This window comes from Medicago sativa, chromosome 5 (genome assembly GCF_051527215.1).
Source record: "Medicago sativa cultivar Bolivia chromosome 5, Bolivia_mono, whole genome shotgun sequence".
Taxonomy (NCBI): domain Eukaryota; kingdom Viridiplantae; phylum Streptophyta; class Magnoliopsida; order Fabales; family Fabaceae; genus Medicago; species Medicago sativa.
This window is the reverse complement of record NC_140753.1, coordinates 40,269,783-40,413,961: the sequence shown is the minus strand read 5'-3', so window position 1 is coordinate 40,413,961 and position 144,179 is coordinate 40,269,783. Positions and strand designations below refer to the sequence as shown.

The following is a 144,179-nucleotide window of genomic DNA, read 5'->3' as shown; positions in this document are numbered from 1 at the left end:
TGATAATAACCAATGAACAAGTAGCCTGACTAAATTATTGTTTAAATAGAGTTTTTATCTTGGAAGACGAAAGGTCACAAGGTGTGACCTTTCGTCTTCCAGTATGAAAACTCGATTTGAACATTATTTTTGTCAGGTTACTTGAATATATAACCAATGAACAAGTAACTTGACTAAAATATTGTTTAAATAGAGTTTTTATCTTGGAAGACGAAAGGTCACAAGGTGTGACCTTTCGTCTTCCAGGATGAAAACTCGATTTAAACATTATTTTAGTCAGGTTACTTGAATATATAACCAATGAACAAGTAACATGACTAAAATATTGTTTAAATAGAGTTTTTATCCTGGAAGACGAAAGGTCACAAGGTGTGACCTTTCGTCTTCGAGGATGATAACTCGATTTAAACATTATTTTAGTCAGGTTACTGGAATATATAACCAATGAACAAGTAACCTGACTAAAATATTGTTTAAATAGAGTTTTTATCCTGGAAGACGAAAGGTCACACTTTGTGACCTTTCGTCTTCCAGGATGATAACTCGATTTGAACATTATTTTAGTCAGGTTACTTCAATATATAACCAATGAACAAGTAACCTGACTAAAATATTGTTTAAATAGAGTTTTTATCCTGGAAGACGAAAGGTGACAAAGTGTGACCTTTCGTCTTCCAGGATGATAACTCGATTTGAACATTACTTTAGTCAGGTTACTTGAATATATAACCAATGAACAAGTAACCTGACTAAAATATTGTTTAAATAGAGTTTTTATCCTGGAAGACGAAAGGTCACAAGGTGTAACCTTTTGTCTTCAAGGATGATAACTCGATTTGAACATTACTTTAGTCAGGTTACTTGAATATATAACCAATGAACAAGTAACCTGACTAAAATATTGTTTAAATAGAGTTTTTATCCTGGAAGACGAAAGGTCACAAGGTGTGACCTTTCGTCTCCAAGGATGATAACTCGATTTGAACATTATTTTAGTCAGGTTACTTGAATATATAACCAATGAACAAGTAACCTGACTAAAATATTGTTTAAATAGAGTTTTTATCCTGCAAGACGAAAGGTCACAAGGTGTGACCTTTCGTCTCCAAGGATGATAATAACCAATGAACAAGTAGCCTGACTAAATTATTGTTTAAATAGAGTTTTTATCTTGGAAGACGAAAGGTCACAAGGTGTGACCTTTCGTCTTCCAGTATGAAAACTCGATTTGAACATTATTTTTGTCAGGTTACTTGAATATATAACCAATGAACAAGTAACTTGACTAAAATATTGTTTAAATAGAGTTTTTATCTTGGAAGACGAAAGGTCACAAGGTGTGACCTTTCGTCTTCCAGGATGAAAACTCGATTTAAACATTATTTTAGTCAGGTTACTTGAATATATAACCAATGAACAGGTAACATGACTAAAATATTGTTTAAATAGAGTTTTTATCCTGGAAGACGAAAGGTCACAAGGTGTGACCTTTCGTCTTCGAGGATGATAACTCGATTTAAACATTATTTTAGTCAGGTTACTGGAATATATAACCAATGAACAAGTAACCTGACTAAAATATTGTTTAAATAGAGTTTTTATCCTGGAAGACGAAAGGTCACAAAGTGTGACCTTTCGTCTTCCAGGATGATAACTCGATTTGAACATTATTTTAGTCAGGTTACTTCAATATATAACCAATGAACAAGTAACCTGACTAAAATATTGTTTAAATAGAGTTTTTATCCTGGAAGACGAAAGGTCACAAAGTGTGACCTTTCGTCTTCCAGGATGATAACTCGATTTGAACATTACTTTAGTCAGGTTACTTATATATATAACCAATGAACAAGTAACCTGACTAAAATATTGTTTAAATAGAGTTTTTATCCTGGAAGACGAAAGGTCACAAGGTGTGACCTTTCGTCTCCAAGGATGATAACTCGATTTGAACATTATTTTAGTCAGGTTACTTGAATATATAACCAATGAACAAGTAGCTTAACTAAATTATTGTTTAAATAGAGTTTTTATCTTGGAAGACGAAAGGTCACAAGGTGTGACCTTTCGTCTTCCAGGATGAAAACTCGATTTGAACATTATTTTAGTCAGGTTACTTGAATATATAACCAATGAACAAGTAACATGATTAAAATATTGTTTAAATAGAGTTTTTATCTTGGAAGACGAAAGGTCACAAGGTGTGACCTTTCGTCTTCTAGGATGATAACTCGATTTAAACATTATTTTAGTCAGGTTACTTGAATATATAACCAATGAACTAGTAACCTGACTAAAATATTGTTTAAATATAGTTTTTATCCTGGAAAACGAAAGGTCACAAGGTGTAACCTTTTGTCTTCCAGGATGATAACTCGATTTGAACATTACTTTAGTCAGGTTACTTGAATATATAACCAATGAACAAGTAACCTGACTAAAATATTGTTTAAATAGAGTTTTTATCCTGCAAGACGAAAGGTCACAAGGTGTGACCTTTCGTCTCCAAGGATGATAATAACCAATGAACAAGTAGCCTGACTAAATTATTGTTTAAATAGAGTTTTTATCTTGGAAGACGAAAGGTCACAAGGTGTGACCTTTCGTCTTCCAGGATGAAAACTCGATTTGAACATTATTTTAGTCAGGTTACTTGAATATATAACCAATGAACAAGTAACGTGACTAAAATATTGTTTAAATAGAGTTTTTATCTTGGAAGACGAAAGGTCACAAGGTGTGACCTTTCGTCTTCCAGGATGAAAACTCGATTTAAACATTATTTTAGTCAGGTTACTTGAATATATAACCAATGAACAAGTAACATGATTAAAATATTGTTTAAATAGAGTTTTTATCCTGGAAGACGAAAGGTCACAAAGTGTGACCTTTCGTCTTCCAGGATGAAAACTCGATTTAAACATTATTTTAGTCAGGTTACTTGAAAATATAACCAATGAACAAGTAACATGACTAAAATGTTGTTTAAATAGAGTTTTTATCTTGGAAGACGAAAGGTCACAAGGTGTGACCTTTCGTCTTCTAGGATGATAACTCGATTTAAACATTATTTTAGTCAGGTTACTTGAATATATAACCAATGAACAAGTAACCTGACTAAAATATTGTTTAAATATAGTTTTTATCCTGGAAGACGAAAGGTCACAAGGTGTAACCTTTTGTCTTCCAGGATGATAACTCGATTTGAACATTACTTTAGTCAGGTTACTTGAATATATAACCAATGAACAAGTAACCTGACTAAAATATTGTTTAAATAGAGTTTTTATCCTGGAAGACGAAAGGTCACAAGGTGTGACCTTTCGTCTCCAAGGATGATAATAACCAATGAACAAGTAGCCTGACTAAATTATTGTTTAAATAGAGTTTTTATCTTGGAAGACGAAAGGTCACAAGGTGTGACCTTTTGTCTTCCAGGATGAAAACTCGATTTGAACATTATTTTAGTCAGGTTACTTGAATATATAACCAATGAACAAGTAACTTGACTAAAATATTGTTTAAATAGAGTTTTTATCTTGGAAGACGAAAGGTCACAAGGTGTGACCTTTCGTCTTCGAGGATGATAACTTGATTTAAACATTATTTTAGTCAGGTTACTGGAATATATAACCAATGAACAAGTAACCTGACTAAAATATTGTTTAAATAGAGTTTTTATCCTGGAAGACGAAAGGTCACAAGGTGTAACCTTTTGTCTTCCAGGATGATAACTCGATTTGAACATTACTTTAGTCAGGTTACTTCAATATATAACCAATGAACAAGTAACCTGACTAAAATATTGTTTAAATATAGTTTTTATCCTGGAAGACGAAAGGTCACAAGGTGTAACCTTTTGTCTTCCAGGATGATAACTCGATTTGAACATTACTTTAGTCAGGTTACTTGAATATATAACCAATGAACAAGTAACCTGACTAAAATATTGTTTAAATAGAGTTTTTATCCTGGAAGACGAAAGGTCACAAGGTGTGACCTTTCGTCTCCAAGGATGATAACTCGATTTGAACATTATTTTAGTCAGGTTACTTGAATATATAACCAATGAACAAGTAGCTTGACTAAATTATTGTTTAAATAGAGTTTTTATCTTGGAAGACGAAAGGTCACAAGGTGTGACCTTTCGTCTTCCAGGATGAAAACTCGATTTAAACATTATTTTAGTCAGGTTACTTGAATATATAACCAATGAACAAGTAACATGACTAAAATATTGTTTAAATAGAGTTTTTATCCTGGAAGACGAAAGGTCACAAGGTGTGAGCTTTCGTCTTCTAGGATGATAACTCGATTTAAACATTATTTTAGTCAGGTTACTTGAATATATAACCAATGAACAAGTAACCTGACTAAAATATTGTTTAAATAGAGTTTTTATCCTGGAAGACGAAAGGTCACAAAGTGTGACCTTTCGTCTTCCAGGATGATAACTCGATTTGAACATTATTTTAGTCAGGTTACTTCAATATATAACCAATGAACAAGTAACCTGACTAAAATATTGTTTAAATATAGTTTTTATCCTGGAAGACGAAAGGTCACAAGGTGTAACCTTTTGTCTTCCAGGATGATAACTCGATTTGAACATTACTTTAGTCAGGTTACTTGAATATATAACCAATGAACAAGTAACCTGACTAAAATATTGTTTAAATAGAGTTTTTATCCTGGAAGACGAAAGGTTACAAGGTGTGACCTTTCGTCTCCAAGGACGATAACTCGATTTGAACATTATTTTAGTCAGGTTACTTGAATATATAACCAATGAACAAGTAGCTTGACTAAATTATTGTTTAAATAGAGTTTTTATCTTGGAAGACGAAAGGTCACAATGTGTGACCTTTCGTCTTCCAGGATGAAAACTCGATTTGAACATTATTTTAGTCAGGTCACTTGAATATATAACTAATGAACAAGTAACTTGACTAAAATATTGTTTAAATAGATTTTTTATCTTGGAAGACGAAAGGTCACAAGGTGTGACCTTTCGTCTTCCAGGATGAAAACTCGATTTAAACATTATTTTAGTCAGGTTACTTGAATATATAACCAATGAACAAGTAACATGACTAAAATATTGTTTAAATAGAGTTTTTATCCTGGAAGACGAAAGGTCACAAGGTGTGACCTTTCGTCTTCTAGGATGATAACTCGATTTAAACATTATTTTAGTCAGGTTACTTGAATATATAACCAATGAACAAGTAACCTGACTAAAATATTGTGTAAATAGAGTTTTTATCCTGGAAGACGAAAGGTCACAAAGTGTGACCTTTCGTCTTCCAGGATGATAACTCGATCTGAACATTATTTTAGTCAGGTTACTTCAATATATAACCAATGAACAAGTAACCTGACTAAAATATTGTTTAAATATAGTTTTTATCCAGGAAGACGAAAGGTCACAAGGTGTATCCTTTTGGCTTCCAGGATGATAACTCGATTTGAACATTACTTTAGTCAGGTTACTTGAATATATAACCAATGAACAAGTAACCTGACTAAAATATTGTTTAAATAGAATTTTTATCCTGGAAGACGAATGGTCACAAGGTGTGACCTTTCGTCTCTAAGGATGATAACTCGATTTGAACATTATTTTAGTCAGGTTACTTGAATATATAACCAATGAACAAGTAGCTTGACTAAATTATTGTTTAAATAGAGTTTTTATCTTGGAAGACGAAAGGTCACAAGGTGTGACCTTTCGTCTTCCAGGATGAAAACTCGATTTAAACATTATTTTAGTCAGGTTACTTGAATATATAACCAATGAACAAGTAACATGACTAAAATATTGTTTAAATAGAGTTTTTATCCTGGAAGACGAAAGGTCACAAGGTGTGAGCTTTCGTCTTCTAGGATGATAACTCGATTTAAACATTATTTTAGTCAGGTTACTTGAATATATAACCAATGAACAAGTAACCTGACTAAAATATTGTTTAAATAGAGTTTTTATCCTGGAAGACGAAAGGTCACAAAGTGTGACCTTTCGTCTTCCAGGATGATAACTCGATTTGAACATTATTTTAGTCAGGTTACTTCAATATATAACCAATGAACAAGTAACCTGACTAAAATATTGTTTAAATATAGTTTTTATCCTGGAAGACGAAAGGTCACAAGGTGTAACCTTTTGTCTTCCAGGATGATAACTCGATTTGAACATTACTTTAGTCAGGTTACTTGAATATATAACCAATGAACAAGTAACCTGACTAAAATATTGTTTAAATAGAGTTTTTATCCTGGAAGACGAAAGGTGACAAGGTGTGACCTTTCGTCTCCAAGGATGATAACTCGATTTGAACATTATTTTAGTCAGGTTACTTGAATATATAACCAATGAACAAGTAGCTTGACTAAATTATTGTTTAAATAGAGTTTTTATCTTGGAAGACGAAAGGTCACAAGGTGTGACCTTTCGTCTTCCAGGATGAAAACTCGATTTAAACATTATTTTAGTCAGGTTACTTGAATATATAACCAATGAACAAGTAACATGACTAAAATATTGTTTAAATAGAGTTTTTATCCTGGAAGACGAAAGGTCACAAGGTGTGAGCTTTCGTCTTCTAGGATGATAACTCGATTTAAACATTATTTTAGTCAGGTTACTTGAATATATAACCAATGAACAAGTAACCTGACTAAAATATTGTTTAAATAGAGTTTTTATCCTGGAAGACGAAAGGTCACAAAGTGTGACCTTTCGTCTTCCAGGATGATAACTCGATTTGAACATTAGTTTAGTCAGGTTACTTCAATATATAACCAATGAACAAGTAACCTGACTAAAATATTGTTTAAATATAGTTTTTATCCTGGAAGACGAAAGGTCACAAGGTGTAACCTTTTGTCTTCCAGGATGATAACTCGATTTGAACATTACTTTAGTCAGGTTACTTGAATATATAACCAATGAACAAGTAACCTGACTAAAATATTGTTTAAATAGAGTTTTTATCCTGGAAGACGAAAGGTTACAAGGTGTGACCTTTCGTCTCCAAGGATGATAACTCGATTTGAACATTATTTTAGTCAGGTTACTTGAATATATAACCAATGAACAAGTAGCTTGACTAAATTATTGTTTAAATAGAGTTTTTATCTTGGAAGACGAAAGGTCACAATGTGTGACCTTTCGTCTTCCAGGATGAAAACTCGATTTGAACATTATTTTAGTCAGGTCACTTGAATATATAACTAATGAACAAGTAACTTGACTAAAATATTGTTTAAATAGATTTTTTATCTTGGAAGACGAAAGGTCACAAGGTGTGACCTTTCGTCTTCCAGGATGAAAACTCGATTTAAACATTATTTTAGTCAGGTTACTTGAATATATAACCAATGAACAAGTAACATGACTAAAATATTGTTTAAATAGAGTTTTTATCCTGGAAGACGAAAGGTTACAAGGTGTGACCTTTCGTCTCCAAGGATGATAACTCGATTTGAACATTATTTTAGTCAGGTTACTTGAATATATAACCAATGAACAAGTAGCTTGACTAAATTATTGTTTAAATAGAGTTTTTATCTTGGAAGACGAAAGGTCACAATGTGTGACCTTTCGTCTTCCAGGATGAAAACTCGATTTGAACATTATTTTAGTCAGGTCACTTGAATATATAACTAATGAACAAGTAACTTGACTAAAATATTGTTTAAATAGATTTTTTATCTTGGAAGACGAAAGGTCACAAGGTGTGACCTTTCGTCTTCCAGGATGAAAACTCGATTTAAACATTATTTTAGTCAGGTTACTTGAATATATAACCAATGAACAAGTAACATGACTAAAATATTGTTTAAATAGAGTTTTTATCCTGGAAGACGAAAGGTCACAGGGTGTGACCTTTCGTCTTCTAGGATGATAACTCGATTTAAACATTATTTTAGTCAGGTTACTTGAATATATAACCAATGAACAAGTAACCTGACTAAAATATTGTGTAAATAGAGTTTTTATCCTGGAAGACGAAAGGTCACAAAGTGTGACCTTTCGTCTTCCAGGATGATAACTCGATTTGAACATTATTTTAGTCAGGTTACTTCAATATATAACCAATGAACAAGTAACCTGACTAAAATATTGTTTAAATAGAGTTTTTATCCTGGAAGACGAAAGGTCACAAGGTGTGAGCTTTCGTCTTCTAGGATGATAACTCGATTTAAACATTATTTTAGTCAGGTTACTTGAATATATAACCAATGAACAAGTAACCTGACTAAAATATTGTTTAAATAGAGTTTTTATCCTGGAAGACGAAAGGTGACAAGGTGTGACCTTTCGTCTCCAAGGATGATAACTCGATTTGAACATTATTTTAGTCAGGTTACTTGAATATATAACCAATGAACAAGTAGCTTGACTAAATTATTGTTTAAATAGAGTTTTTATCTTGGAAGACGAAAGGTCACAAGGTGTGACCTTTCGTCTTCCAGGATGAAAACTCGATTTAAACATTATTTTAGTCAGGTTACTTGAATATATAACCAATGAACAAGTAACATGACTAAAATATTGTTTAAATAGAGTTTTTATCCTGGAAGACGAAAGGTCACAAGGTGTGAGCTTTCGTCTTCTAGGATGATAACTCGATTTAAACATTATTTTAGTCAGGTTACTTGAATATATAACCAATGAACAAGTAACCTGACTAAAATATTGTTTAAATATAGTTTTTATCCTGGAAGACGAAAGGTCACAAGGTGTAACCTTTTGTCTTCCAGGATGATAACTCGATTTGAACATTACTTTAGTCAGGTTACTTGAATATATAACCAATGAACAAGTAACCTGACTAAAATATTGTTTAAATAGAGTTTTTATCCTGGAAGACGAAAGGTTACAAGGTGTGACCTTTCGTCTCCAAGGATGATAACTCGATTTGAACATTATTTTAGTCAGGTTACTTGAATATATAACCAATGAACAAGTAGCTTGACTAAATTATTGTTTAAATAGAGTTTTTATCTTGGAAGACGAAAGGTCACAATGTGTGACCTTTCGTCTTCCAGGATGAAAACTCGATTTGAACATTATTTTAGTCAGGTCACTTGAATATATAACTAATGAACAAGTAACTTGACTAAAATATTGTTTAAATAGATTTTTTATCTTGGAAGACGAAAGGTCACAAGGTGTGACCTTTCGTCTTCCAGGATGAAAACTCGATTTAAACATTATTTTAGTCAGGTTACTTGAATATATAACCAATGAACAAGTAACATGACTAAAATATTGTTTAAATAGAGTTTTTATCCTGGAAGACGAAAGGTTACAAGGTGTGACCTTTCGTCTCCAAGGATGATAACTCGATTTGAACATTATTTTAGTCAGGTTACTTGAATATATAACCAATGAACAAGTAGCTTGACTAAATTATTGTTTAAATAGAGTTTTTATCTTGGAAGACGAAAGGTCACAATGTGTGACCTTTCGTCTTCCAGGATGAAAACTCGATTTGAACATTATTTTAGTCAGGTCACTTGAATATATAACTAATGAACAAGTAACTTGACTAAAATATTGTTTAAATAGATTTTTTATCTTGGAAGACGAAAGGTCACAAGGTGTGACCTTTCGTCTTCCAGGATGAAAACTCGATTTAAACATTATTTTAGTCAGGTTACTTGAATATATAACCAATGAACAAGTAACATGACTAAAATATTGTTTAAATAGAGTTTTTATCCTGGAAGACGAAAGGTCACAAGGTGTGACCTTTCGTCTTCTAGGATGATAACTCGATTTAAACATTATTTTAGTCAGGTTACTTGAATATATAACCAATGAACAAGTAACCTGACTAAAATATTGTGTAAATAGAGTTTTTATCCTGGAAGACGAAAGGTCACAAAGTGTGACCTTTCGTCTTCCAGGATGATAACTCGATTTGAACATTATTTTAGTCAGGTTACTTCAATATATAACCAATGAACAAGTAACCTGACTAAAATATTGTTTAAATATAGTTTTTATCCAGGAAGACGAAAGGTCACAAGGTGTATCCTTTTGGCTTCCAGGATGATAACTCGATTTGAACATTACTTTAGTCAGGTTACTTGAATATATAACCAATGAACAAGTAACCTGACTAAAATATTGTTTAAATAGAATTTTTATCCTGGAAGACGAATGGTCACAAGGTGTGACCTTTCGTCTCTAAGGATGATAACTCGATTTGAACATTATTTTAGTCAGGTTACTTGAATATATAACCAATGAACAAGTAGCTTGACTAAATTATTGTTTAAATAGAGTTTTTATCTTGGAAGACGAAAGGTCACAAGGTGTGACCTTTCGTCTTCCAGGATGAAAACTCGATTTAAACATTATTTTAGTCAGGTTACTTGAATATATAACCAATGAACAAGTAACATGACTAAAATATTGTTTAAATAGAGTTTTTATCCTGGAAGACGAAAGGTCACAAGGTGTGAGCTTTCGTCTTCTAGGATGATAACTCGATTTAAACATTATTTTAGTCAGGTTACTTGAATATATAACCAATGAACAAGTAACCTGACTAAAATATTGTTTAAATAGAGTTTTTATCCTGGAAGACGAAAGGTCACAAAGTGTGACCTTTCGTCTTCCAGGATGATAACTCGATTTGAACATTATTTTAGTCAGGTTACTTCAATATATAACCAATGAACAAGTAACCTGACTAAAATATTGTTTAAATATAGTTTTTATCCTGGAAGACGAAAGGTCACAAGGTGTAACCTTTTGTCTTCCAGGATGATAACTCGATTTGAACATTACTTTAGTCAGGTTACTTGAATATATAACCAATGAACAAGTAACCTGACTAAAATATTGTTTAAATAGAGTTTTTATCCTGGAAGACGAAAGGTGACAAGGTGTGACCTTTCGTCTCCAAGGATGATAACTCGATTTGAACATTATTTTAGTCAGGTTACTTGAATATATAACCAATGAACAAGTAGCTTGACTAAATTATTGTTTAAATAGAGTTTTTATCTTGGAAGACGAAAGGTCACAAGGTGTGAGCTTTCGTCTTCCAGGATGAAAACTCGATTTAAACATTATTTTAGTCAGGTTACTTGAATATATAACCAATGAACAAGTAACATGACTAAAATATTGTTTAAATAGAGTTTTTATCCTGGAAGACGAAAGGTCACAAAGTGTGACCTTTCGTCTTCCAGGATGATAACTCGATTTGAACATTAGTTTAGTCAGGTTACTTCAATATATAACCAATGAACAAGTAACCTGACTAAAATATTGTTTAAATATAGTTTTTATCCTGGAAGACGAAAGGTCACAAGGTGTAACCTTTCGTCTTCCAGGATGATAACTCGATTTGAACATTACTTTAGTCAGGTTACTTGAATATATAACCAATGAACAAGTAACCTGACTAAAATATTGTTTAAATATAGTTTTTATCCTGGAAGACGAAAGGTCACAAGGTGTAACCTTTTGTCTTCCAGGATGATAACTCGATTTGAACATTACTTTAGTCAGGTTACTTGAATATATAACCAATGAACAAGTAACCTGACTAAAATATTGTTTAAATAGAGTTTTTATCCTGGAAGACGAAAGGTTACAAGGTGTGACCTTTCGTCTCCAAGGATGATAACTCGATTTGAACATTATTTTAGTCAGGTTACTTGAATATATAACCAATGAACAAGTAGCTTGACTAAATTATTGTTTAAATAGAGTTTTTATCTTGGAAGACGAAAGGTCACAATGTGTGACCTTTCGTCTTCCAGGATGAAAACTCGATTTGAACATTATTTTAGTCAGGTCACTTGAATATATAACTAATGAACAAGTAACTTGACTAAAATATTGTTTAAATAGAGTTTTTATCTTGGAAGACGAAAGGTCACAAGGTGTGACCTTTCGTCTTCCAGGATGAAAACTCGATTTAAACATTATTTTAGTCAGGTTACTTGAATATATAACCAATGAACAAGTAGCTTGACTAAATTATTGTTTAAATAGAGTTTTTATCTTGGAAGACGAAAGGTCACAAGGTGTGACCTTTCGTCTTCCAGGATGAAAACTCGATTTAAACATTATTTTAGTCAGGTTACTTGAATATATAACCAATGAACAAGTAACATGACTAAAATATTGTTTAAATAGAGTTTTTATCCTGGAAGACGAAAGGTCACAAGGTGTGAGCTTTCGTCTTCTAGGATGATAACTCGATTTAAACATTATTTTAGTCAGGTTACTTGAATATATAACCAATGAACAAGTAACCTGACTAAAATATTGTTTAAATAGAGTTTTTATCCTGGAAGACGAAAGGTCACAAAGTGTGACCTTTCGTCTTCCAGGATGATAACTCGATTTGAACATTATTTTAGTCAGGTTACTTCAATATATAACCAATGAACAAGTAACCTGACTAAAATATTGTTTAAATATAGTTTTTATCCTGGAAGACGAAAGGTCACAAGGTGTAACCTTTTGTCTTCCAGGATGATAACTCGATTTGAACATTACTTTAGTCAGGTTACTTGAATATATAACCAATGAACAAGTAACCTGACTAAAATATTGTTTAAATAGAGTTTTTATCCTGGAAGACGAAAGGTTACAAGGTGTGACCTTTCGTCTCCAAGGATGATAACTCGATTTGAACATTATTTTAGTCAGGTTACTTGAATATATAACCAATGAACAAGTAGCTTGACTAAATTATTGTTTAAATAGAGTTTTTATCTTGGAAGACGAAAGGTCACAATGTGTGACCTTTCGTCTTCCAGGATGAAAACTCGATTTGAATATTATTTTAGTCAGGTCACTTGAATATATAACTAATGAACAAGTAACTTGACTAAAATATTGTTTAAATAGAGTTTTTATCTTGGAAGACGAAAGGTCACAAGGTGTGACCTTTCGTCTTCCAGGATGAAAACTCGATTTAAACATTATTTTAGTCAGGTTACTTGAATATATAACCAATGAACAAGTAACATGACTAAAATATTGTTTAAATAGAGTTTTTATCCTGGAAGACGAAAGGTCACAAGGTGTGACCTTTCGTCTTCTAGGATGATAACTCGATTTAAACATTATTTTAGTCAGGTTACTTGAATATATAACCAATGAACAAGTAACCTGACTAAAATATTGTGTAAATAGAGTTTTTATCCTGGAAGACGAAAGGTCACAAAGTGTGACCTTTCGTCTTCCAGGATGATAACTCGATTTGAACATTATTTTAGTCAGGTTACTTCAATATATAACCAATGAACAAGTAACCTGACTAAAATATTGTTTAAATATAGTTTTTATCCAGGAAGACGAAAGGTCACAAGGTGTATCCTTTTGGCTTCCAGGATGATAACTCGATTTGAACATTACTTTAGTCAGGTTACTTGAATATATAACCAATGAACAAGTAACCTGACTAAAATATTGTTTAAATAGAATTTTTATCCTGGAAGACGAATGGTCACAAGGTGTGACCTTTCGTCTCCAAGGATGATAACTCGATTTGAACATTATTTTAGTCCGGTTACTTGAATATATAACCAATGAACAAGTAGCTTGACTAAATTATTGTTTAAATAGAGTTTTTATCTTGGAAGACGAAAGGTCACAAGGTGTGACCTTTCGTCTTCCAGGATGAAAACTCGATTTGAACATTATTTTAGTCAGGTTACTTGAATATATAACCAATGAACAAGTAACGTGACTAAAATATTGTTTAAATAGAGTTTTTATCTTGGAAGACGAAAGGTCACAAGGTGTGACCTTTCGTCTTCCAGGATGAAAACTCGATTTAAACATTATTTTAGTCAGGTTACTTGAATATATAACCAATGAACAAGTAACATGACTAAAATATTGTTTAAATAGAGTTTTTATCCTGGAAGACGAAAGGTCACAAGGTGTGACCTTTCGTCTTCTAGGATGATAACTCGATTTAAACATTATTTTAGTCAGGTTACTTGAATATGTAACCAATGAACAAGTAACCTGACTAAAATATTGTTTAAATAGAGTTTTTATCCTGGAAGACGAAAGGGCACAAAGTGTGACCTTTCGTCTTCCAGGATGATAACTCGATTTGAACATTATTTTAGTCAGGTTACTTCAATATATAACCAATGAACAAGTAACCTGACTAAAATATTGTTTAAATATAGTTTTTATCCTGGAAGACGAAAGGTCACAAGGTGTAACCTTTTGTCTTCCAGGATGATAACTCGATTTGAACATTACTTTAGTCAGGTTACTTGAATATATAACCAATGAACAAGTAACCTGACTAAAATATTGTTTAAATAGAGTTTTTATCCTGGAAGACGAAAGGTCACAAGGTGTGACCTTTCGTCTCCAAGGATGATAACTCGATTTGAACATTATTTTAGTCAGGTTACTTGAATATATAACCAATGAACAAGTAGCTTGACTAAATTATTGTTTAAATAGAGTTTTTATCTTGGAAGACGAAAGGTCACAAGGTGTGACCTTTCGTCTTCCAGGATGAAAACTCGATTTGAACATTATTTTAGTCAGGTTACTTGAATATATAACCAATGAACAAGTAACGTGACTAAAATATTGTTTAAATAGAGTTTTTATCTTGGAAGACGAAAGGTCACAAGGTGTGACCTTTCGTCTTCCAGGATGAAAACTCGATTTAAACATTATTTTAGTCAGGTTACTTGAATATATAACCAATGAACAAGTAACATGACTAAAATATTGTTTAAATAGAGTTTTTATCCTGGAAGACGAAAGGTCACAAGGTGTGACCTTTCGTCTTCTAGGATGATAACTCGATTTAAACATTATTTTAGTCAGGTTACTTGAATATGTAACCAATGAACAAGTAACCTGACTAAAATATTGTTTAAATAGAGTTTTTATCCTGGAAGACGAAAGGGCACAAAGTGTGACCTTTCGTCTTCCAGGATGATAACTCGATTTGAACATTATTTTAGTCAGGTTACTTCAATATATAACCAATGAACAAGTAACCTGACTAAAATATTGTTTAAATATAGTTTTTATCCTGGAAGACGAAAGGTCACAAGGTGTAACCTTTTGTCTTCCAGGATGATAACTCGATTTGAACATTACTTTAGTCAGGTTACTTGAATATATAACCAATGAACAAGTAACCTGACTAAAATATTGTTTAAATAGAGTTTTTATCCTGGAAGACGAAAGGTCACAAGGTGTGACCTTTCGTCTCCAAGGATGATAACTCGAGTTGAACATTATTTTAGTCAGGTTACTTGAATATATAACCAATGAACAAGTAGCTTGACTAAATTATTGTTTAAATAGAGTTTTTATCTTGGAAGACGAAAGGTCACAAGGTGTGACCTTTCGTCTTCCAGGATGAAAACTCGATTTGAACATTATTTTAGTCAGGTTACTTGAATATATAACCAATGAACAAGTAACTTGACTAAAATATTGTTTAAATAGAGTTTTTATCTTGGAAGACGAAAGGTCACAAGGTGTGACCTTTCGTCTTCCAGGATGAAAACTCGATTTAAACATTATTTTAGTCAGGTTACTTGAATATATAACCAATGAACAAGTAACATGACTAAAATATTGTTTAAATAGAGTTTTTATCCTGGAAGACGAAAGGTCACAAGGTGTGACCTTTCGTCTTCTAGGATGATAACTCGATTTAAACATTATTTTAGTCAGGTTACTTGAATATATAACCAATGAACAAGTAACCTGACTAAAATATTGTGTAAATAGAGTTTTTATCCTGGAAGACGAAAGGTCACAAAGTGTGACCTTTCGTCTTCCAGGATGATAACTCGATTTGTGTAAGTTCAGATTGTAACCTAAGAGGGGGGTGAATTAGGTTTCTAGGAATATTGGTTAATTTTTCAGAGTTTAGCGTTCGTGATAATTTTTCCGGTAAATAATGATGAAGGTATAAATGCGGAAAAATAAAAGAGTAAGGGAAGAAGAAAAGACACAAGAGAGTTTATAGTGGTTCCCCTCTAAACCTTAGGGTCAGTCCACTCCCTTCACACCCCGCGAAGGAATTCACTATGTTAGAATCTTTGTTACAAGCAATCTCACCCCAAGACCCCCTAACAATCTTTCTAACATAAACACAAGAAAGAAACCCTCTCTCTTGATTACAACACAAACACCAAACACTTTTGGTGGACTTTGAATCTTCCCGAATCAAAGAACCTTTTACAACAATCACAAGATAGCACCCCCACTATCTTAAACAATAATTCTCACCAACAATGGCAAGAAACTTTACAACAAAGTAATTGAAGAATAACAAATGTATGGTTGTATATCTTTATCAATATCACTCTAACAAATGGACTTAGTGCTCATAAAACTTTTTAATAAATGTTAAAATGTATGCAAAGTTTTCCAAACAATTTGAATGAAAGTTTAAAAGCAAGTGATATTGAAAATGTCAATTGAGATAATGAAAGTTGTTGTGTGTAAATTGTTTTGATTCTCAATTGAATTTATAGAGGCCAAAAAGATGTTTATGAAGCAATACTATTTTTTAGAAAGAGTTACCAATGAATAGAAACATATTTGAAATGACACCTTTCAATAAAAAATAGTATGAAATGCATTTTAAAAAATATAGAAAAAAAATAGCCGTGCAAGAATGAAAACCAGCCGTTGCCACACATTGATTAATTAGGCTATTTTGAGAAACATGATTTAACAATTATAAATTATGGTTTAGCCGTTGGAAAAATGTGGCCGTTGGCATTTCAACTTAATTTTTCAAAAAAGAATGCCATTATGAAATCATGTTCACATGCAGGCTATACAATTAAAATGCAAGATTTTAAAAGCAATTAAGCATTGTAGTAAAATTTGGCAACGTAACAAAATTAATTGCCAAAGGATACAATGCACTATTAATTGTTCAGAGAAATAAAAATCAATTTAAAATAAAGTTTGGTCAACTTGGATGTATAAATGCCATAAATCTTTGTAGCTATATTATTAAAAAAATATAGACCAAATCAATTGCATGCTAAAGATATTTTTATGTTCAAAATAATAATGCAATTTTCATAATAAACTATGGCTTTTCATGTTAAAAATATTTCCATGCAAAATCACATTTCTATGAAAATAATTGTGAGTGTATGATTTATTTTCATGAGAGTTTTAGCATTGCTTCATATGGAGACTTAGAAAAAATGTTTATAATTATTTTCTGAGCATTCTAAGTTGTTCCATAAGTTAAGAATGATAAATCAAAGATAAGGACCATACTTACAGAAATATAACTATGAAGCCTAAATCACATTGTCTTCATTCTTCAACTTGAGCCTCCATATAGTTTTTCTTCTTTTGTGATGTGGGTTTGTTATCATCAAAACCCAGCCAAGTCTAAGAAGGAAATCTTCTTCACAATCTCCCCCTTTTTGATGATGACAAACCATATCCTTTTAACAATGTTTGCTCAACGAAACTCTCCCTATCTTGTATATCTCCCCCTTTGTTTTGCAATTGGATAACCTGAAATAATTTAAACACAAAACACAAACATACACTTTCTCCCCCTTTTGACATCATCAAAAAGAAGGAAAAAAAAAAAGGTAAAATCCAAAGGGTCGAAATATAGGGAAATAATAAATTTTATGTAAAAATAATGGATCTTCTTCACAATGAATATTCAATCCTTCACATTATTTTGCACATATGATATGAAATCATTAACACTAAATATAATATGTCCTTGCACTCAACAATATTATCTTTAAAGCATGCACTTGTGATATATGACAATTTATAGTCACTACTTTTATAACAAAGTAACATACTCACACGCTTTAAAATTGGAACATATTAATTTAGTTACAAAATTTTTAGCGACCAAACATACGAGTTTACTTCCTCCAATAAATCATTTTACATTTTTTCTGACTAATATAATACATAATAGTTTCTCTGAATGCATTACCTTTTAACTACCAAAATTTTAAATCTTAAAACTTTGTATGTATAAAATGGCACGTGCATTCATGAAGATGATTTCCAATTCATATAAAACTTATTTTCAAAGTCCAAAGAAACAACTATCATCTATGCACATAATTTCCAAGATAATTATATGTGTACCTTTCACCGTAGTCATGAATAAATAAGAACATGATAAAGAGTTCAAATAAATTCCAAAAGCATCATCAAAGTGTCAATCTTTCTCAAACCATCTTAATCATATCATATCATATGGTTTTGTATCTTGAAAAACCAATCTTAATTTGACAAGATTAGCATATGGTCTTCAAGTACCTACAAGACAATTAATAGTACTTTCTAGGTACCCATTTTTCTTTGGGTCCTTGTGGGTTAATATCTTTCCTTACCCAAATAAATTCACCATAAGGAACGCCAAAGTTTCTTATGTAGCAAGTATTTGGAGTATGCCCTTTTATATTGCAATAAAAACATGTTAAATTAAGAAGATGTGAACCAAAATTATTTCCTTTGGAGAAATTATTCTTAACATTTGAATTATTTTTCTTAAAAGAATTGTTAGAATAATGTCTTCTTTTAGAATTAATTCTTTGATTCACATCCTTAGAAGAATTAACAACATCCATTTCCTTGGTTTCTGACTTGTTGGAATTTGTGCTTGCATTAACAAAGACCGTTTTATTGGTGTTTGGTTTATCAAATTTAGAAAAACCAAGCCCGGATTTGTTGTTGGAATATCTTTGTTTACTAAGCACATCTTCCAAACCATTGTGACCTTTTTCAAATTTTTTTATCACTTGATTTAATTCAACAATTTTTGTTTCATTTTCTTTACATTTAGTACATGAAGAACTTTTAACCTTTTCTAATTCTTCTTGTGCATCAAAAGCTTTTCTTTCTAGAGATACATTTTCTTTCTTTTTCTTTGCACAAGTTTTAGAAAGATTAATGAATTCTTCAAACAATTCATCAAATGCATTTTGTAATTCTTCATAAGAAGGTTTAAAATTTAATTCAGAATCACTTACCTCTTGTTCATCATCAGAGTGGTGTGACACCATTAATGTTAAATTTGCATATTCGTCATCCTCTGATTCTGAAGATGAACTTATATCATTGTCATCCCATGCAATGTAGGCCCTTCTTGGCTTGAATTCTTTCTTTCCCTTAAGGCTATTCTTCTTTGCAAGGGTTGGACAGTCTGCCTTCACATGTCCCTCTTTATCACATTCAAAGCATGTGAAACTTTGACTTGATGTAGAAACATCGTTCTTCTTGTGAAATTTTCTTTTATTTCCAAATTTAAAGTTTTTATCCTTTTGGAGGAATTTTCCTAATTTCTTCACAAGAACAATGATGTTTTCATCATCATCGGTGCTATCATCTTGTTGGAGAACGCTGGATTCTGCCTTCAATGAAATATTCTTATGTTTCTTTACTCCTTCTTCATGTTGTTCTAGTCTTGCAAGTTCAATTTCATGCTCTTGTAATTTTCCGAAAAGTGCTGCCAACGACATGTTTGAAAGACTTTTCTTTTCAGATATGGCTGTTACTTTTGGTTGCCATTCCCTTGTTAGTGACCTGAGAATCTTCAAGTTTATTTCATTGTTGGACAAGGTTTTTCCAAGGGCTGCAAGATGATTGATAAGATGTGAAAATCTCTTCTGCATGTCTAGAATCTTTTCTCCTGGTTGCATTCTAAACATCTCGTACTCTTGTGAGAGGGTATTCAATCTGGAACGTTTTACTTCGTCCGTTCCTTCATGTGTTGTTTCCAAAGTGTCCCAGATTTCTTTGGCCGTTTTGCAGTTAGAAATTCTGAAAAACTCATCCATCCCAAGAGAGGATTGAAGAATGTTCTTTGCCTTTTTGTCAAATAACATTTTTTTCCGGTCACCATCATCCCATGATGTTTGTGGTTTGATACTAGTCACACCATTCACAGTTGTAGTGGGAACATAAGGACCATTTTGGACAGCATCCCAAATTTCTTCACCTTGGGCTTCTAGATACGTTGTCATCCTAATTTTCCAGAAATCATAATGATCTCCGGTGAAACATGGTGGTCGATTTGAATTAGGACCTTCTGCTAGAAATGGTTTAGCGGAAGCCATTTTCTGGATCAAAGAAGCAAGTTATCTTTACTCTTGCTCTGATACCAATTGTAAGTTCAGATTGTAACCTAAGAGGGGGGTGAATTAGGTTTCTAGGAATATTGGTTAATTTTTCAGAGTTTAGCGTTCGTGATAATTTTTCCGGTAAATAATGATGAAGGTATAAATGCGGAAAAATAAAAGAGTAAGGGAAGAAGAAAAGACACAAGAGAGTTTATAGTGGTTCCCCTCTAAACCTTAGGGTCAGTCCACTCCCTTCACACCCCGCGAAGGAATTCACTATGTTAGAATCTTTGTTACAAGCAATCTCACCCCAAGACCCCCTAACAATCTTTCTAACATAAACACAAGAAAGAAACCCTCTCTCTTGATTACAACACAAACACCAAACACTTTTGGTGGACTTTGAATCTTCCCGAATCAAAGAACCTTTTACAACAATCACAAGATAGCACCCCCACTATCTTAAACAATAATTCTCACCAACAATGGCAAGAAACTTTACAACAAAGTAATTGAAGAATAACAAATGTATGGTTGTATATCTTTATCAATATCACTCTAACAAATGGACTTAGTGCTCAGAAAACTTTTTAATAAATGTTAAAATGTATGCAAAGTTTTCCAAACAATTTGAATGAAAGTTTAAAAGCAAGTGATATTGAAAATGTCAATTGAGATAATGAAAGTTGTTGTGTGTAAATTGTTTTGATTCTCAATTGAATTTATAGAGGCCAAAAAGATGTTTATGAAGCAATACTATTTTTTAGAAAGAGTTACCAATGAATAGAAACATATTTGAAATGACACCTTTTCATAAAAAATAGTATGAAATGCATTTTAAAAAATATAGAAAAAAAATAGCCGTGCAAGAATGAAAACCAGCCGTTGCCACACATTGATTAATTAGGCTATTTTGAGAAACATGATTTAACAATTATAAATTATGGTTTAGCCGTTGGAAAAATGTGGCCGTTGGCATTTCAACTTAATTTTTCAAAAAAGAATGCCATTATGAAATCATGTTCACATGCAGGCTATACAATTAAAATGCAAGATTTTAAAAGCAATTAAGCATTGTAGTAAAATTTGGCAACGTAACAAAATTAATTGCCAAAGGATACAATGCACTATTAATTGTTCAGAGAAATAAAAATCAATTTAAAATAAAGTTTGGTCAACTTGGATGTATAAATGCCATAAATCTTTGTAGCTATATTATTAAAAAAATATAGACCAAATCAATTGCATGCTAAAGATATTTTTATGTTCAAAATAATAATGCAATTTTCATAATAAACTATGGCTTTTCATGTTAAAAATATTTCCATGCAAAATCACATTTCTATGAAAATAATTGTGAGTGTATGATTTATTTTCATGAGAGTTTTAGCATTGCTTCATATGGAGACTTAGAAAAAATGTTTATAATTATTTTCTGAGCATTCTAAGTTGTTCCATAAGTTAAGAATGATAAATCAAAGATAAGGACCATACTTACAGAAATATAACTATGAAGCCTAAATCACATTGTCTTCATTCTTCAACTTGAGCCTCCATATAGTTTTTCTTCTTTTGTGATGTGGGTTTGTTATCATCAAAACCCAGCCAAGTCTAAGAAGGAAATCTTCTTCACAATTTGAACATTATTTTAGTCAGGTTACTTCAATATATAACCAATGAACAAGTAACCTGACTAAAATATTGTTTAAATATAGTTTTTATCCAGGAAGACGAAAGGTCACAAGGTGTATCCTTTTGGCTTCCAGGATGATAACTCGATTTGAACATTACTTTAGTCAGGTTACTTGAATATATAACCAATGAACAAGTAACCTGACTAAAATATTGTTTAAATAGAATTTTTATCCTGGAAGACGAAAGGTCACAAGGTGTGACCTTTCGTCTCCAAGGATGATAACTCGATTTGAACATTATTTTAGTCAGGTTACTTGAATATATAACCAATGAACAAGTAGCTTGACTAAATTATTGTTTAAATAGAGTTTCTATCTTGGAAGACGAAAGGTCACAAGGTGTGACCTTTCGTCTTCCAGGATGAAAACTCGATTTGAACATTATTTTAGTCAGGTTACTTGAATATATAACCAATGAACAAGTAACTTGACTAAAATATTGTTTAAATAGAGTTTTTATCTTGGAAGACGAAAGGTCACAAGGTGTGACCTTTCGTCTTCCAGGATGAAAACTCGATTTAAACATTATTTTAGTCAGGTTACTTGAATATATAACCAATGAACAAGTAACATGACTAAAATATTGTTTAAATAGAGTTTTTTTCCTGGAAGACGAAAGGTCACAAGGTGTGACCTTTCGTCTTCTAGGATGATAACTCGATTTAAACATTATTTTAGTCAGGTTACTTGAATATATAACCAATGAACAAGTAACCTGACTAAAATATTGTGTAAATAGAGTTTTTATCCTGGAAGACGAAAGGTCACAAAGTGTGACCTTTCGTCTTCCAGGATGATAACTCGATTTGAACATTATTTTAGTCAGGTTACTTCAATATATAACCAATGAACAAGTAACCTGACTAAAATATTGTTTAAATATAGTTTTTATCCAGGAAGACGAAAGGTCACAAGGTGTATCCTTTTGGCTTCCAGGATGATAACTCGATTTGAACATTACTTTAGTCAGGTTACTTGAATATATAACCAATGAACAAGTAACCTGACTAAAATATTGTTTAAATAGAATTTTTATCCTGGAAGACGAAAGGTCACAAGGAGTGACCTTTCGTCTCCAAGGATGATAACTCGATTTGAACATTATTTTAGTCAGGTTACTTGAATATATAACCAATGAACAAGTAACTTGACTAAAATATTGTTTAACTAGAGTTTTTATCTTGGAAGACGAAAGGTCACAAGGTGTGACCTTTCGTCTTCCAGGATGAAAACTCGATTTAAACATTATTTTAGTCAAGTTACTTGAATATATAACCTATGAACAAGTAACCTGACTAAAATATTGTTTAAATAGAGTTTTTATCCTGGAAGACGAAAGGTCACAAGGTGTGACCTTTCGTCTCCAAGGATGATAACTCTTCTTGAACATTATTTTAGTCAGGTTACTTGAATATATAACCAATGAACAAGTAGCTTGACTAAATTATTGTTTAAATAGAGTTTTTATCTTGGAAGACGAAAAGTCACAAGGTGTGACCTTTCGTGTTCCAGGATGAAAACTCGATTTGAACATTATTTTAGTCAGGTTACTTGAATATATAACCAATGAACAAGTAACTTGACTAAAATATTGTTTAACTAGAGTTTTTATCTTGGAAGACGAAAGGTCACAAGGTGTGACCTTTCGTCTTCCAGGATGAAAACTCGATTTAAACATTATTTTAGTCAGGTTACTTGAATATATAACCTATGAACAAGTAACCTGACTAAAATATTGTTTAAATAGAGTTTTTATCCTGGAAGACGAAAGGTCACAAGGTGTGACCTTTCGTCTCCAAGGATGATAACTCTTCTTGAACATTATTTTAGTCAGGTTACTTGAATATATAACCAATGAACAAGTAGCTTGACTAAATTATTGTTTAAATAGAGTTTTTATCTTGGAAGACGAAAAGTCACAAGGTGTGACCTTTCGTGTTCCAGGATGAAAACTCGATTTGAACATTATTTTAGTCAGGTTACTTGAATATATAACCAATGAACAAGTAACTTGACTAAAATATTGTTTAACTAGAGTTTTTATCTTCGAAGACGAAAGGTCACAAGGTGTGACCTTTCGTCTTCCAAGATGAAAACTCGATTTAAACATTATTTTAGTCAGGTTACTTGAATATATAACCAATGAACAAGTAACCTGACTAAAATATTGTTTAAATAGAGTTTTTATCCTGGAAGACGAAAGGTCACAAAGTGTGACCTTTCGTCTTCCAGGATTATAACTCGATTTGAACATTATTTTAGTCAGGTTACTTCAATATATAACCAATGAACAAGTAACCTTACTAAAATATTGTTTAAATATAGTTTTTATCCTGGAAGACGAAGGTCACAAGGTGTAACCTTTTGTCTTCCAGGATGATAACTCGATTTGAACATTACTTTAGTCAGGTCACTTGAATATATAACCAATGAACAAGTAACCTGACTAAAATATTGTTTAAATAGAGTTTTTATCATGGAAGACGAAAGGTCACAAGGTGTGACCTTTCGTCTCCAAGGATGATAACTCGACTTGAACATTATTTTAGTCAGGTTACTTGAATATATAACCAATGAACAAGTAACATGACTAAAATATTGTTTAAATAGAGTTTTTTTCCTGGAAGACGAAAGGTCACAAGGTGTGACCTTTCGTGTTCCAGGATGAAAACTCGATTTGAACATTATTTTAGTCAGGTTACTTGAATATATAACCAATGAAAAAGTAACTTGACTAAAATATTGTTTAACTAGAGTTTTTATCTTCGAAGACGAAAGGTCACAAGGTGTGACCTTTCGTCTTCCAAGATGAAAACTCGATTTAAACATTATTTTAGTCAGGTTACTTGAATATATAACCAATGAACAAGTAACCTGACTAAAATATTGTTTAAATAGAGTTTTTATCCTGGAAGACGAAAGGTCACAAAGTGTGACCTTTCGTCTTCCAGGATTATAACTCGATTTGAACATTATTTTAGTCAGGTTACTTCAATATATAACCAATGAACAAGTAACCTTACTAAAATATTGTTTAAATATAGTTTTTATCCTGGAAGACGAAGGTCACAAGGTGTAACCTTTTGTCTTCCAGGATGATAACTCGATTTGAACATTACTTTAGTCAGGTCACTTGAATATATAACCAATGAACAAGTAACCTGACTAAAATATTGTTTAAATAGAGTTTTTATCATGGAAGACGAAAGGTCACAAGGTGTGACCTTTCGTCTCCAAGGATGATAACTCGACTTGAACATTATTTTAGTCAGGTTACTTGAATATATAACCAATGAACAAGTAACATGACTAAAATATTGTTTAAATAGAGTTTTTTTCCTGGAAGACGAAAGGTCACAAGGTGTGACCTTTCGTCTTCTAGGATGATAACTCGATTTAAACATTATTTTAGTCAGGTTACTTGAATATATAACCAATGAACAAGTAACCTGACTAAAATATTGTGTAAATAGAGTTTTTATCCTGGAAGACGAAAGGTCACAAAGTGTGACCTTTCGTCTTCCAGGATGATAACTCGATTTGAACATTATTTTAGTCAGGTTACTTCAATATATAACCAATGAACAAGTAACCTGACTAAAATATTGTTTAAATATAGTTTTTATCCAGGAAGACGAAAGGTCACAAGGTGTATCCTTTTGTCTTCCAGGATGATAACTCGATTTGAACATTACTTTAGTCAGGTTACTTGAATATATAACCAATGAACAAGTAACCTGACTAAAATATTGTTTAAATAGAGTTTTTATCCTGGAAGACGAAAGGTTACAAGGTGTGACCTTTCGTCTCCAAGGATGATAACTCGATTTGAACATTATTTTAGTCAGGTTACTTGAATATATAACCAATGAACAAGTAGCTTGACTAAATTATTGTTTAAATAGAGTTTTTATCTTGGAAGACGAAAGGTCACAATGTGTGACCTTTCGTCTTCCAGGATGAAAACTCGATTTGAACATTATTTTAGTCAGGTCACTTGAATATATAACCAATGAACAAGTAACTTGACTAAAATATTGTTTAAATAGAGTTTTTATCTTGGAAGACGAAAGGTCACAAGGTGTGACCTTTCGTCTTCCAGGATGAAAACTCGATTTAAACATTATTTTAGTCAGGTTACTTGAATATATAACCAATGAACAAGTAACATGACTAAAATATTGTTTAAATAGAGTTTTTATCCTGGAAGACGAAAGGTCACAAGGTGTGACCTTTCGTCTTCTAGGATGATAACTCGATTTAAACATTATTTTAGTCAGGTTACTTGAATATATAACCAATGAACAAGTAACCTGACTAAAATATTGTGTAAATAGAGTTTTTATCCTGGAAGACGAAAGGTCACAAAGTGCGACCTTTCGTCTTCCAGGATGATAACTCGATTTGAACATTATTTTAGTCAGGTTACTTCAATATATAACCAATGAACAAGTAACCTGACTAAAATATCGTTTAAATATAGTTTTTTATCCTGGAAGACAAAAGGTCACAAGGTGTAACCTTTTGTCTTCCAGGATGATAACTCGATTTGAACATTACTTTAGTCAGGTTACTTGAATATATAACCTACGAACAAGTAACCTGACTAAAATATTGTTTAAATAGAGTTTTTATCCTGGAAGACGAAAGGTCACAAGGTGTGACCTTTCGTCTCCAAGGATGATAACTCGACTTGAACATTATTTTAGTCAGGTTACTTGAATATATAACCAATGAACAAGTAGCTTGACTAAAATATTGTTTAAATAGAGTTTTTATCTTAGAAGACGAAAGGTCACAAGGTGTGACCTTTCGTCTTCCAGGATGAAAACTCGATTTAAACATTATTTTAGTCAGGTTACTTGAATATATAACCAATGAACAAGTAACATGACTAAAATATTGTTTAAATAGAGTTTTTTTCCTGGAAGACGAAAGGTCACAAGGTGTGACCTTTCGTCTTCTAGGATGATAACTCGATTTAAACATTATTTTAGTCAGGTTACTTGAATATATAACCAATGAACAAGTAACCTGACTAAAATATTGTGTAAATAGAGTTTTTATCCTGGAAGACGAAAGGTCACAAAGTGTGACCTTTCGTCTTCCAGGATGATAACTCGATTTGAACATTATTTTAGTCAGGTTACTTCAATATATAACCAATGAACAAGTAACCTGACTAAAATATTGTTTAAATATAGTTTTTATCCAGGAAGACGAAAGGTCACAAGGTGTATCCTTTTGGCTTCCAGGATGATAACTCGATTTGAACATTACTTTAGTCAGGTTACTTGAATATATAACCAATGAACAAGTAACCTGACTAAAATATTGTTTAAATAGAATTTTTATCCTGGAAGACGAAAGGTCACAAGGTGTGACCTTTCGTCTCCAAGGATGATAACTCGATTTGAACATTATTTTAGTCAGGTTACTTGAATATATAACCAATGAACAAGTAGCTTGACTAAATTATTGTTTAAATAGAGTTTCTATCTTGGAAGACGAAAGGTCACAAGGTGTGACCTTTCGTCTTCCAGGATGAAAACTCGATTTGAACATTATTTTAGTCAGGTTACTTGAATATATAACCAATGAACAAGTAACTTGACTAAAATATTGTTTAAATAGAGTTTTTATCTTGGAAGACGAAAGGTCACAAGGTGTGACCTTTCGTCTTCCAGGATGAAAACTCGATTTAAACATTATTTTAGTCAGGTTACTTGAATATATAACCAATGAACAAGTAACATGACTAAAATATTGTTTAAATAGAGTTTTTTTCCTGGAAGACGAAAGGTCACAAGGTGTGACCTTTCGTCTTCTAGGATGATAACTCGATTTAAACATTATTTTAGTCAGGTTACTTGAATATATAACCAATGAACAAGTAACCTGACTAAAATATTGTGTAAATAGAGTTTTTATCCTGGAAGACGAAAGGTCACAAAGTGTGACCTTTCGTCTTCCAGGATGATAACTCGATTTGAACATTATTTTAGTCAGGTTACTTCAATATATAACCAATGAACAAGTAACCTGACTAAAATATTGTTTAAATATAGTTTTTATCCAGGAAGACGAAAGGTCACAAGGTGTATCCTTTTGGCTTCCATGATAACTCGATTTGAACATTACTTTAGTCAGGTTACTTGAATATATAACCAATGAACAAGTAACCTGACTAAAATATTGTTTAAATAGAATTTTTATCCTGGAAGACGAAAGGTCACAAGGTGTGACCTTTCGTCTCCAAGGATGATAACTCGATTTGAACAATATTTTAGTCAGGTTACTTGAATATATAACCAATGAACAAGTAGCTTGACTAAATTATTGTTTAAATAGAGTTTCTATCTTGGAAGACGAAAGGTCACAAGGTGTGACCTTTCGTCTTCCAGGATGAAAACTCGATTTGAACATTATTTTAGTCAGGTTACTTGAATATATAACCAATGAACAAGTAACTTGACTAAAATATTGTTTAAATAGAGTTTTTATCTTGGAAGACGAAAGGTCACAAGGTGTGACCTTTCGTCTTCCAGGATGAAAACTCGATTTAAACATTATTTTAGTCAGGTTACTTGAATATATAACCAATGAACAAGTAACATGACTAAAATATTGTTTAAATAGAGTTTTTTTCCTGGAAGACGAAAGGTCACAAGGTGTGACCTTTCGTCTTCTAGGATGATAACTCGATTTAAACATTATTTTAGTCAGGTTACTTGAATATATAACCAATGAACAAGTAACCTGACTAAAATATTGTGTAAATAGAGTTTTTATCCTGGAAGACGAAAGGTCACAAAGTGTGACCTTTCGTCTTCCAGGATGATAACTCGATTTGAACATTATTTTAGTCAGGTTACTTCAATAAATAACCAATGAACAAGTAACCTGACTAAAATATTGTTTAAATATAGTTTTTATCCAGGAAGACGAAAGGTCACAAGGTGTATCCTTTTGGCTTCCAGGATGATAACTCGATTTGAACATTACTTTAGTCAGGTTACTTGAATATATAACCAATGAACAAGTAACCTGACTAAAATATTGTTTAAATAGAATTTTTATCCTGGAAGACGAAAGGTCACAAGGAGTGACCTTTCGTCTCCAAGGATGATAACTCGATTTGAACATTATTTTAGTCAGGTTACTTGAATATATAACCAATGAACAAGTAACTTGACTAAAATATTGTTTAACTAGAGTTTTTATCTTGGAAGACGAAAGGTCACAAGGTGTGACCTTTCGTCTTCCAGGATGAAAACTCGATTTAAACATTATTTTAGTCAGGTTACTTGAATATATAACCTATGAACAAGTAACCTGACTAAAATATTGTTTAAATAGAGTTTTTATCCTGGAAGACGAAAGGTCACAAGGTGTGACCTTTCGTCTCCAAGGATGATAACTCTTCTTGAACATTATTTTAGTCAGGTTACTTGAATATATAACCAATGAACAAGTAGCTTGACTAAATTATTGTTTAAATAGAGTTTTTATCTTGGAAGACGAAAAGTCACAAGGTGTGACCTTTCGTGTTCCAGGATGAAAACTCGATTTGAACATTATTTTAGTCAGGTTACTTGAATATATAACCAATGAACAAGTAACTTGACTAAAATATTGTTTAACTAGAGTTTTTATCTTGGAAGACGAAAGGTCACAAGGTGTGACCTTTCGTCTTCCAGGATGAAAACTCGATTTAAACATTATTTTAGTCAGGTTACTTGAATATATAACCTATGAACAAGTAACCTGACTAAAATATTGTTTAAATAGAGTTTTTATCCTGGAAGACGAAAGGTCACAAGGTGTGACCTTTCGTCTCCAAGGATGATAACTCTTCTTGAACATTATTTTAGTCAGGTTACTTGAATATATAACCAATGAACAAGTAGCTTGACTAAATTATTGTTTAAATAGAGTTTTTATCTTGGAAGACGAAAAGTCACAAGGTGTGACCTTTCGTGTTCCAGGATGAAAACTCGATTTGAACATTATTTTAGTCAGGTTACTTGAATATATAACCAATGAACAAGTAACTTGACTAAAATATTGTTTAACTAGAGTTTTTATCTTCGAAGACGAAAGGTCACAAGGTGTGACCTTTCGTCTTCCAGGATGAAAACTCGATTTAAACATTATTTTAGTCAGGTTACTTGAATATATAACCTATGAACAAGTAACCTGACTAAAATATTGTTTAAATAGAGTTTTTATCCTGGAAGACGAAAGGTCACAAGGTGTGACCTTTCGTCTCCAAGGATGATAACTCTTCTTGAACATTATTTTAGTCAGGTTACTTGAATATATAACCAATGAACAAGTAGCTTGACTAAATTATTGTTTAAATAGAGTTTTTATCTTGGAAGACGAAAAGTCACAAGGTGTGACCTTTCGTGTTCCAGGATGAAAACTCGATTTGAACATTATTTTAGTCAGGTTACTTGAATATATAACCAATGAACAAGTAACTTGACTAAAATATTGTTTAACTAGAGTTTTTATCTTCGAAGACGAAAGGTCACAAGGTGTGACCTTTCGTCTTCCAAGATGAAAACTCGATTTAAACATTATTTTAGTCAGGTTACTTGAATATATAACCAATGAACAAGTAACCTGACTAAAATATTGTTTAAATAGAGTTTTTATCCTGGAAGACGAAAGGTCACAAAGTGTGACCTTTCGTCTTCCAGGATTATAACTCGATTTGAACATTATTTTAGTCAGGTTACTTCAATATATAACCAATGAACAAGTAACCTTACTAAAATATTGTTTAAATATAGTTTTTATCCTGGAAGACGAAGGTCACAAGGTGTAACCTTTTGTCTTCCAGGATGATAACTCGATTTGAACATTACTTTAGTCAGGTCACTTGAATATATAACCAATGAACAAGTAACCTGACTAAAATATTGTTTAAATAGAGTTTTTATCATGGAAGACGAAAGGTCACAAGGTGTGACCTTTCGTCTCCAAGGATGATAACTCGACTTGAACATTATTTTAGTCAGGTTACTTGAATATATAACCAATGAACAAGTAACATGACTAAAATATTGTTTAAATAGAGTTTTTTTCCTGGAAGACGAAAGGTCACAAGGTGTGACCTTTCGTCTTCTAGGATGATAACTCGATTTAAACATTATTTTAGTCAGGTTACTTGAATATATAACCAATGAACAAGTAACCTGACTAAAATATTGTGTAAATAGAGTTTTTATCCTGGAAGACGAAAGGTCACAAAGTGTGACCTTTCGTCTTCCAGGATGATAACTCGATTTGAACATTATTTTAGTCAGGTTACTTCAATATATAACCAATGAACAAGTAACCTGACTAAAATATTGTTTAAATATAGTTTTTATCCAGGAAGACGATAGGTCACAAGGTGTATCCTTTTGTCTTCCAGGATGATAACTCGATTTGAACATTACTTTAGTCAGGTTACTTGAATATATAACCAATGAACAAGTAACCTGACTAAAATATTGTTTAAATAGAGTTTTTATCCTGGAAGACGAAAGGTTACAAGGTGTGACCTTTCGTCTCCAAGGATGATAACTCGATTTGAACATTATTTTAGTCAGGTTACTTGAATATATAACCAATGAACAAGTAGCTTGACTAAATTATTGTTTAAATAGAGTTTTTATCTTGGGAGACGAAAGGTCACAATGTGTGACCTTTCGTCTTCCAGGATGAAAACTCGATTTGAACATTATTTTAGTCAGGTCACTTGAATATATAACCAATGAACAAGTAACTTGACTAAAATATTGTTTAAATAGAGTTTTTATCTTGGAAGACGAAAGGTCACAAGGTGTGACCTTTCGTCTTCCAGGATGAAAACTCGATTTAAACATTATTTTAGTCAGGTTACTTGAATATATAACCAATGAACAAGTAACATGACTAAAATATTGTTTAAATAGAGTTTTTATCCTGGAAGACGAAAGGTCACAAGGTGTGACCTTTCGTCTTCTAGGATGATAACTCGATTTAAACATTATTTTAGTCAGGTTACTTGAATATATAACCAATGAACAAGTAACCTGACTAAAATATTGTGTAAATAGAGTTTTTATCCTGGAAGACGAAAGGTCACAAAGTGCGACCTTTCGTCTTCCAGGATGATAACTCGATTTGAACATTATTTTAGTCAGGTTACTTCAATATATAACCAATGAACAAGTAACCTGACTAAAATATTGTTTAAATATAGTTTTTATCCAGGAAGACGAAAGGTCACAAGGTGTATCCTTTTGGCTTCCAGGATGATAACTCGATTTGACCATTACTTTAGTCAGGTTACTTGAATATATAACCAATGAACAAGTAACCTGACTAAAATATTGTTTAAATAGAATTTTTATCCTGGAAGACGAATGGTCACAAGGTGTGACCTTTCGTCTCCAAGGATGATAACTCGATTTGAACATTATTTTAGTCAGGTTACTTGAATATATAACCAATGAACAAGTAGCTTGACTAAATTATTGTTTAAATAGAGTTTTTATCTTGGAAGACGAAAGGTCACAAGGTGTGACCTTTCGTCTTCCAGGATGAAAACTCGATTTGAACATTATTTTAGTCAGGTTACTTGAATATATAACCAATGAACAAGTAACTTGACAAAAATATTGTTTAAATAGAGTTTTTATCTTGGAAGACGAAAGGTCACAAGGTGTGACCTTTCCTCTTCCAGGATGAAAACTCGATTTAAACATTATTTTAGTCAGGTTACTTGAATATATAACCAATGAACAAGTAACATGACTAAAATATTGTTTAAATAGAGTTTTTATCCTGGAAGACGAAAGGTCACAAGGTGTGACCTTTCGTCTTCTAGGATGATAACTCGATTTAAACATTATTTTAGTCAGGTTACTTGAATATGTAACCAATGAACAAGTAACCTGACTAAAATATTGTTTAAATAGAGTTTTTATCCTGGAAGACGAAAGGGCACAAAGTGTGACCTTTCGTCTTCCAGGATGATAACTCGATTTGAACATTATTTTAGTCAGGTTACTTGAATATATAACCAATGAACAAGTAACTTGACTAAAATATTGTTTAAATAGAGTTTTTATCCTGGAAGACGAAAGGTCACAAGGTGTGACCTTTCGTCTCCAAGGATGATAACTCGATTTGATCATTATTTTAGTCAGGTTACTTGAATATATAACCAATGAACAAGTAGCTTGACTAAATTATTGTTTAAATAGAGTTTTTATCTTGGAAGACGAAAGGTCACAAGGTGTGACCTTTCGTCTTCCAGGATGAAAACTCGATTTGAACATTATTTTAGTCAGGTTACTTGAATATATAATCAACGAACAAGTAACTTGACTAAAATATTGTTTAAATAGAGTTTTTATCGTGGAAGACGAAAGGTCACAAGGTGTGACCTTTCGTCTTCCAGGATGAAAACTCGATTTAAACATTATTTTAGTCAGGTTACTTGAATATATAACCAATGAACAAGTAACATGACTAAAATATTGTTTAAATAGAGTTTTTTTCCTGGAAGACGAAAGGTCACAAGGTGTGACCTTTCGTCTTCTAGGATGATAACTCGATTTAAACATTATTTTAGTCAGGTTACTTGAATATATAACCAATGAACAAGTAACCTGACTAAAATATTGTGTAAATAGAGTTTTTATCCTGGAAGACGAAAGGTCACAAAGTGTGACCTTTCGTCTTCCAGGATGATAACTCGATTTGAACATTATTTTAGTCAGGTTACTTCAATATATAACCAATGAACAAGTAACCTGACTAAAATATTGTTTCAATATAGTTTTTATCCAGGAAGACGAAAGGTCACAAGGTGTATCCTTTTGGCTTCCAGGATGATAACTCGATTTGAACATTACTTTAGTCAGGTTACTTGAATATATAACCAATGAACAAGTAACCTGACTAAAATATTGTTTAAATAGAATTTTTATCCTGGAAGACGAATGGTCACAAGGTGTGACCTTTCGTCTCCAAGGATGATAACTCGATTTGAACATTATTTTAGTCAGGTTACTTGAATATATAACCAATGAACAAGTAGCTTGACTAAATTATTGTTTAAATAGAGTTTTTATCTTGGAAGACGAAAGGTCACAAGGTGTGACCTTTCGTCTTCCAGGATGAAAACTCGATTTGAACATTATTTTAGTCAGGTTACTTGAATATATAACCAATGAACAAGTAACTTGACTAAAATATTGTTTAAATAGAGTTTTTATCTTGGAAGACGAAAGGTCACAAGGTGTGACCTTTCGTCTTCCAGGATGAAAACTCGATTTAAACATTATTTTAGTCAGGTTACTTGAATATATAACCAATGAACAAGTAACATGACTAAAATATTGTTTAAATAGAGTTTTTATCCTGGAAGACGAAAGGTCACAAGGTGTGACCTTTCGTCTTCTAGGATGATAACTCGATTTAAACATTATTTTACTCAGGTTACTTGAATATGTAACCAATGAACAAGTAACCTGACTAAAATATTGTTTAAATAGAGTTTTTATCCTGGAAGACAAAAGGTCACAAAGTGTGACCTTTCGTCTTCCAGGATGATAACTCGATTTGAACATTATTTTAGTCAGGTTACTTCAATATATAACCAATGAACAAGTAACCTGACTAAAATATTGTTTAAATATAGTTTTTATCCTGGAAGACGAAAGGTCACAAGGTGTAACCTTTTGTCTTCCAGGATGATAACTCGATTTGAACATTACTTTAGTCAGGTTACTTGAATATATAAGCAATGAACAAGTAACCTGACTAAAATATTGTTTAAATAGAGTTTTTATCCTGGAAGACGAAAGGTCACAAGGTGTGACCTTTCGTCTCCAAGGATGATAACTCGATTTGATCATTATTTTAGTCAGGTTACTTGAATATATAACCAATGAACAAGTAGCTTGACTAAATTATTGTTTAAATAGAGTTTTTATCTTGGAAGACGAAAGGTCACAAGGTGTGACCTTTCGTCTTCCAGGATGAAAACTCGATTTGAACATTATTTTAGTCAGGTTACTTGAATATATAACCAATGAACAAGTAACTTGACTAAAATATTGTTTAAATAGAGTTTTTATCGTGGAAGACGAAAGGTCACAAGGTGTGACCTTTCGTCTTCCAGGATGAAAACTCGATTTAAACATTATTTTAGTCAGGTTACTTGAATATATAACCAATGAACAAGTAACATGACTAAAATATTGTTTAAATAGAGTTTTTATCCTGGAAGACGAAAGGTCACAAGGTGTGACCTTTCGTCTTCCAGGATGAAAACTCGATTTAAACATTATTTTAGTCAGGTTACTTGAATATATAACCAATGAACAAGTAACATGACTAAAATATTGTTTAAATAGAGTTTTTATCCTGGAAGACGAAAGGTCACAAGGTGTGACCTTTCGTCTTCTAGGATGATAACTCGATTTAAACATTATTTTACTCAGGTTACTTGAATATGTAACCAATGAACAAGTAACCTGACTAAAATATTGTTTAAATAGAGTTTTTATCCTGGAAGACAAAAGGTCACAAAGTGTGACCTTTCGTCTTCCAGGATGATAACTCGATTTGAACATTATTTTAGTCAGGTTACTTCAATATATAACCAATGAACAAGTAACCTGACAAAAATATTGTTTAAATATAGTTTTTATCCTGGAAGACGAAAGGTCACAAGGTGTAACCTTTTGTCTTCCAGGATGATAACTCGATTTGAACATTACTTTAGTCAGGTTACTTGAATATATAAGCAATGAACAAGTAACCTGACTAAAATATTGTTTAAATAGAGTTTTTATCCTGGAAGACGAAAGGTCACAAGGTGTGACCTTTCGTCTCCAAGGATGATAACTCGATTTGATCATTATTTTAGTCAGGTTACTTGAATATATAACCAATGAACAAGTAGCTTGACTAAATTATTGTTTAAATAGAGTTTTTATCTTGGAAGACGAAAGGTCACAAGGTGTGACCTTTCGTCTTCCAGGATGAAAACTCGATTTGAACATTATTTTAGTCAGGTTACTTGAATATATAACCAATGAACAAGTAACTTGACTAAAATATTGTTTAAATAGAGTTTTTATCTTGGAAGACGAAAGGTCACAAGGTGTGACCTTTCGTCTTCCAGGATGAAAACTCGATTTAAACATTATTTTAGTCAGGTTACTTGAATATATAACCAATGAACAAGTAACATGACTAAAATATTGTTTAAATAGAGTTTTTATCCTGGAAGACGAAAGGTCACAAGGTGTGACCTTTCGTCTTCCAGGATGAAAACTCGATTTAAACATTATTTTAGTCAGGTTACTTGAATATATAACCAATGAACAAGTAACATGACTAAAATATTGTTTAAATAGAGTTTTTATCCTGGAAGACGAAAGGTCACAAGGTGTGACCTTTCGTCTTCTAGGATGATAACTCGATTTAAACATTATTTTACTCAGGTTACTTGAATATGTAACCAATGAACAAGTAACCTGACTAAAATATTGTTTAAATAGAGTTTTTATCCTGGAAGACAAAAGGTCACAAAGTGTGACCTTTCGTCTTCCAGGATGATAACTCGATTTGAACATTATTTTAGTCAGGTTACTTCAATATATAACCAATGAACAAGTAACCTGACAAAAATATTGTTTAAATATAGTTTTTATCCTGGAAGACGAAAGGTCACAAGGTGTAACCTTTTGTCTTCCAGGATGATAACTCGATTTGAACATTACTTTAGTCAGGTTACTTGAATATATAAGCAATGAACAAGTAACCTGACTAAAATATTGTTTAAATAGAGTTTTTATCCTGGAAGACGAAAGGTCACAAGGTGTGACCTTTCGTCTCCAAGGATGATAACTCGATTTGATCATTATTTTAGTCAGGTTACTTGAATATATAACCAATGAACAAGTAGCTTGACTAAATTATTGTTTAAATAGAGTTTTTATCTTGGAAGACGAAAGGTCACAAGGTGTGACCTTTCGTCTTCCAGGATGAAAACTCGATTTGAACATTATTTTAGTCAGGTTACTTGAATATATAACCAATGAACAAGTAACTTGACTAAAATATTGTTTAAATAGAGTTTTTATCTTGGAAGACGAAAGGTCACAAGGTGTGACCTTTCGTCTTCCAGGATGAAAACTCGATTTAAACATTATTTTAGTCAGGTTACTTGAATATATAACCAATGAACAAGTAACATGACTAAAATATTGTTTAAATAGAGTTTTTATCCTGGAAGACGAAAGGTCACAAGGTGTGACCTTTCGTCTTCTAGGATGATAACTCGATTTAAACATTATTTTAGTCAGGTTACTTGAATATATAACCAATGAACAAGTAACCTGACTAAAATATTGTTTAAAGAGAGGTTTTATCCTGGAAGACGAAAGGTCACAAAGTGTGACCTTTCGTCTTCCAGGATGATAACTCGATTTGAACATTATTTTAGTCAGGTTACTTCAATATATAACCAATGAACAAGTAACCTGACTAAAATATTGTTTAAATATAGTTTTTTATCCTGGAAGACGAAAGGTCACAAGGTGTAACCTTTTGTCTTCCAGGATGATAACTCGATTTGAACATTACTTTAGTCAGGTTACTTGAATATATAGCCTATGAACAAGTAACCTGACTAAAATATTGTTTAAATAGAGTTTTTATCTTGGAAGACGAAAGGTCACAAGGTGTGACCTTTCGTCTTCCAGGATGAAAACTCGATTTAAACATTATTTTAGTCAGGTTACTTGAATATATAACCAATGAACAAGTAACATGACTAAAATATTGCTTAAATAGAGTTTTTTTCCTGGAAGACGAAAGGTCACAAAGTGTGACCTTTCGTCTTCTAGGATGATAACTCGATTTAAACATTATTTTAGTCAGGTTACTTGAATATATAACCAATGAACAAGTAACCTGACTAAAATATTGTGTAAATAGAGCTTTTATCCTGGAAGACGAAAGGTCACAAAGTGTGACCTTTCGTCTTCCAGGATGATAACTCGATTTGAACATTATTTTAGTCAGGTTACTTCAATATATAACCAATGAACAAGTAACCTGACTAAAATATTGTTTAAATATAGTTTTTATCCAGGAAGACGAAAGGTCACAAGGTGTATCCTTTTGGCTTCCAGGATGATAACTCGATTTGAACATTACTTTAGTCAGGTTACTTGAATATATAGCCAATGAACAAGTAACCTGACTAAAATATTGTTTAAATAGAATTTTTATCCTGGAAGACGAATGGTCACAAGGTGTGACCTTTCGTCTCCAAGGATGATAACTCAATTTGAACATTATTTTAGTCAGGTTACTTGAATATATAACCAATGAACAAGTAGCTTGACTAAATTATTGTTTAAATAGAGTTTTTATCTTGGAAGACGAAAGGTCACAAGGTGTGACCTTTCGTCTTCCAGGATGAAAACTCGATTTGAATATTATTTTAGTCAGGTTACTTGAATATCTAACCAATGAACAAGTAACTTGACTAAAATATTGTTTAAATAGAGTTTTTGTCTTGGAAGACGAAAGGTCACAAGGTGTGACCTTTCGTCTTCCAGGATGAAAACTCGATTTAAACATTATTTTAGTCAGGTTACTTGAATATATAACCAATGAACAAGTAACATGACTAAAATATTATTTAAATAGAGTTTTTATCCTGGAAGACGAAAGGTCACAAGGTGTGACCTTTCGTCTTCTAGGATGATAACTCGATTTAAACATTATTTTAGTCAGGTTACTTGAATATGTAACCAATGAACAAGTAACCTGACTAAAATATTGTTTAAATAGAGTTTTTATCCTGGAAGACGAAAGGTCACAAAGTGTGACCTTTCGTCTTCCAGGATGATAACTCGATTTGAACATTATTTTAGTCAGGTTACTTCAATATATAACCAATGAACAAGTAACCTGACTAAAATATTGTTTAAATATAGTTTTTATCCTGGAAGACGAAAGGTCACAAGGTGTAACCTTTTGTCTTCCAGGATGATAACTCGATTTGAACATTACTTTAGTCAGGTTACTTGAATATATAAGCAATGAACAAGTAACCTGACTAAAATATTGTTTAAATAGAGTTTTTATCTTGGAAGACGAAAGGTCACGTCAGGTTACTTGAATATATAACCAATGAACAAGTAACATGACTAAAATATTGTTTAAATAGAGTTTTTATCCTGGAAGACGAAAGGTCACAAGGTGTGACCTTTCGTCTCCAAGGATGATAACTCGATTTGATCATTATTTTAGTCAGGTTACTTGAATATATAACCAATGAACAAGTAGCTTGACTAAATTATTGTTTAAATAGAGTTTTTATCTTGGAAGACGAAAGGTCACAAGGTGTGACCTTTCGTCTTCCAGGATGAAAACTCGATTTGAACATTATTTTAGTCAGGTTACTTGAATATATAACCAATGAACAAGTAACTTGACTAAAATATTGTTTAAATAGAGTTTTTATCGTGGAAGACGAAAGGTCACGTCAGGTTACTTGAATATATAACCAATGAACAAGTAACATGACTAAAATATTGTTTAAATAGAGTTTTTATCCTGGAAGACGAAAGGTCACAAGGTGTGACCTTTCGTCTTCCAGGATGAAAACTCGATTTAAACATTATTTTAGTCAGGTTACTTGAATATATAACCAATGAACAAGTAACATGACTAAAATATTGTTTAAATAGAGTTTTTATCCTGGAAGACGAAAGGTCACAAGGTGTGACCTTTCGTCTTCTAGGATGATAACTCGATTTAAACATTATTTTAGTCAGGTTACTTGAATATGTAACCAATGAACAAGTAACCTGACTAAAATATTGTGTAAATAGAGTTTTTATCCTGGAAGACGAAAGGTCACAAAGTGTGACCTTTCGTCTTCCAGGATGATAACTCGATTTGAACATTATTTTAGTCAGGTTACTTCAATATATAACCAATGAACAAGTAACCTGACTAAAATATTGTTTAAATATAGTTTTTATCCTGGAAGACGAAAGGTCACAAGGTGTAACCTTTTGTCTTCCAGGATGATAACTCAATTTGAACATAACTTTAGTCAGGTTACTTGAATATATAAGCAATGAACAAGTAACCTGACTAAAATATTGTTTAAATAGAGTTTTTATCCTGGAAGACGAAAGGTCACAAGGTGTGACCTTTCGTCTTCTAGGATGATAACTCGATTTAAACATTATTTTAGTCAGGTTACTTGAATATATAACCAATGAACAAGTAACCTGACTAAAATATTGTGTAAATAGAGTTTTTATCCTGGAAGACGAAAGGTCACAAAGTGTGACCTTTCGTCTTCCAGGATGATAACTCGATTTGAACATTATTTTAGTCAGGTTACTTCAATATATAACCAATGAACAAGTAACCTGACTAAAATATTGTTTAAATATAGTTTTTATCCTGGAAGACGAAAGGTCACAAGGTGTAACCTTTTGTCTTCCAGGATGATAACTCAATTTGAACATAACTTTAGTCAGGTTACTTGAATATATAAGCAATGAACAAGTAACCTGACTAAAATATTGTTTAAATAGAGTTTTTATCCTGGAAGACGAAAGGTCACAAGGTGTGACCTTTCGTCTCCAAGGATGATAACTCGATTTGATCATTATTTTAGTCAGGTTACTTGAATATATAACCAATGAACAAGTAGCTTGACTAAATTATTGTTTAAATAGAGTTTTTATCTTGGAAGACGAAAGGTCACAAGGTGTGACCTTTCGTCTTCCTGGATGAAAACTCGATTTGAACATTATTTTAGTCAGGTTACTTGAATATATAACCAATGAACAAGTAACTTGACTAAAATATTGTTTAAATAGAGTTTTTATCTGGGAAGACGAAAGGTCACAAGGTGTGACCTTTCGTCTTCCAGGATGAAAACTCGATTTAAACATTATTTTAGTCAGGTTACTTGAATATATAACCAATGAACAAGTAACATGACTAAAATATTGTTTAAATAGAGTTTTTATCCTGGAAGACGAAAGGTCACAAGGTGTGACCTTTCGTCTTCTAGGATGATAACTCGATTTAAACATTATTTTAGTCACGTTACTTGAATATATAACCAATGAACAAGTAACCTGACTAAAATATTGTTTAAATAGAGTTTTTATCCTAGAAGACGAAAGGTCACAAATGATAACTCGATTTGAACATTATTTTAGTCAGGTTACATCAATATATAACCAATGAACAAGTAACCTGACTAAAATATTGTTTAAATATAGTTTTTATCCTGGAAGACGAAAGGTCACAAGGTGTAACCTTTTGTCTTCCAGGATGATAACTCGATTTGAACATTACTTTAGTCAGGTTACTTGAATATATAACCTATGCACAAGTAACCTGACTAAAATGTTGTTTAAATAGAGTTTTTATCCTGGAAGACGAAAGGTCACAAGGTGTGACCTTTCGTCTCCAAGGATGATAACTCGACTTGAACATTATTTTAGTCAGGTTACTTGAATATATAACCAATGAACAAGTAGCTTGACTAAATTATTGTTTAAATAGAGTTTTTATCTTGGAAGACGAAAAGTCACAAGGTGTGACCTTTCGTGTTCCAGGATGAAAACTCGATTTGAACAATATTTTAGTCAGGTTACTTGAATATATAACCAATGAACAAGTAACTTGACTAAAATATTGTTTAACTAGAGTTTTTATCTTGGAAGACGAAAGGTCACAAGGTGTGACCTTTCGTCTTCCAGGATGAAAACTCGATTTAATCATTATTTTAGTCTGGTTACTTGAATATATAACCAATGAACAAGTAACCTGACTAAAATATTGTTTAAATAGAGTTTTTTTCCTGGAAGACGAAAGGTCACAAGGTGTGACCTTTCGTCTTCTAGGATGATAACTCGATTTAAACATTATTTTAGTCAGGTTACTTGAATATATAACCAATGAACAAGTAACCTGACTAAAATATTGTGTAAATAGAGTTTTTATCCTGGAAGACGAAAGGTCACAAAGTGTATCCTTTTGGCTTCCAGGATGATAACTCGATTTGAACTTTACTTTAGTCAGGTTACTTGAATATATAACCAATGAACAAGTAACCTGACTAAAATATTGTTTAAATAGAATTTTTATCCTGGAAGACGAATGGTCACAAGGTGTGACCTTTCGTCTCCAAGGATGATAACTCGATTTGAACATTATTTTAGTCAGGTTACTTGAATATATAACCAATGAACAAGTAGCTTGACTAAATTATTGTTTAAATAGAGTTTTTATCTTGGAAGACGAAAGGTCACAAGGTGTGACCTTTCGTCTTCCAGGATGAAAACTCGATTTGAACATTATTTTAGTCAGGTTACTTGAATATATAACCAATGAACAAGTAACCTGACTAAAATATTGTTTAAATAGAGTTTTTATCTTGGAAGACGAAAGGTCACAAGGTGTGACCTTTCGTCTTCCAGGATGAAAACTCGATTTAAACATTATTTTAGTCAGGTTACTTGAATATATAACCAATGAACAAGTAACATGACTAAAATATTGTTTAAATAGAGTTTTTATCCTGGAAGACGAAAGGTCACAAGGTGTGACCTTTCGTCTTCTAGGATGATAACTCGATTTAAACATTATTTTAGTCAGGTTACTTGAATATGTAACCAATGAACAAGTAACCTGACTAAAATATTGTTTAAATAGAGTTTTGATCCTGGAAGACGAAAGGTCACAAAGTGTGACCTTTCGTCCTCCAGGATGATAACTCGATTTGAACATTATTTTAGTCAGGTTACTTCAATATATAACCAATGAACAAGTAACCTGACTAAAATATTGTTTAAATATAGTTTTTATCCTGGAAGACGAAAGGTCACAAGGTGTAACCTTTTGTCTTCCAGGATGATAACTCGATTTGAACATTACTTTAGTCAGGTTACTTGAATATATAAGCAATGAACAAGTAACCTGACTAAAATATTGTTTAAATAGAGTTTTTATCCTGGAAGACGAAAGGTCACAAGGTGTGACCTTTCGTCTCCAAGGATGATAACTCGATTTGATCATTATTTTAGTCAGGTTACTTGAATATATAACCAATGAACAAGTAGCTTGACTAAATTATTGTTTAAATAGAGTTTTTATCTTGGAAGACGAAAGGTCACAAGGTGTGACCTTTCGTCTTCCAGGATGAAAACTCGATTTGAACATTATTTTAGTCAGGTTACTTGAATATATAACCAATGAACAAGTAACTTGACTAAAATATTGTTTAAATAGAGTTTTTATCATGGAAGACGAAAGGTCACAAGGTGTGACCTTTCGTCTTCCAGGATGAAAACTCGATTTAAACATTATTTTAGTCAGGTTACTTGAATATATAACCAATGAACAAGTAACATGACTAAAATATTGTTTAAATATAGTTTCTATCCTGGAAGACGAAAGGTCACAAGGTGTGACCTTTCGTCTTCTAGGATGATAACTCGATTTAAACATTATTTTAGTCAGGTTACTTGAATATATAACCAATGAACAAGTAACCTGACTAAAATATTGTTTAAATAGAGTTTTTATCCTGGAAGACGAAAGGTCACAAAGTGTGACCTTTCGTCTTCCAGGATGATAACTCGATTTGAACATTATTTTAGTCAGGTTACTTCAATATATAACCAATGAACAAGTAACCTGACTAAAATATTGTTTAAATATAGTTTTTATCCTGGAAGACGAAAGGTCACAAGGTGTAACCTTTTGTCTTCCAGGATGATAACTCGATTTGAACATTACTTTAGTCAGGTTACTTGAATATATAACCTATGAACAAGTAACCTGACTAAAATATTGTTTAAATAGAGTTTTTATCCTCGAAGACGAAAGGTCACAAGGTGTGACCTTTCGTCTCCAAGGATGATAACTCGACTTGAACATTATTTTAGTCAGGTTACTTGAATATATAACCAATGAACAAGTAGCTTGACTAAATTATTGTTTAAATAGAGTTTTTATCTTGGAAGACGAAAAGTCACAAGGTGTGACCTTTCGTGTTCCAGGATGAAAACTCGATTTGAACATTATTTTAGTCAGGTTACTTGAATATATAACCAATGAACAAGTAACTTGACTAAAATATTGTTTAACTAGAGTTTTTATCTTGGAAGACGAAAGGTCACAAGGTGTGACCTTTCGTCTTCCAGGATGAAAACTCGATTTAAACATTATTTTAGTCAGGTTACTTGAATATATAACCAATGAACAAGTAACCTGACTAAAATATTGTTTAAATAGAGTTTTTATCCTGGAAGACGAAAGGTCACAAAGTGTGACCTTTCGTCTTCCAGGATTATAACTCGATTTGAACATTATTTTAGTCAGGTTACTTCAATATATAACCAATGAACAAGTAACCTTACTAAAATATTGTTTAAATATAGTTTTCATCCTGGAAGACGAAGGTCACAAGGTGTAACCTTTTGTCTTCCAGGATGATAACTCGATTTGAACATTACTTTAGTCAGGTTACTTGAATATATAACCAATGAACAAGTAACCTGACTAAAATATTGTTTAAATAGAGTTTTTATCATGGAAGACGAAAGGTCACAAGGTGTGACCTTTCGTCTCCAAGGATGATAACTCGACTTGAACATTATTTTAGTCAGGTTACTTGAATATATAACCAATGAACAAGTAGCTTGACTAAATTATCGTTTAAATAGAGTTTTTATCTTGGAAGACGAAAAGTCACAAGGTGTGACCTTTCGTGTTCCAGGATGAAAACTCGATTTGAACATTATTTTAGTCAGGTTACTTGAATATATAACCAATGAACAAGTAACATGACTAAAATATTGCATAAATAGAGTTTTTATCCTGGAAGACGAAAGGTCACAAGGTGTGACCTTTCGTCTTCTAGGATGATAACTCGATTTAAACATTATTTTAGTCAGGTTACTTGAATATATAACCAATGAACAAGTAACCTGACTAAAATATTGTTTAAATAGAGTTTTTATCCTGGAAGACGAAAGGTCACAAAGTGTGACCTTTCGTCTTCCAGGATGATAACTCGATTTGAACATTATTTTAGTCAGGTTACTTCAATATATAACCAATGAACAAGTAACCTGACTAAAATATTGTTTAAATATAGTTTTTATCCTGGAAGACGAAAGGTCACAAGGTGTAACCTTTTGTCTTCCAGGATGATAACTCGATTTGAACATTACTTTAGTCAGGTTACTTGAATATATAACCTATGAACAAGTAACCTGACTAAAATATTGTTTAAATAGAGTTTTTATCCTAGAAGACGAAAGGTCACAAGGTGTGACCTTTCGTCTCCAAGGATGATAACTCGACTTGAACATTATTTTAGTCAGGTTACTTGAATATATAACCAATGAACAAGTAGCTTGACTAAATTATTGTTTAAATAGAGTTTTTATCTTGGAAGACGAAAAGTCACAAGGTGTGACCTTTCGTGTTCCAGGATGAAAACTCGATTTGAACATTATTTTAGTCAGGTTACTTGAATATATAACCAATGAACAAGTAACTTGACTAAAATATTGTTTAACTAGAGTTTTTATCTTGGAAGACGAAAGGTCACAAGGTGTGACCTTTCGTCTTCCAGGATGAAAACTCGATTTAAACATTATTTTAGTCAGGTTACTTGAATATATAACCAATGAACAAGTAACCTGACTAAAATATTGTTTAAATAGAGTTTTTATCCTGGAAGACGAAAGGTCACAAAGTGTGACCTTTCGTCTTCCTGGATTATAACTCGATTTGAACATTATTTTAGTCAGGTTACTTCAATATATAACCAATGAACAAGTAACCTTACTAAAATATTGTTTAAATATAGTTTTTATCCTGGAAGACGAAGGTCACAAGGTGTAACCTTTTGTCTTCCAGGATGATAACTCGATTTGAACATTACTTTAGTCAGGTTACTTGAATATATAACCAATGAACAAGTAACCTGACTAAAATATTGTTTAAATAGAGTTTTTATCATGGAAGACGAAAGGTCACAAGGTGTGACCTTTCGTCTCCAAGGATGATAACTCGACTTGAACATTATTTTAGTCAGGTTACTTGAATATATAACCAATGAACAAGTAGCTTGACTAAATTATCGTTTAAATAGAGTTTTTATCTTGGAAGACGAAAAGTCACAAGGTGTGACCTTTCGTGTTCCAGGATGAAAACTCGATTTGAACATTATTTTAGTCAGGTTACTTGAATATATAACCAATGAACAAGTAACATGACTAAAATATTGTATAAATAGAGTTTTTATCCTGGAAGACGAAAGGTCACAAGGTGTGACCTTTCGTCTTCTAGGATGATAACTCGATTTAAACATTATTTTAGTCAGGTTACTTGAATATATAACCAATGAACAAGTAACCTGACTAAAATATTGTTTAAATAGAGTTTTTATCCTGGAAGACGAAAGGTCACAAAGTGTGACCTTTCGTCTTCCAGGATGATAACTCGATTTGAACATTATTTTAGTCAGGTTACTTCAATATATAACCAATGAACAAGTAACCTGACTAAAATATTGTTGAAATATAGTTTTTATCCTGGAAGACGAAAGGTCACAAGCTGTAACCTTTTGTCTTCCAGGATGATAACTCGATTTGAACATTACTTTAGTCAGGTTACTTGAATATATAACCTATGAACAAGTAACCTGACTAAAATATTGTTTAAATAGAGTTTTTATCCTCGAAGACGAAAGGTCACAAGGTGTGACCTTTCGTCTCCAAGGATGATAACTCGACTTGAACATTATTTTAGTCAGGTTACTTGAATATATAACCAATGAACAAGTAGCTTGACTAAATTATTGTTTAAATAGAGTTTTTATCTTGGAAGACGAAAAGTCACAAGGTGTGACCTTTCGTGTTCCAGGATGAAAACTCGATTTGAACATTATTTTAGTCAGGTTACTTGAATATATAACCAATGAACAAGTAACTTGACTAAAATATTGTTTAACTAGAGTTTTTATCTTGGAAGACGAAAGGTCACAAGGTGTGACCTTTCGTCTTCCAGGATGAAAACTCGATTTAAACATTATTTTAGTCAGGTTACTTGAATATATAACCAATGAACAAGTAACCTGACTAAAATATTGTTTAAATAGAGTTTTTATCCTGGAAGACGAAAGGTCACAAAGTGTGACCTTTCGTCTTCCAGGATTATAACTCGATTTGAACATTATTTTAGTCAGGTTACTTCAATATATAACCAATGAACAAGTAACCTTACTAAAATATTGTTTAAAAATAGTTTTTATCCTGGAAGACGAAGGTCACAAGGTGTAACCTTTTGTCTTCCAGGATGATAACTCGATTTGAACATTACTTTAGTCAGGTTACTTGAATATATAACCAATGAACAAGTAACCTGACTAAAATATTGTTTAAATAGAGTTTTTATCATGGAAGACGAAAGGTCACAAGGTGTGACCTTTCGTCTCCAAGGATGATAACTCGACTTGAACATTATTTTAGTCAGGTTACTTGAATATATAACCAATGAACAAGTAGCTTGACTAAATTATCGTTTAAATAGAGTTTTTATCTTGGAAGACGAAAAGTCACAAGGTGTGACCTTTCGTGTTCCAGGATGAAAACTCGATTTGAACATTATTTTAGTCAGGTTACTTGAATATATAACCAATGAACAAGTAACCTGACTAAAATATTGTTTAAATATAGTTTTTATCCTGGAAGACGAAAGGTCACAAGGTGTAACCTTTTGTCTTCCAGGATGATAACTCGATTTGAACATTACTTTAGTCAGGTTACTTGAATATATAACCTATGAACAAGTAACCTGACTAAAATATTGTTTAAATAGAGTTTTTATCCTGGAAGACGAAAGGTCACAAGGTGTGACCTTTCGTCTCCAAGGATGATAACTCGACTTGAACATTATTTTAGTCAGGTTACTTGAATATATAACCAATGAACAAGTAGCTTGACTAAATTATTGTTTAAATAGAGTTTTTATCTTGGAAGACGAAAAGTCACAAGGTGTGACCTTTCGTCTTCCAGGATGAAAACTCGATTTAAACATTATTTTAGTCAGGTTACTTGAATATATAACCAATGAACAAGTAACCTGACTAAAATATTGTTTAAATAGAGTTTTTATCCTGGAAGACGAAAGGTCACAAGGTGTAACCTTTTGTCTTCCAGGATGATAACTCGATTTGAACATTACTTTAGTCAGGTTACTTGAATATATAACCTATGAACAAGTAACCTGACTAAAATATTGTTTAAATAGAGTTTTTTATCCTGGAAGACGAAAGGTCACAAGGTGTGACCTTTCGTCTTCTAGGATGATAACTCGATTTAAACATTATTTTAGTCAGGTTACTTGAATATATAACCAATGAACAAGTAACATGACTAAAATATTGTTTAAATAGAGTTTTTATCCTGGAAGACGAAAGGTCACAAGGTGTGACCTTTCGTCTTCTAGGATGATAACTCGATTTAAACATTATTTTAGTCAGGTTACTTGAATATATAACCAATGAACAAGTAACCTGACTAAAATATTGTTTAAATATAGTTTTTATCCTGGAAGACGAAAGGTCACAAGGTGTAACCTTTTGTCTTCCAGGATGATAACTCTATTTGAACATTACTTTAGTCAGGTTACTTGAATATATAACCTATGAACAAGTAACCTGACTAAAATATTGTTTAAATAGAGTTTTTATCCTGGAAGACGAAAGGTCACAAGGTGTGACCTTTCGTCTCCAAGGATGATAACTCGACTTGAACATTATTTTAGTCAGGTTACTTGAATATATAACCAATGAACAAGTAGCTTGACTAAATTATTGTTTAAATAGAGTTTTTATCTTGGAAGACGTAAAGTCACAAGGTGTGACCTTTCGTGTTCCAGGATGAAAACTCGATTTGAACATTATTTTAGTCAGGTTACTTGAATATATAACCAATGAACAAGTAACTTGACTAAAATATTGTTTAACTAGAGTTTTTATCTTGGAAGACGAAAGGTCACAAGGTGTGACCTTTCATCTTCCAGGATGAAAACTCAATTTAAACATTATTTTAGTCAGGATACTTGAATATATAACCAATGAACAAGTAACCTGACTAAAATATTGTTTAAATAGAGTTTTTATCCTGGAAGACGAAAGGTCACAAAGTGTGACCTTTCGTCTTCCAGGATGATAACTCGATTTGAACATTATTTTAGTCAGGTTACTTCAATATATAACCAATGAACAAGTAACCTGACTAAAATATTGTTTAAATATAGTTTTTTATCCAGGAAGACGAAAGGTCACAAGGTGTAACCTTTTGTCTTCCAGGATGATAACTCGATTTGAACATTACTTTAGTCAGGTTACTTGAATATATAACCAATGAACAAGTAACCTGACTAAAATATTGTTTAAATAGAGTTTTTATCCTGGAAGACGAAAGGTCACAAGGTGTGACCTTTCGTCTCCAAGGATGATAACTCGATTTGAACATTATTTTAGTCAGGTTACTTGAATATATAACAATTGAACAAGTAGCTTGACTAAATTATTGTTTAAATAGAGTTTTTATCTTGGAAGACGAAAGGTCACAAGGTGTGACCTTTCGTCTTCTAGGATGAAAACTCGATTTGAACATTATTTTAGTCAGGTTACTTGAATATATAACCAATGAACAAGTAACGTGACTAAAATATTGTTTAACTAGAGTTTTTATCGTGGAAGACGAAAGGTCACAAGGTGTGACCTTTCGTCTTCCAGGATGAAAACTCGATTTGAACATTATTTTAGTCAGGTTACTTCAATATATAACCAATGAACAAGTAACCTTACTAAAATATTGTTTAAATATAGTTTTTATCCTGGAAGACGAAGGTCACAAGGTGTAACCTTTTGTCTTCCAGGATGATAACTCGATTTGAACATTACTTTAGTCAGGTTACTTGAATATATAACCAATGAACAAGTAACCTGACTAAAATATTGTTGAAATAGAGTTTTTATCTTGGAAGACGAAAGGTCACAAGGTGTGACCTTTCGTCTCCAAGGATGATAACTCGATTTGAACATTATTTTAGTCTGGTTACTTGAATATATAACCAATGAACAAGTAGCGTGACTAAAATATTGTTTAAATAGAGTTTTTATCTTGGAAGACGAAAGGTCACAAGGTGTGACCTTTCGTCTTCTAGGATGAAAACTCGATTTGAACATTATTTTAGTCAGGTTACTTGAATATATAACCAATGAACAAGTAACTTGACTAAAATATTGTTTAAATAGAGTTTTTATCTTGGAAGACGAAAGGTCACAAGGTGTGACCTTTCGTCTTCCAGGATGAAAACTCGATTTAAACATTATTTTAGTCAGGTTACTTGAATATATAATCAATGAACAAGTAACATGACTAAAATATTGTTTAAATAGAGTTTTTATCCTGGAAGACGAAAGGTCACAAGGTGTGACCTTTTGTCTTCTAGGATGATAACTCGATTTAAACATTATTTTAGTCAGGTTACTTGAATATATAACCAATGAACAAGTAACCTGACTAAAATATTGTGTAAATAGAGTTTTTATCCTGGAAGACGAAAGGTCACAAAGTGTGACCTTTCGTCTTCCAGGATGATAACTCGATTTGAACATTATTTTAGTCAGGTTACTTCAATGTATAACCAATGAACAAGTAACCTGACTAAAATATTGTTTAAATATAGTTTTTATCCTGGAAGACGAAAGGTCACAAGCTGTAACCTTTTGTCTTCCAGGATGATAACTCGATTTGAACATTACTTTAGCCAGGTTAGTTGAATATATAACCAATGAACAAGTAACCTGACTAAAATATTGTTTAAATAGAGTTTTTATCCTGGAAGACGAAAGGTCACAAGGTGTAACCTTTTGTCTTCCAGGATGATAACTCGATTTGAACATTACTTTAGTCAGGTTACTTGAATATATAACCTATGAACAAGTAACCTGACTAAAATATTGTTTAAATAGAGTTTTTATCCTGGAAGACGAAAGGTCACAAGGTGTAACCTTTTGTCTTCCAGGATGATAACTCGATTTGAACATTACTTTAGTCAGGTTACTTGAATATATAACCAATGAACAAGTAACCTGACTAAAATATTGTTTAAATAGAGTTTTTATCCTGGAAGACGAAAGGTCACAAGGTGTGACCTTTCGTCTCCAAGGATGATAACTCGATTTGAACATTATTTTAGTCAGGTTAATTGAATATATAACCAATGAACAAGAAACCTTACTAAAATATTGTTTAAATAGAATTTTTTATCCTGGAAGACGAATGGTCACAAGGTGTGACCTTTCGTCTCCAAGGATGATAACTCGATTTGAACATTATTTTAGTCAGGTTACTTGAATATATAACCAATGAACAAGTAGCTTGACTAAATTATTGTTTAAATAGAGTTTTTATCTTGGAAGACGAAAGGTCACAAGGTGTGACCTTTCGTCTTCCAGGATGAAAACTCGATTTGAATATTATTTTAGTCAGGTTACTTGAATATATAACCTATGAACAAGTAACCTGACTAAAATATTGTTTAAATAGAGTTTTTATCCTGGAAGACGAAAGGTCACAAGGTGTAACCTTTTGTCTTCCAGGATGATAACTCGATTTGAACATTACTTTAGTCAGGTTACTTCAATATATAACCAATGAACAAGTAACCTGACTAAAATATTGTTTAAATATAGTTTTTTATCCAGGAAGACGAAAGGTCACAAGGTGTAACCTTTTGTCTTCCAGGATGATAACTCGATTTGAACATTACTTTAGTCAGGTTACTTGAATATATAACCAATGAACAAGTAACCTGACTAAAATATTGTTTAAATAGAGTTTTTATCCTGGAAGACGAAAGGTCACAAGGTGTGACCTTTCGTCTCCAAGGATGATAACTCGATTTGAACATTATTTTAGTCAGGTTACTTGAATATATAACAATTGAACAAGTAGCTTGACTAAATTATTGTTTAAATAGAGTTTTTATCTTGGAAGACGAAAGGTCACAAGGTGTGACCTTTCGTCTTCTAGGATGAAAACTCGATTTGAACATTATTTTAGTCAGGTTACTTGAATATATAACCAATGAACAAGTAACGTGACTAAAATATTGTTTAACTAGAGTTTTTATCGTGGAAGACGAAAGGTCACAAGGTGTGACCTTTCGTCTTCCAGGATGAAAACTCGATTTGAACATTATTTTAGTCAGGTTACTTCAATATATAACCAATGAACAAGTAACCTTACTAAAATATTGTTTAAATATAGTTTTTATCCTGGAAGACGAAGGTCACAAGGTGTAACCTTTTGTCTTCCAGGATGATAACTCGATTTGAACATTACTTTAGTCAGGTTACTTGAATATATAACCAATGAACAAGTAACCTGACTAAAATATTGTTGAAATAAAGTTTTTATCTTGGAAGACGAAAGGTCACAAGGTGTGACCTTTCGTCTCCAAGGATGATAACTCGATTTGAACATTATTTTAGTCTGGTTACTTGAATATATAACCAATGAACAAGTAGCGTGACTAAAATATTGTTTAAATAGAGTTTTTATCTTGGAAGACGAAAGGTCACAAGGTGTGACCTTTCGTCTTCTAGGATGAAAACTCGATTTGAACATTATTTTAGTCAGGTTACTTGAATATATAACCAATGAACAAGTAACTTGACTAAAATATTGTTTAAATAGAGTTTTTATCTTGGAAGACGAAAGGTCACAAGGTGTGACCTTTCGTCTTCCAGGATGAAAACTCGATTTAAACATTATTTTAGTCAGGTTACTTGAATATATAATCAATGAACAAGTAACATGACTAAAATATTGTTTAAATAGAGTTTTTATCCTGGAAGACGAAAGGTCACAAGGTGTGACCTTTTGTCTTCTAGGATGATAACTCGATTTAAACATTATTTTAGTCAGGTTACTTGAATATATAACCAATGAACAAGTAACCTGACTAAAATATTGTGTAAATAGAGTTTTTATCCTGGAAGACGAAAGGTCACAAAGTGTGACCTTTCGTCTTCCAGGATGATAACTCGATTTGAACATTATTTTAGTCAGGTTACTTCAATGTATAACCAATGAACAAGTAACCTGACTAAAATATTGTTTAAATATAGTTTTTATCCTGGAAGACGAAAGGTCACAAGCTGTAACCTTTTGTCTTCCAGGATGATAACTCGATTTGAACATTACTTTAGCCAGGTTACTTGAATATATAACCAATGAACAAGTAACCTGACTAAAATATTGTTTAAATAGAGTTTTTATCCTGGAAGACGAAAGGTCACAAGGTGTAACCTTTTGTCTTCCAGGATGATAACTCGATTTGAACATTACTTTAGTCAGGTTACTTGAATATATAACCTATGAACAAGTAACCTGACTAAAATATTGTTTAAATAGAGTTTTTATCCTGGAAGACGAAAGGTCACAAGGTGTAACCTTTTGTCTTCCAGGATGATAACTCGATTTGAACATTACTTTAGTCAGGTTACTTGAATATATAACCAATGAACAAGTAACCTGACTAAAATATTGTTTAAATAGAGTTTTTATCCTGGAAGACGAAAGGTCACAAGGTGTGACCTTTCGTCTCCAAGGATGATAACTCGATTTGAACATTATTTTAGTCAGGTTAATTGAATATATAACCAATGAACAAGAAACCTTACTAAAATATTGTTTAAATAGAATTTTTTATCCTGGAAGACGAATGGTCACAAGGTGTGACCTTTCGTCTCCAAGGATGATAACTCGATTTGAACATTATTTTAGTCAGGTTACTTGAATATATAACCAATGAACAAGTAGCTTGACTAAATTATTGTTTAAATAGAGTTTTTATCTTGGAAGACGAAAGGTCACAAGGTGTGACCTTTCGTCTTCCAGGATGAAAACTCGATTTGAATATTATTTTAGTCAGGTTACTTGAATATATAACCTATGAACAAGTAACCTGACTAAAATATTGTTTAAATAGAGTTTTTATCCTGGAAGACGAAAGGTCACAAGGTGTAACCTTTTGTCTTCCAGGATGATAACTCGATTTGAACATTACTTTAGTCAGGTTACTTGAATATATAACCAATGAACAAGTAACCTGACTAAAATATTGTTTAAATAGAGTTTTTATCCTGGAAGACGAAAGGTCACAAGGTGTGACCTTTCGTCTCCAAGGATGATAACTCGATTTGAACATTATTTTAGTCAGGTTAATTGAATATATAACCAATGAACAAGAAACCTTACTAAAATATTGTTTAAATAGAATTTTTTATCCTGGAAGACGAATGGTCACAAGGTGTGACCTTTCGTCTCCAAGGATGATAACTCGATTTGAACATTATTTTAGTCAGGTTACTTGAATATATAACCAATGAACAAGTAGCTTGACTAAATTATTGTTTAAATAGAGTTTTTATCTTGGAAGACGAAAGGTCACAAGGTGTGACCTTTCGTCTTCCAGGATGAAAACTCGATTTGAATATTATTTTAGTCAGGTTACTTGAATATATAACCAATGAACAAGTAACGTGACTAAAATATTGTTTAACTAGAGTTTTTATCGTGGAAGACGAAAGGTCACAAGGTGTGACCTTTCGTCTTCCAGGATGAAAACTCGATTTGAACATTATTTTAGTCAGGTTACTTCAATATATAACCAATGAACAAGTAACCTTACTAAAATATTGTTTAAATATAGTTTTTATCCTGGAAGACGAAGGTCACAAGGTGTAACCTTTTGTCTTCCAGGATGATAACTCGATTTGAACATTACTTTAGTCAGGTTACTTGAATATATAACCAATGAACAAGTAACCTGACTAAAATATTGTTTAAATATAGTTTTTATCCTGGAAGACGAAAGGTCACAAGGTGTAACCTTTTGTCTTCCAGGATGATAACTCGATTTGAACATTACTTTGGTCAGGTTACTTGAATATATAACCAATGAACAAGTAACCTGACTAAAATATTGTTTAAATAGAGTTTTTATCCTGGAAGACGAAAGGTCACAAGGTGTGACCTTTCGTCTCCAAGGATGATAACTCGATTTGAACATTATTTTAGTCTGGTTACTTGAATATATAACCAATGAACAAGTAGCTTGACTAAAATATTGTTTAAATAGAGTTTTTATCTTGGAAGACGAAAGGTCACAAGGTGTGACCTTTCGTCTTCTAGGATGAAAACTCGATTTGAACATTATTTTAGTCAGGTTACTTGAATATATAACCAATGAACAAGTAACTTGACTAAAATATTGTTTAAATAGAGTTTTTATCTTGGAAGACGAAAGGTCACAAGGTGTGACCTTTCGTCTTCCAGGATGAAAACTCGATTTAAACATTATTTTAGTCAGGTTACTTGAATATATAATCAATGAACAAGTAACATGACTAAAATATTGTTTAAATAGAGTTTTTATCCTGGAAGACGAAAGGTCACAAGGTGTGACCTTTTGTCTTCTAGGATGATAACTCGATTTAAACATTATTTTAGTCAGGTTACTTGAATATATAACCAATGAACAAGTAACCTGACTAAAATATTGTGTAAATAGAGTTTTTATCCAGGAAGACGAAAGGTCACAAAGTGTGACCTTTCGTCTTCCTGGATGATAACTCGATTTGAACATTATTTTAGTCAGGTTACTTCAATGTATAACCAATGAACAAGTAACCTGACTAAAATATTGTTTAAATATAGTTTTTATCCTGGAAGACGAAAGGTCACAAGCTGTAACCTTTTGTCTTCCAGGATGATAACTCGATTTGAACATTACTTTAGTCAGGTTACTTGAATATATAACCAATGAACAAGTAACCTGACTAAAATATTGTTTAAATAGAGTTTTTATCCTGGAAGACGAAAGGTCACAAGGTGTGACCTTTCGTCTCCAAGGATGATAACTCGATTTGAACATTATTTTAGTCAGGTTACTTGAATATATAACCAATGAACAAGTAGCTGGACTAAATTATTGTTGAAATAGAGTTTTTATCTTGGAAGACGAAAGGTCACAAGGTGTGACCTTTCGTCTTCCAGGATGAAAACTCGATTTGAACATTATTTTAGTCAGGTTACTTCAATATATAACCAATGAACAAGTAACCTTACAAAAATATTGTTTAAATATAGTTTTTATCCTGGAAGACGAAGGTCACAATGTGTAACCTTTTGTCTTCCAGGATGATAACTCGATTTGAACATTACTTTGGTCAGGTTACTTGAATATATAACCAATGAACAAGTAACCTGACTAAAATATTGTTTAAATAGAGTTTTTATCCTGGAAGACGAAAGGTCACAAGGGGTGACCTTTCGTCTTCCAGGATTATAACTCGATTTGAACATTATTTTAGTCAGGTTACTTCAATATATAACCAATGAACAAGTAACCTTACTAAAATATTGTTTAAATATAGTTTTTATCCTGGAAGACGAAGGTCACAAGGTGTAACCTTTTGTCTTCCAGGATGATAACTCGATTTGAACATTACTTTAGTCAGGTTACTTGAATATATAACCAATGAACAAGTAACCTGACTAAAATATTGTTTAAATAGAGTTTTTATCATGGAAGACGAAAGGTCACAAGGTGTGACCTTTCGTCTCCAAGGATGATAACTCGACTTGAACATTATTTTAGTCAGGTTACTTGAATATATAACCAATGAACAAGTAACCTGACTAAAATATTGTTTAAATATAGTTTTTATCCTGGAAGACGAAAGGTCACAAGGTGTAACCTTTTGTCTTCCAGGATGATAACTCGATTTGAACATTACTTTAATCAGGTTACTTGAATATATAACCTATGAACAAGTAACCTGACTAAAATATTGTTTAAATAGAGTTTTTATCCTGGAAGACGAAAGGTCACAAGGTGTGACCTTTCGTCTCCAAGGATGATAACTCGACTTGAACATTATTTTAGTCAGGTTACTTGAATATATAACCAATGAACAAGTAGCTTGACTAAATTATTGTTTAAATAGAGTTTTTATCTTGGAAGACGAAAAGTCACAAGGTGTGACCTTTCGTCTTCCAGGATGAAAACTCGATTTAAAATTATTTTAGTCAGGTTACTTGAATATATAACCAATGAACAAGTAACCTGACTAAAATATTGTTTAAATAGAGTTTTTATCCTGGAAGATGAAAGGTCACAAGGTGTAACCTTTTGTCTTCCAGGATGATAACTCGATTTGAACATTACTTTAGTCAGGTTACTTGAATATATAACCTATGAACAAGTAACCTGACTAAAATATTGTTTAAATAGAGTTTTTATCCTGGAAGACGAAAGGTCACAAGGTGTGACCTTTCGTCTTCTAGGATGATAACTCGATTTAAACATTATTTTAGTCAGGTTACTTGAATATATAACCAATGAACAAGTAACATGACTAAAATATTGTTTAAATAGAGTTTTTATCTTGGAAGACGAAAGGTCACAAGGTGTGACCTTTCGTCTTCTAGTATGATAACTCGATTTAAACATTATTTTAGTCAGGTTACTTGAATATATAACCAATGAACAAGTAACCTGACTAAAATATTGTTTAAATATAGTTTTTATCCTGGAAGACGAAAGGTCACAAGGTGTAACCTTTTGTCTTCCAGGATGATAGCTCGATTTGAACATTACTTTAGTCAGGTTACTTGAATATATAACCTATGAACAAGTAACCTGACTAAAATATTGTTTAAATAGAGTTTTTATCCTGGAAGACGAAAGGTCACAAGGTGTGACCTTTCGTCTCCAAGGATGATAACTCGACTTGAACATTATTTTAGTCAGGTTACTTGAATATATAACCAATGAACAAGTAGCTTGACTAAATTATTGTTTAAATAGAGTTTTTATCTTGGAAGACGTAAAGTCACAAGGTGTGACCTTTCGTGTTCCAGGATGAAAACTCGATTTGAACATTATTTTAGTCAGGTTACTTGAATATATAACCAATGAACAAGTAACTTGACTAAAATATTGTTTAACTAGAGTTTTTATCTTGGAAGACGAAAGGTCACAAGGTGTGACCTTTCATCTTCCAGGATGAAAACTCAATTTAAACATTATTTTAGTCAGGATACTTGAATATATAACCAATGAACAAGTAACCTGACTAAAATATTGTTTAAATAGAGTTTTTATCCTGGAAGACGAAAGGTCACAAAGTGTGACCTTTCGTCTTCCAGGATGATAACTCGATTTGAACATTATTTTAGTCAGGTTACTTCAATATATAACCAATGAACAAGTAACCTGACTAAAATATTGTTTAAATATAGTTTTTTATCCAGGAAGACGAAAGGTCACAAGGTGTAACCTTTTGTCTTCCAGGATGATAACTCGATTTGAACATTACTTTAGTCAGGTTACTTGAATATATAACCAATGAACAAGTAACCTGACTAAAATATTGTTTAAATAGAGTTTTTATCCTGGAAGACGAAAGGTCACAAGGTGTGACCTTTCGTCTCCAAGGATGATAACTCGATTTGAACATTATTTTAGTCAGGTTACTTGAATATATAACAATTGAACAAGTAGCTTGACTAAATTATTGTTTAAATAGAGTTTTTATCTTGGAAGACGAAAGGTCACAAGGTGTGACCTTTCGTCTTCTAGGATGAAAACTCGATTTGAACATTATTTTAGTCAGGTTACTTGAATATATAACCAATGAACAAGTAACGTGACTAAAATATTGTTTAACTAGAGTTTTTATCGTGGAAGACGAAAGGTCACAAGGTGTGACCTTTCGTCTTCCAGGATGAAAACTCGATTTGAACATTATTTTAGTCAGGTTACTTCAATATATAACCAATGAACAAGTAACCTTACTAAAATATTGTTTAAATATAGTTTTTATCCTGGAAGACGAAGGTCACAAGGTGTAACCTTTTGTCTTCCAGGATGATAACTCGATTTGAACATTACTTTAGTCAGGTTACTTGAATATATAACCAATGAACAAGTAACCTGACTAAAATATTGTTGAAATAGAGTTTTTATCTTGGAAGACGAAAGGTCACAAGGTGTGACCTTTCGTCTCCAAGGATGATAACTCGATTTGAACATTATTTTAGTCTGGTTACTTGAATATATAACCAATGAACAAGTAGCGTGACTAAAATATTGTTTAAATAGAGTTTTTATCTTGGAAGACGAAAGGTCACAAGGTGTGACCTTTCGTCTTCTAGGATGAAAACTCGATTTGAACATTATTTTAGTCAGGTTACTTGAATATATAACCAATGAACAAGTAACTTGACTAAAATATTGTTTAAATAGAGTTTTTATCTTGGAAGACGAAAGGTCACAAGGTGTGACCTTTCGTCTTCCAGGATGAAAACTCGATTTAAACATTATTTTAGTCAGGTTACTTGAATATATAATCAATGAACAAGTAACATGACTAAAATATTGTTTAAATAGAGTTTTTATCCTGGAAGACGAAAGGTCACAAGGTGTGACCTTTTGTCTTCTAGGATGATAACTCGATTTAAACATTATTTTAGTCAGGTTACTTGAATATATAACCAATGAACAAGTAACCTGACTAAAATATTGTGTAAATAGAGTTTTTATCCTGGAAGACGAAAGGTCACAAAGTGTGACCTTTCGTCTTCCAGGATGATAACTCGATTTGAACATTATTTTAGTCAGGTTACTTCAATGTATAACCAATGAACAAGTAACCTGACTAAAATATTGTTTAAATATAGTTTTTATCCTGGAAGACGAAAGGTCACAAGCTGTAACCTTTTGTCTTCCAGGATGATAACTCGATTTGAACATTACTTTAGCCAGGTTACTTGAATATATAACCAATGAACAAGTAACCTGACTAAAATATTGTTTAAATAGAGTTTTTATCCTGGAAGACGAAAGGTCACAAGGTGTAACCTTTTGTCTTCCAGGATGATAACTCGATTTGAACATTACTTTAGTCAGGTTACTTGAATATATAACCTATGAACAAGTAACCTGACTAAAATATTGTTTAAATAGAGTTTTTATCCTGGAAGACGAAAGGTCACAAGGTGTAACCTTTTGTCTTCCAGGATGATAACTCGATTTGAACATTACTTTAGTCAGGTTACTTGAATATATAACCAATGAACAAGTAACCTGACTAAAATATTGTTTAAATAGAGTTTTTATCCTGGAAGACGAAAGGTCACAAGGTGTGACCTTTCGTCTCCAAGGATGATAACTCGATTTGAACATTATTTTAGTCAGGTTAATTGAATATATAACCAATGAACAAGAAACCTTACTAAAATATTGTTTAAATAGAATTTTTTATCCTGGAAGACGAATGGTCACAAGGTGTGACCTTTCGTCTCCAAGGATGATAACTCGATTTGAACATTATTTTAGTCAGGTTACTTGAATATATAACCAATGAACAAGTAGCTTGACTAAATTATTGTTTAAATAGAGTTTTTATCTTGGAAGACGAAAGGTCACAAGGTGTGACCTTTCGTCTTCCAGAATGAAAACTCGATTTGAATATTATTTTAGTCAGGTTACTTGAATATATAACCTATGAACAAGTAACCTGACTAAAATATTGTTTAAATAGAGTTTTTATCCTGGAAGACGAAAGGTCACAAGGTGTAACCTTTTGTCTTCCAGGATGATAACTCGATTTGAACATTACTTTAGTCAGGTTACTTGAATATATAACCAATGAACAAGTAACCTGACTAAAATATTGTTTAAATAGAGTTTTTATCCTGGAAGACGAAAGGTCACAAGGTGTGACCTTTCGTCTCCAAGGATGATAACTCGATTTGAACATTATTTTAGTCAGGTTAATTGAATATATAACCAATGAACAAGAAACCTTACTAAAATATTGTTTAAATAGAATTTTTTATCCTGGAAGACGAATGGTCACAAGGTGTGACCTTTCGTCTCCAAGGATGATAACTCGATTTGAACATTATTTTAGTCAGGTTACTTGAATATATAACCAATGAACAAGTAGCTTGACTAAATTATTGTTTAAATAGAGTTTTTATCTTGGAAGACGAAAGGTCACAAGGTGTGACCTTTCGTCTTCCAGGATGAAAACTCGATTTGAATATTATTTTAGTCAGGTTACTTGAATATATAACCAATGAACAAGTAACGTGACTAAAATATTGTTTAACTAGAGTTTTTATCGTGGAAGACGAAAGGTCACAAGGTGTGACCTTTCGTCTTCCAGGATGAAAACTCGATTTGAACATTATTTTAGTCAGGTTACTTCAATATATAACCAATGAACAAGTAACCTTACTAAAATATTGTTTAAATATAGTTTTTATCCTGGAAGACGAAGGTCACAAGGTGTAACCTTTTGTCTTCCAGGATGATAACTCGATTTGAACATTACTTTAGTCAGGTTACTTGAATATATAACCAATGAACAAGTAACCTGACTAAAATATTGTTTAAATATAGTTTTTATCCTGGAAGACGAAAGGTCACAAGGTGTAACCTTTTGTCTTCCAGGATGATAACTCGATTTGAACATTACTTTGGTCAGGTTACTTGAATATATAACCAATGAACAAGTAACCTGACTAAAATATTGTTTAAATAGAGTTTTTATCCTGGAAGACGAAAGGTCACAAGGTGTGACCTTTCGTCTCCAAGGATGATAACTCGATTTGAACATTATTTTAGTCTGGTTACTTGAATATATAACCAATGAACAAGTAGCTTGACTAAAATATTGTTTAAATAGAGTTTTTATCTTGGAAGACGAAAGGTCACAAGGTGTGACCTTTCGTCTTCTAGGATGAAAACTCGATTTGAACATTATTTTAGTCAGGTTACTTGAATATATAACCAATGAACAAGTAACTTGACTAAAATATTGTTTAAATAGAGTTTTTATCTTGGAAGACGAAAGGTCACAAGGTGTGACCTTTCGTCTTCCAGGATGAAAACTCGATTTAAACATTATTTTAGTCAGGTTACTTGAATATATAATCAATGAACAAGTAACATGACTAAAATATTGTTTAAATAGAGTTTTTATCCTGGAAGACGAAAGGTCACAAGGTGTGACCTTTTGTCTTCTAGGATGATAACTCGATTTAAACATTATTTTAGTCAGGTTACTTGAATATATAACCAATGAACAAGTAACCTGACTAAAATATTGTGTAAATAGAGTTTTTATCCAGGAAGACGAAAGGTCACAAAGTGTGACCTTTCGTCTTCCTGGATGATAACTCGATTTGAACATTATTTTAGTCAGGTTACTTCAATGTATAACCAATGAACAAGTAACCTGACTAAAATATTGTTTAAATATAGTTTTTATCCTGGAAGACGAAAGGTCACAAGCTGTAACCTTTTGTCTTCCAGGATGATAACTCGATTTGAACATTACTTTAGTCAGGTTACTTGAATATATAACCAATGAACAAGTAACCTGACTAAAATATTGTTTAAATAGAGTTTTTATCCTGGAAGACGAAAGGTCACAAGGTGTGACCTTTCGTCTCCAAGGATGATAACTCGATTTGAACATTATTTTAGTCAGGTTACTTGAATATATAACCAATGAACAAGTAGCTGGACTAAATTATTGTTGAAATAGAGTTTTTATCTTGGAAGACGAAAGGTCACAAGGTGTGACCTTTCGTCTTCCAGGATGAAAACTCGATTTGAACATTATTTTAGTCAGGTTACTTCAATATATAACCAATGAACAAGTAACCTTACAAAAATATTGTTTAAATATAGTTTTTATCCTGGAAGACGAAGGTCACAATGTGTAACCTTTTGTCTTCCAGGATGATAACTCGATTTGAACATTACTTTGGTCAGGTTACTTGAATATATAACCAATGAACAAGTAACCTGACTAAAATATTGTTTAAATAGAGTTTTTATCCTGGAAGACGAAAGGTCACAAGGTGTGACCTTTCGTCTTCCAGGATTATAACTCGATTTGAACATTATTTTAGTCAGGTTACTTCAATATATAACCAATGAACAAGTAACCTTACTAAAATATTGTTTAAATATAGTTTTTATCCTGGAAGACGAAGGTCACAAGGTGTAACCTTTTGTCTTCCAGGATGATAACTCGATTTGAACATTACTTTAGTCAGGTTACTTGAATATATAACCAATGAACAAGTAACCTGACTAAAATATTGTTTAAATAGAGTTTTTATCATGGAAGACGAAAGGTCACAAGGTGTGACCTTTCGTCTCCAAGGATGATAACTCGACTTGAACATTATTTTAGTCAGGTTACTTGAATATATAACCAATGAACAAGTAGCTTGACTAAATTATTGTTTAAATAGAGTTTTTATCTTGGAAGACGAAAAGTCACAAGGTGTGACCTTTCGTGTTCCAGGATGAAAACTCGATTTGAACATTATTTTAGTCAGGTTACTTGAATATATAACCAATGAACAAGTAACATGACTAAAATATTGTTTAAATAGAGTTTTTATCCTGGAAGACGAAAGGTCACAAGGTGTGACCTTTCGTCTTCTAGGATGATAACTCGATTTAAACATTATTTTAGTCAGGTTACTTGAATATATAACCAATGAACAAGTAACCTGACTAAAATATTGTTTAAATATAGTTTTTATCCTGGAAGACGAAAGGTCACAAGGTGTAACCTTTTGTCTTCCAGGATGATAACTCGATTTGAACATTACTTTAATCAGGTTACTTGAATATATAACCTATGAACAAGTAACCTGACTAAAATATTGTTTAAATAGAGTTTTTATCCTGGAAGACGAAAGGTCACAAGGTGTGACCTTTCGTCTCCAAGGATGATAACTCGACTTGAACATTATTTTAGTCAGGTTACTTGAATATATAACCAATGAACAAGTAGCTTGACTAAATTATTGTTTAAATAGAGTTTTTATCTTGGAAGACGAAAAGTCACAAGGTGTGACCTTTCGTCTTCCAGGATGAAAACTCGATTTAAAATTATTTTAGTCAGGTTACTTGAATATATAACCAATGAACAAGTAACCTGACTAAAATATTGTTTAAATAGAGTTTTTATCCTGGAAGATGAAAGGTCACAAGGTGTAACCTTTTGTCTTCCAGGATGATAACTCGATTTGAACATTACTTTAGTCAGGTTACTTGAATATATAACCTATGAACAAGTAACCTGACTAAAATATTGTTTAAATAGAGTTTTTATCCTGGAAGACGAAAGGTCACAAGGTGTGACCTTTCGTCTTCTAGGATGATAACTCGATTTAAACATTATTTTAGTCAGGTTACTTGAATATATAACCAATGAACAAGTAACATGACTAAAATATTGTTTAAATAGAGTTTTTATCTTGGAAGACGAAAGGTCACAAGGTGTGACCTTTCGTCTTCTAGTATGATAACTCGATTTAAACATTATTTTAGTCAGGTTACTTGAATATATAACCAATGAACAAGTAACCTGACTAAAATATTGTTTAAATATAGTTTTTATCCTGGAAGACGAAAGGTCACAAGGTGTAACCTTTTGTCTTCCAGGATGATAGCTCGATTTGAACATTACTTTAGTCAGGTTACTTGAATATATAACCTATGAACAAGTAACCTGACTAAAATATTGTTTAAATAGAGTTTTTATCCTGGAAGACGAAAGGTCACAAGGTGTGACCTTTCGTCTCCAAGGATGATAACTCGACTTGAACATTATTTTAGTCAGGTTACTTGAATATATAACCAATGAACAAGTGACTTGACTAAATTATTGTTTAAATAGAGTTTTTATCTTGGAAGACGAAAAGTCACAAGGTGTGACCTTTCGTGTTCCAGGATGAAAACTCGATTTGAACATTATTTTAGTCAGGTTACTTGAATATATAACCAATGAACAAGTAACTTGACTAAAATATTGTTTAACTAGAGTTTTTATCTTGGAAGACGAAAGGTCACAAGGTGTGACCTTTCGTCTTCCAGGATGAAAACTCGATTTAAACATTATTTTAGTCAGGTTACTTGAATATATAACCAATGAACAAGTAACCTGACTAAAATATTGTTTAAATAGAGTTTTTATCCTGGAAGACGAAAGGTCACAAAGTGTGACCTTTCGTCTTCCAGGATGATAACTCGATTTGAACATTATTTTAGTCAGGTTACTTCAATATATAACCAATGAACAAGTAACCTGACTAAAATATTGCTTAAATATAGTTTTTATCCTTTAAGACGAAAGGTCACAAGGTGTAACCTTTTGTCTTCCAGGATGATAACTCGATTTGAACATTACTTTAGTCAGGTTACTTGAATATATAACCAATGAACAAGTAACCTGACTAAAATATTGTTTAAATAGAGTTTTTATCCTGGAAGACGAAAGGTCACAAGGTGTGACCTTTCGTCTCCAAGGATGATAACTCGATTTGAACATTATTTTACTCAGGTTAATTGAATATATAACCAATGAACAAGTAACCTGACTAAAATATTGTTTAAATAGAGTTTTTATCCTGGAAGACGAAAGGTCACAAAGTGTGACCTTTCGTCTTCCAGGATGATAACTCGATTTGAACATTATTTTAGTCAGGTTACTTCAATATATTACCAATGAACAAGTAACCTGACTAAAATATTGTTTAAATATAGTTTTTATCCTGGAAGACGAAAGGTCACAAAGTGTGACCTTTCGTCTTCCAGGATGATAACTCTATTTGAACATTATTTTAGTCAGGTTACTTCAATATATTACCAATGAACAAGTAACCTGACTAAAATATTGTTTAAATATAGTTTTTATCCTGGAAGACGAAAGGTCACAAGGTGTAACCTTTTGTCTTCCAGGATGATAACTCGATTTGAACATTACTTTAGTCAGGTTACTTGAATATATAACCAATGAACAAGTAACCTGACTAAAATATTGTTTAAATAGAGTTTTTATCCTGGAAGACGAAAGGTCACAAGGTGTGACCTTTCGTCTCCAAGGATGATAACTCGATTTGAACATTATTTTAGTCAGGTTAATTGAATATATAACCAATGAACAAGTAACCTTACTAAAATATTGTTTAAATAGAATTTTTTATCCTGGAAGACGAATGGTCACAAGGTGTGACCTTTCGTCTCCAAGGATGATAACTCGATTTGAACATTATTTTAGTCAGGTTACTTGAATATATAACCAATGAACAAGTAGCTTGACTAAATTATTGTTTAAATAGAGTTTTTATCTTGGAAGACGAAAGGTCACAAGGTGTGACCTTTCGTCTTCCAGGATGAAAACTCGATTTGAACATTATTTTAGTCAGGTTACTTGAATATATAACCAATGAACAAGTAACGTGACTAAAATATTGTTTAACTAGAGTTTTTATCGTGGAAGACGAAAGGTCACAAGGTGTGACCTTTCGTCTTCCAGGATGAAAACTCGATTTGAACATTATTTTAGTCAGGTTACTTCAATATATAACCAATGAACAAGTAACCTTACTAAAATATTGTTTAAATATAGTTTTTATCCTGGAAGACGAAGGTCACAAGGTGTAACCTTTTGTCTTCCAGGATGATAACTCGATTTGAACATTACTTTAGTCAGGTTACTTGAATATATAACCAATGAACAAGTAACCTGACTAAAATATTGTTTAAATATAGTTTTTATCCTGGAAGACGAAAGGTCACAAGGTGTAACCTTTTGTCTTCCAGGATGATAACTCGATTTGAACATTACTTTGGTCAGGTTACTTGAATATATAACCAATGAACAAGTAACCTGACTAAAATATTGTTTAAATAGAGTTTTTATCCTGGAAGACGAAAGGTCACAAGGTGTGACATTTCGTCTCCAAGGATGATAAGTCGATTTGAACATTATTTTAGTCTGGTTACTTGAATATATAACCAATGAACAAGTAGCTTGACTAAAATATTGTTTAAATAGAGTTTTTATCTTGGAAGACGAAAGGTCACAAGGTGTGACCTTTCGTCTTCTAGGATGAAAACTCGATTTGAACATTATTTTAGTCAGGTTACATGAATATATAACCAATGAACAAGTAACTTGACTAAAATATTGTTTAAATAGAGTTTTTATCTTGGAAGACGAAAGGTCACAAGGTGTGACCTTTCGTCTTCCAGGATGAAAACTCGATTTAAACATTATTTTAGTCAGGTTACTTGAATATATAACCAATGAACAAGTAACCTGACTAAAATATTGTTTAAATATAGTTTTTATCCTGGAAGACGAAAGGTCACAAGGTGTAACCTTTTGTCTTCCAGGATGATAACTCGATTTGAACATTACTTTAATCAGGTTACTTGAATATATAACCTATGAACAAGTAACCTGACTAAAATATTGTTTAAATAGAGTTTTTATCCTGGAAGACGAAAGGTCACAAGGTGTGACCTTTCGTCTCCAAGGATGATAACTCGACTTGAACATTATTTTAGTCAGGTTACTTGAATATATAACCAATGAACAAGTAGCTTGACTAAATTATTGTTTAAATAGAGTTTTTATCTTGGAAGACGAAAAGTCACAAGGTGTGACCTTTCGTCTTCCAGGATGAAAACTCGATTTAAAATTATTTTAGTCAGGTTACTTGAATATATAACCAATGAACAAGTCACCTGACTAAAATATTGTTTAAATAGAGTTTTTATCCTGGAAGATGAAAGGTCACAAGGTGTAACCTTTTGTCTTCCAGGATGATAACTCGATTTGAACATTACTTTAGTCAGGTTACTTGAATATATAACCTATGAACAAGTAACCTGACTAAAATATTGTTTAAATAGAGTTTTTATCCTGGAAGACGAAAGGTCACAAGGTGTGACCTTTCGTCTTCTAGGATGATAACTCGATTTAAACATTATTTTAGTCAGGTTACTTGAATATATAACCAATGAACAAGTAACATGACTAAAATATTGTTTAAATAGAGTTTTTATCTTGGAAGACGAAAGGTCACAAGGTGTGACCTTTCGTCTTCTAGTATGATAACTCGATTTAAACATTATTTTAGTCAGGTTACTTGAATATATAACCAATGAACAAGTAACCTGACTAAAATATTGTTTAAATATAGTTTTTATCCTGGAAGACGAAAGGTCACAAGGTGTAACCTTTTGTCTTCCAGGATGATAACTCGATTTGAACATTACTTTAGTCAGGTTACTTGAATATATAACCTATGAACAAGTAACCTGACTAAAATATTGTTTAAATAGAGTTTTTATCCTGGAAGACGAAAGGTCACAAGGTGTGACCTTTCGTCTCCAAGGATGATAACTCGACTTGAACATTATTTTAGTCAGGTTACTTGAATATATAACCAATGAACAAGTAACTTGACTAAATTATTGTTTAAATAGAGTTTTTATCTTGGAAGACGAAAAGTCACAAGGTGTGACCTTTCGTGTTCCAGGATGAAAACTCGATTTGAACATTATTTTAGTCAGGTTACTTGAATATATAACCAATGAACAAGTAACTTGACTAAAATATTGTTTAACTAGAGTTTTTATCTTGGAAGACGAAAGGTCACAAGGTGTGACCTTTCGTCTTCCAGGATGAAAACTCGATTTAAACATTATTTTAGTCAGGTTACTTGAATATATAACCAATGAACAAGTAACCTGACTAAAATATTGTTTAAATAGAGTTTTTATCCTGGAAGACGAAAGGTCACAAAGTGTGACCTTTCGTCTTCCAGGATGATAACTCGATTTGAACATTATTTTAGTCAGGTTACTTCAATATATAACCAATGAACAAGTAACCTGACTAAAATATTGTTTAAATATAGTTTTTATCCTGGAAGACGAAAGGTCACAAGGTGTAACCTTTTGTCTTCCAGGATGATAACTCGATTTGAACATTACTTTAGTCAGGTTACTTGAATATATAACCAATGAACAAGTAACCTGACTAAAATATTGTTTAAATAGAGTTTTTATCCTGGAAGACGAAAGGTCACAAGGTGTGACCTTTCGTCTCCAAGGATGATAACTCGATTTGAACATTATTTTACTCAGGTTAATTGAATATATAACCAATGAACAAGTAACCTGACTAAAATATTGTTTAAATAGAGTTTTTATCCTGGAAGACGAAAGGTCACAAAGTGTGACCTTTCGTCTTCCAGGATGATAACTCGATTTGAACATTATTTTAGTCAGGTTACTTCAATATATTACCAATGAACAAGTAACCTGACTAAAATATTGTTTAAATATAGTTTTATCCTGGAAGACGAAAGGTCACAAAGTGTGACCTTTCGTCTTCCAGGATGATAACTCGATTTGAACATTATTTTAGTCAGGTTACTTCAATATATTACCAATGAACAAGTAACCTGACTAAAATATTGTTTAAATATAGTTTTTATCCTGGAAGACGAAAGGTCACAAGGTGTAACCTTTTGTCTTCCAGGATGATAACTCGATTTGAACATTACTTTAGTCAGGTTACTTGAATATATAACCAATGAACAAGTAACCTGACTAAAATATTGTTTAAATAGAGTTTTTATCATGGAAGACGAAAGGTCACAAGGTGTGACCTTTCGTCTCCAAGGATGATAACTCGACTTGAACATTATTTTAGTCAGGTTACTTGAATATATAACCAATGAACAAGTAGCTTGACTAAATTATTGTTTAAATAGAGTTTTTATCTTGGAAGACGAAAAGTCACAAGGTGTGACCTTTCGTGTTCCAGGATGAAAACTCGATTTGAACATTATTTTAGTCAGGTTACTTGAATATATAACCAATGAACAAGTAACATGACTAAAATATTGTTTAAATAGAGTTTTTATCCTGGAAGACGAAAGGTCACAAGGTGTGACCTTTCGTCTTCTAGGATGATAACTCGATTTAAACATTATTTTAGTCAGGTTACTTGAATATATAACCAATGAACAAGTAACCTGACTAAAATATTGTTTAAATATAGTTTTTATCCTGGAAGACGAAAGGTCACAAGGTGTAACCTTTTGTCTTCCAGGATGATAACTCGATTTGAACATTACTTTAATCAGGTTACTTGAATATATAACCTATGAACAAGTAACCTGACTAAAATATTGTTTAAATAGAGTTTTTATCCTGGAAGACGAAAGGTCACAAGGTGTGACCTTTCGTCTCCAAGGATGATAACTCGACTTGAACATTATTTTAGTCAGGTTACTTGAATATATAACCAATGAACAAGTAGCTTGACTAAATTATTGTTTAAATAGAGTTTTTATCTTGGAAGACGAAAAGTCACAAGGTGTGACCTTTCGTCTTCCAGGATGAAAACTCGATTTAAACATTATTTTAGTCAGGTTACTTGAATATATAACCAATGAACAAGTAACCTGACTAAAATATTGTTTAAATAGAGTTTTTATCCTGGAAGATGAAAGGTCACAAGGTGTAACCTTTTGTCTTCCAGGATGATAACTCGATTTGAACATTACTTTAGTCAGGTTACTTGAATATATAACCTATGAACAAGTAACCTGACTAAAATATTGTTTAAATAGAGTTTTTATCCTGGAAGACGAAAGGTCACAAGGTGTGACCTTTCGTCTTCTAGGATGATAACTCGATTTAAACATTATTTTAGTCAGGTTACTTGAATATATAACCAATGAACAAGTAACATGACTAAAATATTGTTTAAATAGAGTTTTTATCCTGGAAGACGAAAGGTCACAAGGTGTGACCTTTCGCCTTCTAGGATGAAAACTCTATTTAAACATTATTTTAGTCAGGTTACTTGAATATATAACCAATGAACAAGTAACCTGACTAAAATATTGTTTAAATATAGTTTTTATCCTGGAAGACGAAAGGTCACAAGGTGTAACCTTTTGTCTTCCAGGATGATAACTCGATTTGAACATTACTTTAGTCAGGTTACTTGAATATATAACCTATGAACAAGTAACCTGACTAAAATATTGTTTAAATAGAGTTTTTATCCTGGAAGACGAAAGGTCACAAGGTGTGACCTTTCGTCTCCAAGGATGATAACTCGACTTGAACATTATTTTAGTCAGGTTACTTGAATATATAACCAATGAACAAGTAGCTTGACTAAATTATTGTTTAAATAGAGTTTTTATCTTGGAAGACGAAAAGTCACAAGGTGTGACCTTTCGTGTTCCAGGATGAAAACTCGATTTGAACATTATTTTAGTCAGGTTACTTGAATATATATAACCAATGAACAAGTAACTTGACTAAAATATTGTTTAACTAGAGTTTTTATCTTGGAAGACGAAAGGTCACAAGGTGTGACCTTTCGTCTTCCAGGATGAAAACTCGATTTAAACATTATTTTAGTCAGGTTACTTGAATATATAACCAATGAACAAGTAACCTGACTAAAATATTGTTTAAATAGAGTTTTTATCCTGGAAGACGAAAGGTCACAAAGTGTGACCTTTCGTCTTCCAGGATGATAACTCGATTTGAACATTATTTTAGTCAGGTTACTTCAATATATAACCAATGAACAAGTAACCTGACTAAAATATTGTTTAAATATAGTTTTTATCCTGGAAGACGAAAGGTCACAAGGTGTAACCTTTTGTCTTCCAGGATGATAACTCGATTTGAACATTACTTTAGTCAGGTTACTTGAATATATAACCAATGAACAAGTAACCTGACTAAAATATTGTTTAAATAGCATTTTTATCCTGGAAGACGAAAGGTCACAAGGTGTGACCTTTCGTCTCCAAGGATGGTAACTCGATTTGAACATTATTTTAGTCAGGTTAATTGAATATATAACCAATGAACAAGTAACCTGACTAAAATATTCTTTAAATAGAGTTTTTATCCTGGAAGACGAAAGGTCACAAAGTGTGACCTTTCGTCTTCCAGGATGATAACTCGATTTGAACATTATTTTAGTCAGGTTACTTCAATATATTACCAATGAACAAGTAACCTGACTAAAATATTGTTTAAATATAGTTTTTATCCTGGAAGACGAAAGGTCACAAAGTGTGACCTTTCGTCTTCCAGGATGATAACTCGATTTGAACATTATTTTAGTCAGGTTACTTCAATATATTACCAATGAACAAGTAACCTGACTAAAATATTGTTTAAATATAGTTTTTATCCTGGAAGACGAAAGGTCACAAGGTGTAACCTTTTGTCTTCCAGGATGATAACTCGATTTGAACATTACTTTAGTCAGGTTACTTGAATATATAACCAATGAACAAGTAACCTGACTAAAATATTGTTTAAATAGAGTTTTTATCCTGGAAGACGAAAGGTCACAAGGTGTGACCTTTCGTCTCCAAGGATGATAACTCGATTTGAACATTATTTTAGTCAGGTTAATTGAATATATAACCAATGAACAAGTAACCTTACTAAAATATTGTTTAAATAGAATTTTTTATCCTGGAAGACGAATGGTCACAAGGTGTGACCTTTCGTCTCCAAGGATGATAACTCGATTTGAACATTATTTTAGTCAGGTTACTTGAATATATAACCAATGAACAAGTAGCTTGACTAAATTATTGTTTAAATAGAGTTTTTATCTTGGAAGACGAAAGGTCACAAGGTGTGACCTTTCGTCTTCCAGGATGAAAACTCGATTTGAACATTATTTTAGTCAGGTTACTTGAATATATAACCAATGAACAAGTAACATGACTAAAATATTGTTTAACTAGAGTTTTTATCGTGGAAGACGAAAGGTCACAAGGTGTGACCTTTCGTCTTCCAGGATGAAAACTCGATTTGAACATTATTTTAGTCAGGTTACTTCAATATATAACCAATGAACAAGTAACCTTACTAAAATATTGTTTAAATATAGTTTTTATCCTGGAAGACGAAGGTCACAAGGTGTAACCTTTTGTCTTCCAGGACGATAACTCGATTTGAACATTACTTTAGTCAGGTTACTTGAATATATAACCAATGAACAAGTAACCTGACTAAAATATTGTTTAAATATAGTTTTTATCCTGGAAGACGAAAGGTCACAAGGTGTAACCTTTTGTCTTCCAGGATGATAACTCGATTTGAACATTACTTTGGTCAGGTTACTTGAATATATAACCAATGAACAAGTAACCTGACTAAAATATTGTTTAAATAGAGTTTTTATCCTGGAAGACGAAAGGTCACAAGGTGTGACATTTCGTCTCCAAGGATGATAACTCGATTTGAACATTATTTTAGTCTGGTTACTTGAATATATAACCAATGAACAAGTAGCTTGAGTAAAATATTGTTTAAATAGAGTTTTTATCTTGGAAGACGAAAGGTCACAAGGTGTGACCTTTCGTCTTCCAGGATGAAAACTCGATTTAAACATTATTTTAGTCAGGTTACTTGAATATATAACCAATGAACAAGTAACCTGACTAAAATATTGTTTAAATATAGTTTTTATCCTGGAAGACGAAAGGTCACAAGGTGTAACCTTTTGTCTTCCAGGATGATAACTCGATTTGAACATTACTTTAGTCAGGTTACTTGAATATATAACCAATGAACAAGTAACCTGACTAAAATATTGTTTAAATAGAGTTTTTATCATGGAAGACGAAAGGTCACAAGGTGTGACCTTTCGTCTCCAAGGATGATAACTCGACTTGAACATTATTTTAGTCAGGTTACTTGAATATATAACCAATGAACAAGTAGCTTGACTAAATTATTGTTTAAATAGAGTTTTTATCTTGGAAGACGAAAAGTCACAAGGTGTGACCTTTCGTGTTCCAGGATGAAAACTCGATTTGAACATTATTTTAGTCAGGTTACTTGAATATATAACCAATGAACAAGTAACATGACTAAAATATTGTTTAAATAGAGTTTTTATCCTGGAAGACGAAAGGTCACAAGGTGTGACCTTTCGTCTTCTAGGATGATAACTCGATTTAAACATTATTTTAGTCAGGTTACTTGAATATATAACCAATGAACAAGTAACCTGACTAAAATATTGTTTAAATATAGTTTTTATCCTGGAAGACGAAAGGTGACAAGGTGTAACCTTTTGTCTTCCAGGATGATAACTCGATTTGAACATTACTTTAATCAGGTTACTTGAATATATAACCTATGAACAAGTAACCTGACTAAAATATTGTTTAAATAGAGTTTTTATCCTGGAAGACGAAAGGTCACAAGGTGTGACCTTTCGTCTCCAAGGATGATAACTCGACTTGAACATTATTTTAGTCAGGTTACTTGAATATATAACCAATGAACAAGTAGCTTGACTAAATTATTGTTTAAATAGAGTTTTTATCTTGGAAGACGAAAAGTCACAAGGTGTGACCTTTCGTCTTCCAGGATGAAAACTCGATTTAAACATTATTTTAGTCAGGTTACTTGAATATATAACCAATGAACAAGTAACCTGACTAAAATATTGTTTAAATAGAGTTTTTATCCTGGAAGATGAAAGGTCACAAGGTGTAACCTTTTGTCTTCCAGGATGATAACTCGATTTGAACATTACTTTAGTCAGGTTACTTGAATATATAACCTATGAACAAGTAACCTGACTAAAATATTGTTTAAATAGAGTTTTTATCCTGGAAGACGAAAGGTCACAAGGTGTGACCTTTCGTCTTCTAGGATGATAACTCGATTTAAACATTATTTTAGTCAGGTTACTTGAATATATAACCAATGAACAAGTAACATGACTAAAATATTGTTTAAATAGAGTTTTTATCCTGGAAGACGAAAGGTCACAAGGTGTGACCTTTCGTCTTCTAGGATGAAAACTCTATTTAAACATTATTTTAGTCAGGTTACTTGAATATATAACCAATGAACAAGTAACCTGACTAAAATATTGTTTAAATATAGTTTTTATCCTGGAAGACGAAAGGTCACAAGGTGTAACCTTTTGTCTTCCAGGATGATAACTCGATTTGAACATTACTTTAGTCAGGTTACTTGAATATATAACCAATGAACAAGTAACCTGACTAAAATATTGTTTAAATAGAGTTTTTATCATGGAAGACGAAAGGTCACAAGGTGTGACCTTTCGTCTCCAAGGATGATAACTCGACTTGAACATTATTTTAGTCAGGTTACTTGAATATATAACCAATGAACAAGTAGCTTGACTAAATTATTGTTTAAATAGAGTTTTTATCTTGGAAGACGAAAAGTCACAAGGTGTGACCTTTCGTGTTCCAGGATGAAAACTCGATTTGAACATTATTTTAGTCAGGTTACTTGAATATATAACCAATGAACAAGTAACCTTACTAAAATATTGTTTAAATATAGTTTTTATCCTGGAAGACGAAGGTCACAAGGTGTAACCTTTTGTCTTCCAGGACGATAACTCGATTTGAACATTACTTTAGTCAGGTTACTTGAATATATAACCAATGAACAAGTAACCTGACTAAAATATTGTTTAAATATAGTTTTTATCCTGGAAGACGAAAGGTCACAAGGTGTAACCTTTTGTCTTCCAGGATGATAACTCGATTTGAACATTACTTTGGTCAGGTTACTTGAATATATAACCAATGAACAAGTAACCTGACTAAAATATTGTTTAAATAGAGTTTTTATCCTGGAAGACGAAAGGTCACAAGGTGTGACATTTCGTCTCCAAGGATGATAACTCGATTTGAACATTATTTTAGTCTGGTTACTTGAATATATAACCAATGAACAAGTAGCTTGACTAAAATATTGTTTAAATAGAGTTTTTATCTTGGAAGACGAAAGGTCACAAGGTGTGACCTTTCGTCTTCCAGGATGAAAACTCGATTTAAACATTATTTTAGTCAGGTTACTTGAATATATAACCAATGAACAAGTAACCTGACTAAAATATTGTTTAAATATAGTTTTTATCCTGGAAGACGAAAGGTCACAAGGTGTAACCTTTTGTCTTCCAGGATGATAACTCGATTTGAACATTACTTTAGTCAGGTTACTTGAATATATAACCAATGAACAAGTAACCTGACTAAAATATTGTTTAAATAGAGTTTTTATCATGGAAGACGAAAGGTCACAAGGTGTGACCTTTCGTCTCCAAGGATGATAACTCGACTTGAACATTATTTTAGTCAGGTTACTTGAATATATAACCAATGAACAAGTAGCTTGACTAAATTATTGTTTAAATAGAGTTTTTATCTTGGAAGACGAAAAGTCACAAGGTGTGACCTTTCGTGTTCCAGGATGAAAACTCGATTTGAACATTATTTTAGTCAGGTTACTTGAATATATAACCAATGAACAAGTAACATGACTAAAATATTGTTTAAATAGAGTTTTTATCCTGGAAGACGAAAGGTCACAAGGTGTGACCTTTCGTCTTCTAGGATGATAACTCGATTTAAACATTATTTTAGTCAGGTTACTTGAATATATAACCAATGAACAAGTAACCTGACTAAAATATTGTTTAAATATAGTTTTTATCCTGGAAGACGAAAGGTGACAAGGTGTAACCTTTTGTCTTCCAGGATGATAACTCGATTTGAACATTACTTTAATCAGGTTACTTGAATATATAACCTATGAACAAGTAACCTGACTAAAATATTGTTTAAATAGAGTTTTTATCCTGGAAGACGAAAGGTCACAAGGTGTGACCTTTCGTCTCCAAGGATGATAACTCGACTTGAACATTATTTTAGTCAGGTTACTTGAATATATAACCAATGAACAAGTAGCTTGACTAAATTATTGTTTAAATAGAGTTTTTATCTTGGAAGACGAAAAGTCACAAGGTGTGACCTTTCGTCTTCCAGGATGAAAACTCGATTTAAACATTATTTTAGTCAGGTTACTTGAATATATAACCAATGAACAAGTAACCTGACTAAAATATTGTTTAAATAGAGTTTTTATCCTGGAAGATGAAAGGTCACAAGGTGTAACCTTTTGTCTTCCAGGATGATAACTCGATTTGAACATTACTTTAGTCAGGTTACTTGAATATATAACCTATGAACAAGTAACCTGACTAAAATATTGTTTAAATAGAGTTTTTATCCTGGAAGACGAAAGGTCACAAGGTGTGACCTTTCGTCTTCTAGGATGATAACTCGATTTAAACATTATTTTAGTCAGGTTACTTGAATATATAACCAATGAACAAGTAACATGACTAAAATATTGTTTAAATAGAGTTTTTATCCTGGAAGACGAAAGGTCACAAGGTGTGACCTTTCGTCTTCTAGGATGAAAACTCTATTTAAACATTATTTTAGTCAGGTTACTTGAATATATAACCAATGAACAAGTAACCTGACTAAAATATTGTTTAAATATAGTTTTTATCCTGGAAGACGAAAGGTCACAAGGTGTAACCTTTTGTCTTCCAGGATGATAACTCGATTTGAACATTACTTTAGTCAGGTTACTTGAATATATAACCAATGAACAAGTAACCTGACTAAAATATTGTTTAAATAGAGTTTTTATCATGGAAGACGAAAGGTCACAAGGTGTGACCTTTCGTCTCCAAGGATGATAACTCGACTTGAACATTATTTTAGTCAGGTTACTTGAATATATAACCAATGAACAAGTAGCTTGACTAAATTATTGTTTAAATAGAGTTTTTATCTTGGAAGACGAAAAGTCACAAGGTGTGACCTTTCGTGTTCCAGGATGAAAACTCGATTTGAACATTATTTTAGTCAGGTTACTTGAATATATAACCAATGAACAAGTAACTTGACTAAAATATTGTTTAACTAGAGTTTTTATCTTGGAAGACGAAAGGTCACAAGGTGTGACCTTTCGTCTTCCAGGATGAAAACTCGATTTAAACATTATTTTAGTCAGGTTACTTGAATATATAACCAATGAACAAGTAACCTGACTAAAATATTGTTTAAATAGAGTTTTTATCCTGGAAGACGAAAGGTCACAAAGTGTGACCTTTCGTCTTCCAGGATGATAACTCGATTTGAACATTATTTTAGTCAGGTTACTTCAATATATAACCAATGAACAAGTAACCTGACTAAAATATTGTTTAAATATAGTTTTTATCCTGGAAGACGAAAGGTCACAAGGTGTAACCTTTTGTCTTCCAGGATGATAACTCGATTTGAACATTACTTTAGTCAGGTTACTTGAATATATAACCAATGAACAAGTAACCTGACTAAAATATTGTTTAAATAGAATTTTTATCCTGGAAGACGAAAGGTCACAAGGTGTGACCATTCGTCTCCAAGGATGGTAACTCGATTTGAACATTATTTTAGTCAGGTTAATTGAATATATAACCAATGAACAAGTAACCTGACTAAAATATTCTTTAAATAGAGTTTTTATCCTGGAAGACGAAAGGTCACAAAGTGTGACCTTTCGTCTTCCAGGATGATAACTCGATTTGAACATTATTTTAGTCAGGTTACTTCAATATATTACCAATGAACAAGTAACCTGACTAAAATATTGTTTAAATATAGTTTTTATCCTGGAAGACGAAAGGTCACAAAGTGTGACCTTTCGTCTTCCAGGATGATAACTCGATTTGAACATTATTTTAGTCAGGTTACTTCAATATATTACCAATGAACAAGTAACCTGACTAAAATATTGTTTAAATATAGTTTTTATCCTGGAAGACGAAAGGTCACAAGGTGTAACCTTTTGTCTTCCAGGATGATAACTCGATTTGAACATTACTTTAGTCAGGTTACTTGAATATATAACCAATGAACAAGTAACCTGACTAAAATATTGTTTAAATAGAGTTTTTATCCTGGAAGACGAAAGGTCACAAGGTGTGACCTTTCGTCTCCAAGGATGATAACTCGATTTGAACATTATTTTAGTCAGGTTAATTAAATATATAACCAATGAACAAGTAACCTTACTAAAATATTGTTTAAATAGAATTTTTTATCCTGGAAGACGAATGGTCACAAGGTGTGACCTTTCGTCTCCAAGGATGATAACTCGATTTGAACATTATTTTAGTCAGGTTACTTGAATATATAACCAATGAACAAGTAGCTTGACTAAATTATTGTTTAAATAGAGTTTTTATCTTGGAAGACGAAAGGTCACAAGGTGTGACCTTTCGTCTTCCAGGATGAAAACTCGATTTGAACATTATTTTAGTCAGGTTACTTGAATATATAACCAATGAACAAGTAACATGACTAAAATATTGTTTAACTAGAGTTTTTATCGTGGAAGACGAAAGGTCACAAGGTGTGACCTTTCGTCTTCCAGGATGAAAACTCGATTTGAACATTATTTTAGTCAGGTTACTTCAATATATAACCAATGAACAAGTAACCTTACTAAAATATTGTTTAAATATAGTTTTTATCCTGGAAGACGAAGGTCACAAGGTGTAACCTTTTGTCTTCCAGGATGATAACTCGATTTGAACATTACTTTAGTCAGGTTACTTGAATATATAACCAATGAACAAGTAACCTGACTAAAATATTGTTTAAATATAGTTTTTATCCTGGAAGACGAAAGGTCACAAGGTGTAACCTTTTGTCTTCCAGGATGATAACTCGATTTGAACATTATTTTAGTCAGGTTACATGAATATATAACCAATGAACAAGTAGCTTGACTAAATTATTGTTTAAATAGAGTTTTTATCTTGGAAGACGAAAAGTCACAAGGTGTGACCTTTCGTGTTCCAGGATGAAAACTCGATTTGAACATTATTTTAGTCAGGTTACTTGAATATATAACCAATGAACAAGTAACATGACTAAAATATTGTTTAAATAGAGTTTTTATCCTGGAAGACGAAAGGTCACAAGGTGTGACCTTTCGTCTTCTAGGATGATAACTCGATTTAAACATTATTTTAGTCAGGTTACTTGAATATATAACCAATGAACAAGTAACCTGACTAAAATATTGTTTAAATATAGTTTTTATCTTGGAAGACGAAAGGTCACAAGGTGTGACCTTTCGTCTTCCAGGATGAAAACTCGATTTAAACATTATTTTAGTCAGGTTACTTGAATATATAACCAATGAACAAGTAACCTGACTAAAATATTGTTTAAATATAGTTTTTATCCTGGAAGACGAAAGGTCACAAGGTGTAACCTTTTGTCTTCCAGGATGATAACTCGATTTGAACATTACTTTAGTCAGGTTACTTGAATATATAACCAATGAACAAGTAACCTGACTAAAATATTGTTTAAATAGAGTTTTTATCATGGAAGACGAAAGGTCACAAGGTGTGACCTTTCGTCTCCAAGGATGATAACTCGACTTGAACATTATTTTAGTCAGGTTACTTGAATATATAACCAATGAACAAGTAGCTTGACTAAATTATTGTTTAAATAGAGTTTTTATCTTGGAAGACGAAAAGTCACAAGGTGTGACCTTTCGTGTTCCAGGATGAAAACTCGATTTGAACATTATTTTAGTCAGGTTACTTGAATATATAACCAATGAACAAGTAACCTGACTAAAATATTGTTTAAATATAGTTTTTATCCTGGAAGACGAAAGGTCACAAGGTGTAACCTTTTGTCTTCCAGGATGATAACTCGATTTGAACATTACTTTAGTCAGGTTACTTGAATATATAACCAATGAACAAGTAACCTGACTAAAATATTGTTTAAATAGAGTTTTTATCATGGAAGACGAAAGGTCACAAGGTGTGACCTTTCGTCTCCAAGGATGATAACTCGACTTGAACATTATTTTAGTCAGGTTACTTGAATATATAACCAATGAACAAGTAGCTTGACTAAATTATTGTTTAAATAGAGTTTTTATCTTGGAAGACGAAAAGTCACAAGGTGTGACCTTTCGTGTTCCAGGATGAAAACTCGATTTGAACATTATTTTAGTCAGGTTACTTGAATATATAACCAATGAACAAGTAACATGACTAAAATATTGTTTAAATAGAGTTTTTATCCTGGAAGACGAAAGGTCACAAGGTGTGACCTTTCGTCTTCTAGGATGATAACTCGATTTAAACATTATTTTAGTCAGGTTACTTGAATATATAACCAATGAACAAGTAACCTGACTAAAATATTGTTTAAATATAGTTTTTATCCTGGAAGACGAAAGGTCACAAGGTGTAACCTTTTGTCTTCCAGGATGATAACTCGATTTGAACATTACTTTAATCAGGTTACTTGAATATATAACCTATGAACAAGTAACCTGACTAAAATATTGTTTAAATAGAGTTTTTATCCTGGAAGACGAAAGGTCACAAGGTGTGACCTTTCGTCTCCAAGGATGATAACTCGACTTGAACATTATTTTAGTCAGGTTACTTGAATATATAACCAATGAACAAGTAGCTTGACTAAATTATTGTTTAAATAGAGTTTTTATCTTGGAAGACGAAAAGTCACAAGGTGTGACCTTTCGTCTTCCAGGATGAAAACTCGATTTAAACATTATTTTAGTCAGGTTACTTGAATATATAACCAATGAACAAGTAACCTGACTAAAATATTGTTTAAATAGAGTTTTTATCCTGGAAGAGGAAAGGTCACAAGGTGTAACCTTTTGTCTTCCAGGATGATAACTCGATTTGAACATTACTTTAGTCAGGTTACTTGAATATATAACCTATGAACAAGTAACCTGACTAAAATATTGTTTAAATAGAGTTTTTATCCTGGAAGACGAAAGGTCACAAGGTGTGACCTTTCGTCTTCTAGGATGATAACTCGATTTAAACATTATTTTAGTCAGGTTACTTGAATATATAACCAATGAACAAGTAACATGACTAAAATATTGTTTAGATAGAGTTTTTATCCTGGAAGACGAAAGGTCACAAGGTGTGACCTTTCGTCTTCTAGGATGAAAACTCGATTTAAACATTATTTTAGTCAGGTTACTTGAATATATAACCAATGAACAAGTAACCTGACTAAAATATTGTTTAAATATAGTTTTTATCCTGGAAGACGAAAGGTCACATGGTGTAACCTTTTGTCTTCCAGGATGATAACTCGATTTGAACATTACTTTAGTCAGGTTACTTGAATATATAACCTATGAACAAGTAACCTGACTAAAATATTGTTTAAATAGAGTTTTTATCCTGGAAGACGAAAGGTCACAAGGTGTGACCTTTCGTCTCCAAGGATGATAACTCGACTTGAACGTTATTTTAGTCAGGTTACTTGAATATATAACCAATGAACAAGTAGCTTGACTAAATTATTGTTTAAATAGAGTTTTTATCTTGGAAGACGAAAAGTCACAAGGTGTGACCTTTCGTGTTCCAGGATGAAAACTCGATTTGAACATTATTTTAGTCAGGTTACTTGAATATATAACCAATGAACAAGTAACTTGACTAAAATATTGTTTAACTAGAGTTTTTATCTTGGAAGACGAAAGGTCACAAGGTGTGACCTTTCGTCTTCCAGGATGAAAACTCGATTTAAACATTATTTTAGTCAGGTTACTTGAATATATAACCAATGAACAAGTAACCTGACTAAAATATTGTTTAAATAGAGTTTTTATCCTGGAAGACGAAAGGTCACAAAGTGTGACCTTTCGTCTTCCAGGATGATAACTCGATTTGAACATTATTTTAGTCAGGTTACTTCAATATATAACCAATGAACAAGTAACCTGACTAAAATATTGTTTAAATATAGTTTTTATCCTGGAAGACGAAAGGTCACAAGGTGTAACCTTTTGTCTTCCAGGATGATAACTCGATTTGAACATTACTTTAGTCAGGTTACTTGAATATATAACCAATGAACAAGTAACCTGACTAAAATATTGTTTAAATAGAGTTTTTATCCTGGAAGACGAAAGGTCACAAGGTGTGACCTTTCGTCTCCAAGGATGATAACTCGATTTGAACATTATTTTAGTCAGGTTAATTGAATATATAACCAATGAACAAGTAACCTGACTAAAATATTCTTTAAATAGAGCTTTTATCCTGGAAGACGAAAGGTCACAAAGTGTGACCTTTCGTCTTCCAGGATGATAACTCGATTTGAACATTATTTTAGTCAGGTTACTTCAATATATTACCAATGAACAAGTAACCTGACTAAAATATTGTTTAAATATAGTTTTTATCCTGGAAGACGAAAGGTCACAAGGTGTAACCTTTTGTCTTCCAGGATGATAACTCGATTTGAACATTACTTTAGTCAGGTTACTTGAATATATAACCAATGAACAAGTAACCTGACTAAAATATTGTTTAAATAGAGTTTTTATCCTGGAAGACGAAAGGTCACAAGGTGTGACCTTTCGTCTCCAAGGATGATAACTCGATTTGAACATTATTTTAGTCAGGTTAATTGAATATATAACCAATGAACAAGTAACCTTACTAAAATATTGTTTAAATAGAATTTTTTATCCTGGAAGACGAATGGTCACAAGGTGTGACCTTTCGTCTCCAAGGATGATAACTCGATTTGAACATTATTTTAGTCAGGTTACTTGAATATATAACCAATGAACAAGTAGCTTGACTAAATTATTGTTTAAATAGAGTTTTTATCTTGGAAGACGAAAGGTCACAAGGTGTGACCTTTCGTCTTCCAGGATGAAAACTCGATTTGAACATTATTTTAGTCAGGTTACTTGAATATATAACCAATGAACAAGTAACGTGACTAAAATATTGTTTAACTAGAGTTTTTATCGTGGAAGACGAAAGGTCACAAGGTGTGACCTTTCGTCTTCCAGGATGAAAACTCGATTTGAACATTATTTTAGTCAGGTTACTTCAATATATAACCAATGAACAAGTAACCTTACTAAAATATTGTTTAAATATAGTTTTTATCCTGGAAGACGAAGGTCACAAGGTTTAACCTTTTGTCTTCCAGGATGATAACTCGATTTGAACATTACTTTAGTCAGGTTACTTGAATATATAACCAATGAACAAGTAACCTGACTAAAATATTGTTTAAATATAGTTTTTATCCTGGAAGACGAAAGGTCACAAGGTGTAACCTTTTGTCTTCCAGGATGATAACTCGATTTGAACATTACTTTGGTCAGGTTACTTGAATATATAACCAATGAACAAGTAACCTGACTAAAATATTGTTTAAATAGAGTTTTTATCCTGGAAGACGAAAGGTCACAAGGTGTGACATTTCGTCTCCAAGGATGATAACTCGATTTGAACATTATTTTAGTCTGGTTACTTGAATATATAACCAATGAACAAGTAGCTTGACTAAAATATTGTTTAAATAGAGTTTTTATCTTGGAAGACGAAAGGTCACAAGGTGTGACCTTTCGTCTTCTAGGATGAAAACTCGATTTGAACATTATTTTAGTCAGGTTACATGAATATATAACCAATGAACAAGTAACTTGACTAAAATATTGTTTAAATAGAGTTTTTATCTTGGAAGACGAAAGGTCACAAGGTGTGACCTTTCGTCTTCCAGGATGAAAACTCGATTTAAACATTATTTTAGTCAGGTTACTTGAATATATAACCAATGAACAAGTAACCTGACTAAAATATTGTTTAAATATAGTTTTTATCCTGGAAGACGAAAGGTCACAAGGTGTAACCTTTTGTCTTCCAGGATGATAACTCGATTTGAACATTACTTTAGTCAGGTTACTTGAATATATAACCAATGAACAAGTAACCTGACTAAAATATTGTTTAAATAGAGTTTTTATCCTGGAAGACGAAAGGTCACAAGGTCTGACCTTTCGTCTCCAAGGATGATAACTCGACTTGAACATTATTTTAGTCAGGTTACTTGAATATATAACCAATGAACAAGTAGCTTGACTAAATTATTGTTTAAATAGAGTTTTTATCTTGGAAGACGAAAAGTCACAAGGTGTGACCTTTCGTCTTCCAGGATGAAAACTCGATTTAAACATTATTTTAGTCAGGTTACTTGAATATATAACCAATGAACAAGTAACCTGACTAAAATATTGTTTAAATAGAGTTTTTATCCTGGAAGACGAAAGGTCACAAGGTGTGACCTTTCGTCTTCTAGGATGATAACTCGATTTAAACATTATTTTAGTCAGGTTACTTGAATATATAACCAATGAACAAGTAACATGACTAAAATATTGTTTAAATAGAGTTTTTATCCTGGAAGACGAAAGGTCACAAGGTGTGACCTTTCGTCTTCTAGGATGATAACTCGATTTAAACATTATTTTAGTCAGGTTACTTGAATATATAACCAATGAACAAGTAACCTGACTAAAATATTGTTTAAATATAGTTTTTATCCTGGAAGACGAAAGGTCACAAGGTGTAACCTTTTGTCTTCCAGGATGATAACTCGATTTGAACATTACTTTAGTCAGGTTACTTGAATATATAACCTATGAACAAGTAACCTGACTAAAATATTGTTTAAATAGAGTTTTTATCCTGGAAGACGAAAGGTCACAAGGTGTGACCTTTCGTCTCCAAGGATGATAACTCGACTTGAACATTATTTTAGTCAGGTTACTTGAATATATAACCAATGAACAAGTAGCTTGACTAAATTATTGTTTAAATAGAGTTTTTATCTTGGAAGACGAAAAGTCACAAGGTGTGACTTTTCGTGTTCCAGGATGAAAACTCGATTTGAACATTATTTTAGTCAGGTTACTTGAATATATAACCAATGAACAAGTAACTTGACTAAAATATTGTTTAACTAGAGTTTTTATCTTGGAAGACGAAAGGTCACAAGGTGTGACCTTTCGTCTTCCAGGATGAAAACTCGATTTAAACATTATTTTAGTCAGGTTACTTGAATATATAACCAATGAACAAGTAACCTGACTAAAATATTGTTTAAATAGAGTTTTTATCCTGGAAGACGAAAGGTCACAAGGTGTGACCTTTCGTCTCCAAGGATGATAACTCGATTTGAACATTATTTTAGTCAGGTTAATTGAATATATAACCAATGAACAAGTAACCTTACTAAAATATTGTTTAAACAGAATTTTTTATCCTGGAAGACGAATGGTCACAAGGTGTGACCTTTCGTCTCCAAGGATGATAACTCGATTTGAACATTATTTTAGTCAGGTTACTTGAATATATAACCAATGAACAAGTAGCTTGACTAAATTATTGTTTAAATAGAGTTTTTATCTTGGAAGACGAAAGGTCACAAGGTGTGACCTTTCGTCTTCCAGGATGAAAACTCGATTTGAACATTATTTTAGTCAGGTTACTTGAATATATAACCAATGAACAAGTAACGTGACTAAAATATTGTTTAACTAGAGTTTTTATCGTGGAAGACGAAAGGTCACAAGGTGTGACCTTTCGTCTTCCAGGATGAAAACTCGATTTGAACATTATTTTAGTCAGGTTACTTCAATATATAACCAATGAACAAGTAACCTTACTAAAATATTGTTTAAATATAGTTTTTATCCTGGAAGACGAAGGTCACAAGGTGTAACCTTTTGTCTTCCAGGATGATAACTCGATTTGAACATTACTTTAGTCAGGTTACTTGAATATATAACCAATGAACAAGTAACCTGACTAAAATATTGTTTAAATATAGTTTTTATCCTGGAAGACGAAAGGTCACAAGGTGTAACCTTTTGTCTTCCAGGATGATAACTCGATTTGAACATTACTTTGGTCAGGTTACTTGAATATATAACCAATGAACAAGTAACCTGACTAAAATATTGTTTAAATAGAGTTTTTATCCTGGAAGACGAAAGGTCACAAGGTGTGACATTTCGTCTCCAAGGATGATAACTCGATTTGAACATTATTTTAGTCTGGTTACTTGAATATATAACCAATGAACAAGTAGCTTGACTAAAATATTGTTTAAATAGAGTTTTTATCTTGGAAGACGAAAGGTCACAAGGTGTGACCTTTCGTCTTCTAGGATGAAAACTCGATTTGAACATTATTTTAGTCAGGTTACATGAATATATAACCAATGAACAAGTAACTTGACTAAAATATTGTTTAAATAGAGTTTTTATCTTGGAAGACGAAAGGTCGCAAGGTGTGACCTTTCGTCTTCCAGGATGAAAACTCGATTTAAACATTATTTTAGTCAGGTTACTTGAATATATAACCAATGAACAAGTAACCTGACTAAAATATTGTTTAAATATAGTTTTTATCCTGGAAGACGAAAGGTCACAAGGTGTAACCTTTTGTCTTCCAGGATGATAACTCGATTTGAACATTACTTTAGTCAGGTTACTTGAATATATAACCTATGAACAAGTAACCTGACTAAAATATTGTTTAAATAGAGTTTTTATCCTGGAAGACGAAAGGTCACAAGGTGTGACCTTTCGTCTCCAAGGATGATAACTCGACTTGAACATTATTTTAGTCAGGTTACATGAATATATAACCAATGAACAAGTAGCTTGACTAAATTATTGTTTAAATAGAGTTTTTATCTTGGAAGACGAAAAGTCACAAGGTGTGACCTTTCGTCTTCCAGGATGAAAACTCGATTTAAACATTATTTTAGTCAGGTTACTTGAATATATAACCAATGAACAAGTAACCTGACTAAAATATTGTTTAAATAGAGTTTTTATCCTGGAAGACGAAAGGTCACAAGGTGTGACCTTTCGTCTTCTAGGATGATAACTCGATTTAAACATTATTTTAGTCAGGTTACTTGAATATATAACCAATGAACAAGTAACATGACAAAAATATTGTTTAAATAGAGTTTTTATCCTGGAAGACGAAAGGTCACAAGGTGTGACCTTTCGTCTTCTAGGATGATAACTCGATTTAAACATTATTTTAGTCAGGTTACTTGAATATATAACCAATGAACAAGTAACCCGACTAAAATATTGTTTAAATATAGTTTTTATCCTGGAAGACGAAAGGTCACAAGGTGTAACCTTTTGTCTTCCAGGATGATAACTCGATTTGAACATTACTTTAGTCAGGTTACTTGAATATATAACCTATGAACAAGTAACCTGACTAAAATATTGTTTAAATAGAGTTTTTATCCTGGAAGACGAAAGGTCACAAGGTGTGACCTTTCGTCTCCAATGATGATAACTCGACTTGAACATTATTTTAGTCAGGTTACTTGAATATATAACCAATGAACAAGTAGCATGACTAAATTATTGTTTAAATAGAGTTTTTATCTTGGAAGACGAAAAGTCACAAGGTGTGACCTTTCGTGTTCCAGGATGAAAACTCGATTTGAACATTATTTTAGTCAGGTTACTTGAATATATAACCAATGAACAAGTAAGTTGACTAAAATATTGTTTAACTAGAGTTTTTATCTTGGAAGACGAAAGGTCACAAGGTGTGACCTTTCGTCTTCCAGGATGAAAACTCGATTTAAACATTATTTTAGTCAGGTTACTTGAATATATAACCAATGAACAAGTAACCTGACTAAAATATTGTTTAAATAGAGTTTTTATCCTGGAAGACGAAAGGTCACAAAGTGTGACCTTTCGTCTTCCAGGATGATAACTCGATTTAAACATTATTTTAGTCAGGTTACTTGAATATATAACCAATGAACAAGTAACATGACTAAAATATTGTTTAAATAGAGTTTTTATCCTGGAAGACGAAAGGTCACAAGGTGTGACCTTTCGTCTTCTAGGATGATAACTCGATTTAAACATTATTTTAGTCAGGTTACTTGAATATATAACCAATGAACAAGTAACATGACTAAAATATTGTTTAAATAGAGTTTTTATCCTGGAAGACGAAAGATCACAAGGTGTGACCTTTCGTCTTCTAGGATGAAAACTCGATTTAAACATTATTTTAGTCAGGTTACTTGAATATATAACCAATGAACAAGTAACCTGACTAAAATATTGTTTAAATAGAGTTTTTATCCTGGAAGACGAAAGGTCAGAAAGTGTGACCTTTCGTCTTCCAGGATGATAACTCGATTTAAACATTATTTTAGTCAGGTTACTTGAATATATAACCAATGAACAAGTAACATGACTAAAATATTGTTTAAATAGAGTTTTTATCCTGGAAGACGAAAGGTCACAAGGTGTGACCTTTCGTCTTCTAGGATGATAACTCGATTTAAACATTATTTTAGTCAGGTTACTTGAATATATAACCAATGAACAAGTAACATGACTAAAATATTGTTTAAATAGAGTTTTTATCCTGGAAGACGAAAGGTCACAAGGTGTGACCTTTCGTCTTCTAGGATGAAAACTCGATTTAAACATTATTTTAGTCAGGTTACTTGAATATATAACCAATGAACAAGTAACCTGACTAAAATATTGTTTAAATATAGTTTTTATCCTGGAAGACGAAAGGTCACAAGGTGTAACCTTTTGTCTTCCAAGATGATAACTCGATTTGAACATTACTTTAGTCAGGTTACTTGAATATATAACCTATGAACAAGTAACCTGACTAAAATATTGTTTAAATAGAGTTTTTATCCTGGAAGACGAAAGGTCACAAGGTGTGACCTTTCGTCTCCAAGGATGATAACTCGATTTGAACATTATTTTAGTCAGGTTACTTGAATATATAACCAATGAACAAGTAGCTTGACTAAATTATTGTTTAAATAGAGTTTTTATCTTGGAAGACGAAAGGTCACAAGGTGTGACCTTTCGTCTTCCAGGATGAAAACTCGATTTGAACATTATTTTAGTCAGGTTACTTGAATATATAACCAATGAACAAGTAACATGACAAAAATATTGTTTAAATAGAGTTTTTATCCTGGAAGACGAAAGGTCACAAGGTGTGACTTTTCGTGTTCCAGGATGAAAACTCGATTTGAACATTATTTTAGTCAGGTTACTTGAATATATAACCAATGAACAAGTAACTTGACTAAAATATTGTTTAACTAGAGTTTTTATCTTGGAAGACGAAAGGTCACAAGGTGTGACCTTTCGTCTTCCAGGATGAAAACTCGATTTAAACATTATTTTAGTCAGGTTACTTGAATATATAACCAATGAACAAGTAACCTGACTAAAATATTGTTTAAATAGAGTTTTTATCCTGGAAGACGAAAGGTCACAAGGTGTGACCTTTCGTCTCCAAGGATGATAACTCGATTTGAACATTATTTTAGTCAGGTTAATTGAATATATAACCAATGAACAAGTAACCTTACTAAAATATTGTTTAAATAGAATTTTTTATCCTGGAAGACGAATGGTCACAAGGTGTGACCTTTCGTCTCCAAGGATGATAACTCGATTTGAACATTATTTTAGTCAGGTTACTTGAATATATAACCAATGAACAAGTAGCTTGACTAAATTATTGTTTAAATAGAGTTTTTATCTTGGAAGACGAAAGGTCACAAGGTGTGACCTTTCGTCTTCCAGGATGAAAACTCGATTTGAACATTATTTTAGTCAGGTTACTTGAATATATAACCAATGAACAAGTAACGTGACTAAAATATTGTTTAACTAGAGTTTTTATCGTGGAAGACGAAAGGTCACAAGGTGTGACCTTTCGTCTTCCAGGATGAAAACTCGATTTGAACATTATTTTAGTCAGGTTACTTCAATATATAACCAATGAACAAGTAACCTTACTAAAATATTGTTTAAATATAGTTTTTATCCTGGAAGACGAAGGTCACAAGGTGTAACCTTTTGTCTTCCAGGATGATAACTCGATTTGAACATTACTTTAGTCAGGTTACTTGAATATATAACCAATGAACAAGTAACCTGACTAAAATATTGTTTAAATATAGTTTTTATCCTGGAAGACGAAAGGTCACAAGGTGTAACCTTTTGTCTTCCAGGATGATAACTCGATTTGAACATTACTTTGGTCAGGTTACTTGAATATATAACCAATGAAAAAGTAACCTGACTAAAATATTGTTTAAATAGAGTTTTTATCCTGGAAGACGAAAGGTCACAAGGTGTGACATTTCGTCTCCAAGGATGATAACTCGATTTGAACATTATTTTAGTCTGGTTACTTGAATATATAACCAATGAACAAGTAGCTTGACTAAAATATTGTTTAAATAGAGTTTTTATCTTGGAAGACGAAAGGTCACAAGGTGTGACCTTTCGTCTTCTAGGATGAAAACTCGATTTGAACATTATTTTAGTCAGGTTACATGAATATATAACCAATGAACAAGTAACTTGACTAAAATATTGTTTAAATAGAGTTTTTATCTTGGAAGACGAAAGGTCGCAAGGTGTGACCTTTCGTCTTCCAGGATGAAAACTCGATTTAAACATTATTTTAGTCAGGTTACTTGAATATATAACCAATGAACAAGTAACCTGACTAAAATATTGTTTAAATATAGTTTTTATCCTGGAAGACGAAAGGTCACAAGGTGTAACCTTTTGTCTTCCAGGATGATAACTCGATTTGAACATTACTTTAGTCAGGTTACTTGAATATATAACCTATGAACAAGTAACCTGACTAAAATATTGTTTAAATAGAGTTTTTATCCTGGAAGACGAAAGGTCACAAGGTGTGACCTTTCGTCTCCAAGGATGATAACTCGACTTGAACATTATTTTAGTCAGGTTACTTGAATATATAACCAATGAACAAGTAGCTTGACTAAATTATTGTTTAAATAGAGTTTTTATCTTGGAAGACGAAAAGTCACAAGGTGTGACCTTTCGTCTTCCAGGATGAAAACTCGATTTAAACATTATTTTAGTCAGGTTACTTGAATATATAACCAATGAACAAGTAACCTGACTAAAATATTGTTTAAATAGAGTTTTTATCCTGGAAGACGAAAGGTCACAAGGTGTGACCTTTCGTCTTCTAGGATGATAACTCGATTTAAACATTATTTTAGTCAGGTTACTTGAATATATAACCAATGAACAAGTAACATGACAAAAATATTGTTTAAATAGAGTTTTTATCCTGGAAGACGAAAGGTCACAAGGTGTGACCTTTCGTCTTCTAGGATGATAACTCGATTTAAACATTATTTTAGTCAGGTTACTTGAATATATAACCAATGAACAAGTAACCCGACTAAAATATTGTTTAAATATAGTTTTTATCCTGGAAGACGAAAGGTCACAAGGTGTAACCTTTTGTCTTCCAGGATGATAACTCGATTTGAACATTACTTTAGTCAGGTTACTTGAATATATAACCTATGAACAAGTAACCTGACTAAAATATTGTTTAAATAGAGTTTTTATCCTGGAAGACGAAAGGTCACAAGGTGTGACCTTTCGTCTCCAAGGATGATAACTCGACTTGAACATTATTTTAGTCAGGTTACTTGAATATATAACCAATGAACAAGTAGCTTGACTAAATTATTGTTTAAATAGAGTTTTTATCTTGGAAGACGAAAGGTCACAAGGTGTGACCTTTCGTCTTCCAGGATGAAAACTCGATTTGAACATTATTTTAGTCAGGTTACTTGAATATATAACCAATGAACAAGTAACTTGACTAAAATATTGTTTAACTAGAGTTTTTATCTTGGAAGACGAAAGGTCACAAGGTGTGACCTTTCGTCTTCCAGGATGAAAACTCGATTTAAACATTATTTTAGTCAGGTTACTTGAATATATAACCAATGAACAAGTAGCTTGACTAAAATATTGTTTAAATAGAGTTTTTATCCTGGAAGACGAAAGGTCACAAGGTGTGACCTTTCGTCTCCAAGGATGATAACTCGATTTGAACATTATTTTAGTCAGGTTAATTGAATATATAACCAATGAACAAGTAACCTTACTAAAATATTGTTTAAATAGAATTTTTTATCCTGGAAGACGAATGGTCACAAGGTGTGACCTTTCGTCTCCAAGGATGATAACTCGATTTGAACATTATTTTAGTCAGGTTACTTGAATATATAACCAATGAACAAGTAGCTTGACTAAATTATTGTTTAAATAGAGTTTTTATCTTGGAAGACGAAAGGTCACAAGGTGTGACCTTTCGTCTTCCAGGATGAAAACTCGATTTGAACATTATTTTAGTCAGGTTACTTGAATATATAACCAATGAACAAGTAACGTGACTAAAATATTGTTTAACTAGAGTTTTTATCGTGGAAGACGAAAGGTCACAAGGTGTGACCTTTCGTCTTCCAGGATGAAAACTCGATTTGAACATTATTTTAGTCAGGTTACTTCAATATATAACCAATGAACAAGTAACCTTACTAAAATATTGTTTAAATATAGTTTTTATCCTGGAAGACGAAGGTCACAAGGTGTAACCTTTTGTCTTCCAGGATGATAACTCGATTTGAACATTACTTTAGTCAGGTTACTTGAATATATAACCAATGAACAAGTAACCTGACTAAAATATTGTTTAAATATAGTTTTTATCCTGGAAGACGAAAGGTCACAAGGTGTAACCTTTTGTCTTCCAGGATGATAACTCGATTTGAACATTACTTTGGTCAGGTTACTTGAATATATAACCAATGAACAAGTAACCTGACTAAAATATTGTTTAAATAGAGTTTTTATCCTGGAAGACGAAAGGTCACAAGGTGTGACATTTCGTCTCCAAGGATGATAACTCGATTTGAACGTTATTTTAGTCTGGTTACTTGAATATATAACCAATGAACAATTAGCTTGACTAAAATATTGTTTAAATAGAGTTTTTATCTTGGAAGACGAAAGGTCACAAGGTGTGACCTTTCGTCTTCTAGGATGAAAACTCGATTTGAACATTATTTTAGTCAGGTTACATGAATATATAACCAATGAACAAGTAACTTGACTAAAATATTGTTTAAATAGAGTTTTTATCTTGGAAGACGAAAGGTCGCAAGGTGTGACCTTTCGTCTTCCAGGATGAAAACTCGATTTAAACATTATTTTAGTCAGGTTACTTGAATATATAACCAATGAACAAGTAACCTGACTAAAATATTGTTTAAATATAGTTTTTATCCTGGAAGACGAAAGGTCACAAGGTGTAACCTTTTGTCTTCCAGGATGATAACTCGATTTGAACATTACTTTAGTCAGGTTACTTGAATATATAACCTATGAACAAGTAACCTGACTAAAATATTGTTTAAATAGAGTTTTTATCCTGGAAGACGAAAGGTCACAAGGTGTGACCTTTCGTCTCCAAGGATGATAACTCGACTTGAACATTATTTTAGTCAGGTTACTTGAATATATAACCAATGAACAAGTAGCTTGACTAAATTATTGTTTAAATAGAGTTTTTATCTTGGAAGACGAAAAGTCACAAGGTGTGACCTTTCGTCTTCCAGGATGAAAACTCGATTTAAACATTATTTTAGTCAGGTTACTTGAATATATAACCAATGAACAAGTAACCTGACTAAAATATTGTTTAAATAGAGTTTTTATCCTGGAAGACGAAAGGTCACAAGGTGTGACCTTTCGTCTTCTAGGATGATAACTCGATTTAAACATTATTTTAGTCAGGTTACTTGAATATATAACCAATGAACAAGTAACATGACAAAAATATTGTTTAAATAGAGTTTTTATCCTGGAAGACGAAAGGTCACAAGGTGTGACCTTTCGTCTTCTAGGATGATAACTCGATTTAAACATTATTTTAGTCAGGTTACTTGAATATATAACCAATGAACAAGTAACCCGACTAAAATATTGTTTAAATATAGTTTTTATCCTGGAAGACGAAAGGTCACAAGGTGTAACCTTTTGTCTTCCAGGATGATAACTCGATTTGAACATTACTTTAGTCAGGTTACTTGAATATATAACCTATGAACAAGTAACCTGACTAAAATATTGTTTAAATAGAGTTTTTATCCTGGAAGACGAAAGGTCACAAGGTGTGACCTTTCGTCTCCAAGGATGATAACTCGACTTGAACATTATTTTAGTCAGGTTACTTGAATATATAACCAATGAACAAGTAACTTGACTAAAATATTGTTTAACTAGAGTTTTTATCTTGGAAGACGAAAGGTCACAAGGTGTGACCTTTCGTCTTCCAGGATGAAAACTCGATTTAAACATTATTTTAGTCAGGTTACTTGAATATATAACCAATGAACAAGTAGCTTGACTAAATTATTGTTTAAATAGAGTTTTTATCTTGGAAGACGAAAGGTCACAAGGTGTGACCTTTCGTCTTCCAGGATGAAAACTCGATTTGAACATTATTTTAGTCAGGTTACTTGAATATATAACCAATGAACAAGTAACTTGACTAAAATATTGTTTAACTAGAGTTTTTATCTTGGAAGACGAAAGGTCACAAGGTGTGACCTTTCGTCTTCCAGGATGAAAACTCGATTTAAACATTATTTTAGTCAGGTTACTTGAATATATAACCAATGAACAAGTAGCTTGACTAAAATATTGTTTAAATAGAGTTTTTATCCTGGAAGACGAAAGGTCACAAGGTGTGACCTTTTGTCTCCAAGGATGATAACTCGATTTGAACATTATTTTAGTCAGGTTAATTGAATATATAACCAATGAACAAGTAACCTTACTAAAATATTGTTTAAATAGAATTTTTTATCCTGGAAGACGAATGGTCACAAGGTGTGACCTTTCGTCTCCAAGGATGATAACTCGATTTGAACATTATTTTAGTCAGGTTACTTGAATATATAACCAATGAACAAGTAGCTTGACTAAATTATTGTTTAAATAGAGTTTTTATCTTGGAAGACGAAAGGTCACAAGGTGTGACCTTTCGTCTTCCAGGATGAAAACTCGATTTGAACATTATTTTAGTCAGGTTACTTGAATATATAACCAATGAACAAGTAACGTGACTAAAATATTGTTTAACTAGAGTTTTTATCGTGGAAGACGAAAGGTCACAAGGTGTGACCTTTCGTCTTCCAGGATGAAAACTCGATTTGAACATTATTTTAGTCAGGTTACTTCAATATATAACCAATGAACAAGTAACCTTACTAAAATATTGTTTAAATATAGTTTTTATCCTGGAAGACGAAGGTCACAAGGTGTAACCTTTTGTCTTCCAGGATGATAACTCGATTTGAACATTACTTTAGTCAGGTTACTTGAATATATAACCAATGAACAAGTAACCTGACTAAAATATTGTTTAAATATAGTTTTTATCCTGGAAGACGAAAGGTCACAAGGTGTAACCTTTTGTCTTCCAGGATGATAACTCGATTTGAACATTACTTTGGTCAGGTTACTTGAATATATAACCAATGAACAAGTAACCTGACTAAAATATTGTTTAAATAGAGTTTTTATCCTGGAAGACGAAAGGTCACAAGGTGTGACATTTCGTCTCCAAGGATGATAACTCGATTTGAACATTATTTTAGTCTGGTTACTTGAATATATAACCAATGAACAATTAGCTTGACTAAAATATTGTTTAAATAGAGTTTTTATCTTGGAAGACGAAAGGTCACAAGGTGTGACCTTTCGTCTTCTAGGATGAAAACTCGATTTGAACATTATTTTAGTCAGGTTACATGAATATATAACCAATGAACAAGTAACTTGACTAAAATATTGTTTAAATAGAGTTTTTATCTTGGAAGACGAAAGGTCGCAAGGTGTGACCTTTCGTCTTCCAGGATGAAAACTCGATTTAAACATTATTTTAGTCAGGTTACTTGAATATATAACCAATGAACAAGTAACCTGACTAAAATATTGTTTAAATATAGTTTTTATCCTGGAAGACGAAAGGTCACAAGGTGTAACCTTTTGTCTTCCAGGATGATAACTCGATTTGAACATTACTTTAGTCAGGTTACTTGAATATATAACCTATGAACAAGTAACCTGACTAAAATATTGTTTAAATAGAGTTTTTATCCTGGAAGACGAAAGGTCACAAGGTGTGACCTTTCGTCTCCAAGGATGATAACTCGACTTGAACATTATTTTAGTCAGGTTACTTGAATATATAACCAATGAACAAGTAGCTTGACTAAATTATTGTTTAAATAGAGTTTTTATCTTGGAAGACGAAAAGTCACAAGGTGTGACCTTTCGTCTTCCAGGATGAAAACTCGATTTAAACATTATTTTAGTCAGGTTACTTGAATATATAACCAATGAACAAGTAACCTGACTAAAATATTGTTTAAATAGAGTTTTTATCCTGGAAGACGAAAGGTCACAAGGTGTGACCTTTCGTCTTCTAGGATGATAACTCGATTTAAACATTATTTTAGTCAGGTTACTTGAATATATAACCAATGAACAAGTAACATGACAAAAATATTGTTTAAATAGAGTTTTTATCCTGGAAGACGAAAGGTCACAAGGTGTGACCTTTCGTCTTCTAGGATGATAACTCGATTTAAACATTATTTTAGTCAGGTTACTTGAATATATAACCAATGAACAAGTAACCCGACTAAAATATTGTTTAAATATAGTTTTTATCCTGGAAGACGAAAGGTCACAAGGTGTAACCTTTTGTCTTCCAGGATGATAACTCGATTTGAACATTACTTTAGTCAGGTTACTTGAATATATAACCTATGAACAAGTAACCTGACTAAAATATTGTTTAAATAGAGTTTTTATCCTGGAAGACGAAAGGTCACAAGGTGTGACCTTTCGTCTCCAAGGATGATAACTCGACTTGAACATTATTTTAGTCAGGTTACTTGAATATATAACCAATGAACAAGTAGCTTGACTAAATTATTGTTTAAATAGAGTTTTTATCTTGGAAGACGAAAAGTCACAAGGTGTGACCTTTCGTGTTCCAGGATGAAAACTCGATTTGAACATTATTTTAGTCAGGTTACTTGAATATATAACCAATGAACAAGTAACTTGACTAAAATATTGTTTAACTAGAGTTTTTATCTTGGAAGACGAAAGGTCACAAGGTGTGACCTTTCGTCTTCCAGGATGAAAACTCGATTTAAACATTATTTTAGTCAGGTTACTTGAATATATAACCAATGAACAAGTAACCTGACTAAAATATTGTTTAAATAGAGTTTTTATCCTGGAAGACGAAAGGTCACAAAGTGTGACCTTTCGTCTTCCAGGATGATAACTCGATTTAAACATTATTTTAGTCAGGTTACTTGAATATATAACCAATGAACAAGTAACATGACTAAAATATTGTTTAAATAGAGTTTTTATCCTGGAAGACGAAAGGTCACAAGGTGTGACCTTTCGTCTTCTAGGATGATAACTCGATTTAAACATTATTTTAGTCAGGTTACTTGAATATATAACCAATGAACAAGTAACATGACTAAAATATTGTTTAAATAGAGTTTTTATCCTGGAAGACGAAAGATCACAAGGTGTGACCTTTCGTCTTCTAGGATGAAAACTCGATTTAAACATTATTTTAGTCAGGTTACTTGAATATATAACCAATGAACAAGTAACCTGACTAAAATATTGTTTAAATAGAGTTTTTATCCTGGAAGACGAAAGGTCACAAAGTGTGACCTTTCGTCTTCCAGGATGATAACTCGATTTAAACATTATTTTAGTCAGGTTACTTGAATATATAACCAATGAACAAGTAACATGACTAAAATATTGTTTAAATAGAGTTTTTATCCTGGAAGACGAAAGGTCACAAGGTGTGACCTTTCGTCTTCTAGGATGATAACTCGATTTAAACATTATTTTAGTCAGGTTACTTGAATATATAACCAATGAACAAGTAACATGACTAAAATATTGTTTAAATAGAGTTTTTATCCTGGAAGACGAAAGATCACAAGGTGTGACCTTTCGTCTTCTAGGATGAAAACTCGATTTAAACATTATTTTAGTCAGGTTACTTGAATATATAACCAATGAACAAGTAACCTGACTAAAATATTGTTTAAATATAGTTTTTATCCTGGAAGACGAAAGGTCACAAGGTGTAACCTTTTGTCTTCCAGGATGATAACTCAATTTGAACATTACTTTAGTCAGGTTACTTGAATATATAACCTATGAACAAGTAACCTGACTAAAATATTGTTTAAATAGAGTTTTTATCCTGGAAGACGAAAGGTCACAAGGTGTGACCTTTCGTCTCCAAGGATGATAACTCGACTTGAACATTATTTTAGTCAGGTTACTTGAATATATAACCAATGAACAAGTAGCTTGACTAAATTATTGTTTAAATAGAGTTTTTATCTTGGAAGACGAAAAGTCACAAGGTGTGACCTTTCGTGTTCCAGGATGAAAACTCGATTTGAACATTATTTTAGTCAGGTTACTTGAATATATAACCAATGAACAAGTAACTTGACTAAAATATTGTTTAACTAGAGTTTTTATCGTGGAAGACGAAAGGTCACAAGGTGTGACCTTTCGTCTTCCAGGATGAAAACTCGATTTAAACATTATTTTAGTCAGGTTACTTGAATATATAACCAATGAACAAGTAACCTGACTAAAATATTGTTTAAATAGAGTTTTTATCCTGGAAGACGAAAGGTCACAAAGTGTGACCTTTCGTCTTCCAGGATGATAACTCGATTTAAACATTATTTTAGTCAGGTTACTTGAATATATAACCAATGAACAAGTAACATGACTAAAATATTGTTTAAATAGAGTTTTTATCCTGGAAGACGAAAGGTCACAAGGTGTGACCTTTCGTCTTCTAGGATGAAAACTCGATTTGAACATTATTTTAGTCAGGTTACATGAATATATAACCAATGAACAAGTAACTTGACTAAAATATTGTTTAAATAGAGTTTTTATCTTGGAAGACGAAAGGTCGCAAGGTGTGACCTTTCGTCTTCCAGGATGAAAACTCGATTTAAACATTATTTTAGTCAGGTTACTTGAATATATAACCAATGAACAAGTAACCTGACTAAAATATTGTTTAAATATAGTTTTTATCCTGGAAGACGAAAGGTCACAAGGTGTAACCTTTTGTCTTCCAGGATGATAACTCGATTTGAACATTACTTTAGTCAGGTTACTTGAATATATAACCTATGAACAAGTAACCTGACTAAAATATTGTTTAAATAGAGTTTTTATCCTGGAAGACGAAAGGTCACAAGGTGTGACCTTTCGTCTCCAAGGATGATAACTCGACTTGAACATTATTTTAGTCAGGTTACTTGAATATATAACCAATGAACAAGTAGCTTGACTAAATTATTGTTTAAATAGAGTTTTTATCTTGGAAGACGAAAAGTCACAAGGTGTGACCTTTCGTCTTCCAGGATGAAAACTCGATTTAAACATTATTTTAGTCAGGTTACTTGAATATATAACCAATGAACAAGTAACCTGACTAAAATATTGTTTAAATAGAGTTTTTATCCTGGAAGACGAAAGGTCACAAGGTGTGACCTTTCGTCTTCTAGGATGATAACTCGATTTAAACATTATTTTAGTCAGGTTACTTGAATATATAACCAATGAACAAGTAACATGACAAAAATATTGTTTAAATAGAGTTTTTATCCTGGAAGACGAAAGGTCACAAGGTGTGACCTTTCGTCTTCTAGGATGATAACTCGATTTAAACATTATTTTAGTCAGGTTACTTGAATATATAACCAATGAACAAGTAACCCGACTAAAATATTGTTTAAATATAGTTTTTATCCTGGAAGACGAAAGGTCACAAGGTGTAACCTTTTGTCTTCCAGGATGATAACTCGATTTGAACATTACTTTAGTCAGGTTACTTGAATATATAACCTATGAACAAGTAACCTGACTAAAATATTGTTTAAATAGAGTTTTTATCCTGGAAGACGAAAGGTCACAAGGTGTGACCTTTCGTCTCCAAGGATGATAACTCGACTTGAACATTATTTTAGTCAGGTTACTTGAATATATAACCAATGAACAAGTAGCTTGACTAAATTATTGTTTAAATAGAGTTTTTATCTTGGAAGACGAAAAGTCACAAGGTGTGACCTTTCGTGTTCCAGGATGAAAACTCGATTTGAACATTATTTTAGTCAGGTTACTTGAATATATAACCAATGAACAAGTAACTTGACTAAAATATTGTTTAACTAGAGTTTTTATCTTGGAAGACGAAAGGTCACAAGGTGTGACCTTTCGTCTTCCAGGATGAAAACTCGATTTAAACATTATTTTAGTCAGGTTACTTGAATATATAACCAATGAACAAGTAACCTGACTAAAATATTGTTTAAATAGAGTTTTTATCCTGGAAGACGAAAGGTCACAAAGTGTGACCTTTCGTCTTCCAGGATGATAACTCGATTTAAACATTATTTTAGTCAGGTTACTTGAATATATAACCAATGAACAAGTAACATGACTAAAATATTGTTTAAATAGAGTTTTTATCCTGGAAGACGAAAGGTCACAAGGTGTGACCTTTCGTCTTCTAGGATGATAACTCGATTTAAACATTATTTTAGTCAGGTTACTTGAATATATAACCAATGAACAAGTAACATGACTAAAATATTGTTTAAATAGAGTTTTTATCCTGGAAGACGAAAGATCACAAGGTGTGACCTTTCGTCTTCTAGGATGAAAACTCGATTTAAACATTATTTTAGTCAGGTTACTTGAATATATAACCAATGAACAAGTAACCTGACTAAAATATTGTTTAAATAGAGTTTTTATCCTGGAAGACGAAAGGTCACAAAGTGTGACCTTTCGTCTTCCAGGATGATAACTCGATTTAAACATTATTTTAGTCAGGTTACTTGAATATATAACCAATGAACAAGTAACATGACTAAAATATTGTTTAAATAGAGTTTTTATCCTGGAAGACGAAAGGTCACAAGGTGTGACCTTTCGTCTTCTAGGATGATAACTCGATTTAAACATTATTTTAGTCAGGTTACTTGAATATATAACCAATGAACAAGTAACATGACTAAAATATTGTTTAAATAGAGTTTTTATCCTGGAAGACGAAAGATCACAAGGTGTGACCTTTCGTCTTCTAGGATGAAAACTCGATTTAAACATTATTTTAGTCAGGTTACTTGAATATATAACCAATGAACAAGTAACCTGACTAAAATATTGTTTAAATATAGTTTTTATCCTGGAAGACGAAAGGTCACAAGGTGTAACCTTTTGTCTTCCAGGATGATAACTCAATTTGAACATTACTTTAGTCAGGTTACTTGAATATATAACCTATGAACAAGTAACCTGACTAAAATATTGTTTAAATAGAGTTTTTATCCTGGAAGACGAAAGGTCACAAGGTGTGACCTTTCGTCTCCAAGGATGATAACTCGACTTGAACATTATTTTAGTCAGGTTACTTGAATATATAACCAATGAACAAGTAGCTTGACTAAATTATTGTTTAAATAGAGTTTTTATCTTGGAAGACGAAAAGTCACAAGGTGTGACCTTTCGTGTTCCAGGATGAAAACTCGATTTGAACATTATTTTAGTCAGGTTACTTGAATATATAACCAATGAACAAGTAACTTGACTAAAATATTGTTTAACTAGAGTTTTTATCGTGGAAGACGAAAGGTCACAAGGTGTGACCTTTCGTCTTCCAGGATGAAAACTCGATTTAAACATTATTTTAGTCAGGTTACTTGAATATATAACCAATGAACAAGTAACCTGACTAAAATATTGTTTAAATAGAGTTTTTATCCTGGAAGACGAAAGGTCACAAAGTGTGACCTTTCGTCTTCCAGGATGATAACTCGATTTAAACATTATTTTAGTCAGGTTACTTGAATATATAACCAATGAACAAGTAACATGACTAAAATATTGTTTAAATAGAGTTTTTATCCTGGAAGACGAAAGGTCACAAGGTGTGACCTTTCGTCTTCTAGGATGAAAACTCGATTTGAACATTATTTTAGTCAGGTTACATGAATATATAACCAATGAACAAGTAACTTGACTAAAATATTGTTTAAATAGAGTTTTTATCTTGGAAGACGAAAGGTCACAAGGTGTGACCTCTCGTCTTCCAGGATGAAAACTCGATTTAAACATTATTTTAGTCAGGTTACTTGAATATATAACCAATGAACAAGTAACCTGACTAAAATATTGTTTAAATATAGTTTTTATCCTGGAAGACGAAAGGTCACAAGGTGTAACCTTTTGTCTTCCAGGATGATAACTCGATTTGAACATTACTTTAGTCAGGTTACTTGAATATATAACCTATGAACAAGTAACCTGACTAAAATATTGTTTAAATAGAGTTTTTATCCTGGAAGACGAAAGGTCACAAGGTGTGACCTTTCGTCTCCAAGGATGATAACTCGACTTGAACATTATTTTAGTCAGGTTACTTGAATATATAACCAATGAACAAGTAGCTTGACTAAATTATTGTTTAAATAGAGTTTTTATCTTGGAAGACGAAAGGTCACAAGGTGTGACCTTTCGTCTTCCAGGATGAAAACTCGATTTAAACATTATTTTAGTCAGGTTACTTGAATATATAACCAATGAACAAGTAACCTGACTAAAATATTGTTTAAATAGAGTTTTTATCCTGGAAGACGAAAGGTCACAAGGTGTGACCTTTCGTCTTCTAGGATGATAACTCGATTTAAACATTATTTTAGTCAGGTTACTTGAATATATAACCAATGAACAAGTAACATGACTAAAATATTGTTTAAATAGAGTTTTTATCCTGGAAGACGAAAGGTCACAAGGTGTGACCTTTCGTCTTCTAGGATGATAACTCGATTTAAACATTATTTTAGTCAGGTTACTTGAATATATAACCAATGAACAAGTAACCTGACTAAAATATTGTTTAAATATAGTTTTTATCCTGGAAGACGAAAGGTCACAAGGTGTAACCTTTTGTCTTCCAGGATGATAACTCGATTTGAACATTACTTTAGTCAGGTTACTTGAATATATAACCTATGAACAAGTAACCTGACTAAAATATTGTTTAAATAGAGTTTTTATCCTGGAAGACGAAAGGTCACAAGGTGTGACCTTTCGTCTCCAAGGATGATAACTCGACTTGAACATTATTTTAGTCAGGTTACTTGAATATATAACCAATGAACAAGTAGCTTGACTAAATTATTGTTTAAATAGAGTTTTTATCTTGGAAGACGAAACGTCACAAGGTGTGACCTTTCGTGTTCCAGGATGAAAACTCGATTTGAACATTATTTTAGTCAGGTTACTTGAATATATAACCAATGAACAAGTAACTTGACTAAAATATTGTTTAACTAGAGTTTTTATCTTGGAAGACGAAAGGTCACAAGGTGTGACCTTTCGTCTTCCAGGATGAAAACTCGATTTAAACATTATTTTAGTCAGGTTACTTGAATATATAACCAATGAACAAGTAACCTGACTAAAATATTGTTTAAATAGAGTTTTTATCCTGGAAGACGAAAGGTCACAAAGTGTGACCTTTCGTCTTCCAGGATGATAACTCGATTTAAACATTATTTTAGTCAGGTTACTTGAATATATAACCAATGAACAAGTAACCTGACTAAAATATTGTTTAAATATAGTTTTTATCCTGGAAGACGAAAGGTCACAAGGTGTGACCTTTTGTCTTCCAGGATGATAACTCGATTTGAACATTACTTTAGTCAGGTTACTTGAATATATAACCTATGAACAAGTAACCTGACTAAAATATTGTTTAAATAGAGTTTTTATCCTGGAAGACGAAAGGTCACAAGGTGTGACCTTTCGTCTCCAAGGATGATAACTCGACTTGAACATTATTTTAGTCAGGTTACTTGAATATATAACCAATGAACAAGTAGCTTGACTAAATTATTGTTTAAATAGAGTTTTTATCTTGGAAGACGAAAAGTCACAAGGTGTGACCTTTCGTGTTCCAGGATGAAAACTCGATTTGAACATTATTTTAGTCAGGTTACTTGAATATATAACCAATGAACAAGTAACCTGACTAAAATATTGTTTAAATAGAGTTTTTATCCTGGAAGACGAAAGGTCACAAGGTGTGACCTTTCGTCTTCTAGGATGATAACTCGATTTAAACATTATTTTAGTCAGGTTACTTGAATATATAACCAATGAACAAGTAACATGACTAAAATATTGTTTAAATAGAGTTTTTATCCTGGAAGACGAAAGGTCACAAGGTGTGACCTTTCGTCTTCTAGGATGATAACTCGATTTAAACATTATTTTAGTCAGGTTACTTGAATATATAACCAATGAACAAGTAACCTGACTAAAATATTGTTTAAATATAGTTTTTATCCTGGAAGACGAAAGGTCACAAGGTGTAACCTTTTGTCTTCCAGGATGATAACTCGATTTGAACATTACTTTAGTCAGGTTACTTGAATATATAACCTATGAACAAGTAACCTGACTAAAATATTGTTTAAATAGAGTTTTTATCCTGGAAGACGAAAGGTCACAAGGTGTGACCTTTCGTCTCCAAGGATGATAACTCGACTTGAACATTATTTTAGTCAGGTTACTTGAATATATAACCAATGAACAAGTAGCTTGACTAAATTATTGTTTAAATAGAGTTTTTATCTTGGAAGACGAAAAGTCACAAGGTGTGACCTTTCGTGTTCCAGGATGAAAACTCGATTTGAACATTATTTTAGTCAGGTTACTTGAATATATAACCAATGAACAAGTAACTTGACTAAAATATTGTTTAACTAGAGTTTTTATCTTGGAAGACGAAAGGTCACAAGGTGTGACCTTTCGACTTCCAGGATGAAAACTCGATTTAAACATTATTTTAGTCAGGTTACTTGAATATATAACCAATGAACAAGTAACCTGACTAAAATATTGTTTAAATAGAGTTTTTATCCTGGAAGACGAAAGGTCACAAAGTGTGACCTTTCGTCTTCCAGGATGATAACTTGATTTAAACATTATTTTAGTCAGGTTACTTGAATATATAACCAATGAACAAGTAACATGACTAAAATATTGTTTAAATAGAGTTTTTATCCTGGAAGACGAAAGGTCACAAGGTGTAACCTTTTGTCTTCCAGGATGATAACTCGATTTGAACATTACTTTAGTCAGGTTACTTGAATATATAACCAATGAACAAGTAACCTGACTAAACTATTGTTTAAATAGAGTTTTTATCCTGGAAGACGAAAGGTCACAAGGTATGACCTTTCGTCTCCAAGGATGATAACTCGATTTGAACATTATTTTAGTCAGGTTAATTGAATATATAACCAATGAACAAGTAACCTTACTAAAATATTGTTTAAATAGAATTTTTTATCCTGGAAGACGAATGGTCACAAGGTGTGACCTTTCGTCTCCAAGGATGAAAACTCGATTTGAACATTATTTTAGTCAGGTTACTTGAATATATAACCAATGAACAAGTAGCTTGACTAAATTATTGTTTAAATAGAGTTTTTATCTTGGAAGACGAAAGGTCACAAGGTGTGACCTTTCGTCTTCCAGGATGAAAACTCGATTTGAACATTATTTTAGTCAGGTTACTTGAATATATAACCAATGAACAAGTAACGTGACTAAAATATTGTTTAACTAGAGTTTTTATCGTGGAAGACGAAAGGTCACAAGGTGTGACCTTTCGTCTTCCAGGATGAAAATTCGATTTGAACATTATTTTAGTCAGGTTACTTCAATATATAACCAATGAACAAGTAACCTTACTAAAATATTGTTTAAATATAGTTTTTATCCTGGAAGACGAAGGTCACAAGGTGTAACCTTTTCTCTTCCAGGATGATAACTCGATTTGAACATTACTTTAGTCAGGTTACTTGAATATATAACCAATGAACAAGTAACCTGACTAAAATATTGTTTAAATATAGTTTTTATCCTGGAAGACGAAAGGTCACAAAGTGTGACCTTTCGTCTTCCAGGATGATAACTCGATTTAAACATTATTTTAGTCAGGTTACTTGAATATATAACCAATGAACAAGTAACCTGACTAAAATATTGTTTAAATAGAGTTTTTATCCTGGAAGACGAAAGGTCACAAAGTGTGACCTTTCGTCTTCCAGGATGATAACTCGATTTAAACATTATTTTAGTCAGGTTACTTGAATATATAACCAATGAACAAGTAACATGACTAAAATATTGTTTACATAGAGTTTTTATCCTGGAAGACGAAAGGTCACAAGGTGTAACCTTTTGTCTTCCAGGATGATAACTCGATTTGAACATTACTTTAGTCAGGTTACTTGAATATATAACCAATGAACAAGTAACCTGACTAAAATATTGTTAAAATATAGTTTTTATCCTGGAAGACGAAAGGTCACAAGGTATGACCTTTCGTCTCCAAGGATGATAACTCGATTTGAACATTATTTTAGTCAGGTTAATTGAATATATAACCAATGAACAAGTAACCTTACTAAAATATTGTTTAAATAGAATTTTTTATCCTGGAAGACGAATGGTCAGAAGGTGTGACCTTTCGTCTCCAAGGATGATAACTCGATTTGAACATTATTTTAGTCAGGTTACTTGAATATATAACCAATGAACAAGTAGCTTGACTAAATTATTGTTTAAATAGAGTTTTTATCTTGGAAGACGAAAGGTCACAAGGTGTGACCTTTCGTCTTCCAGGATGAAAACTCGATTTGAACATTATTTTAGTCAGGTTACTTGAATATATAACCAATGAACAAGTAACGTGACTAAAATATTGTTTAACTAGAGTTTTTATCGTGGAAGACGAAAGGTCACAAGGTGTGACCTTTCGTCTTCCAGGATGAAAACTCGATTTGAACATTATTTTAGTCAGGTTACTTCAATATATAACCAATGAACAAGTAACCTTACTAAAATATTGTTTAAATATAGTTTTTATCCTGGAAGACGAAGGTCACAAGGTGTAACCTTTTGTCTTCCAGGATGATAACTCGATTTGAACATTACTTTAGTCAGGTTACTTGAATATATAACCAATGAACAAGTAACCTGACTAAAATATTGTTTAAATATAGTTTTTATCCTGGAAGACGAAAGGTCACAAGGTGTAACCTTTTGTCTTCCAGGATGATAACTCGATTTGAACATTACTTTGGTCAGGTTACTTGAATATATAACCAATGAACAAGTAACCTGACTAAAATATTGTTTAAATAGAGTTTTTATCCTGGAAGACGAAAGGTCACAAGGTGTGACCTTTCGTCTCCAAGGATGATAACTCGATTTGAACATTATTTTAGTCTGGTTACTTGAATATATAACCAATGAACAAGTAGCTTGACTAAAATATTGTTTAAATAGAGTTTTTATCTTGGAAGACGAAAGGTCACAAGGTGTGACCTTTCGTCTTCTAGGATGAAAACTCGATTTGAACATTATTTTAGTCAGGTTACTTGAATATATAACCAATGAACAAGTAACTTGACTAAAATATTGTTTAAATAGAGTTTTTATCTTGGAAGACGAAAGGTCACAAGGTGTGACCTTTCGTCTTCCAGGATGAAAACTCGATTTAAACATTATTTTAGTCAGGTTACTTGAATATATAATCAATGAACAAGTAACATGACTAAAATATTGTTTAAATAGAGTTTTTATCCTGGAAGACGAAAGGTCACAAGGTGTGACCTTTTGTCTTCTAGGATGATAACTCGATTTAAACATTATTTTAGTCAGGTTACTTGAATATATAACCAATGAACAAGTAACCTGACTAAAATATTTTGTAAATAGAGTTTTTATCCTGGAAGACGAAAGGTCACAATGTGTGACCTTTCGTCTTCCAGGATGATAACTCAATTTGAACATTATTTTAGTCAGGTTACTTCAATGTATAACCAATGAACAAGTAACCCGACTAAAATATTGTTTAAATATAGTTTTTATCCTGGAAGACGAAAGGTCACAAGCTGTAACCTTTTGTCTTCCAGGATGATAACTCGATTTGAACATTACTTTAGTCAGGTTACTTGAATATATAACCAATGAACAAGTAACCTGACTAAAATATTGTTTAAATAGAGTTTTTATCCTGGAAGACGAAAGATCACAAAGTGTGACCTTTCGTCTTCCAGGATGAAAACTCGATTTGAACATTATTTTAGTCAGGTTACTTCAATATATAACCAATGAACAAGTAACCTTACTAAAATATTGTTTAAATATAGTTTTTATCCTGGAAGACGAAGGTCACAATGTGTAACCTTTTGTCTTCCAGGATGATAACTCGATTTGAACATTACTTTGGTCAGGTTACTTGAATATATAACCAATGAACAAGTAACCTGACTAAAATATTGTTTAAATAGAGTTTTTATCCTGGAAGACGAAAGGTCACAAGGTGTGACCTTTCGTCTCCAAGGATGATAAATCGATTTGAACATTATTTTAGTCTGGTTACTTGAATATATAACCAATGAACAAGTAGCCTTACTAAAATATTGTTTAAATAGAATTTTTTATCCTGGAAGACGAATGGTCACAAGGTGTGACCTTTCGTCTCCAAGGATGATAACTCGATTTGAACATTATTTTAGTCAGGTTACTTGAATATATAACCAATGAACAAGTAGCTGGACTAAATTATTGTTGAAATAGAGTTTTTATCCTGGAAGACGAAAGGTCACAAGGTGTGACCTTTCGTCTTCCAGGATGAAAACTCGATTTGAACATTATTTTAGTCTGGTTACTTGAATATATAACCAATGAACAAGTAGCCTTACTAAAATATTGTTTAAATAGAATTTTTTATCCTGGAAGACGAATGGTCACAAGGTGTGACCTTTCATCTCCAAGGATGATAACTCGATTTGAACATTATTTTAGTCAGGTTACTTGAATATATAACCAATGAACAAGTAGCTTGACTAAATTATTGTTTAAATAGAGTTTTTATCTTGGAAGACGAAAGGTCACAAGGTGTGACCTTTTGTCTTCCAGGATGATAACTCGATTTGAACATTACTTTAGTCAGGTTACTTGAATATATAACCAATGAACAAGTAACCTGACTAAAATATTGTTTAAATAGAGTTTTTATCCTGGAAGACGAAAGGTCACAAGGTGTGACCTTTCGTCTCCAAGGATGATAACTCGATTTGAACATTATTTTAGTCAGGTTAATTGAATATATAACCAATGAACAAGTAACCTTACTAAAATATTGTTTAAATATAATTTTTTATCCTGGAAGACGAATGGTCACAAGGTGTGACCTTTCGTCTCCAAGGATGATAACTCGATTTGAACATTATTTTAGTCAGGTTACTTGAATATATAACCAATGAACAAGTAACCTGACTAAATTATTGTTTAAATAGAGTTTTTATCCTGGAAGACGAAAGGTCACAAGGTGTGACCTTTTGTCTTCCAGGATGATAACTCGATTTGAACATTACTTTGGTCAGGTTACTTGACTATATAACCAATGAACAAGTAACATGACTAAAATATTGTTTAAATAGAGTTTTTATCCTGGAAGACGAAAGGTCACAAGGTGTGACCTTTCGTCTTCCAGGATGAAAACTCGATTTAAACATTATTTTAGTCAGGTTACTTGAATATATAACCAATGAACAAGTAACCTGACTAAAATATTGTGTAAATAGAGTTTTTATCCTGGAAGACGAAAGGTCACAAAGTGTGACCTTTCGTCTTCCAGGATGATAACTCGATTTGAACATTATTTTAGTCAGGTTACTTTAATGTATAACCAATGAACAAGTAACCTGACTAAAATATTGTTTACATATCGTTTTTATCCTGGAAGACGAAAGGTCACAAGCTGTAACCTTTTGTCTTCCAGGATGATAACTCGATTTGAACATTACTTTAGTCAGGTTACTTGAATATATAACCAATGAACAAGTAGCTTGACTAAATTATTGTTTAAATAGAGTTTTTATCTTGGAAGACGAAAGGTCACAAGGTGTGACCTTTTGTCTTCCAGGATGATAACTCGATTTGAACATTACTTTAGTCAGGTTACTTGAATATATAACCAATGAACAAGTAACCTGACTAAAATATTGTTTAAATAGAGTTTTTATCCTGGAAGACGAAAGGTCACAAGGTGTGACCTTTCGTCTCCAAGGATGATAACTCGATTTGAACATTATTTTAGTCAGGTTAATTGAATATATAACCAATGAACAAGTAACCTTACTAAAATATTGTTTAAATATAATTTTTTATCCTGGAAGACGAATGGTCACAAGGTGTGACCTTTCGTCTCCAAGGATGATAACTCGATTTGAACATTATTTTAGTCAGGTTACTTGAATATATAACCAATGAACAAGTAACCTGACTAAATTATTGTTTAAATAGAGTTTTTATCCTGGAAGACGAAAGGTCACAAGGTGTGACCTTTTGTCTTCCAGGATGATAACTCGATTTGAACATTACTTTGGTCAGGTTACTTGACTATATAACCAATGAACAAGTAACATGACTAAAATATTGTTTAAATAGAGTTTTTATCCTGGAAGACGAAAGGTCACAAGGTGTGACCTTTCGTCTTCCAGGATGAAAACTCGATTTAAACATTATTTTAGTCAGGTTACTTGAATATATAACCAATGAACAAGTAACCTGACTAAAATATTGTGTAAATAGAGTTTTTATCCTGGAAGACGAAAGGTCACAAAGTGTGACCTTTCGTCTTCCAGGATGATAACTCGATTTGAACATTATTTTAGTCAGGTTACTTTAATGTATAACCAATGAACAAGTAACCTGACTAAAATATTGTTTACATATCGTTTTTATCCTGGAAGACGAAAGGTCACAAGCTGTAACCTTTTGTCTTCCAGGATGATAACTCGATTTGAACATTACTTTAGTCAGGTTACTTGAATATATAACCAATGAACAAGTAACCTGACTAAAATATTGTTTAAATAGAGTTTTTATCCTGGAAGACGAAAGGTCACAAGGTGTGACCTTTCGTCTCCAAGGATGATAACTCGATTTGAACATTATTTTAGTCAGGTTACTTGAATATATAACCGATGAACAAGTAGCTGGACTAAATTATTGTTGAAATAGAGTTTTTATCTTGGAAGACGAAAGGTCACAAGGTGTGACCTTTCGTCTTCCAGGATGAAAACTCGATTTGAACAATATTTTAGTCTGGTTACTTGAATATATAACCAATGAACAAGTAACCTTACTAAAATATTGTTTAAATATAGTTTTTATCCTGGAAGACGAAGGTCACAATGTGTAACCTTTTGTCTTCCAGGATGATAACTCGATTTGAACATTACTTTGGTCAGGTTACTTGAATATATAACCAATGAACAAGTAATCTGACTAAAATATTGTTTAGATAGAGTTTTTATCCTGGAAGACGAAAGGTCACAAGGTGTGACCTTTCGTCTCCAAGGATGATAACTCGATTTGAACATTATTTTAGTCTGGTTACTTGAATATATAACCAATGAACAAGTAGCCCTACTAAAATATTGTTTAAATAGAATTTTTTATCCTGGAAGACGAATGGTCACAAGGTGTGACCTTTCGTCTCCAAGGATGATAACTCGATTTGAACATTATTTTAGTCAGGTTACTTGAATATATAACCAATGAACAAGTAGCTTGACTAAATTATTGTTTAAATAGAGTTTTTATCTTGGAAGACGAAAGGTCACAAGGTGTGACCTTTCGTCTTCCAGCATGAAAACTCGATTTGAACAATATTTTAGTCAGGTTACTTGAATATATAACCAATGAACAAGTAACGTGACTAAAATATTGTTTAACTAGAGTTTTTATCGTGGAAGACGAAAGGTCACAAGGTGTGACCTTTCGTCTTCCAGGATGAAAACTCGATTTGAACATTATTTTAGTCAGGTTACTTCAATATTTAACCAATGAACAAGTAACCTTACTAAAATATTGTTTAAATATAGTTTTTATCCTGGAAGACGAAGGTCACAAGGTGTAACCTTTTGTCTTCCAGGATGATAACTCGATTTGAACATTACTTTAGTCAGGTTACTTGAATATATAACCAATGAACAAGTAACCTGACTAAAATATTGTTTAAATATAGTTTTTATCCTGGAAGACGAAAGGTCACAAGGTGTAACCTTTTGTCTTCCAGGATGATAACTCGATTTGAACATTAGTTTGGTCAGGTTACTTGAATATATAACCAATGAACAAGTAACCTGACTAAAATATTGTTTAAATAGAGTTTTTATCCTAGAAGACGAGAGGTCACAAGGTGTGACCTTTCGTCTCCAAGGATGATAACTCGATTTGAACATTATTTTAGTCAGGTTACTTGAATATATAACCAATGAACAAGTAGCTTGACTAAATTATTGTTTAAATAGAGTTTTTATCTTGGAAGACGAAAGGTCACAAGGTGTGACCTTTTGTCTTCCAGGATGATAACTCGATTTGAACATTACTTTAGTCAGGTTACTTGAATATATAACCAATGAACAAGTAACCTGACTAAAATATTGTTTAAATATAGTTTTTATCCTGGAAGACGAAAGGTCACAAGGTGTAACCTTTTGTCTTCCAGGATGATAACTCGATTTGAACATTACTTTAGTCAGGTTACTTGAATATATAACCAATGAACAAGTAACCTGACTAAAATATTGTTTAGATAGAGTTTTTATCCTGGAAGACGAAAGGTCACAAGGTGTGACCTTTCGTCTCCAAGGATGATAACTCGATTTGAACATTATTTTAGTCTGGTTACTTGAATATATAACCAATGAACAAGTAGCCTTACTAAAATATTGTTTAAATAGAATTTTTTATCCTGGAAGACGAATGGTCACAAGGTGTGACCTTTCGTCTCCAAGGATGATAACTCGATTTGAACATTATTTTAGTCAGGTTACTTGAATATATAACCAATGAACAAGTAGCTTGACTAAATTATTGTTTAAATAGAGTTTTTATCTTGGAAGACGAAAGGTCACAAGGTGTGACCTTTTGTCTTCCAGGATGATAACTCGATTTGAACATTACTTTAGTCAGGTTACTTGAATATATAACCAATGAACAAGTAACCTGACTAAAATATTGTTTAAATAGAGTTTTTATCCTGGAAGACGAAAGGTCACAAGGTGTGACCTTTCGTCTCCAAGGATGATAACTCGATTTGAACATTATTTTAGTCAGGTTACTTGAATATATAACCGATGAACAAGTAGCTGGACTAAATTATTGTTGAAATAGAGTTTTTATCTTGGAAGACGAAAGGTCACAAGGTGTGACCTTTCGTCTTCCAGGATGAAAACTCGATTTGAACAATATTTTAGTCTGGTTACTTGAATATATAACCAATGAACAAGTAACCTTACTAAAATATTGTTTAAATATAGTTTTTATCCTGGAAGACGAAGGTCACAATGTGTAACCTTTTGTCTTCCAGGATGATAACTCGATTTGAACATTACTTTGGTCAGGTTACTTGAATATATAACCAATGAACAAGTAACCTGACTAAAATATTGTTTAGATAGAGTTTTTATCCTGGAAGACGAAAGGTCACAAGGTGTGACCTTTCGTCTCCAAGGATGATAACTCGATTTGAACATTATTTTAGTCTGGTTACTTGAATATATAACCAATGAACAAGTAGCCCTACTAAAATATTGTTTAAATAGAATTTTTTATCCTGGAAGACGAATGGTCACAAGGTGTGACCTTTCGTCTCCAAGGATGATAACTCGATTTGAACATTATTTTAGTCAGGTTACTTGAATATATAACCAATGAACAAGTAGCTTGACTAAATTATTGTTTAAATAGAGTTTTTATCTTGGAAGACGAAAGGTCACAAGGTGTGACCTTTCGTCTTCCAGGATGAAAACTCGATTTGAACAATATTTTAGTCAGGTTACTTGAATATATAACCAATGAACAAGTAACGTGACTAAAATATTGTTTAACTAGAGTTTTTATCGTGGAAGACGAAAGGTCACAAGGTGTGACCTTTCGTCTTCCAGGATGAAAACTCGATTTGAACATTATTTTAGTCAGGTTACTTCAATATTTAACCAATGAACAAGTAACCTTACTAAAATATTGTTTAAATATAGTTTTTATCCTGGAAGACGAAGGTCACAAGGTGTAACCTTTTGTCTTCCAGGATGATAACTCGATTTGAACATTACTTTAGTCAGGTTACTTGAATATATAACCAATGAACAAGTAACCTGACTAAAATATTGTTTAAATATAGTTTTTATCCTGGAAGACGAAAGGTCACAAGGTGTAACCTTTTGTCTTCCAGGATGATAACTCGATTTGAACATTACTTTAGTCAGGTTACTTGAATATATAACCAATGAACAAGTAACCTGACTAAAATATTGTTTAGATAGAGTTTTTATCCTGGAAGACGAAAGGTCACAAGGTGTGACCTTTCGTCTCCAAGGATGATAACTCGATTTGAACATTATTTTAGTCTGGTTACTTGAATATATAACCAATGAACAAGTAGCCTTACTAAAATATTGTTTAAATAGAATTTTATATCCTGGAAGACGAATGGTCACAAGGTGTGACCTTTCGTCTCCAAGGATGATAACTCGATTTGAACATTATTTTAGTCAGGTTACTTGAATATATAACCAATGAACAAGTAGCTTGACTAAATTATTGTTTAAATAGAGTTTTTATCTTGGAAGACGAAAGGTCACAAGGTGTGACCTTTTGTCTTCCAGGATGATAACTCGATTTGAACATTACTTTAGTCAGGTTACTTGAATATATAACCAATGAACAAGTAACCTGACTAAAATATTGTTTAAATAGAGTTTTTATCCTGGAAGACGAAAGGTCACAAGGTGTGACCTTTCGTCTCCAAGGATGATAACTCGATTTGAACATTATTTTAGTCAGGTTAATTGAATATATAACCAATGAACAAGTAACCTTACTAAAATATTGTTTAAATAGAATTTTTTATTCTGGAAGACGAATGGTCACAATGTGTGACCTTTCGTCTCCAAGGATGATAACTCGATTTGAATATTATTTTAGTCAGGTTACTTGAATATATAACCAATGAACAAGTAGCTTGACTAAATTATTGTTTAAATAGAGTTTTTATCTTGGAAGACGAAAGGTCACAAGGTGTGACCTTTCGTCTTCCAGGATGAAAACTCGATTTGAACAATATTTTAGTCAGGTTACTTGAATATATAACCAATGAACAAGTAATGTGACTAAAATATTGTTTAACTAGAGTTTTTATCGTGGAAGACGAAAGGTCACAAGGTGTGACCTTTCGTCTTCCAGGATGAAAACTCGATTTGAACATTATTTTAGTCAGGTTACTTCAATATTTAACCAATGAACAAGTAACCTTACTAAAATATTGTTTAAATATAGTTTTTATCCTGGAAGACGAAGGTCACAAGGTGTAACCTTTTGTCTTCCAGGATGATAACTCGATTTGAACATTACTTTAGTCAGGTTACTTGAATATATAACCAATGAACAAGTAACCTGACTAAAATATTGTTTAAATATAGTTTTTATCCTGGAAGACGAAAGGTCACAAGGTGTAACCTTTTGTCTTTCAGGATGATAACTCGATTTGAACATTACTTTGGTCAGGTTACTTGAATATATAACCAATGAACAAGTAACCTGACTAAAATATTGTTTAAATAGAGTTTTTATCCTGGAAGACGAAAGGTCACAAGGTGTGACCTTTCGTCTCCAAGGATGATAACTCGATTTGAACATTATTTTAGTCTGGTTACTTGAATATATAACCAATGAACAAGTAGCTTGACTAAATTATTGTTTAAATAGAGTTTTTATCTTGGAAGACGAAAGGTCACAAGGTGTGACCTTTCGTCTTCTAGGATGAAAACTCGATTTGAACATTATTTTAGTCAGGTTACTTGAATATATAACCAATGAACAAGTAACTTGACTAAAATATTGTTTAAATAGAGTTTTTATCGTGGAAGACGAAAGGTCACAAGGTGTGACCTTTCGTCTTCCAGGATGAAAACTCGATTTAAACATTATTTTAGTCAGGTTACTTGAATATATAATCAATGAACAAGTAACATGACTAAAATATTGTTTAAATAGAGTTTTTATCCTGGAAGACGAAAGGTCACAAGGTGTGACCTTTTGTCTTCTAGGATGATAACTCGATTTAAACATTATTTTAGTCAGGTTACTTGAATATATAACCAATGAACAAGTAACCTGACTAAAATATTGTGTAAATAGAGTTTTTATCCTGGAAGACGAAAGGTCACAAAGTGTGACCTTTCGTCTTCCAGGATGATAACTCGATTTGAACATTATTTTAGTCAGGTTACTTCAATGTATAACCAATGAACAAGTAACCTGACTAAAATATTGTTTAAATATAGTTTTTATCCTGGAAGACGAAAGGTCACAAGCTGTAACCTTTTGTCTTCCAGGATGATAACTCGATTTGAACATTACTTTAGTCAGGTTACTTGAATATATAACCAATGAACAAGTAACCAGAATAAAATATTGTTTAAATAGAGTTTTTATCCTGGAAGACGAAAGGTCACAAGGTGTGACCTTTCGTCTCCAAGGATGATAACTCGATTTGAACATTATTTTAGTCAGGTTACTTGAATATATAACCAATGAACAAGTAGCTGGACTAAATTATTGTTGAAATAGAGTTTTTATCTTGGAAGACGAAAGGTCACAAGGTGTGACCTTTCGTCTTCCAGGATGAAAACTCGATTTGAACATTATTTTAGTCAGGTTACCTGAATATATAACCAATGAACAAGTAACCTGACTAAAATATTGTTTAAATAGAGTTTTTATCCTGGAAGACGAAAGGTCACAAGGTGTGACCTTTCGTCTCCAAGGATGATAACTCGATTTGAACATTATTTTAGTCTGGTTACTTGAATATATAACCAATGAACAAGTAGCTTGACTAAATTATTGTTTAAATAGAGTTTTTATCTTGGAAGACGAAAGGTCACAAGGTGTGACCTTTCGTCTTCTAGGATGAAAACTCGATTTGAACATTATTTTAGTCAGGTTACCTGAATATATAACCAATGAACAAGTAGCTTGACTAAATTATTGTTTAAATAGAGTTTTTATCTTGGAAGACGAAAGGTCACAAGGTGTGACCTTTCGTCTTCTAGGATGAAAACTCGATTTGAACATTATTTTAGTCAGGTTACTTGAATATATAACCAATGAACAAGTAACTTGACTAAAATATTGTTTAAATAGAGTTTTTATCTTGGAAGACGAAAGGTCACAAGGTGTGACCTTTCGTCTTCCAGGATGAAAACTCGATTTAAACATTATTTTGGTCAGGTTACTTGAATATATAATCAATGAACAAGTAACATGACTAAAATATTGTTTAAATAGAGTTTTTATCCTGGAAGACGAAAGGTCACAAGGTGTGACCTTTTGTCTTCTAGGATGATAACTCGATTTAAACATTATTTTAGTCAGGTTACTTGAATATATAACCAATGAACAAGTAACCTGACTAAAATATTGTGTAAATAGAGTTTTTATCCTGGAAGACGAAAGGTCACAAAGTGTGACCTTTCGTCTTCCAGGATGATAACTCGATTTGAACATTATTTTAGTCAGGTTACTTCAATGTATAACCAATGAACAAGTAACCTGACTAAAATATTGTTTAAATATAGTTTTTATCCTGGAAGACGAAAGGTCACAAGCTGTAACCTTTTGTCTTCCAGGATGATAACTCGATTTGAACATTACTTTAGTCAGGTTACTTGAATATATAACCAATGAACAAGTAACCTGACTAAAATATTGTTTAAATAGAGTTTTTATCCTGGAAGACGAAAGGTCACAAGGTGTGACCTTTCGTCTCCAAGGATGATAACTCGATTTGAACATTATTTTAGTCAGGTTACTTGAATATATAACCAATGAACAAGTAGCTGGACTAAATTATTGTTGAAATAGAGTTTTTATCTTGGAAGACGAAAGGTCACAAGGTGTGACCTTTCGTCTTCCAGGATGAAAACTCGATTTGAACATTATTTTAGTCAGGTTACTTCAATATATAACCAATGAACAAGTAACCTTACTAAAATATTGTTTAAATATAGTTTTTATCCTGGAAGACGAAGGTCACAAGGTGTAACCTTTTGTCTTCCAGGATGATAACTCGATTTGAACATTACTTTGGTCAGGTTACTTGAATATATAACCAATGAACAAGTAACCTGACTAAAATATTGTTTAAATAGAGTTTTTATCCTGGAAGACGAAAGGTCACAAGGTGTGACCTTTCGTCTCCAAGGATGATAACTCGATTTGAACATTATTTTAGTCTGGTTACTTGAATATATAACCAATGAACAAGTAGCTTGACTAAATTATTGTTTAAATAGAGTTTTTATCTTGGAAGACGAAAGGTCACAAGGTGTGACCTTTCGTCTTCTAGGATGAAAACTCGATTTGAACATTATTTTAGTCAGGTTACCTGAATATATAACCAATGAACAAGTAACTTGACTAAAATATTGTTTAAATAGAGTTTTTATCTTGGAAGACGAAAGGTCACAAGGTGTGACCTTTCGTCTTCCAGGATGAAAACTCGATTTAAACATTATTTTAGTCAGGTTACTTGAATATATAATCAATGAACAAGTAACATGACTAAAATATTGTTTAAATAGAGTTTTTATCCTGGAAGACGAAAGGTCACAAGGTGTGACCTTTTGTCTTCTAGGATGATAACTCGATTTAAACATTATTTTAGTCAGGTTACTTGAATATATAACCAATGAACAAGTAACCTGACTAAAATATTGTGTAAATAGAGTTTTTATCCTGGAAGACGAAAGGTCACAAAGTGTGACCTTTCGTCTTCCAGGATGATAACTCGATTTGAACATTATTTTAGTCAGGTTACTTCAATGTATAACCAATGAACAAGTAACCTGACTAAAATATTGTTTAAATATAGTTTTTATCCTGGAAGACGAAAGGTCACAAGCTGTAACCTTTTGTCTTCCAGGATGATAACTCGATTTGAACATTACTTTAGTCAGGTTACTTGAATATATAACCAATGAACAAGTAACCTGACTAAAATATTGTTTAACTAGAGTTTTTATCTTGGAAGACGAAAGGTCACAAGGTGTGACCTTTCGTCTTCCAGGATGAAAACTCGATTTAAACATTATTTTAGTCAGGTTACTTGAATATATAACCAATGAACAAGTAACCTGACTAAAATATTGTTTAAATAGAGTTTTTATCCTGGAAGACGAAAGGTCACAAAGTGTGACCTTTCGTTTTCCAGGATGATAACTCGATTTGAACATTACTTTAGTCAGGTTACTTGAATATATAACCAATGAACAAGTAACCTGACTAAAATATTGTTTAAATAGAGTTTTTATCCTGGAAGACGAAAGGTCACAAGGTGTGACCTTTCGTCTCCAAGGATGATAACTCGATTTGAACATTATTTTAGTCAGGTTACTTGAATATATAACCAATGAACAAGTAGCTGGACTAAATTATTGTTGAAATAGAGTTTTTATCTTGGAAGACGAAAGGTCACAAGGTGTGACCTTTCGTCTTCCAGGATGAAAACTCGATTTGAACATTATTTTAGTCAGGTTACTTCAATATATAACCAATGAACAAGTAACCTTACTAAAATATTGTTTAAATATAGTTTTTATCCTGGAAGACGAAGGTCACAAGGTGTAACCTTTTGTCTTCCAGGATGATAACTCGATTTGAACATTACTTTGGTCAGGTTACTTGAATATATAACCAATGAACAAGTAACCTGACTAAAATATTGTTTAAATAGAGTTTTTATCCTGGAAGACGAAAGGTCACAAGGTGTGACCTTTCGTCTCCAAGGATGATAACTCGATTTGAACATTATTTTAGTCTGGTTACTTGAATATATAACCAATGAACAAGTAGCTTGACTAAATTATTGTTTAAATAGAGTTTTTATCTTGGAAGACGAAAGGTCACAAGGTGTGACCTTTCGTCTTCTAGGATGAAAACTCGATTTGAACATTATTTTAGTCAGGTTACCTGAATATATAACCAATGAACAAGTAACTTGACTAAAATATTGTTTAAATAGAGTTTTTATCTTGGAAGACGAAAGGTCACAAGGTGTGACCTTTCGTCTTCCAGGATGAAAACTCGATTTAAACATTATTTTAGTCAGGTTACTTGAATATATAATCAATGAACAAGTAACATGACTAAAATATTGTTTAAATAGAGTTTTTATCCTGGAAGACGAAAGGTCACAAGGTGTGACCTTTTGTCTTCTAGGATGATAACTCGATTTAAACATTATTTTAGTCAGGTTACTTGAATATATAACCAATGAACAAGTAACCTGACTAAAATATTGTGTAAATAGAGTTTTTATCCTGGAAGACGAAAGGTCACAAAGTGTGACCTTTCGTCTTCCAGGATGATAACTCGATTTGAACATTATTTTAGTCAGGTTACTTCAATGTATAACCAATGAACAAGTAACCTGACTAAAATATTGTTTAAATATAGTTTTTATCCTGGAAGACGAAAGGTCACAAGCTGTAACCTTTTGTCTTCCAGGATGATAACTCGATTTGAACATTACTTTAGTCAGGTTACTTGAATATATAACCAATGAACAAGTAACCTGACTAAAATATTGTTTAACTAGAGTTTTTATCTTGGAAGACGAAAGGTCACAAGGTGTGACCTTTCGTCTTCCAGGATGAAAACTCGATTTAAACATTATTTTAGTCAGGTTACTTGAATATATAACCAATGAACAAGTAACCTGACTAAAATATTGTTTAAATAGAGTTTTTATCCTGGAAGACGAAAGGTCACAAAGTGTGACCTTTCGTTTTCCAGGATGATAACTCGATTTGAACATTACTTTAGTCAGGTTACTTGAATATATAACCAATGAACAAGTAACCTGACTAAAATATTGTTTAAATAGAGTTTTTATCCTGGAAGACGAAAGGTCACAAGGTGTGACCTTTCGTCTCCAAGGATGATAACTCGATTTGAACATTATTTTAGTCAGGTTACTTGAATATATAACCAATGAACAAGTAGCTGGACTAAATTATTGTTGAAATAGAGTTTTTATCTTGGAAGACGAAAGGTCACAAGGTGTGACCTTTCGTCTTCCAGGATGAAAACTCGATTTGAACATTATTTTAGTCAGGTTACTTCAATATATAACCAATGAACAAGTAACCTTACTAAAATATTGTTTAAATATAGTTTTTATCCTGGAAGACGAAGGTCACAAGGTGTAACCTTTTGTCTTCCAGGATGATAACTCGATTTGAACATTACTTTGGTCAGGTTACTTGAATATATAACCAATGAACAAGTAACCTGACTAAAATATTGTTTAAATAGAGTTTTTATCCTGGAAGACGAAAGGTCACAAGGTGTGACCTTTCGTCTCCAAGGATGATAACTCGATTTGAACATTATTTTAGTCTGGTTACTTGAATATATAACCAATGAACAAGTAGCTTGACTAAATTATTGTTTAAATAGAGTTTTTATCTTGGAAGACGAAAGGTCACAAGGTGTGACCTTTCGTCTTCTAGGATGAAAACTCGATTTGAACATTATTTTAGTCAGGTTACCTGAATATATAACCAATGAACAAGTAACTTGACTAAAATATTGTTTAAATAGAGTTTTTATCTTGGAAGACGAAAGGTCACAAGGTGTGACCTTTCGTCTTCCAGGATGAAAACTCGATTTAAACATTATTTTAGTCAGGTTACTTGAATATATAATCAATGAACAAGTAACATGACTAAAATATTGTTTAAATAGAGTTTTTATCCTGGAAGACGAAAGGTCACAAGGTGTGACCTTTTGTCTTCTAGGATGATTACTCGATTTAAACATTATTTTAGTCAGGTTACTTGAATATATATCCAATGAACAAGTAACCTGACTAAAATATTGTGTAAATAGAGTTTTTATCCTGGAAGACGAAAGGTCACAAAGTGTGACCTTTCGTCTTCCAGGATGATAACTCGATTTGAACATTATTTTAGTCAGGTTACTTCAATGTATAACCAATGAACAAGTAACCTGACTAAAATATTGTTTAAATATAGTTTTTATCCTGGAAGACGAAAGGTCACAAGCTGTAACCTTTTGTCTTCTAGGATGATAACTCGATTTGAACATTACTTTAGTCAGGTTACTTGAATATATAACCAATGAACAAGTAACCTGACTAAAATATTGTTTAACTAGAGTTTTTATCTTGGAAGACGAAAGGTCACAAGGTGTGACCTTTCGTCTTCCAGGATGAAAACTCGATTTAAACATTATTTTAGTCAGGTTACTTGAATATATAACCAATGAACAAGTAACCTGACTAAAATATTGTTTAAATAGAGTTTTTATCCTGGAAGACGAAAGGTCACAAAGTGTGACCTTTCGTTTTCCAGGATGATAACTCGATTTGAACATTACTTTAGTCAGGTTACTTGAATATATAACCAATGAACAAGTAACCTGACTAAAATATTGTTTAAATAGAGTTTTTATCCTGGAAGACGAAAGGTCACAAGGTGTGACCTTTCGTCTCCAAGGATGATAACTCGATTTGAACATTATTTTAGTCAGGTTACTTGAATATATAACCAATGAACAAGTAGCTGGACTAAATTATTGTTGAAATAGAGTTTTTATCTTGGAAGACGAAAGGTCACAAGGTGTGACCTTTCGTCTTCCAGGATGAAAACTCGATTTGAACATTATTTTAGTCAGGTTACTTCAATATATAACCAATGAACAAGTAACCTTACTAAAATATTGTTTAAATATAGTTTTTATCCTGGAAGACGAAGGTCACAAGGTGTAACCTTTTGTCTTCCAGGATGATAACTCGATTTGAACATTACTTTGGTCAGGTTACTTGAATATATAACCAATGAACAAGTAACCTGACTAAAATATTGTTTAAATAGAGTTTTTATCCTGGAAGACGAAAGGTCACAAGGTGTGACCTTTCGTCTCCAAGGATGATAACTCGATTTGAACATTATTTTAGTCTGGTTACTTGAATATATAACCAATGAACAAGTAGCTTGACTAAATTATTGTTTAAATAGAGTTTTTATCTTGGAAGACGAAAGGTCACAAGGTGTGACCTTTCGTCTTCTAGGATGAAAACTCGATTTGAACATTATTTTAGTCAGGTTACCTGAATATATAACCAATGAACAAGTAACTTGACTAAAATATTGTTTAAATAGAGTTTTTATCTTGGAAGACGAAAGGTCACAAGGTGTGACCTTTCGTCTTCCAGGATGAAAACTCGATTTAAACATTATTTTAGTCAGGTTACTTGAATATATAATCAATGAACAAGTAACATGACTAAAATATTGTTTAAATAGAGTTTTTATCCTGGAAGACGAAAGGTCACAAGGTGTGACCTTTTGTCTTCTAGGATGATAACTCGATTTAAACATTATTTTAGTCAGGTTACTTGAATATATAACCAATGAACAAGTAACCTGACTAAAATATTGTGTAAATAGAGTTTTTATCCTGGAAGACGAAAGGTCACAAAGTGTGACCTTTCGTCTTCCAGGATGATAACTCGATTTGAACATTATTTTAGTCAGGTTACTTCAATGTATAACCAATGAACAAGTAACCTGACTAAAATATTGTTTAAATATAGTTTTTATCCTGGAAGACGAAAGGTCACAAGCTGTAACCTTTTGTCTTCCAGGATGATAACTCGATTTGAACATTACTTTAGTCAGGTTACTTGAATATATAACCAATGAACAAGTAACCTGACTAAAATATTGTTTAACTAGAGTTTTTATCTTGGAAGACGAAAGGTCACAAGGTGTGACCTTTCGTCTTCCAGGATGAAAACTCGATTTAAACATTATTTTAGTCAGGTTACTTGAATATATAACCAATGAACAAGTAACCTGACTAAAATATTGTTTAAATAGAGTTTTTATCCTGGAAGACGAAAGGTCACAAAGTGTGACCTTTCGTTTTCCAGGATTATAACTCGATTTGAACATTATTTTAGTCAGGTTACTTCAATATATAACCAATGAACAAGTAACCTGACTAAAATATTGTTTAACTAGAGTTTTTATCTTGGAAGACGAAAGGTCACAAGGTGTGACCTTTCGTCTTCTAGGATGAAAACTCGATTTAAACATTATTTTAGTCAGGTTACTTGAATATATAACCAATGAACAAGTAACCTGACTAAAATATTGTTTAAATAGAGTTTTTATCCTGGAAGACGAAAGGTCACAAAGTGTGACCTTTCGTTTTCCAGGATGATAACTCGATTTGAACATTACTTTAGTCAGGTTACTTGAATATATAACCAATGAACAAGTAACCTTACTAAAATATTGTTTAAATATAGTTTTTATCCTGGAAGACGAAAGGTCACAAGGTGTAACCTTTTGTCTTCCAGGATGATAACTCGATTTGAACATTACTTTAGTCAGGTTACTTGAATATATAACCAATGAACAAGTAACCTGACTAAAATATTGTTTAAATAGAGTTTTTATCCTGGAAGACGAAAGGTCACAAGGTGTGACCTTTCGTCTCCAAGGATGATAACTCGATTTGAACATTATTTTAGTCAGGTTACTTGAATATATAACCAATGAACAAGTAGCTGGACTAAATTATTGTTGAAATAGAGTTTTTATCTTGGAAGACGAAAGGTCACAAGGTGTGACCTTTCGTCTTCCAGGATGAAAACTCGATTTGAACATTATTTTAGTCAGGTTACTTCAATATATAACCAATGAACAAGTAACCTTACTAAAATATTGTTTAAATATAGTTTTTATCCTGGAAGACGAAGGTCACAAGGTGTAACCTTTTGTCTTCCAGGATGATAACTCGATTTGAACATTACTTTGGTCAGGTTACTTGAATATATAACCAATGAACAAGTAACCTGACTAAAATATTGTTTAAATAGAGTTTTTATCCTGGAAGACGAAAGGTCACAAGGTGTGACCTTTCGTCTCCAAGGATGATAACTCGATTTGAACATTATTTTAGTCTGGTTACTTGAATATATAACCAATGAACAAGTAGCTTGACTAAATTATTGTTTAAATAGAGTTTTTATCTTGGAAGACGAAAGGTCACAAGGTGTGACCTTTCGTCTTCTAGGATGAAAACTCGATTTGAACATTATTTTAGTCAGGTTACCTGAATATATAACCAATGAACAAGTAACTTGACTAAAATATTGTTTAAATAGAGTTTTTATCTTGGAAGACGAAAGGTCACAAGGTGTGACCTTTCGTCTTCCAGGATGAAAACTCGATTTAAACATTATTTTAGTCAGGTTACTTGAATATATAATCAATGAACAAGTAACATGACTAAAATATTGTTTAAATAGAGTTTTTATCCTGGAAGACGAAAGGTCACAAGGTGTGACCTTTTGTCTTCTAGGATGATAACTCGATTTAAACATTATTTTAGTCAGGTTACTTGAATATATAACCAATGAACAAGTAACCTGACTAAAATATTGTGTAAATAGAGTTTTTATCCTGGAAGACGAAAGGTCACAAAGTGTGACCTTTCGTCTTCCAGGATGATAACTCGATTTGAACATTATTTTAGTCAGGTTACTTCAATGTATAACCAATGAACAAGTAACCTGACTAAAATATTGTTTAAATATAGTTTTTATCCTGGAAGACGAAAGGTCACAAGCTGTAACCTTTTGTCTTCCAGGATGATAACTCGATTTGAACATTACTTTAGTCAGGTTACTTGAATATATAACCAATGAACAAGTAACCTGACTAAAATATTGTTTAACTAGAGTTTTTATCTTGGAAGACGAAAGGTCACAAGGTGTGACCTTTCGTCTTCCAGGATGAAAACTCGATTTAAACATTATTTTAGTCAGGTTACTTGAATATATAACCAATGAACAAGTAACCTGACTAAAATATTTTTTAAATAGAGTTTTTATCCTGGAAGACGAAAGGTCACAAAGTGTGACCTTTCGTTTTCCAGGATTATAACTCGATTTGAACATTATTTTAGTCAGGTTACTTCAATATATAACCAATGAACAAGTAACCTGACTAAAATATTGTTTAACTAGAGTTTTTATCTTGGAAGACGAAAGGTCACAAGGTGTGACCTTTCGTCTTCTAGGATGAAAACTCGATTTAAACATTATTTTAGTCAGGTTACTTGAATATATAACCAATGAACAAGTAACCTGACTAAAATATTGTTTAAATAGAGTTTTTATCCTGGAAGACGAAAGGTCACAAAGTGTGACCTTTCGTTTTCCAGGATGATAACTCGATTTGAACATTACTTTAGTCAGGTTACTTGAATATATAACCAATGAACAAGTAACCTTACTAAAATATTGTTTAAATATAGTTTTTATCCTGGAAGACGAAAGGTCACAAGGTGTAACCTTTTGTCTTCCAGGATGATAACTCGATTTGAACATTACTTTAGTCAGGTTACTTGAATATATAACCAATGAACAAGTAACCTGACTAAAATATTGTTTAAATAGAGTTTTTATCCTGGAAGACGAAAGGTCACAAGGTGTGACCTTTCGTCTCCAAGGATGATAACTCGATTTGAACATTATTTTAGTCTGGTTACTTGAATATATAACCAATGAACAAGTAGCTTGACTAAATTATTGTTTAAATAGAGTTTTTATCTTGGAAGACGAAAGGTCACAAGGTGTGACCTTTCGTCTTCTAGGATGAAAACTCGATTTGAACATTATTTTAGTCAGGTTACCTGAATATATAACCAATGAACAAGTAACTTGACTAAAATATTGTTTAAATAGAGTTTTTATCTTGGAAGACGAAAGGTCACAAGGTGTGACCTTTCGTCTTCCAGGATGAAAACTCGATTTAAACATTATTTTAGTCAGGTTACTTGAATATATAATCAATGAACAAGTAACATGACTAAAATATTGTTTAAATAGAGTTTTTATCCTGGAAGACGAAAGGTCACAAGGTGTGACCTTTTGTCTTCTAGGATGATAACTCGATTTAAACATTATTTTAGTCAGGTTACTTGAATATATAACCAATGAACAAGTAACCTGACTAAAATATTGTGTAAATAGAGTTTTTATCCTGGAAGACGAAAGGTCACAAAGTGTGACCTTTCGTCTTCCAGGATGATAACTCGATTTGAACATTATTTTAGTCAGGTTACTTCAATGTATAACCAATGAACAAGTAACCTGACTAAAATATTGTTTAAATATAGTTTTTATCCTGGAAGACGAAAGGTCACAAGCTGTAACCTTTTGTCTTCCAGGATGATAACTCGATTTGAACATTACTTTAGTCAGGTTACTTGAATATATAACCAATGAACAAGTAACCTGACTAAAATATTGTTTAACTAGAGTTTTTATCTTGGAAGACGAAAGGTCACAAGGTGTGACCTTTCGTCTTCCAGGATGAAAACTCGATTTAAACATTATTTTAGTCAGGTTACTTGAATATATAACCAATGAACAAGTAACCTGACTAAAATATTGTTTAAATAGAGTTTTTATCCTGGAAGACGAAAGGTCACAAAGTGTGACCTTTCGTTTTCCAGGATGATAACTCGATTTGAACATTACTTTAGTCAGGTTACTTGAATATATAACCAATGAACAAGTAACCTGACTAAAATATTGTTTAAATAGAGTTTTTATCCTGGAAGACGAAAGGTCACAAGGTGTGACCTTTCGTCTCCAAGGATGATAACTCGATTTGAACATTATTTTAGTCAGGTTACTTGAATATATAACCAATGAACAAGTAGCTGGACTAAATTATTGTTGAAATAGAGTTTTTATCTTGGAAGACGAAAGGTCACAAGGTGTGACCTTTCGTCTTCCAGGATGAAAACTCGATATGAACATTATTTTAGTCAGGTTACTTCAATATATAACCAATGAACAAGTAACCTTACTAAAATATTGTTTAAATATAGTTTTTATCCTGGAAGACGAAGGTCACAAGGTGTAACCTTTTGTCTTCCAGGATGATAACTCGATTTGAACATTACTTTGGTCAGGTTACTTGAATATATAACCAATGAACAAGTAACCTGACTAAAATATTGTTTAAATAGAGTTTTTATCCTGGAAGACGAAAGGTCACAAGGTGTGACCTTTCGTCTCCAAGGATGATAACTCGATTTGAACATTATTTTAGTCTGGTTACTTGAATATATAACCAATGAACAAGTAGCTTGACTAAATTATTGTTTAAATAGAGTTTTTATCTTGGAAGACGAAAGGTCACAAGGTGTGACCTTTCGTCTTCTAGGATGAAAACTCGATTTGAACATTATTTTAGTCAGGTTACCTGAATATATAACCAATGAACAAGTAACTTGACTAAAATATTGTTTAAATAGAGTTTTTATCTTGGAAGACGAAAGGTCACAAGGTGTGACCTTTCGTCTTCCAGGATGAAAACTCGATTTAAACATTATTTTAGTCAGGTTACTTGAATATATAATCAATGAACAAGTAACATGACTAAAATATTGTTTAAATAGAGTTTTTATCCTGGAAGACGAAAGGTCACAAGGTGTGACCTTTTGTCTTCTAGGATGATAACTCGATTTAAACATTATTTTAGTCAGGTTACTTGAATATATAACCAATGAACAAGTAACCTGACTAAAATATTGTGTAAATAGAGTTTTTATCCTGGAAGACGAAAGGTCACAAAGTGTGACCTTTCGTCTTCCAGGATGATAACTCGATTTGAACATTATTTTAGTCAGGTTACTTCAATGTATAACCAATGAACAAGTAACCTGACTAAAATATTGTTTAAATATAGTTTTTATCCTGGAAGACGAAAGGTCACAAGCTGTAACCTTTTGTCTTCCAGGATGATAACTCGATTTGAACATTACTTTAGTCAGGTTACTTGAATATATAACCAATGAACAAGTAACCTGACTAAAATATTGTTTAACTAGAGTTTTTATCTTGGAAGACGAAAGGTCACAAGGTGTGACCTTTCGTCTTCCAGGATGAAAACTCGATTTAAACATTATTTTAGTCAGGTTACTTGAATATATAACCAATGAACAAGTAACCTGACTAAAATATTGTTTAAATAGAGTTTTTATCCTGGAAGACGAAAGGTCACAAAGTGTGACCTTTCGTTTTCCAGGATGATAACTCGATTTGAACATTACTTTAGTCAGGTTACTTGAATATATAACCAATGAACAAGTAACCTGACTAAAATATTGTTTAAATAGAGTTTTTATCCTGGAAGACGAAAGGTCACAAGGTGTGACCTTTCGTCTCCAAGGATGATAACTCGATTTGAACATTATTTTAGTCAGGTTACTTGAATATATAACCAATGAACAAGTAGCTGGACTAAATTATTGTTGAAATAGAGTTTTTATCTTGGAAGACGAAAGGTCACAAGGTGTGACCTTTCGTCTTCCAGGATGAAAACTCGATTTGAACATTATTTTAGTCAGGTTACTTCAATATATAACCAATGAACAAGTAACCTTACTAAAATATTGTTTAAATATAGTTTTTATCCTGGAAGACGAAGGTCACAAGGTGTAACCTTTTGTCTTCCAGGATGATAACTCGATTTGAACATTACTTTGGTCAGGTTACTTGAATATATAACCAATGAACAAGTAACCTGACTAAAATATTGTTTAAATAGAGTTTTTATCCTGGAAGACGAAAGGTCACAAGGTGTGACCTTTCGTCTCCAAGGATGATAACTCGATTTGAACATTATTTTAGTCTGGTTACTTGAATATATAACCAATGAACAAGTAGCTTGACTAAATTATTGTTTAAATAGAGTTTTTATCTTGGAAGACGAAAGGTCACAAGGTGTGACCTTTCGTCTTCTAGGATGAAAACTCGATTTGAACATTATTTTAGTCAGGTTACCTGAATATATAACCAATGAACAAGTAACTTGACTAAAATATTGTTTAAATAGAGTTTTTATCTTGGAAGACGAAAGGTCACAAGGTGTGACCTTTCGTCTTCCAGGATGAAAACTCGATTTAAACATTATTTTAGTCAGGTTACTTGAATATATAATCAATGAACAAGTAACATGACTAAAATATTGTTTAAATAGAGTTTTTATCCTGGAAGACGAAAGGTCACAAGGTGTGACCTTTTGTCTTCTAGGATGATAACTCGATTTAAACATTATTTTAGTCAGGTTACTTGAATATATAACCAATGAACAAGTAACCTGACTAAAATATTGTGTAAATAGAGTTTTTATCCTGGAAGACGAAAGGTCACAAAGTGTGACCTTTCGTCTTCCAGGATGATAACTCGATTTGAACATTATTTTAGTCAGGTTACTTCAATGTATAACCAATGAACAAGTAACCTGACTAAAATATTGTTTAAATATAGTTTTTATCCTGGAAGACGAAAGGTCACAAGCTGTAACCTTTTGTCTTCCAGGATGATAACTCGATTTGAACATTACTTTAGTCAGGTTACTTGAATATATAACCAATGAACAAGTAACCTGACTAAAATATTGTTTAACTAGAGTTTTTATCTTGGAAGACGAAAGGTCACAAGGTGTGACCTTTCGTCTTCCAGGATGAAAACTCGATTTAAACATTATTTTAGTCAGGTTACTTGAATATATAACCAATGAACAAGTAACCTGACTAAAATATTGTTTAAATAGAGTTTTTATCCTGGAAGACGAAAGGTCACAAAGTGTGACCTTTCGTTTTCCAGGATGATAACTCGATTTGAACATTACTTTAGTCAGGTTACTTGAATATATAACCAATGAACAAGTAACCTGACTAAAATATTGTTTAAATAGAGTTTTTATCCTGGAAGACGAAAGGTCACAAGGTGTGACCTTTCGTCTCCAAGGATGATAACTCGATTTGAACATTATTTTAGTCAGGTTACTTGAATATATAACCAATGAACAAGTAGCTGGACTAAATTATTGTTGAAATAGAGTTTTTATCTTGGAAGACGAAAGGTCACAAGGTGTGACCTTTCGTCTTCCAGGATGAAAACTCGATTTGAACATTATTTTAGTCAGGTTACTTCAATATATAACCAATGAACAAGTAACCTTACTAAAATATTGTTTAAATATAGTTTTTATCCTGGAAGACGAAGGTCACAAGGTGTAACCTTTTGTCTTCCAGGATGATAACTCGATTTGAACATTACTTTGGTCAGGTTACTTGAATATATAACCAATGAACAAGTAACCTGACTAAAATATTGTTTAAATAGAGTTTTTATCCTGGAAGACGAAAGGTCACAAGGTGTGACCTTTCGTCTCCAAGGATGATAACTCGATTTGAACATTATTTTAGTCTGGTTACTTGAATATATAACCAATGAACAAGTAGCTTGACTAAATTATTGTTTAAATAGAGTTTTTATCTTGGAAGACGAAAGGTCACAAGGTGTGACCTTTCGTCTTCTAGGATGAAAACTCGATTTGAACATTATTTTAGTCAGGTTACCTGAATATATAACCAATGAACAAGTAACTTGACTAAAATATTGTTTAAATAGAGTTTTTATCTTGGAAGACGAAAGGTCACAAGGTGTGACCTTTCGTCTTCCAGGATGAAAACTCGATTTAAACATTATTTTAGTCAGGTTACTTGAATATATAATCAATGAACAAGTAACATGACTAAAATATTGTTTAAATAGAGTTTTTATCCTGGAAGACGAAAGGTCACAAGGTGTGACCTTTTGTCTTCTAGGATGATAACTCGATTTAAACATTATTTTAGTCAGGTTACTTGAATATATAACCAATGAACAAGTAACCTGACTAAAATATTGTGTAAATAGAGTTTTTATCCTGGAAGACGAAAGGTCACAAAGTGTGACCTTTCGTCTTCCAGGATGATAACTCGATTTGAACATTATTTTAGTCAGGTTACTTCAATGTATAACCAATGAACAAGTAACCTGACTAAAATATTGTTTAAATATAGTTTTTATCCTGGAAGACGAAAGGTCACAAGCTGTAACCTTTTGTCTTCCAGGATGATAACTCGATTTGAACATTACTTTAGTCAGGTTACTTGAATATATAACCAATGAACAAGTAACCTGACTAAAATATTGTTTAACTAGAGTTTTTATCTTGGAAGACGAAAGGTCACAAGGTGTGACCTTTCGTCTTCCAGGATGAAAACTCGATTTAAACATTATTTTAGTCAGGTTACTTGAATATATAACCAATGAACAAGTAACCTGACTAAAATATTGTTTAAATAGAGTTTTTATCCTGGAAGACGAAAGGTCACAAAGTGTGACCTTTCGTTTTCCAGGATGATAACTCGATTTGAACATTACTTTAGTCAGGTTACTTGAATATATAACCAATGAACAAGTAACCTGACTAAAATATTGTTTAAATAGAGTTTTTATCCTGGAAGACGAAAGGTCACAAGGTGTGACCTTTCGTCTCCAAGGATGATAACTCGATTTGAACATTATTTTAGTCAGGTTACTTGAATATATAACCAATGAACAAGTAGCTGGACTAAATTATTGTTGAAATAGAGTTTTTATCTTGGAAGACGAAAGGTCACAAGGTGTGACCTTTCGTCTTCCAGGATGAAAACTCGATTTGAACATTATTTTAGTCAGGTTACTTCAATATATAACCAATGAACAAGTAACCTTACTAAAATATTGTTTAAATATAGTTTTTATCCTGGAAGACGAAGGTCACAAGGTGTAACCTTTTGTCTTCCAGGATGATAACTCGATTTGAACATTACTTTGGTCAGGTTACTTGAATATATAACCAATGAACAAGTAACCTGACTAAAATATTGTTTAAATAGAGTTTTTATCCTGGAAGACGAAAGGTCACAAGGTGTGACCTTTCGTCTCCAAGGATGATAACTCGATTTGAACATTATTTTAGTCTGGTTACTTGAATATATAACCAATGAACAAGTAGCTTGACTAAATTATTGTTTAAATAGAGTTTTTATCTTGGAAGACGAAAGGTCACAAGGTGTGACCTTTCGTCTTCTAGGATGAAAACTCGATTTGAACATTATTTTAGTCAGGTTACCTGAATATATAACCAATGAACAAGTAACTTGACTAAAATATTGTTTAAATAGAGTTTTTATCTTGGAAGACGAAAGGTCACAAGGTGTGACCTTTCGTCTTCCAGGATGAAAACTCGATTTAAACATTATTTTAGTCAGGTTACTTGAATATATAATCAATGAACAAGTAACATGACTAAAATATTGTTTAAATAGAGTTTTTATCCTGGAAGACGAAAGGTCACAAGGTGTGACCTTTTGTCTTCTAGGATGATAACTCGATTTAAACATTATTTTAGTCAGGTTACTTGAATATATAACCAATGAACAAGTAACCTGACTAAAATATTGTGTAAATAGAGTTTTTATCCTGGAAGACGAAAGGTCACAAAGTGTGACCTTTCGTCTTCCAGGATGATAACTCGATTTGAACATTATTTTAGTCAGGTTACTTCAATGTATAACCAATGAACAAGTAACCTGACTAAAATATTGTTTAAATATAGTTTTTATCCTGGAAGACGAAAGGTCACAAGCTGTAACCTTTTGTCTTCCAGGATGATAACTCGATTTGAACATTACTTTAGTCAGGTTACTTGAATATATAACCAATGAACAAGTAACCTGACTAAAATATTGTTTAACTAGAGTTTTTATCTTGGAAGACGAAAGGTCACAAGGTGTGACCTTTCGTCTTCCAGGATGAAAACTCGATTTAAACATTATTTTAGTCAGGTTACTTGAATATATAACCAATGAACAAGTAACCTGACTAAAATATTGTTTAAATAGAGTTTTTATCCTGGAAGACGAAAGGTCACAAAGTGTGACCTTTCGTTTTCCAGGATGATAACTCGATTTGAACATTACTTTAGTCAGGTTACTTGAATATATAACCAATGAACAAGTAACCTGACTAAAATATTGTTTAAATAGAGTTTTTATCCTGGAAGACGAAAGGTCACAAGGTGTGACCTTTCGTCTCCAAGGATGATAACTCGATTTGAACATTATTTTAGTCAGGTTACTTGAATATATAACCAATGAACAAGTAGCTGGACTAAATTATTGTTGAAATAGAGTTTTTATCTTGGAAGACGAAAGGTCACAAGGTGTGACCTTTCGTCTTCCAGGATGAAAACTCGATTTGAACATTATTTTAGTCAGGTTACTTCAATATATAACCAATGAACAAGTAACCTTACTAAAATATTGTTTAAATATAGTTTTTATCCTGGAAGACGAAGGTCACAAGGTGTAACCTTTTGTCTTCCAGGATGATAACTCGATTTGAACATTACTTTGGTCAGGTTACTTGAATATATAACCAATGAACAAGTAACCTGACTAAAATATTGTTTAAATAGAGTTTTTATCCTGGAAGACGAAAGGTCACAAGGTGTGACCTTTCGTCTCCAAGGATGATAACTCGATTTGAACATTATTTTAGTCTGGTTACTTGAATATATAACCAATGAACAAGTAGCTTGACTAAATTATTGTTTAAATAGAGTTTTTATCTTGGAAGACGAAAGGTCACAAGGTGTGACCTTTCGTCTTCTAGGATGAAAACTCGATTTGAACATTATTTTAGTCAGGTTACCTGAATATATAACCAATGAACAAGTAACTTGACTAAAATATTGTTTAAATAGAGTTTTTATCTTGGAAGACGAAAGGTCACAAGGTGTGACCTTTCGTCTTCCAGGATGAAAACTCGATTTAAACATTATTTTAGTCAGGTTACTTGAATATATAATCAATGAACAAGTAACATGACTAAAATATTGTTTAAATAGAGTTTTTATCCTGGAAGACGAAAGGTCACAAGGTGTGACCTTTTGTCTTCTAGGATGATAACTCGATTTAAACATTATTTTAGTCAGGTTACTTGAATATATAACCAATGAACAAGTAACCTGACTAAAATATTGTGTAAATAGAGTTTTTATCCTGGAAGACGAAAGGTCACAAAGTGTGACCTTTCGTCTTCCAGGATGATAACTCGATTTGAACATTATTTTAGTCAGGTTACTTCAATGTATAACCAATGAACAAGTAACCTGACTAAAATATTGTTTAAATATAGTTTTTATCCTGGAAGACGAAAGGTCACAAGCTGTAACCTTTTGTCTTCCAGGATGATAACTCGATTTGAACATTACTTTAGTCAGGTTACTTGAATATATAACCAATGAACAAGTAACCTGACTAAAATATTGTTTAACTAGAGTTTTTATCTTGGAAGACGAAAGGTCACAAGGTGTGACCTTTCGTCTTCCAGGATGAAAACTCGATTTAAACATTATTTTAGTCAGGTTACTTGAATATATAACCAATGAACAAGTAACCTGACTAAAATATTGTTTAAATAGAGTTTTTATCCTGGAAGACGAAAGGTCACAAAGTGTGACCTTTCGTTTTCCAGGATGATAACTCGATTTGAACATTACTTTAGTCAGGTTACTTGAATATATAACCAATGAACAAGTAACCTGACTAAAATATTGTTTAAATAGAGTTTTTATCCTGGAAGACGAAAGGTCACAAGGTGTGACCTTTCGTCTCCAAGGATGATAACTCGATTTGAACATTATTTTAGTCAGGTTACTTGAATATATAACCAATGAACAAGTAACCTGACTAAAATATTGTTTAAATAGAGTTTTTATCCTGGAAGACGAAAGGTCACAAAGTGTGACCTTTCGTTTTCCAGGATGATAACTCGATTTGAACATTACTTTAGTCAGGTTACTTGAATATATAACCAATGAACAAGTAACCTTACTAAAATATTGTTTAAATATAGTTTTTATCCTGGAAGACGAAAGGTCACAAGGTGTAACCTTTTGTCTTCCAGGATGATAACTCGATTTGAACATTACTTTAGTCAGGTTACTTGAATATATAACCAATGAACAAGTAACCTGACTAAAATATTGTTTAAATAGAGTTTTTATCCTGGAAGACGAAAGGTCACAAGGTGTGACCTTTCGTCTCCAAGGATGATAACTCGATTTGAACATTATTTTAGTCAGGTTACTTGAATATATAACCAATGAACAAGTAGCTGGACTAAATTATTGTTGAAATAGAGTTTTTATCTTGGAAGACGAAAGGTCACAAGGTGTGACCTTTCGTCTTCCAGGATGAAAACTCGATTTGAACATTATTTTAGTCAGGTTACTTCAATATATAACCAATGAACAAGTAACCTTACTAAAATATTGTTTAAATATAGTTTTTATCCTGGAAGACGAAGGTCACAAGGTGTAACCTTTTGTCTTCCAGGATGATAACTCGATTTGAACATTACTTTGGTCAGGTTACTTGAATATATAACCAATGAACAAGTAACCTGACTAAAATATTGTTTAAATAGAGTTTTTATCCTGGAAGACGAAAGGTCACAAGGTGTGACCTTTCGTCTCCAAGGATGATAACTCGATTTGAACATTATTTTAGTCTGGTTACTTGAATATATAACCAATGAACAAGTAGCTTGACTAAATTATTGTTTAAATAGAGTTTTTATCTTGGAAGACGAAAGGTCACAAGGTGTGACCTTTCGTCTTCTAGGATGAAAACTCGATTTGAACATTATTTTAGTCAGGTTACCTGAATATATAACCAATGAACAAGTAACTTGACTAAAATATTGTTTAAATAGAGTTTTTATCTTGGAAGACGAAAGGTCACAAGGTGTGACCTTTCGTCTTCCAGGATGAAAACTCGATTTAAACATTATTTTAGTCAGGTTACTTGAATATATAATCAATGAACAAGTAACATGACTAAAATATTGTTTAAATAGAGTTTTTATCCTGGAAGACGAAAGGTCACAAGGTGTGACCTTTTGTCTTCTAGGATGATAACTCGATTTAAACATTATTTTAGTCAGGTTACTTGAATATATAACCAATGAACAAGTAACCTGACTAAAATATTGTGTAAATAGAGTTTTTATCCTGGAAGACGAAAGGTCACAAAGTGTGACCTTTCGTCTTCCAGGATGATAACTCGATTTGAACATTATTTTAGTCAGGTTACTTCAATGTATAACCAATGAACAAGTAACCTGACTAAAATATTGTTTAAATATAGTTTTTATCCTGGAAGACGAAAGGTCACAAGCTGTAACCTTTTGTCTTCCAGGATGATAACTCGATTTGAACATTACTTTAGTCAGGTTACTTGAATATATAACCAATGAACAAGTAACCTGACTAAAATATTGTTTAACTAGAGTTTTTATCTTGGAAGACGAAAGGTCACAAGGTGTGACCTTTCGTCTTCCAGGATGAAAACTCGATTTAAACATTATTTTAGTCAGGTTACTTGAATATATAACCAATGAACAAGTAACCTGACTAAAATATTTTTTAAATAGAGTTTTTATCCTGGAAGACGAAAGGTCACAAAGTGTGACCTTTCGTTTTCCAGGATCATAACTCGATTTGAACATTATTTTAGTCAGGTTACTTCAATATATAACCAATGAACAAGTAACCTGACTAAAATATTGTTTAACTAGAGTTTTTATCGTGGAAGACGAAAGGTCACAAGGTGTGACCTTTCGTCTTCCAGGATGAAAACTCGATTTAAACATTATTTTAGTCAGGTTACTTGAATATATAACCAATGAACAAGTAACCTGACTAAAATATTGTTTAAATAGAGTTTTTATCCTGGAAGACGAAAGGTCACAAAGTGTGACCTTTCGTTTTCCAGGATTATAACTCGATTTGAACATTATTTTAGTCAGGTTACTTCAATATATAACCAATGAACAAGTAACCTGACTAAAATATTGTTTAACTAGAGTTTTTATCTTGGAAGACGAAAGGTCACAAGGTGTGACCTTTCGTCTTCTAGGATGAAAACTCGATTTAAACATTATTTTAGTCAGGTTACTTGAATATATAACCAATGAACAAGTAACCTGACTAAAATATTGTTTAAATAGAGTTTTTATCCTGGAAGACGAAAGGTCACAAAGTGTGACCTTTCGTTTTCCAGGATGATAACTCGATTTGAACATTACTTTAGTCAGGTTACTTGAATATATAACCAATGAACAAGTAACCTTACTAAAATATTGTTTAAATATAGTTTTTATCCTGGAAGACGAAAGGTCACAAGGTGTAACCTTTTGTCTTCCAGGATGATAACTCGATTTGAACATTACTTTAGTCAGGTTACTTGAATATATAACCAATGAACAAGTAACCTGACTAAAATATTGTTTAAATAGAGTTTTTATCCTGGAAGACGAAAGGTCACAAGGTGTGACCTTTCGTCTTCTAGGATGAAAACTCGATTTGAACATTATTTTAGTCAGGTTACTTGAATATATAACCAATGAACAAGTAACTTGACTAAAATATTGTTTAAATAGAGTTTTTATCTTGGAAGACGAAAGGTCACAAGGTGTGACCTTTCGTCTTCCAGGATAAAAACTCGATTTAAACATTATTTTAGTCAGGTTACTTGAATATATAACCAATGAACAAGTAACCTGACTAAAATATTGTGGAAATAGAGTTTTTATCCTGGAAGACGAAAGGTCACAAAGTGTGACCTTTCGTCTTCCAGGATGATAACTCGATTTGAACATTATTTTAGTCAGGTTACTTCAATGTATAACCAATGAACAAGTAACCTGACTAAAATATTGTTTAAATATAGTTTTTATCCTGGAAGACGAAAGGTCACAAGCTGTAACCTTTTGTCTTCCAGGATGATAACTCGATTTGAACATTACTTTAGTCAGGTTACTTGAATATATAACCAATGAACAAGTAACCTGACTAAAATATTGTTTAACTAGAGTTTTTATCTTGGAAGACGAAAGGTCACAAGGTGTGACCTTTCGTCTTCCAGGATGAAAACTCGATTTAAACATTATTTTAGTCAGGTTACTTGAATATATAACCAATGAACAAGTAACCTGACTAAAATATTGTTTAAATAGAGTTTTTATCCTGGAAGACGAAAGGTCACAAAGTGTGACCTTTCGTGTTCCAGGATTATAACTCGATTTGAACATTATTTTAGTCAGGTTACTTCAATATATAACCAATGAACAAGTAACCTTACTAAAATATTGTTTAAATATAGTTTTTATCCTGGAAGACGAAGGTCACAAGGTGTAACCTTTTGTCTTCCAGGATGATAACTCGATTTGAACATTACTTTAGTCAAGTTACTTGAATATATAACCAATGAACAAGTAACCTGACTAAAATATTGTTTAAATAGAGTTTTTATCCTGGAAGACGAAAGGTCACAAGGTGTGACCTTTCGTCTCCAAGGGTGATAACTCGACTTGAACATTATTTTAGTCAGGTTACTTGAATATATAACCAATGAACAAGTAACCTGACTAAAATATTGTTTAACTAGAGTTTTTATCTTGGAAGACGAAAGGTCACAAGGTGTGACCTTTCGTCTTCCAGGATGAAAACTCGATTTAAACATTATTTTAGTCAGGTTACTTGAATATATAACCAATGAACAAGTAACCTGACTAAAATATTGTTTAAATAGAGTTTTTATCCTGGAAGACGAAAGGTCACAAAGTGTGACCTTTCGTTTTCCAGGATGATAACTCGATTTGAACATTACTTTAGTCAGGTTACTTGAATATATAACCAATGAACAAGTAACCTTACTAAAATATTGTTTAAATATAGTTTTTATCCTGGAAGACGAAAGGTCACAAGGTGTAACCTTTTGTCTTCCAGGATGATAACTCGATTTGAACATTACTTTAGTCAGGTTACTTGAATATATAACCAATGAACAAGTAACCTGACTAAAATATTGTTTAAATAGAGTTTTTATCCTGGAAGACGAAAGGTCACAAGGTGTGACCTTTCGTCTCCAAAAATGATAACTCGATTTGAACATTATTTTAGTCTGGTTACTTGAATATATAACCAATGAACAAGTAGCTTGACTAAATTATTGTTTAAATAGAGTTTTTATCTTGGAAGACGAAAGGTCACAAGGTGTGACCTTTCGTCTTCTAGGATGATAACTCGATTTGAACATTACTTTAGTCAGGTTACTTGAATATATAACCAATGAACAAGTAACCTGACTAAAATATTGTTTAACTAGAGTTTTTATCGTGGAAGACGAAAGGTCACAAGGTGTGACCTTTCGTCTTCCAGGATGAAAACTCGATTTAAACATTATTTTAGTCAGGTTACTTGAATATATAACCAATGAACAAGTAACCTGACTAAAATATTGTTTAAATAGAGTTTTTATCCTGGAAGACGAAAGGTCACAAAGTGTGACCTTTCGTTTTCCAGGATTATAACTCGATTTGAACATTATTTTAGTCAGGTTACTTCAATATATAACCAATGAACAAGTAACCTGACTAAAATATTGTTTAACTAGAGTTTTTATCTTGGAAGACGAAAGGTCACAAGGTGTGACCTTTCGTCTTCTAGGATGAAAACTCGATTTAAACATTATTTTAGTCAGGTTACTTGAATATATAACCAATGAACAAGTAACCTGACTAAAATATTGTTTAAATAGAGTTTTTATCCTGGAAGACGAAAGGTCACAAAGTGTGACCTTTCGTTTTCCAGGATGATAACTCGATTTGAACATTACTTTAGTCAGGTTACTTGAATATATAACCAATGAACAAGTAACCTTACTAAAATATTGTTTAAATATAGTTTTTATCCTGGAAGACGAAAGGTCACAAGGTGTAACCTTTTGTCTTCCAGGATGATAACTCGATTTGAACATTACTTTAGTCAGGTTACTTGAATATATAACCAATGAACAAGTAACCTGACTAAAATATTGTTTAAATAGAGTTTTTATCCTGGAAGACGAAAGGTCACAAGGTGTGACCTTTCGTCTTCTAGGATGAAAACTCGATTTGAACATTATTTTAGTCAGGTTACTTGAATATATAACCAATGAACAAGTAACTTGACTAAAATATTGTTTAAATAGAGTTTTTATCTTGGAAGACGAAAGGTCACAAGGTGTGACCTTTCGTCTTCCAGGATAAAAACTCGATTTAAACATTATTTTAGTCAGGTTACTTGAATATATAACCAATGAACAAGTAACCTGACTAAAATATTGTGGAAATAGAGTTTTTATCCTGGAAGACGAAAGGTCACAAAGTGTGACCTTTCGTCTTCCAGGATGATAACTCGATTTGAACATTATTTTAGTCAGGTTACTTCAATGTATAACCAATGAACAAGTAACCTGACTAAAATATTGTTTAAATATAGTTTTTATCCTGGAAGACGAAAGGTCACAAGCTGTAACCTTTTGTCTTCCAGGATGATAACTCGATTTGAACATTACTTTAGTCAGGTTACTTGAATATATAACCAATGAACAAGTAACCTGACTAAAATATTGTTTAACTAGAGTTTTTATCTTGGAAGACGAAAGGTCACAAGGTGTGACCTTTCGTCTTCCAGGATGAAAACTCGATTTAAACATTATTTTAGTCAGGTTACTTGAATATATAACCAATGAACAAGTAACCTGACTAAAATATTGTTTAAATAGAGTTTTTATCCTGGAAGACGAAAGGTCACAAAGTGTGACCTTTCGTGTTCCAGGATTATAACTCGATTTGAACATTATTTTAGTCAGGTTACTTGAATATATAACCAATGAACAAGTAACCTTACTAAAATATTGTTTAAATATAGTTTTTATCCTGGAAGACGAAAGGTCACAAGGTGTAACCTTTTGTCTTCCAGGATGATAACTCGATTTGAACATTACTTTAGTCAGGTTACTTGAATATATAACCAATGAACAAGTAACCTGACTAAAATATTGTTTAAATAGAGTTTTTATCCTGGAAGACGAAAGGTCACAAGGTGTGACCTTTCGTCTCCAAAAATGATAACTCGATTTGAACATTATTTTAGTCTGGTTACTTGAATATATAACCAATGAACAAGTAGCTTGACTAAATTATTGTTTAAATAGAGTTTTTATCTTGGAAGACGAAAGGTCACAAGGTGTGACCTTTCGTCTTCTAGGATGAAAACTCGATTTGAACATTATTTTAGTCAGGTTACTTGAATATATAACCAATGAACAAGTAACTTGACTAAAATATTGTTTAAATAGAGTTTTTATCTTGGAAGACGAAAGGTCACAAGGTGTGACCTTTCGTCTTCCAGGATAAAAACTCGATTTAAACATTATTTTAGTCAGGTTACTTGAATATATAATCAATGAACAAGTAACATGACTAAAATATTGTTTAAATAGAGTTTTTATCCTGGAAGACGAAAGGTCACAAGGTGTGACCTTTTGTCTTCTAGGATGATAACTCGATTTAAACATTATTTTAGTCAGGTTACTTGAATATATAACCAATGAACAAGTAACCTGACTAAAATATTGTGTAAATAGAGTTTTTATCCTGGAAGACGAAAGGTCACAAAGTGTGACCTTTCGTCTTCCAGGATGTTAACTCGATTTGAACATTATTTTAGTCAGGTTACTTCAATGTATAACCAATGAACAAGTAACCTGACTAAAATATTGTTTAAATATAGTTTTTATCTTGGAAGACGAAAGGTCACAAGCTGTAACCTTTTGTCTTCCAGGATGATAACTCGATTTGAACATTACTTTAGTCAGGTTACTTGAATATATAACCAATGAACAAGTAACCTGACTAAAATATTGTTTAACTAGAGTTTTTATCTTGGAAGACGAAAGGTCACAAGGTGTGACCTTTCGTCTTCCAGGATGAAAACTCGATTTAAACATTATTTTAGTCAGGTTACTTGAATATATAACCAATGAACAAGTAACCTGACTAAAATATTGTTTAAATAGAGTTTTTATCCTGGAAGACGAAAGGTCACAAAGTGTGACCTTTCGTTTTCCAGGATTATAACTCGATTTGAACATTATTTTAGTCAGGTTACTTCAATATATAACCAATGAACAAGTAACCTTACTAAAATATTGTTTAAATATAGTTTTTATCCTGGAAGACGAAGGTCACAAGGTGTAACCTTTTGTCTTCCAGGATGATAACTCGATTTGAACATTACTTTAGTCAAGTTACTTGAATATATAACCAATGAACAAGTAACCTGACTAAAATATTGTTTAAATAGAGTTTTTATCCTGGAAGACGAAAGGTCACAAGGTGTGACCTTTCGTCTCCAAGGATGATAACTCGACTTGAACATTATTTTAGTCAGGTTACTTGAATATATA

General features: G+C 32.2%; 1 protein-coding gene across 1 annotated transcript; it reads right to left on the bottom strand.

Moving 5' to 3' along the window:
• Positions 1-16,816: 16,816 nt before the first annotated feature.
• Positions 16,817-20,727, bottom strand: LOC146922111 (uncharacterized). The gene is made up of 3 exons (XM_085711462.1): positions 19,024-20,727; positions 17,455-17,533; positions 16,817-16,827 (listed from the first exon to the last, which is right to left on the bottom strand). The coding sequence occupies exons 1-3, from the start codon at positions 20,107-20,109 to the stop codon at positions 16,817-16,819; spliced, it is 1,176 nt and encodes a 391-aa protein (XP_085567588.1). The 5' UTR covers positions 20,110-20,727.
• Between the last annotated feature and the right edge of the window lie 123,452 nt (positions 20,728-144,179).

What these genes read in the sequence shown, in the direction of transcription:
- LOC146922111 (XM_085711462.1), bottom strand. Translation starts at nt 20,109, where the DNA reads ATGGCTTCCGCTAAACCATTTCTAGCAGAAGGTCCTAATTCAAATCGA. An exon ending in ACTCTGATGATGAACAAGAG is followed by an intron (nt 17,534 to 19,023) that starts GTAAGTGATTCT and finishes AAATTATTTCAG; the next exon opens with GTTATCCAATTGCAAAACAA.